This window comes from Dreissena polymorpha, chromosome 7 (genome assembly GCF_020536995.1).
Source record: "Dreissena polymorpha isolate Duluth1 chromosome 7, UMN_Dpol_1.0, whole genome shotgun sequence".
Lineage (NCBI taxonomy): Eukaryota > Metazoa > Mollusca > Bivalvia > Myida > Dreissenidae > Dreissena > Dreissena polymorpha.
Window position 1 is genome coordinate 63854953 of NC_068361.1, and position 121896 is coordinate 63976848.

Below are 121896 nucleotides of genomic sequence, written 5' to 3' on the forward strand. Positions count from 1 at the left end.
TAAAGCCTTTAACTTATGCGCAAATTTAAACAACGTACGTGACGGGATGTGTTCGCATAATAATAATAATAATCCAAAGTTTGAAACACGTCAACGGTTCATGAAAATGTGTAAGTTTTTGCAATAGATATAACCGAGCATTCCGAATTCGAAAACACGCTATCGATTATCTCCGGAATCGCCCGCGAGATAGATCTCGTTAATCAACCAATTGTAATACACCGACTTTCTACGTAACCTCCGTAAGATAGGTCGAATCCTAAATTCAAAACTTCGGCATTCGGTTTGATAACTGTTTTTATCAACTTTTTGTTTTGAGCATTTCTCCACAAACAACACGCAAATTGATATCGATGGTAACAGGTAGTGTGTTTGTTACGCTGCTTTAGGCTGATTGAATTCGATTTTATAGACAAACTTGACAATTATTCTATTGACATCGACTTTGGTTTAATCATGAAGAACGCTGAGCTTTACCTTTGTACCCACAAAAACTCAGAGCATTCAAGAAGAACTACGTGTAATCTGTGAACTTAAAAGTGTAATATATACATTTACTAAATATGAACTGTGAAGTATTTAGTATGAATTGTGTACTAAAAAGTATAAATGTGAAGTGCAAAGTTTCCATCGGACTTAGAAAGCATTCATATTGAAATGCAAATTTCTAGTGGATAAATAACATATTACCCATATTACCCAAGCGCATGTGGTCCCATGTATTTATACCGTATGAGATAAACGACATTTTGTCAATATTCATCATCCCTTTCTTAAGTCGAAGGTAAATAGCATATATAAGCGAGTAATATAATGTCTATAGTGTTGCCTTAGCTTTAAATATTATAGATTATACAGCATGTAGTATATTTTTTAAGTCAATAATTAATAATTCGCTGTAAAATGCAACAACACATTATCATGCACAGTAAGTTTATAAATACGCGTTCACCAGTAATCGAAGACAATCGAAAGCATTCCGAGACGCAAGCTAAATTGACTTTTGTACGTGTCGAACGTCATTGGAATCTACGAGATTAGTAATTGCAATTAACATTGATGTTTTGAAAATTGTATTTTCCTTTATTTGTATTGTATTTAATTTCAGCGTTTGTTACTGACCCGTGGCATTCACACGGCCGTTAATCACGCGCGCCACCTCTTTTTTGAGATGCATTAATAAATGAGCCAATGCAACTTCCGAGGTGGCTCTCAGGCCCGGATGTTTTAAAATTGTATTGATATATTTACAGGGTCATAAGGGTTATATGTTTTTAACATATTCCGCATTATTTTTACAAATCGGGCAATGTAGTGCGATTCAGCGAAGATTAAGTCATTCAAAAATGTACAAATATTCTCAACTCATTTAAAAACATGAGAACCTTTATAAGTTGTAGCATGGTGGAGTTTTAAAAGCATTTCGATGGGTTTTCCTGGGTGACAACCAATTAAATCGCTAACGGCATCAAACGATTGCGTACAACATACATTAGATGATGCACGCACACAAAATTTGGCTTCTTTCCGACGTAGTTGATAATTTTGCAATTTTCCAAAAGAGATGGAGGCAATGTTTAGGAGGTGGCGCTAATGATAGGAGGTGGCGCCAATGCAGGATGTATCAATTAACATTCGTATCCTAATGACATTATCACAGGACGTACATTTGGTAGATAATGTTATTTGTAATATTTAATTTATTTTTCAACGTACAAACGAAGGCCAAAGTCTTTACAGAACATAAACACATTGTATAATAAATTAGTGATAGTTTCTTTTAAACTATATAAGTGCTCAACTCAATTAAGAAGTCACCAACATGAATAAAACATATTGTACGATATATACCAAAAATGTGTTACACTCAATAAAACCAATAACTTAATATTCAACGTTATCAAAATAATGCATCGACCGCAATATTTGTATACAGAATGATAACTCACGAAATAAAAATATAGAGAATAACAGGTTACTGCCTGATCTTTTTGTAATATATCGGGCAAGGCTTAGAATAACATAACGGCGAGGCTTGCAGAGCCGTTATTTTATTCGTGCCGAGCCTGATATATTACAAAAAGGTCAGACAGTTACCTGTTTTTTCTGTTTCTCATACCTCTAAGTCCCCGATTTTAAAGAAAAAAAAAAAGCAAAACAGCTGCAGTTTTAGCGGGAAAGAATATGACTTTTGTCGTTTGAAAGATTATTAATGACATCATGAGCACGCTTAATATTTGTAAAATTGTTTGTTTTGTTAGATCTGATAGGATTTTACTAAAAATGATTACTTTATAGTTGATTCCGAGTGATATGACCATCCTCCACCAATGACTGATATAAGAACGTCCTGTTGACCATGATATAAACAAATATATCAGATAAAAGATAATACTTCTTCTCGAAACGACGATTTGTGTCCCTTAATCCAAATGCTTCATTTACAAAAAAGCCACGGTCAACGAATCTTAATTAGGCTAATAAAAGTTGTTTTTCCCAGAATTAACTCCGAAAAACTGAAGATAGCTCGGTCTTGTTCCATTAACTTTTTGTATAATACATGTTAAATATTCTTATCTTACAAAGATGAACGTTTAAACCCATCAAGACATAATTAAAAATCTAATGTTTCTAATTAAAAACGAACGGGACTCAAATGTGCTGAAATAGTCTAAAATAATGTCCTGTTTACATAATAGAAATCATAACATACAATTTATCACTTTAAAATAGCTATAAGTGTGCATTGGCGCCACCTCCTAATCTAATCTGAGCATTGGCTCCATCTCTTTTTGAAAAATGCACATTTATCTATTAGATCGGCTAGAGGCCGATGTTTTTGTGTACGCATTAACTTGTACAGGTTCAAAGCAATCGTCGTATGTAATGAGCGATTTCGTGGCTGGTAATTTGCTCGTCACACAGGCAAAAAACATCGATTTGCTTTTACGACTTCTCCATGCCACAACTTATAAAGGTCCTCACGTTTCCAAATGGGTTGTGATTTATGTTTCTGTACATCTTTGGATAAATTTATAATCGCTGAATCGCACTACATTGGCCGATTTTTAAAATAATGCGAAATATGTTGAAAACATTATAAAGAAGTGAAACTCCAGCTGCTGGAGCAGTATTGAATTCTTATTATAAACAATTAGTTGGCCCTTTATTTAAGGCAAGTGACCGGTTGCCCAAAGAGTACAAAACAGCACAAAATAGCTCAATACAAAACAACATGAACACATAAAAGAATAAAGCTGGGGTCACCGCTTTGGAACGGTCAATGCAAAGCATTGGGGGATTAAACCGGTTTTAGAGCGCTCCACCTCACACTTGGCCCAGCAATATTCATGATACATTTAAGTGTAATTAAAATTTAACCTCATAGCACTGTTACTCAAATTAAACAATAATAAAAAGGAATTAAAACGCATTCAATTTAATTACCATTTAACTACTCAATAGTAGGAAAGCAACAGAGTTTCAACTTTTTGAGGAACGATGAAATGAAACTACGAACAAGTGTCAACTACATTCCTTCTTCATAGAAAAAGATTTTAGAATATAGCGTCATGAAGTTAATATTTCAGATCACCATCGCGCACATACAGGAAGAAGCAGCAATAATGGGTGTAAAAGATCCATATTGCATAGCTTGGTTGTTTATGTGACTGCTAAAAAAATAAATCAAAACATATAAAAACTATACACCCTGTAAAATTATCCGTTAAATTTCAAAACATCCGGGCCTGAGCGCCACCTCGGAAGTAGCATTGGTTCATTTATAAATGCATCTCCAAAAAAAGGTCGCGCGCGTGATTAACGGCCGTGATTCACTGAAATCTCAAAATCTAAATCTCGCCTGTGTGTTTCTTTCAAACTTCCTTTATGGGGAGACGTTATTCCCTATAAAATACATACCTTACTATATATAGTAACAAATTTGTACAGTTTTTCGTGCCATTATAACGATTGCGGGGTCGTTATAAATATTTGGCCCTAGGGCCGATTATTAGGGCCGATTATTTATAATCGGCCCTCAGAATGTGTGCGCGTGTCGTTCAACTGGAAAAAATGGCGTCCACATTTGGTCTTAGCCACAAATCAACGAAATAATCAATCATTATTAGATTTTTTAATGACAGGTAGCACGCAATTTGGATAATACAAATATCGATTGCCGAATTCGATTGAAACGGAAACTCTGCTTCACGTTAGATTGATGCCTTTATTTGACTTTTGAGCTTTAACATGATTCACCAAACAGCAAAATTAAAAAAGTAAAAGATACACTTACCTCTATGAAAACTTTAATCCGATGCTTATAATAATAAATAACAACGATGTACAATCCGTTTTCTGTTATTCTATCCGTTAATGTATATTTATTTTGAATCACACTTTTTTAACGATTGTAGCGAATGCTAACCACTGTCACCAAAAACAAAATCGAATGACTTCTCGGAACGATAACAAGAATTTTATCAAAGCTTCTAATTATGCACGACAAATGCACAATCCGAAAAACGTTTTTGTTTTCGTTCGATGCTTCAAAATATTTAATATAAACCTTTCACGTCCGAATAGCTTAAACTGTTTTTTTTCCTCACAGAAATACGTCATAAATTGCGTAATCAATTGAATGCAAATAAAAGTATGGAAAGCTGGTTCTGTAATAAATTTTAGAGAAAGAACAAAACAAAGATAAACAAAACAAAGTAAGATATATATTATAGACGTGAATACACGGCTGAGGCGGGCAAGGCAGTGATAATCGGTCCCAGGTCGCAAACGGCCCTCGAACCGTTATGCTCCCTGCGGGCCGATTATCACTGCCCGGCCCGGCTCAGCCGTGTATTATCCTCTAACTTAACTAAACGCGATCATATTACAAATAGGTGTATTCGTTCATCCATTTGGCTTAAGTACACGTTTTTTTTCTGTTTGTTAACTTGATAGAATAGTGTTATTGTATTGTCATGGCTAGGTAACTTGTTCGGTAAACAATTAACCCGTGAATAAAGAGATCTCTGGACCAGTCAGGAAAAAAAGACGGGCCGATGCCGAAGTCTAAGGTCCGTGTTTCGTTTAAGAGTTGTCTTGTAGGTCACTGTAAAGCAGGAGGTCTGATGTGAAATGTGCTCTTTCCTATTATAACCCAAGCATTTTAACAAATTTTAATGAAAAATAATAGAAACCATTAGCGTACCTACAACACACTTTATAGTTTTTGCGTGGAAGTGAAAGAATTACATTTGTACGTTTTTGTGTCCCTTTAAGAATCTTTCCTTTCTTATTACCATACCTTACGTAGAATCGTGAGCAACTTCATAAGCTATGTAGTTATGACCGTCGACTTGAACATGGTCAAAAGTTAAGAAACGCGTTCCCAATACTGTGGTTAGACACCACTCATTTTAACCTGGCACCAACCCTTTAGTTCCAGGGTCTAAAATATTTGGTCGACAATCAAACATTATTTGAAATTAAAACAAATAACGGATCATTGACGCTTATATACGCTAAGAAGAAACATAATGATGTAAGGCGTAATAAAATAAATGCACTGCTTTTGTAAGTCATGCTTTATACATGTGTTTTTAAAATTTTAAAGTCAATTGTTTTTATTTTAATTATTTGTGTCAAATTTATAACAATAAGTTACCACGATTAATATAAAATAACAAATCGTGCTAGGCATAGCATGTACCGTAAATTTTAAAACAAATACCCAGTCGTTATTCGGAAAATCCGAAGGTCAAAATATACTAAGTGATTTTCATCCACGTTCAATTGTTGGCTAGATTTAAATAATATTTCAACATCAAAATAATATTGCATAGTCTGGTCCACGTTGAAAATGTTGGGTAAATTAAATTAATTAATCACGAGCCGCATTAATATTTATAAATGTTAACTTAGCGTTTTCATTCACAAAATTCGCGCACACTGACCCACATTTCTGATACATTTTTAACTTCCTCATTTGAAATAAGTTTTCAATTGAATGAACACAAAACTTATATCGTACAGTGGTAAAGACGTTTGTTGTACACAAGGGTGGATTCTTGGGTGGGTAGATGTCTTATTTTGGGTAATGTATTACTGAAGAGTTGAAAAGTAGCCGTATCTCAAAAGAAATATTATTTTCTCGTCTGAAATGTTAACGGTAATTTGAACAACTAAGCTACAGCGGGCGTATCTATAAGCTTTATATTAGACAGGTATGCTAGGCTGTGTAGGTGTATTTTGAAGTTTGTGAGGTCCTCCCGCGACTGCGGCTGCATTATGTGAGGACACAAAGTGTGTTCCAGTACCTTTTTTGCGTACAAGAATAAATAAAGGTGGGACACATTTTGAATTATAGCTTCAATTCCCAACTATTAATATGTTCCCTAAAAATTTTCAATGTTGCCGTCGTCTTGTATTGTAGAGGAGGGGTGGGTGCGGAGTACCCGAAGCAAACCCCGCGGTCCGTTATGGTGACCACCAACCAAACTAACATGCTTCCGAGAACGAGGATTGAACTCGTGAAAATCACACGTGAAAGCTTCACCACGTTCATAAAGCCTTAATCTTCACTAAAATGGCAAACGTTTGCCTTTGAAAATGCTAATCAAATCGAATTACAAATACAAGCTGACACACACTTCGTCAAATAGGGAAGTTTAAATATTCTTACATACATGCATATACGTTTTATTTTAGTATGTTATAATAGGATTGAATCGTACATGGCCAAAATATACTCGCAACGAATATATTATATACGCATGTTTAAATTGTTGTACCGGATCATACAAAGGAAACAAATCATGTTGATATCACTGCGATAACTTTCAATTGACATTTATATCGTTTATATGCTAACACACACTTAAACGAAGAAAGTCATATCCTGCAAGAATGTCGACTCTTTGAACATTTTTTCTACACGGTCACGTTTTAAAGTGTTCCTACGATATATCAATCCGCATTCTTCAATACTGATTTGCATTTGTACAATTCAGCTTAACATATTACGAAATACATGTAACTTTGTATAATTGTTTGATATACCGTTTGATATAAAACTTCAACAAAACAACTTGGTCGATTGGGTGTCTTATGGTTAAATCAGCTGTTATTATTAAGGTCTTAAGATCACGTGGAGAACTGCTGAATACTGAAACGTTTCAGTATAATTTGATTAAAAACAATAATTATCAATTGTATAAAAAAAGTACAGTCGTCAATAACATCAACGCATTTAAATATAATGGCGTTTGTTCTGTTATTTGTTTGTACATAATTATATTGTGACATAATAAAAAATGCGGTATTTATTTATAAACTGTGCTTTTACCTTATAAAACGCGTAAGATTTGTATTGATTGTACAATGGAACTTTGTAACTGACTACAAATATTCCACAAACGCATGTATGGCTGAGTGTTTCTCACACTCCTCCCTGTCATTTATGTTTATCATTTATATAACGCACAATTAATTTAACAACATTACGCATACCTGTACTTTAGAAATGTTAAGTTATTGTTTCTTAAAAAAATTATTGTTGTTAACGCACACAAATGTTTTGACGTTTTATGACGCATTCAATATTAACAAAAAGCATAAATATGGATTTAAGATACATACGAGATGCTTTGTGCTTTGGCTACCCCACCAATTGTGTTTAAGACGCTTTGATCATATTTGATGTAAGATTTCTTGGACAATCACCTGACATTTCAGTTTACTAAATAAATGGCCTAACTGACAAACACAGCTTTTAAATAGCTTAGTCTGTTTTCATAACACAGACTATTGTTACTGCCGTTTATGTATACTCAACGTCATATGTACCATTATGAGACTATACAAACAAACCAGGGTTACTTGTTAGAAGCGCTGATTAACATAAAATTTAAATGTTACCTTAGCCGCACAAATCCGTTGTTCCGGGAATAAATATCAAATCTAGAGATGGTTCTTATCGTTAGTCTTTCATTATTTCACCGTTAATAGCTGAAGCTTGACATTCACTAAAATCACGAACTCGTAATTTTGTCTACAATGTTTAAAACTTCCTCATTAAATACAGTCGTATTGTGCTTCTCACAAATAAAGGCGATCACATTGCAACATTGCCATATTATTAGCGGGTGTATCGTATACAAGGTGGTATGGTGTATGGTGGTATTTTTTTATTTCCTTTTTTATGTAATTCGTGGACAATTACAAAAGATCAAATTGTGTTATGAACTTTTTGAGCTTGTATTTGCAGGTGTGTAATAACATGTCTGGGTGGATACTCAGAAAAATAAATGTGTTCAATTGATGTAAGGAAAATTGCAATTATATATTAGACAGAAAAAAACATATAGGGAGCTATAATAAAGTAGGTAAAGTAGAACAATTGTTTAATTACTGTGATTTGTTCTGACACTATGATCGAAGAGAACGATACGGTAACGATATTTTAAGCGACCGATTTCGTGTTAGAAAATGTAAGAATATAATGCTTAAATGTGCACACAATAATATATTGTGCTACTTATATACAGTCTATCATTTATAAGCACTCATATTTACGATTTTATTGATCTTGTATTGAATTAATATCACAATTATATTCTGTACTTGAAAGTAAATATTTATATACACTGTACTACTTTGGTTTCGATAAACAGCGTATTGCCTCTTAAAACGTTATTTTGTCAAATGAGTGACATGCATTATTTCATATGTAAGGTACATATATGTTAGTCTAGGTAGTTGGTTTATATGCGATCAGTTTTAAACGGTGCAGTTCAATTTTATTACTATTTAACAGCGCGGTTTGATTTAGCACAATAGTATCAAAGCAAAAGGCTGGAATTTCCGGTCGTGACTTTCCCAGTTTAAAATATGCATACTAAAAGCAAAAATAGTTGTGTGAAATAGGTTTGAAATATGACCACCTATCTCTGAACTTAAATGTGTGTACGCCGTATGTGAAGTAAATGTGAATTTGAACTATGACTTACGAAATAAGAATTATGAACTATGAAATGTTTATAAAACTGGACTTTGAAAGAAATTATACTGAAATGCAAATATATACTTCGCAATTTATTTAGTGGCAAAATTACAAGCCCCGATTGCGTCAAAACTTTCAGAGATTAAAGACAAAATAAGGATTAATCAAAATGATATAACATATCGTCGCTGTCGTTCTCAAACCTCGTAGCTCCAAAATTTTCAAAATATTTTTTTCGTCTTTTCCGAATATATGAAGTCTGGCGCGTGTTTTATGCTATATCTCGTAGCTCTACGCCAATCAGAGCCCTTGAAAAAGCCACGTGACGTGACGAAATGTTGTAGAATGATTGTTGGCTTTTTTCCCGGCGAAAAGTCGTATCGACGCCATTTCACCTATAGGTACGTCGTTTCGTTTGAACAAATTTGACAAAAACGTTTTTTTATTTTTTTATTCTACGAGGTTTCCTATAAAAAAAATGAGACGGTTTTTTCTCTCTCCTGAAAAGTTGGCATTTTGTAGCTACGAGGTTTGAGAACAACAGCGACGATATGTACGTGCTATATGTACGTTTTATAGAGGCAGTGGATGGTGAATGTGTAGATTGAACAGAATCTCGTTGAGTAAGTACAAGTCAACATTATGCATAATGCGCACTTTAACACAACAGCAAATCGAATACCACTTAATATGCACATACAATCCATAAATTAAATTTCATCGATAAATGAACACCATCGACAAAAGACCGGGACGCTAGCTCACCTGGCATCTGTACGGCAGTCGCCCAGTAAATTTTAAATTGGTAATTTAGCGTTATCTTAAAAAAGGCTTTTGTGGCTAAATAAGTTATTTTTTAAATTAATAATACATTCAGTTCACAACATGAAGTCAATAATAGTGTTCATAATTATCATTATTTCCATTATATGCGTTGACAATGTATCCATATTTTTGTTGTAAATACTAATGTAAATAGCTATGAAAAGTTTATTTCCCAGAAGTAATTTTTGGCCATTCAGTAAGCTGGGATCTCGCGGTAGAATGTATCTTTAAGTGTTTTATGTTACCGTTGGGTTGACTATTTCATATTAATACGTTGAATTAAAACTTCTTTATTTGAAAGGGGTGGGGCATTTTACAAAGAAGATAATGGAAGCATGTTCATTTATTCACCTTAAATAATGATGGTCTCTCTTGGCCGAGAAAAGTCACTAACTGGAATGTTGTATTACCACGTTGATCAATGACATGTACGCTTGTACGTTAAATTTAAAAAATAACAAAATGATTGCATGCAACTCAGGAATGCGCAGTTACATATTTCGGTATTGCACATTAATGGATACAGGTAATCGGGACGGCTATGAAATTTGAAGGCAAAACAAACAGCTTATAAATAAAGTTGGTATTCAGCGCTTGCGCTGATCACTAACAATTTTCCTATTTAAATATGCATATTTCGTTAAGATTACACCCATAAGATCGGGTAATAATTGAGTTAAATATATATTGTTTATGTTTATACATGTATTTACTACTTCTTAAAGGCAACAGGCGTGTAAACAGCGGGCTGCATAATAGGAATTCGTTAAGGCGAAGTACTGTTTTATTCGATTCGTTTGATGGTTGAACTTGTTCGATGAGTTATTTATGTTATTAGCACTTCTTTAAATAAGGTACTAAAAAGAACGGGCCATTTTTTTTATATAAATCTCTATACTTACAAAAGTAAATATAAATCATTTCGGAACATTTTACCTCTACGACTTATTAATCATTTAATGAAGTGGTAACCAAAATGAATGCATATTTTTATGAATTGCCTAACACCAGTGAACAAATCGTTTCTCGTATCACATAGAAGACATGGCAAACTTATATTGTTAGACTGTAACATTTATTGAAACTTAACGCAATACATATCGTTAACAATAAACTTTAAAGACGAAATTATAAAGATGATAAAAAATGACCCATGTTAATGTATAGTACTTTGCATAATAATACATTAAAGAAAATGTTACCTCAACCGTTAAAATCCCTTGATCAAAATGTAGAAATATTTAAACTTGTGTTGCTACCTATCGGTAGTTCTATCTTAACTTAGTCGTCACATTCACAAAGTCTGACTCTCGCAAAGGTATTTTGTTTTAAACTTCCTTATTGAAGAAACTTTAGTGGGTATGTCATCTGGAAGATATCATATTGCAAACGGGTGTATCCGTTCGTCTATTTGGCGTCAGAACATGTTTTTATGTTTTGTAACTTGATATTGCTATTTCGTTGTCAGGTTTGATTCATTTGTTCGGTGCACACGTATACAACGAGTTTATTTGTGTTGCCTTTTGAGTATGGTTATTATTTGATGCAGACGAACAATTAAGCACACGGGTTATTACGAGTTTGTTGCATAAGCCATAAGATATGAGCATTCCATTTATTTGTATGCGTAAATTACTTAAATTGTAAACAAGTAACTAATTAGTAAAAGGTATATAACACTTAGGCCCCTCGCGCATTATTGTGATCAATCAGTCGCCAAATCACGCCGGACCCGAAGCCGTAGCCTGAGGTTCGTATTATAGCGTTAAAGTGGCGACTCGTAGATCTATGTAAAGCACTGAGGTCGGAAGTGACTGAAGCTATTTTTTATTATATATAACGCATTTAACGTTGTTTTGATATTAAATATCAGAAACTAAAAGCTTAAACACAACACACTTTACAGTTTATGTATTCATGTAAAATAGGTCTAAGAGTACGTTGATATGTGAATAACTTTTTTGATAGCGTTTTTCGACAACTTATGCGAAAAAAATATTATTCACATTTTTAATCCTTAAAATTTTCGGTCAACAACAACCATATATTATAGTTTCTCTTATTATATTGCTTTTACGACACTTTCGTTTCTAGTTACAACACTTTATCTATATCGCTAACATCTTCTTAAATATGTTAACACTTAGGGTTTGAGTATAGACTTTATAATCGTCAATGTTGAGGTAAAGAATCAGAAAAACTGCGCTAAGGAACCACAAAAGTTATCTTTCACCAACCGGCCTATTCAACTGTGTCGGCCCTGAAACAAATTATTTGGAAATTTAAATGTGCTTTAATGATGCTAATGATAAGTTTCTACGCACCTGATAGATATTATATCACTTTTCTATAATTAAACATTCCATGAAAAACATGTACCGTATAATCTCATACAATTACCTTGGTCTCTGAACTTAAAATCCGAACCTCAAAATAAAATATCATATTTTTATAAGCGTGAAAAATGTTGGCTTGATTTCAATGATCCTTCACGAGATGTTACACACGTTGGCTTGATTTAAATAAACCTTCAGGAGACAAAACGATACTTAATGATATCTTAGTGTGAATATAAGGGTACTTATTTAAAAAATGTGTTCTATCAAACGAAAACATAATTATTATTGTACATTATTGTAAGATAAGTTAATAGTTTAGGCTCTGTTATCAGTCTTTAATGTGTCTTGTCTATTGAGAATTTGCTTAATATATTTTTAAAATATAGCTGTATGGTTAGGACGAGCATGTATTCGCCGTGCATGGTTATTTGGACAACGAAAACATAGTGTAAGCGGACGTTCGGACGTATCTAATAACTTATTTCAAACCTATTTATTTGAGCTCGATTGCATAGAAAGGCTAAGGCTTTTTGAAAAACACTATTGACTCCGTTTCCTGGGATGTGAACCAGTACTTGGTTTTTATGAAGGACATCTTAAGAACGCCTTCACAGTGAGGATCAAACCCGTGACTTCCCGGTCGCTAGGCGGACACCATATCCATTAAATCTATTAACTTACGGTATGGTTGTGAATCGCAAATACGCGGCTGCTTCATTATTGAAAAATGGCGTTAATATTATTTTGTCCTTTGTGTTGTGGTTGTTTTGTAACACATGTAAGTGAAATTCAGGCATTCGCATCTGAATGTTCTTGTTTATCGTTATCGCGGATTATTTTTTTACTGTTTATATATAACTGTGATTGGTAAAAAAATACAAATGACAAAAGCAATATAACACAGGTGTCAAGCATTGTCTATTCACACTAGTTTTACATTTATATATGATAAATTTGATTATACATCATATTTAAGTTCATCCTTTACCAATTACATGTATTAATTATGTTATCAGTGTAAGCACTGAGGAGTAATGTTATGCAAAAGCTCATCTTTAACGAGGTAATTAGATATAAAGCTATTGAAGATAATTTCGAAATGTGACTACCCTAGGGTTCGAATCTGAGACCTATATAAGCAAAAGCTATCGCATTACCACACCACTACGCTGTCTTTTCAATATGGTGAAAAACGTTATGTTATGTCTGCTTTTGTTTCTGCTCCATTTTCTTTAAAAAAGCATTCCAAACGCATATTAATTGCTAATTCTGTATTTAACCTAGGGTATTTGTGTAATTGTCCTTTGGTTAACTGTGAAAAAGTCCCTTTAAGTTTTCATTAATCGGTCATATTGACTTTACAATTATCAATAAAGTTGCAAACATTTACCGTAGACAATCAAATATTATTTTAAATAAAAGCTAACACTATCTGTCTTGATCATTCTATACTGTATTCTTAAACACATGATTTTAAAGCTTTTATTACAAGTGTGTTATAGCAGGTCCGTGGTATTGCGGATAATCAGAAAAGTAAACATGTACAAATGAAATAAATGAACATTTAAATCAAAGTAATAAAATACATAAGGAACTAAATATTTGCAATTCTACTAAACTAGGTACATTTCCTTGCGAGTCTTATTTGTGTGTATTGTTTTGACACTATGATGGTATCGTACGCAACGATAACGAATAGATAAACGGCCGATTTCGTTTGAAAAGAATATGTAAATAGTATTCTTAAAAGTGCACACAAGTATACATTGTAAAATTTGTGCACAGTATATTCTTGAGAAACAATCATTTTTACGATCTGTTTTATCGTTTATTTAAGTGATGTTGTCGAATTGGGTATATGCTTTTGTAGTAAAACAAAACTACAAAAGAGATAAAAGGTCGATGAATACAAACTAAAATAAAACTTCAAAGCTAACAGGAAAACCCCATTTTTTAATAAAATCACAGATTATTTTACTTTGTACAGGCGAAAAATCATTAATGTACAGGATTCGGAAATCCTACTATGCTATGCAATTTGTTTATTCGTAATGAATGCACAAACATTGGTTATACAAGAAAATACGAGCAAACGTGCCGGTTTCTGAGTAAACAAAGTCGTTTTGTGTTTAATTAAAGTGAACAATATTTGATTTATGGTAAATTATAAAATATTTTATTATTTTATTTTACATTTCTCTTTCATTTTCATGTATTTGTATAAAGGGGCCTTTTCACAGATTTTACATGTTTTGAAGTTTGCCATTAAAGGCTTTATATTGATAAATTTAAGCATTTGATCTGAAACGCTCCAGTAAAAAAAAGAATAAAATTAAAGAAAGAAAAAAGTAACCATCAACTGGGCTCGAATCACTGACCCCTGTGGTAAAAGTCTATCGCTTAGACCACTCGGCCGTCCGTTCTCATACAGTGAGTGATGAATTTTATACTCTCTATAAGCAATCGCCGTAGTATCACAAAATATAACGACAAAAACAGAACTCTCCAAATTATTCAATCGTTTCGCGTTGCGACGCTCTATAATTTTCACGTTTTTAAATCGTCAAAAGATGCATATACTTGATATTTAAGAGCATGGTTAATATTCAGTATTACTTATTCCTCACAAATACCATAACTGCAATGAAAATTTGCGAATCTGAAACCATGTTTTTTTTAATTTTGTCAATTTACCAAAACGTGAAAATGCCCCTTTAAAGTTGAGATAGTTACACGTGTCACATTTATATCGAGTGTATTAACTTTAATTCATAAATATTAATCTGATTGACGGTGATAGATAAAATAATATCACTGTAATTGAGATTTGATATATAATTTAAAAGCTTACTTATGTTAGGCAAAACTGGTTGAATAGGATGTTAAATAAAAAGAGACAATTGATTTGGTAGCTTCACAGCCTTCGTTAAGGGTCATTTTTTTTATCTGTGCTGAACAGTCAGCTATACAGGGTTAAAAGTTTACCTAAGAAAACACAAATCAAATTTGATTTCACATTAAAGCTTACACAAATTTCGTCAGTTCCTTCACTTTATATTGGACTTTAAATATGTTTATACATGCATACATAAACGTTTGATCTTTTTGTGATATTTTGTATATGACAAAGTTACTTTTAAACTATACGGATGCTAAAATTAATATACCGAATCATTTAAAGGAAACAACCATTCGATTTCACTGCGGAAATTCTTAATATTGATACTTTCAGCTTTTATGCACTAATACTTCGTAGTGGTAAACCATAGCGTGCAAGAATGTATACGATGTCAACATGTTTTTTACATAATGAACGTTTCAACGTGTTCTTATGATATTCCAAATCCGCATACGTAAGCTAAGTGTTTCATGGTGTGCAATTATATGTTTATTAAATATAAAACTAAGCATGAATGATTACGGAATATATGTAAATTTGTATTATTGGTTGTTGTACCGATTAAAAAAAGCATTCTGAATAATTGGTTCATTGGGTATACAATATCAGCTGTTATTGTTAAATTCTTAAAATCGCATTGAAAAAATCAATGTCAGAAACATTCAAGTATTATTTTATAAACACAAGGCTTAATGTTCTGTTATTTGAATTTGTAAAATAACATTGAGCTAAAATTACAAATACTGTATATAGTTAGATACAATGCTTTTGCACATTCATTGATCTGTACAACTAATAAAACACCTGTATCCTTATATTGATTGTGAAATGAAACTCTTGAAGTCAATAAAAAATATAGCACCAAAACATGATTTCTTCTTATACATCTCCATCATGATAACGGATATTTGTACATTTGCATGTAAAATGTTCGTTTTCATTTATATAACGTTATAATAAAATAACAACAATACATACAAATGTACGTCAGGTTTGTTTAGTTAGTGTACATAATGAAATGTTTTAACGCACACAATGGTGTGCACGTTTTATGACGCATTGAATATTTACAAAAAGCTTGAATATGGATTTAAGATACAAACAAAGTATAAAATCGATGGCGACTCCACCAATTCTGTTTTAAACGCTTGAACATATTTGATTTAAGATTAATAGGGAAATCACCTGACATTTCATTTCGTAATATGGCTTAACTAAAATACACAGCTTTAAAATAGCTTAGTCTTTTTTCATAACACAAAGTCTTTTTTTAACACAAACTATTATTACTGCCATTTATTTTAACTGAGCGTTATATGTACCATTATGCGACTTTATTAACAAACTCTGTGTACTTGATAGAAAAGCTGATTGACATAAAATTTAAATGTTACCTCGTCCGCTCAAATCCGTTGTTACGATAATAAATATCAAATCTAACGATTTTTCTTAACCTTGGTCTTTCTTTTCTTCGCGGTTAATAGTTGAACCACGACATTCACTTAATTCGCAAACACTGAATTTCGCCTAAAATAATTTAAACTTCCGCATTTAATACAGTTGTATTGTTCTTCTCACAAATAAAGGCGATCACATTGCAACATTGCCATATTTAAACGGATCTATTGCCTATGTAGAAGAGACTCACGGTGGTATCGGTATCTATTCAATTGTATGGCATTATATATTATTGCTAGAAATATAATATTTCAAGTCTCAATGAAGTCCTTTTCTACTACACCTTTTATATCAAAAATGATTGTATATGTGTGATTTAAGGTTACTTGGTAACCACCTGATACAAAATTTTACTAAAATAGTTTACCTGAAATGCACATTTTTAAATATCTTCATCAAAAAACTATTACTGCCGCTTATTTGTACTCAGTGAGATATGTGTAGTTATGAGAATGTACACATAAACTATTTTTAATCGATAGAAAAGCTGCTATGAATAAGAAAACATAAACTTAATGTTACCTTAGCCACGCAAATCCGTTGTTCAAAGAATACATATCTTCTCTTATCCAGTAAAGTGTTTTATTTCAATGTCAATAACTGAACCGCAACATTAATGAAAATCACGCACTCCGAATTTCTTCAACAACGTTTAAAACTTCCTCATTTAATAGATTTTATTGTGGGTTTCACTCAAAAAATATCATCATATTTCAACATAATGTGAAAGGTTTGTATCTATTCGCCTTTTAAGCATACACAAGGTAGTATCGTGTGAATTGAAATAAAAGGCATTGCGTAAATCCACGGTTATGTAATTTATAGAAATTTAAATACTATCAGTGCCATTTAGATGAAGTAGATAAGTTGAAAGCTTACAAATGTTTGGCAAAACTGGTTGAATAGGATGTTAAATAAAAAGAGACACTTGATTTGGTAGCTTCACAGCCTTCGTTAAGGGTCATTTTTTTATCTGTGCTGAACAGTCAGCTATACAGGGTTAAAAGTTTACCTAAGAAAACACTAATCAAATTTGATTTCACATTAAAGCTTACACAAATTTCGTCAGTTCCTTTACTTTATACTGGACTTTAAATATGTTTATACATGCATACATAAACGTTTGATCTTTTTGTGATATTTTGTATATGGCAAAGTAACTTGTAAACTATACGGATGTAAAACTTTATGTACCGGATAATACAAAGGAAATAATCATGTTGATTTCACTGCGGAAATCCTTTATATTGATACGTTAAACGTTTATGCACAAACACCAACTTCGTCGAGGTAAACCATATCCTACAAGAATTTAGACTATTTTAACATGTTTTCTGCATAATGAACGTAACAAAGTGTTCTTATGATATTCAAAATCCGATTACATGATGTGCAATTATATGTTTATTACATAAATGATTAAGCATGAAAGATTACGGAATAAATGTTACTTTGTATTATTGATTGGTGTAACGATTAAAAAACAAGGATTCAGAATAAAATTGTGTTGATTGTCCTATGGTTAAATTAGCTGTTTTTGTAAAGGTTTTAAAATCGGATTGAAAACTTTGATATCAAAAATATTCCAGTATTATTTTATAAAAGGCAGTATTTATCAATTTATAAATACATTGTAGTCTAATCATACTTATCATAAATGCATTTAAATACAAGGGTTAATGTTCTGTTTTTTGTATCTGTAAAATTATATTGAGCTAAAATTACAAATATACAGTATATATTTATATATATATGCTTTTGTACATTCATTGATCTTATAAAACGCGCATGTACTTATAGTGACTGTTGGAACTCTCAAAGTGAATAAAATATAAACCAAAACATGATTGCTTCTCATACACCTCCATCCTGATCACGGATATGTGTTCACATGCATGTAATATGTTCTTTTTAATTTATATAACACGAATATATTTTAACCATTATACCTAAACATTTACGTTAGAATTGTTTGTTAGTATGTGTATAAACATTAAAAGTCGTTAGCGCACACAATGGCGTTGACGTTTCATGACGCATTCACTATTTACAAATAGCATGCACGTGTATTTCAGATGCAAACCAGATACACTCTCACTTGGCTACTAAAATGGCTTAACTGAAATAAACAGCTTTTAAATAGTTAAGCCTTTTATATAACACAAACTATTATAAATTCCGTTTATGTTTACTCAGCGTTATATGTACCATTATGAAACTATACAAGCAAACTATGTTTATTTGATAGACGAGATAATTAACTTAAAATTAAAATGTTACCTTATCCGCACAAGTCCGTTGTTCCGGGAATAAATATCAAATCTGGAGATTGTTCTTCTCCTTTTTCTTTTATTTCTTTTCTTCACCGTCAATAGCTGAAACACGACATTCACTTAAATCACGAACTCTAAGTTTCGTCTACAATGTTAAAAACTTCCTCGTTTATTACAATTGTATTGTGTTTTTGACAAATAAATGAGATCACATTGCAACATTGCATTATTGTGAATGGGTGTATCTATTCTCAAATGTATCGTACACACGGTGGTATGGAGTGACTTGATTTAAATGGGGGTTTTCACGTTTAAGTAATATGTAGACCATTGCAACAAATTCTTACCTTTTAAATTTGATAATTAATGTTTTATCCCTGTGTTTGAGTGTCAACACTGACCAGTTCGTAGATGGTCTGATTATAGGCGATATATGACTCTGTAAGACATTTTTTTTATTATGCAAAAAAGTAATTTATTTTCGCTTTCAGTATTTTATGGTCATTTTTTATGGCAAATTTTAAGGTGAAGTCAGTGGGGAAAATCAAAATTGTATTATGTAATATAGTCTTTAACTGTACTGTGCAATATGTGACTTAGTTTCATAACTCTAAGAATGTACAAAGCTGTTTTAACTGATTTCAAGACTTTAGTGGAGACTGTATAACTTTATGGTATTTTTGGAAGAGAGGTTTATATGTAGTTCATGTTACAGTTTCTGTAATTTGAATTCAGGGGTTAGCTCCTTTTCATTTCACTATAAGTGTATGATGATTCTTATGTTGATACAATATTCTAGTCTCGTAAAACTCGATACTTCCGAGTGGCAGCATTTTACTATGATGCTTATGGTTTATTTAATGTTGTGATTGTATATCTGCTGATGAGACTGTAACAAACTAATAAACTAAACTGTGTTGTTTGATCTCTTTGAGCTTGTGATTCAGGCAGCCAGTATTTGCAGGGGTGTTACAATGGATCTGTGAAACAAACTTGAACCATTGATTCGAATTAAAATTCCAATCACATTAATGTACGACATACAGAAACAACAAATACTAATTCTACTAAACTAGGTAAAGAAGAATATGTCTTAATTAAAGTGTATTGTTTTGACCCTGTGACAAAAGAGTACAATACAACTACGGTATTATAAGTGTCCTATTAAATATCACAATTGTCTTCTATACTTGAAAGCAATGAGTGATATTCATTGCGCTACCATTCTTTAGATAAGTTTGCACATTGTATCTTAAACGTTATTTGTCAATTGAGTGCCATTCATTTGTTGATTTTTAGGGTATGTTAGTCGAGATAAAATTGATGTTTTATACGATTAGATATTGAACACAGCAATAAAGTGGCGCAACGTTTCAAAGTTCGTTGGGGAATGGTAAGACATTGTTGGAACAACTTAGTGACAATTATGAAAAGTTAATTTCCAAAATGTAATTATTGGTCATTCACTGAGCTGGGATCACGCGGTAAAATATATCTAATAGGGTATTATGTTATATATTCTTACAAATAAAACTTCCTTATTTCAGATGATTGTGGCAATTTTAACAAAGAAAATATAGTAAGCGTATTTATGGATTATTTTTAAATAAGGATGGTCTCTCTTGGCCGTGAAAAGTCACTAACTGGCAGGGTGTATTACCAAGTGAATGAATGACTCCTTTAGCTCTTGACCGTTGAATTAAAAATGAATTTAAAGATCATTTGTACATATAACTCAAAAATATGTAGTTGCAGCTTTCGTTAGTTATTGCAGATAATTTGTTAACATTATACATATCAGAACAGCAATGAAATTTGAAGGCACAATGAACAGCTTAATAAATATAGTTGGTATTCGGTGCTCCAGTTGCTAACTAACAAATTTTAATTTAAATATGCAGATCTCGTTAAGATTACACCCCAAACATCGGGTAATAATAAAGACCTTGAATTAGTATGTTAATTATGTTTATAATTTTAGGGTAATATTTACTATTTATAAAAGGCAAGAAACGTGTAAATAGAAGGGTTTCATAATAGAAATTCGTTCAGACGAAGTACTATGCCATTCTATTCGTGTGCTGGCTAAATATGTTCAATGAGTTACATGTGTGATTAGCACTTCTGTAAAATAGTTACCAAAAACGAACTGGAAAATATTGTGTATACCTATTTATAAACACTGTATACTTCCAAACATATATACATAGATCATTTCGGAACTGGTTGCTTATACGACTTATAAATGAGTTACTGAATTATTAACCAAACTGGCATTTTGTTAAACGTTACAAACGCCCTTATATGTTATATTAGATATTTGAATGCCTCGTTTTATGTATTGCTTTAACAACAGTGAACTAATCGTTAGTCGTATCACAAAGTAGACATTTTAAAGTAATATTGTTAGACGTTTATTTAATCTATATCGTTAGCTATAAAATATAAAGATGAAACTATAAAGATGATTAAAAATGACCCATGGTTAATGTATAGTACTTGGCATAAAACTACATTTAAGAAAAGATTACCTCAACCGTTTAAATCCCTTGGTCAAAATAAAAAAATATTTAAACTTGTGATGATACTTATCGGCAATTCAATTTAACTTATTCGTCACATTCACTGAACTCGCAAAGTCTGAATCTCACAAAGGTGTTTTCTTTTAAACTTCCTTATTGAAGAAACTTTATTGGGTATGTCAGCTGAATCAGATCATATTGCAGACGGGTGTATCCGTTTGTCTTCTTTGGCGTCAGAACACGTTTTTTTATTTTTAACTTGCTGTAACTGTGCTTTTTCATTGACATTATAGATAATGTATTCGGTACACAATTAATACGTGAATCACTAGTTTATTTATGCGCCCTTTTTAGTTTGGTTAACATGTGATGCAGCCGAACCATTTAGCAGACGGGTAATAACGGGTTTATGACTTAAGCCGTAAAATATGAGCAGGGCATTTCTGTTTATGCGAACAATACTTAAGTAGCAAACAAGTAACTTTTTAAGAAAAGGTATATAGCACTTAGACCTCTCGAGCATTATGGTAATCAACCAGTCGCCAAAACACGCCGTACCTGAAGCCACATTCAGTCTGAGGTTCGTACTAATAGCGTTAAAGTGACGACTCGTAGATCATTGTAAAGCATCGAGGTGATTGAAGCTATTTATTTATATATATATGACGAAATTAACGCTGTTTTCATATACAATAACAGAAACCAAAGGTATAAACACAACACACTTTACAAGTTATGTATTCATGTAAAAGAGGTCTAAAAGTACGTTGATATGTGCATAACTTTTTTCCGACAGTGTATGCGAAAGAATTAATTTCACATTTCTTATCCTCAAAATGTTCGGTCAACATCAACCATATATCATTGTTTCTCTTCTCATATTGCATTTACGAAACTTTCGTATCTAGTTACCACATTTTATTAATTATCGCTAACATCTTCTTGAATTTGTTAACACTTATGGTTTGAATAAAGACTTATAAATCGTCAATGTTGCGGAAACGATTCAGAAAAACTGCGCTAAGGAACCACGAAAGTTATCTTTCATAAACCCGCTGGTAAATGGCCTATACAAGTGTGTCGGCCCTGAAGCAAATTATTTGGGATTACAAATTAACAAGAGTTCCACGGTCGGAGACATATACCCCCAAACGGGGCTTAGAACTAGTGACCCCTATTTCAATATGTGTCATCTGCTGTCCAAGGTCAATGCATGCAATGTATCAAGCCAATTGGTACATTCGTTTACTGTTATTGATCGAAAACAAGTTTCACGCTTATTGAGACAATGTCCTTGACCTTTTACCTAGTGAACCAAATTTCAATATGGGTCATCCATTGTCAAAGGCCAATGCAAATGTGAAGTACCAAGCCGATTGGTCATTTCGTTTACGAGTTTTTTATCAGAAACTCCATTTTCCCGATTATTTTTTAACAGTTACCATGACCTTTGACATAGTGACCACAATTTTTATCGGGGTCATCTACTGTCCAAGTCAAATGTACATGAAAAGTATCAAGCCAATCTGTCAATTTGTGGAAGAGTTATTGATCGAAAATGATTTTCATACTTATTGTGAAAGTGACCTTGACTTTTGACATAGTGACCCCAATTTCAGTAGGGGTCGTCTATTGTTCAATGCCTATGCACATATTAAGTATCAAGCCAATCGGTCTATTTGTTGATGAGTTATTGATCGGAAACGATTTTCACACTTATTATGACAGTCACCTTGACCTTTGATCAAGTGACCACAATTTAAATAGGAGTTATCTACGTTTGTTTGTCAATGCACATGTGAAGAATCAAGCCAATCGGTCTATTCGTTGGTGGGTCATTGATCGGAAACGATTTCAACACTTATTGTGACAGTTACCTTGACCTTTGCCCTAGTGACCCCAATTTCAATAGGGGCCATCTACTGCCCGAGGCCAATTCAAATGTGAAGTATCAAGCAAATCCATTGACGAGTTAATGATAGGAAACGAGCTGGTCTACCGACAAACAGACATACAGACATACAGACAGACCGACCGACATGCCTTCTTCGAAGAGGAGCATACTAACGGACCGTGGACGTTAATAAGTTTGAAATTTAAAAATGAGTTATTTTCTTTAAGTTTGTGTTTCTTAATGATGATAATAAGAAGTAAATACGCACCTATTAGAGATGCTATCACTTTTCTATAATAAAACATTCCATGAAATGCATGTACCGTATAATCTAACACAATAACCTTGGTCTCTGTACTTAAAATTCGAAGCTCAAAATAAAACATCATATTTTTATCTGCATGATGTGTTGGCTTGATTTAAACGAGATGTTACAAAAGTTGGCTTGATTTAAATAGACAAAACGTTACTAAATGATATCATAGTGTGAATAGCTACGCCGTTTAATTCACCTTTCCTTTTTGCAATATTTTAAGGGTATTTATTTGAAAGATGTTTTCTTTCAAATGAAATACATAATATTAGTGTACATTATTGTATTGAAACGCACTCGAGTCCGTTTCCTGGGACTAGAACCAGTACTTGGTGTCTATGAATGAGATCTAAAGAACGCTCACACAGTGGAGATCAAACTCGTAACCTCCGGTCGCTATGCGGACACCATATCCATTATATATATTAACTTAAGGTATGGATGTAAATCGCTACTACCGGTATATGACTTAACCGCGATGTAAAATGACGCGGTTGCTTAAAATGATCGACAAATGGGCGTTAAAATTATTATGTGTTTTGTATTTTGGTTGTTTTTAAACACATGCACGTAAAATACAGGCATCCGCATCTGAATGTTCTTGTTATAGTTATCGCGGATTGTTTTTTTACTGTTTATATAACTTTGATTTGGTAAGAAATACAAATGACAAAAGCAATATAACACTGGTAGTAAAACTTGCCTGATCACACTAGTTTAACATTTAAATATGATATCTTTGATTATACATCATATTAAAGTTCAACTGTTACAAAATATTAATTTTGGCAGTGTAATCTCTGAAGAGTAATATTTTGCGAATACTCACCTTTAACGAGACCATATGATATATATCAAGGAAGATAATTTTAAAATGTGCATGCCCATTGGGTTCGAATCCGGGACTGCTTTCGCATAACCACAACAAATGTTATGTAGGCCTTTTTTAGCTCAATTATCATAACACTTGTTCCAAACGCATATTATTCATCTGATTTCAGTTGATGATTTCCAATAAACGAAAATATATGTTTAACATTCTTATACGTCAATAGTGTTCTTTAGCTTTTTTAATATATAGGATAATTCTGTATTTAACCTAAAGTATTTGTTTAATTTATCCTTTGGTTAACTGTGAAAAAGTCCATTTAAGTATTAATTAATCGGTCATCTTCACTTAACAATTATCAAAAAAACATTTACCTGAGACAATTATAAACAAATATTATTTCAAATAAAAGCTAAAACTATCTATCCTGATCAGCCTATACTGTATTTTTAAACAAATGCTTAAATAACTTATGTTATTTCGGAATAAAAATTGTAAAGCAAAATTATTATTATGCAGGGGAATACGAAAGAAAAAACAATTTAAACATCAATTAGGAAATCCTTTCTTTCGATATTTACAGCGTTTATTTACTTCACACACTTGAAAAAGATAAAACATAACCTTCTAGAATGTGACCTTCTGAACAGTTTTTTCTTATGATCGTATATTTAAAGTGTTATTATGACATGTATATAAGCACTTACAAGTAAGCCCAGTCTTATATTATCTGCGATTAAATGATTAGAAATGATTGGAAATGTAAAAGCATTATATAATAATGAATATATAAATGATCATGTATTTGGTATATCGATGAAAAACACTAATCCTTCGGATTAATTAATGAATGTGTGTAAATTGTGTCAATATGTTGTTTTACATTTAAATCTGTCGATTACCAAATCATGACACGTGTTGTTATTTTGTTTAGAAGGCATGAATATGAAGAAAATTGCTGGCTCAACTGCTAGTTTTGAGCGAGTGAAGCACTTGAATACGAATATTTGTGACTAAATGTTTTGCATAACGTTTTCTTTAGCAAAGAGTAACATTGTCGAATGGTGGAAATAATTGACGTTAACAAATACGTGTATATCAGATTGTAAGAAATTATAATATTATTTTTCCTTTGTTCATCTTAAACTGACCTACTTATATATAAGGCCACGTTTCCTGAGATCAATATCGCTTGTAACAGCAAATATGATGCGGATGTGGAAAAATAACAAGCAATTTTACCAACTTACATACTATACACGGGTCACATATTCGTTACTATCATGGGTGGCGGTGATGTTTCTACAATTTGTAACTGAGGTGTTGAGAAAGGACAGTAACCATTACGAACATCATGGGAGCCTCATAATTGAAACAATAGGCATTTTGATCATCCAAACTATGGCATCAATCAAAGGTTTTTAAAGGTTTCTCTGCGTTGCGTTCGACAGGGTTTCTGGTTGAAACATTACCACCCAGATAATGCCTTTGTTCCGCAGCTGAATGTGGCATGCTACATTTTCCACTTGAGTAAGGCACCTAGTTAAATCGGCTGGTTGAGTGATATGCTAGTGTTCTTGTAGTCATGTCTTCGAGCCACACTGTGTGCATTTTTCGGCCCGAGTATACATTAATTTTGTCAGAAGAAAAAGGCTGGAGTGTCTGGATGTCGTGTCAAAGATGAATAGAATTAGTGTAGTATACATGGTAAAAATAAATCATTTGGTATATCACTGTTCTACAATTCCAACTGTCTTGGATTCGAACTCCGTTCTAGGTGAACCTTTCCTCCAAGGTTTACTTTATGTGTATTTATCCCTGTACTGAAATATAGAAAAGCTATACTAAAAGAACTGCAAGTGACTCTCCTACTAAGTACAAGTCACTATTCATGCAGCTAGACTATACTGTACTTCACCATAAAAACAGATTTAATTCTATTACCTACCAGAAATTATAATTCGTAAATTGAAAGTAATCCTCCTCTCATAAAAAACTAGCAAAATTACAATAAGGTCCCCTTAACTTAAGATAAATAGAACAGAGCTTACCGTCACTGTTCGCTTAATACATGTTCCAAGTCAAAGCAATTCTCCATGTCACTCAAGATAAACATTTGTTTACAGCGGAAAATTGAGAGAACTGCGTAAATGGGCATAAAAAGGTCCTGACAAAGCACCAAAACTACCAGACATCAGACAATACTTGCTAACTTTAAAACAACACGTGCTTTATTTCCACGCTTTAATTCCTAACACTCAAATTAAACCTTCTGAAATTGTTTTGTTTTGACACAATTCTTGTCGTTTAGACCGTTGCAGATATGTATGTGAGATCATGAGACGACAACTATGCTGGGAGATTGGAGTTTGCTCAGAATAATGTACAATTCAATTACGTCACTAAATAGTAAACTTTGTACTAAGAAGAGCGGAGTATTGAAAAATATAGTTCACGTCCTAAAGCTTGAACCAAATCAATCAGAATCGTGTTAGAATCGAAATAATATTTTTCTATGATGGTTTGTTGCCAACATTCAAACATTCAAACAATTCAACTTTCATTGAAAAAAAACGAATTAGATATCCTATCTACTTAGTGAGCTTTTGATATATGTCTATACATGTACATCAAAATAAAACTAAACGATTTGTATTATCAATAGCTGATAGTTAATGTATAAATCTTAAACGTTCATCTATTTCAGTTTACATGAGATAATAAGCGACAAACATCTCACTTGGCAAGGAAATTACCTCTGTAGTAAACTCAATTATAAACTGCCACTGTTAAAACGTATTAACAGCTTCATTAATCTTCAAACACGGAAATTACTTTATAATTTATATATAACAATATGTATGGGCTATTGTTTCGCTACATGGGGCAGAACAACGCGAATTTAAATCCATCGGCTCCTTAATTCAAAGAATCTAGATTGATTAACATTTAACGAAAGGTTCTACCAAACTTGGGACTTCAATGCATAAATTTTCAATCGGATAGTTAATGTATAAATCTTAAACGTTCATCTATTTCAGTTTACATGAGATAATAAGCGACAAACATTTCACTTGGCAAGGAAATTACCTCTGTAGTAAACTCAATTATAAACTGCCTCTGTTAAAACGTATTAACAGCTTCATTAATCTTCAAACACGGAAATTACTTTATAATTTATATATAACAATATGTATGGGCTATTGTTTCGCTACATGGGGCAGAACAACGCGAATTTAAATCCATCGGCTCCTTAATTCAAAGAATCTAGATTGATTAACATTTAACGAAAGGTTCTACCAAACTTGGGACTTCAATGCATAAATTTTCAATAGGATTTATATCTATTCTGTTCCTTTTAAAATTAATTATGTTAAACGGCCATGTTCTTATCGTGCAATAAATATGTGAAATTTTATTCCAAAATATATATATGACAGACAACTTTTATTAGTACATTCAAAAAGAACTGCAAACACTTACTACTTGAAATGACAAAGTATTCTATTTTAAATTATTCTTTATTATTCAATATCAATGACATCTTTAACAGTGCTTCTGAACTACTTTTTAAAGATGTTTATTGGCAGCTCTACGTGTAATGTTGCCCAAAACATTAATGAAATCACGTTAGCATAAAAATAAATTTCGCATTATCGTTCTTTATCGGTAACCAAACAACGATTGCGTCATTCCGATAGGTGGCTACTAAACAACTTGATTTAACGTCATCCTGGTTTATTTCTTTACTCTTCAAAACTCCAAGTTGGTGCTTATTAGCCGATAAGCAAAGTGACATTGATAAAACTAAGTAACTGCACAAATATTGTATAAAGAAAAAATATTATGTAATTACTATCACAGGTGGTTAGCGTGTGGCTATGATATTAATTAGTGAAAACATCATTTTGAATGATAAATAATCATATTATAACGAAAAATAAACTTTTCTGAAAAGAAAAAAATCACTATCAAAAATTTGTATAACTATATATTTGATAAAGATTTTTTTTTCAGAAAAGTTTATTTTTCGTTATAATATGATTTCTTATCATTCAAAATGATGTTTTCACTAATATATATCATAGCCACACGCTAACCACCTGTGATAACTATAATTACAAAAAAAAATATTCGTGTTTCTACTTTATTCAATAGTTTAATGCTCTATTAGCCTAACCACTTTATACTTTATCGATTTCTTGAATGACCACTCATATAAAAAACAGTCTTTACAAATAATGAAATATTGGTATGCCAGATATGCTACATGGCTCATTTACACGCAATTTTATGTATTTTTTTTAACAGATGATATATAATACATATGTCGATTTCCTATACTGTCAACAGTTTCTAAGACAATTCCAATAAAAACAGGAACAGTGACGTCCTGTGGAAGTTATTTACACAGCGCAGCCAGAATTCGTCTCGGCGGAGTGAAAGAGCGGCGCCCGTGAAGGACTTGTCTGTTATCAATCATGACGACGTCACCCTTCTCCCACCGGAAGTCAATAGCCAATTCTTCGAAGACTTCGTTTAAGGTTTGCATCGATTCCTCGGGCATCGGAGTTCCATCTGGAAACGTGACAGCTAACTTCCGGTCGTTCCTCACGTCGCTCCAGCCGAGGTATGCGGCGATTATTGAATTAAACCAGGTTTTCTTGTCGGTGCGCGCGTCCACCCTGACTGCCGGAAGTACCTTAGTCTGTGTGCGCAGGCAGCCGTTGGGTAACCACTCGATTTTCGTTCCTTGTTCCTTGCATTTGGATTCCGCTTCTTCCCGGCTCGTGGTCTGGTAAGTGGATTGCCACCCGCGACCGATGGGCGACTTCTCGTCATCGCCATCCGGCAACACTCGGTTGTATACCACGCCTTTCTCCTCTAGAGCATCGACAAACATGCCATCGCGTGCACGCATCGCCTTGTAGACCTCGGTCGAGATCACCAGGGGCGTCTGGCCGCCTTCTGCCGGAGGATTGTCGCAGTAGAAAAACAAGACTGACGGGAAAGTGGGCACCTGCGCCATCTCATGGTGGAAAGGTATTAATTGATCCGGTGGCGCCTCGTTGGCGGTGAACACGTTTCCGGTGACCACGCGCCTAGGCGCCGCTCCGCCCACATAGGGCAGCGCCTCGTACGAAAACGACATCACAAAGGAGTCGAAATCTTCCGGAGAGTTGACCGGAAACCCACGAAACAGAACAGCGCCGTGATTTAACAGCAGTGATTCGATCACTTCCCGTTTTTCTCTCACCCAAGCGGTCGCTGCCTCGTTGCTTTTTGGTCCACTCTCGATTAGCGGCCGCAGAATGAGCGGGAACGGCTTTCCGTCAAATATTTTCTGTTCCGGGGATTGTAATGATATTGGTTCTGCACAAAAGTCATCGGGGACAACGCTGGCCTCAGTCTGAAAAACAAAATAATGACGAGGCTGTTCGGTAATAATATCGTTTATCAAACACATTGGATGTTGTTGCAAAAATATCGTATTTAATAGTTTATTCAAGAGAAAAAATCAATATGAGAACCTACCATTTTGTTGTTTTATCCAACCTGTGTTTGGGAGTTTGCGTTTATTATTACTAGTGTATTTAGCTCCTATCCTGTTATCTGGGGGATTGAACGTGTTATCAGTACGGGTATCGTTAGCATGCTAATCAAAGGTCATTTAGGATACGTATCGCCCTATCGTGGAGTGTCGTTTAATCAATTAGATGTACATAATCGAGTATTTTAAGAGTCCGCACAAATTTAATATCTGTATTGTCTTACCACTAATAAAATACTTTTTTTTTGCTTTGTTCTTAGTATATTGCAATTTTTTGGTTGATATTTTCAATGATTTTTTTATTTCCTTCACGTGTATCTTTCTAGATTAAGTAGAGCGTTACTGGCTTTAACCTTCTGCAAAAAAGCCTCGTTAAGTTAAACCTAAACTATGCGACAATTCTTCAAAAGGAATAGGAGAGATGAAGCGAGCACGAAATGCATGTTCATACACGTGTGACCTGGGCCAAAATCACCCAAAGCTCAATCTTGATGCTTCTATAAAAATATTCTTTCTTTCAACCATACCATTGGATGATATTAATAATATTTCAGTACTCGTAGTAAATTGTTCGCATGCGAAATGTAAATCCTCATTTACGATGAAAATGTTGCGCCATGTAGTGTTTTTTTGTTACAGTAAACATGTCAGGGAGAGTCATATAAACATTAATTTTAACGAGGCATTTCTGGATCATCAATACATGTAATGTAATGTTAATGTATCCGAGTCATGGAATAAATGTAATAGTGCCATGTTTCACGAATCTTTACGAATATAAACGTCCAGTATCAGATTTGAATGCATACCTTTATCTTGTAAGTATTGGGCACGGACTTTGACAGATTAAAAACCCATTAAAGGGGTCGACGTATCTAACTTGATAAACTTTAAGTAATAAATTGGTTATAAAGTAAGCATTAAAAATATCGCTAAAAAGTTCAGTTAATCTTGATATGACAACCTTATTGACACCAATGTTGCAACATATAATAACAGTTTTATTCCACCGTTTCATATAACAGGCCGAGAGTTATTGCGAATGGGTTATTATGTTACTTTTACTGCCATTATATGGTACAATACAGCGAAACGTGATAAATATTGTTGTGAGCATTATTCATGAATAGCTCTCTATATATATATTAAGTTTATACAAAAGCAACACTATTTTGATATAATATATATGTTTCACTGTAAATGATAAAGCTGTAATATCCTCATTATATGTAAGAAACATGTGTGTTTCTTTCTGCTTAAGTCTCATTTTCTGTGTTATAAAGTATATGCTATGCTCTTTGAATCCGGAAATAGCTTTTTTCATCAGGAGATAATTATAAAAAAATATTATAAACACGTCAAATGAAATTGCGATTATTTCAAAAAAAAAATAAACCACGAAATTGCATGCCGACAAATTTAAAAAAAGTTTACCGTAATCGAAATAAATTCATCTATTATAATCTTTTATTTCCTTCACATCATAATTTCAAATTGCTGCAGAAGTTGTGTTGGGCCAACAAAGACCAATAGTTACAGTGTTAATAAACGTTCTCAATCATCACATAGTTTTAATGTGGCACGCGCATGCTTGTTTACCGAATTAACGCTCGAACTCCGAAATTACAAATATATGTAAGTTTGTCCAGGAAAAGATAAAGTGACTATTAACGTTCCACAATTCTGTGCACAAATTTATGTAGGCTTACAATAATCGTGTGCATTAAATAGCGGTTATAACGCTCATCTTGACAAAATGAAATGTTCATTTAAGTATTTTTCTCACATCCGGGGAAACTCTTACAGTTAAATGTTGCACAGTTAAAATAAAATCATGAAATTTTATATACCGCTGACATCGTGAGATTGAGTCTTGTTCTGGTCAGCACGAAATATATCTGAAAACAATTACATATTAATTAAAGTTTCAAATTAACTTTTTCTAAATCCATTTTCTTTACATATCGAAATGTCGCATATCATCCTTTTTATTCAAAGTAACTCTTTCATAGCCGATGTGCAAAAAAGAATAAGATGACAAAATCAGGGAGGGCGGTATATAAACCGAAATTCAACAACTTGTTGACGCCCTACTATAAAGTCACCACTTTTTATCTCCACTATATTGAAACTGACGGGCGCAGACAAAACAAAATAAATGGTGGAATGTATATGAAAGTGGCTGACAACGTCGTTCACTATTTCGTGGTTTTGGTTTTGTCGTCTTTTTCGAATATTTCCTTGACGGACAGTTCCTTATCCCGCTCGAGCTGTTCTTTGGTCCGGATGTACCGAGCTTTTTGGGCCTCCGCCCAGGCGTCTTCGAAATTTACCATCTGATGCACAGTGCGCAGGGAACCATCCGCGTTGTATACATCCGGGTCAAAGGCCGGAAACATTGCCTGAAAACAGGAGAACTAGGATTACGGAATGTTCCGAACCAATCTCCGCACTTTCAAAGATTTCATAGATATTGAAATTATTGTCGCCATTACAAATCTCGGGATGATGATAAGATAAAATTGTTATTAGTGTTTTTATTCATTCTTTTAATAATGTTTATTCGCTCAAGAATAAACTTTCTTATTCAACGCAACGCTATTTTGCTAAGGGATCACCGAAACCCAAACCCCAATGGTATAATCCATCCTACCCAGTCTACTGTAACACATAGACTCGTCCACGAAGTACAAAACCACTGCCCGTGCAAATTGTCGGTCTTTTACTAGCTCGTCGCATCACAGGGTAGGTCGCGCTATGGTTTACAAGTTATCATTTACCACCCACCCTCCCACTTAATTTTTATTGTAACACGATGCTTGCCAGATTTTTGTTATATTCAAGTGTTGTCGAGAATTACGAGCTCCTTTAGAAACTCACATCGTCATGGCTGGGACTTAAAAGCGTACGGAACACCGTCAGTCTGTCCAATGGTCTATTTAGTTCGGCCTCCGACGACAGGTTCCTGCGTAATTGACTGTACCAGTGTAAGAGAATTTTTAGTTCTGTTCGTTACGGAGTACAGCTCAGAACGTATGTCTAAACATAACCCACCGCACAAAACAGGTACATGTGCGGTTCGTACATGCGTATGGTTGTCACGTGAGTGATGGTCACTCAGGCGGACATATGCGGGAATGTGCACGGTTTTCATCATTTGATCAGTTCTACGCTATACTTTGATCAGTAAACTTTTACTTTTTGAAATTCCAACCACATTAATAAATTAGTAAAAAAGACCATGTTAATATTGGTTGTTTTCGGGTACAGTTTTCCAGAATTATTTTACATTGAGTGAAGTTTTATCTCTGTTTTTTACTCTAGCCTTGAAAACACCATTTAAGGATAAATAATAGAAGTGATGTATACAAATTAAAGTTGTACTGTCATGTTTTATACGATTATACTTGATTGTTATATATTACGATTGGTAATATTCTTGTATGTATGTTGTCAAAAACTGATCGCAAGTTTTGCCGAATGCAAAACGATTTGTGTTTTGAGCTTAGTTGTGTGAAGACCAAATAATTGTGTTATCTATGGCAAGCGAAATGCACATTAATTCCTTAAACCACGGTTTAACAGTTAACTATATAGTTAAGAGACTTTGAACCCGGGTTCAAAGTGCCGTTTGCACATTAAATCCTTAAACCCGAGTTCAAGAGTTTGAACCGCAGTTCAAAGTGTGTCTAAAAATAGATACAAATCTGTTATCTGAGACGACCAATTAGCGGAGCTTAAACCACAATTAGCTATATATAGAAGGTAAATGCCGCGATTTCATTGGTCATCTCTTAACTATAGGGTTAAGAGACTTTAAACTGCGGTTCAAAGTCTTAAACTGCGGTTAAGAGGCGCGGAATACACATTAATTATTTAACAGTTAATTATATAGTTAAGAAATTTCGAACCCGAGCTCATAGTGCCGTTTGCACATTAATTCCTTAAACCCGAGTTCAAGAGTATAAACTGCGGTTCAAAGTCTTAAACTGGGGTTAACTAGCGCGGAATGTACATTTATTATCTAACTGTTGAATACATACAGTAAAAATACTAAAATGAAAGTTTTGACACACCATGCGAATGTCCTATCAAGTAAACCAAAATGAAGTGTAATATATAATTTTTTTTAATCAGAGTTTATTTACAGGTCCTACCGGCCTCTTCACGAGGTCTTTGAGGTCCGACCTGTAAGTGTAATATAACTTATTTCAATGGGTTTTATGCGGTGCGAGTGTTCACAAAACACCGGTTGACCTTGAAAATGACATGGGACGATGATAGGTAAAAAACAATCTCGTCGAATAACATTTCTCAATTATTAACGAGTTTATGCCGTTGACACTGCATTGCATGGGAAGAAAAGGTGATATTAGGTATGTTGTTAATTCATATTGTCGTTTTATTACCGAATTTGTGGATGTTATCGCTAAATTATCTCAATTTCTTAACCCGGAAGTGGATAGTTTCGATTTATTTACGGAACCAGATACATTGATAAATATGCACTGTAGCAAATCTTCATATAATCAATCTTTGTACAGAGAATAAGAAAAAAACACTAGTTTAATAATATAAATCCTTAATTAATCAAAATCATATGTTCAACCTCTCCTATACCACTATACCATTGTAACGATTTAGAAAACAGACCGAACTAAAACATCCGTATTAATAATACTAATAACAACAAATAAAAGCTTTATTTACAAAACGGTACACAAAAAAGAAAAATGGAAAAATGACATGACAACATTTTATTATGACAATTTAACTTAACTAATACAAGAATAATGGTTATGCATTAATTATAAATAATTTAACAAAGCGGGATGCTAAGAGTTCTTTATCGACGCACTCACACTCAATGAGGTCTATTAATGTATAAAGTTTCAAACTAATGCTATTAATACTTTTTAACGAGACAGACGACGGACAAGTGATCCCTATTAGAAAACATTTGGTAGAAAACAATATTAATGCGTAGTATTCGATACAAAAGCATATGTTCGTTAACAGAAAATACTATAATTGTAACATAATTATACTATGTACAACAACCTCAAGGTAGACATAATGTAATACAAATTTGTAATACAAATTTGTAGTTAATTAAATAAACAAACTATAAAATGAATCATAAACATAATTGTCTCGAGTTCTGAGAAAACTGGACATAATGCTGGTGCGTAAATTGTTATCCCAGATTAGCCGGTGCAGTGCTAATCAGGGACGACAATTTCCGCTTTTGTGGAATGTTTCGTTCAAATGATGTCTCTTCTTAGCGAAAATCCAGTCAATGCGGAAAGTGTCGTCCCGAAGTGGTTTTGCAGACATATCATATTTTTCGTTTAAATGAAGTCTCTTCTTAGCAAAAATCCAATTTTTGCTAAGAAGAGACTTCATTTAAACGAAAAATATGATATGTCTTCAAAACCACTTTGAAGTTTTCTTTCTATATATTGGAATGCTGTTTCAAACGTACGTAATAATTCACTAACTTCATCCGCCGCCATCTTGATAGAAATGCGCCAGGAACAAAACAATATCACATGACGAAACGACGGGCGTTAATTGGTTCATAATTAATGTGCAAAACCAAAGACCTATAGATAATCTATAGGTCTTTGAGACAACCAAACACCTAAAAGTCTTAACCTATTTTTCAAAGTCTAAAACTGCGGTTCAAAGTCTTAAACGGGGGTTAAGACGCGCGGAATGCACATTAATTATTGAACAGTTAACTATATAGTTAAGAGACTTTGAACCCGAGTTCAAAGTGCCGTTTGCACATTAAATCCTTAAACCCGAGTTCAAGAGTTTGAACCGCAGTTCAAAGTGTGTCTAAAAATAGATAAAAATCTCTTATCTACACAATTCAGAGACAACCAATCAGCGGAGCTTAAACCACAATTAGCTATATATAGAAGGTAAATGCCGCGATTTCATTGGTCCTCTCTTAACTATAGAGTTAAAAGACTTTGAACTGCAGTTCAAACTCTTGAACTCGGGTTTAAGGATTTAATGTGCAAACGGCACTTTGAACCCGGGTTCAAAGTCTCTTAACTATATAGTTAACTGTTAAACCGTGGTTTAAGGAATGAATGTGCATTTCGCTTGCCATAGTTATCGGCATAGTTTCCACGAACACACTTCCCGCTTGTCACGGGGATAGACATTATATACTTAAATTTACCGCCGTTCTCGGGGAACACGTATAATACAATTGATCCCAGCCTTGACATTATTATGCCAAACCTTTAGGCCACGACTTTTATATTTCTTGGTTTACAAAACCGCCGACCCTAATTTTTGGAAAATGAGAAAAAAAAAAATCGGAAAATCGTCTTTTTTTAAAATATTTTATTCCAGACCGCACTGCAAAACGAGCGAAACGAGAAAAAAAACGATCCGGTTTGAGTACGGTTGCGAATAAAATCAAGTAAGTACAATCAACGATTGGTTCACATATATTGCAGAGATCGGGATATTTTTCAATGTGACACATTATGTACCAGTCCTTTTATGGGCACTTCTCAAAATTTATTTCGGGTAAAAATTTCAGACAATAAAAAAATCAGCGTCAGTAAAATGTCGACCCCATCAAAATTTATTTCCGAGTCTGTGACGCAACTATATTGTTTAACATGTTAATTATATTAAACAAACCCGATATTGTAGTAGATAAAAAAGTATTTGATAATTAGTATAAATAATCCAATAAAACACTGCCATTATTTACGATATATGTGTTTAGAAATTTTGTAAACACGTCCGCCATAGTTTATAGGAACTGTACAGAAAGTTTGGAAATCGGAACAAATCGGTATATCTTGGAAAATCATTGATAAATGTATTTGTTGTTTCAATGCTTAGGGCCGAGTAATTTCGGCAAATCGGAACTCAACTTGCGTAAAACACTAGCTCAATTAACCATTAAACTCCGCCTCCGTTCTCTGCAAAAGATTCGGAGGCGGAGCTATGCACGTGCTTTTATTAAATTGGAGGATTGCAATTGAGAAACAAACACACGATTGGTTCGGCATGTTGATTGCTAGACAAAGGAAGCCAATTTTTTCGGCGCGAAATTTGTCGCTTTATTGCTTCCGACAGAAAGCGGCTTTCCTTTGATGACGTCAAACTGTCAATTCACACAGACTGCACATTTTCGGAAGACTTTAAAGGGATCTTTTCACGCTTTGGTAAATTGACAAAATTGAAAAAAGTTGTTTCAGATTCGTTAGTTTTCGTTTTAGTTATGATATTTGTGAGGAAACAGTAATACTGAACATTAACCATGCTCTAATATAGCCATTATATGCATCTTTTGACGATTTTAAAACCTAAAAATTATAAAGCGTTGCAACGCGAAACGATCGAATAATTTGGAGAGTTCTGTTTTTGTCGTTAAATTTTGTGAAACTACGATGGTTGCTTATATAAGGTATAAAATACGTCAACAATGTGTACTCGGCGGAATAGCTCAGTAGGCTAAAGCGTTTTTACTTCAGGACTCTAGCAGGACTCCAGGGGTCACTGGTTCGAAACCTGCCCCGGGCAATGTTCTTTTCCTTTTTTTATTTTTTTTTCTTGATTTTTTACTGGAGCTTTTATGATCCAATGTTTACATTTATCAATATAAAGCATTTAATGAATAAGTTTAAAAAATGCCAAAATCTGTGAAAAGGCCCCTTTAACTGACTCCTTGTTTACAATTCAGGTAAAAAAACACTTGCTAACATTAAACTTTGGATTAAATTATCAAAATAAAGCAAAAGCGAAGTTGACAAATATGATTAAATTAATTTGCATCAGTTCAAATAAGACGTTTTGCGTTGTAAATCAACGAGTTTTCATGACAACAATAACTTTGACAAACATTACCGCGACGACGCATGGATCGATCTACCTCGATTTTTTTTTCATGTACCATCTCATAAGTCGAGTAAGAGCAAACACATACCGGATAATTTGTGTATGAGTAGTTTATCTTATATAAGATTTATGCAACGGGCATTGCATTGCGTAATGGTGCGCATCGAATTATGGAAATGAAGCGCAGTTTTTCGTTTTAATGGGAGAAGAACGCATGTCATGTAATGGAGTGTTTAAAATTGCCTGATGTTACAAAAGGTGCTTTTAGGACTCATTTCATTTGAAGATATAGATGTGTTTCATTGCATAATTTGATTTTTTGTCTCTTTGTTAAGGTTATAAAAGATATGTTGTCTTTGTTCTGATGTTATTAGTATTAACTTTTTTTTCCAATGCTGTTTTTTTTTTTTCGACCGCCCGATGCACCATTTTCAAAATAATTTTTGTAAACCAATAAAAAAAAAGTCGTGGCCTTAAGATAATAAATTGCGTAGTTAAACTCTTTTGCGTTTGTCGTTGAATAATTAGTTATTTACTTTTACTTTTTTACTTTAGACTGTTAACCGATATATAACATTGCAATCGATGTGAAACAGTTGCGCTGATTTTTATACGTTTTAATTTGAAAAAAAAGTTACAAACTGATAACACTTGTGAAAAGTGTATGTCTGTCTGTCTGTCTTTCTGACATCATGAGAGGTAACAATTCGAAGAATTTTGTTCCGAATAAAACATGATCATGTCTCGTTTAACAATTGTTCTCGTTTAAACATACGTTTCGCGCACCCGACAAACAATTCAGAAATAACTGACAAGAGATTATAGCAATTATTGAAATTCTATGTAATAACTTTTATTTAATTACTCCCTAATTAAACATCCCAAGGCAAACAACCCTCACAAATTTGGCATGAATACGTTATTGTAATTTTTACCTTATTCATAGCAATTCAACTTATTTCTATAAAAAATACATTGTTTTTCATGTTATGTCATCAGCAATAAAATAACAAATGAGGAAACAACACGACTAATTTAAAGAGACTTGTTCGCAGGTTAAGGCAGTTTTAGCGTGTAAATAAGTGTTTTATCTTAAACGATTTTGACCATGGAAGTGTTGAGCTCAATCATATTGAATAGAATAGCATTATTTAAAGCAAACGAAAACTGTGTCCTTAGCAGGGATCAAAACAATGTCTTTTGGATTAAAAGCGGACAGCCACATATTTGAAATCATTACATTATTAATATAAATGATCAACGTTTTGAAACAAAACTTAAAGATAAGAACCGAATCGTTCTAATTTGTAACCCTTTATAGTTTTATTAATTTCAAATCTTATGAACGAAGCTCAATAATCACTATCAGTCTATGTTTATATTGGTATTTCTCTTCATAACGTAATTTTATTTCTAAATTTGTAAATCAACGTTGGAAAATTATCATTCCTGTGCACAAGTCCCTTTCACTCATAAAATATTACTTGTAGATTTCAATCATTAATTATCACGTGATTTGTTATGCCGACACGGATAACTTAAAATTAACATTTGAATAATAAATTAACCTGTACACAGGATGGATAATACCGGGCGTTTTCTTTTGCAAATTGTGTATGCCACACACAAACTAAATAATATATCGCGTCGGCTGGAAAATAGAACAGGAAAACAAACATCGTCACCGTCTTACTATGATCAAAATGTTGTATCGTTGGTATAATTACTGTATATTTAGACGCACCTTTGGTTGTATCTTTGGTTTTTTATCGTCTGGTTTCGTAGTGGAGTCTTGCGCGCTCTGCCCATCCGCCGGTCTCTGCATGTCGGCCGACGGCCGTCGGGATATCTGATCGCGTGGAGCCTGCATGTCTTTGTCGGCAAGATGACCGGGCTGTTTCTTTCTTGGGGTTGTCGAGTCGCCTATACGGTCGGTCTGCGGAATGAAAATTCATAAAAAGCAACTAAAGACATATACAATAAATTAGTCCCCTTATAAATTAATTATTCAGAATCGAACCTCTTCGTTTAATTTACAGGTGCAGGTTTTTGAGTACAATTTTACGTAAGTCAAAGCAATTCATGCATGATATAGAGGATCAAATGAGCAGCGTTCTGAGAAAACTGGGCTTAACGCATGTGCGTTTAGATTTATCTGTACATGCAAATCAGGGACGGCAATCCTCTGCCATTGGTATTTTTCTTTAAATGAAGTATCTTCTTAACGAAAATCCAAACTAGGCGTAAAGTGTTGTCCCGGATTAGCCTGTGCGGATTGCAATTACAATTTACGCCCGCGCATTTAGCTTAGTGTTTTCCAAAGCGAGATTCACAGAATCATTACCGTTGCTGATTCAGAAGAAAACCTATCTGCATATATCTAAAGAATGAGGAACTTTTATGTTGTGATAATTCCAATTTAAGTAGTAAATACGCCTATTGATTACCGGTATTTACCTTTTTAAAAGTCTCTCACATTATGTACAGAATATTGGAGCCTCGCGTGAGCTAAAAGTTTCTCGCTTCGTATAAAGATTGTTTAATAACTGCATGAGCAAATAGTCACTCACTACGTACAAAGATTTTTAATAACCGCATGAGCAAATAGTCTCTCACTACGCATACAGATTTTTAATAACCGCATGAGCAAATAGTCTCTCACTACGTATACAGATTTTTAATAACCGCATGAGCAAATAGTCTCTCACTACGTACAAAGATTTTTAATATCTGCATGAGCAAATAGTCTCTAAACGTACAAAGATTTTTAATAACCGCATGAGCAAATAGTCTCTCACTACGTACAAAGATTTTAAATAACTGCATGAGCAAATAGTCTCTCACTACGTACACAGATTTTTAATAACCGCATGAGCAAATGGTCTCTCACTACGTACACAGATTTTTAATAACCGCATGAGCAAATAGTCTCTCACTACGTACAAAGATTTTTTAATAACCGCATGCGCTAATAGACTTTCCCATTGCACAAAAAACGTTTAATTCTCGCGAGCTGAATAGCATCTCATTTCGAATACAAATGTTAAATGATCGCTTCAGAAAATGATTATCGTCTGCAAAAGAAGTTATGAATTTTGTTGTGTTTTTTTTTCAGGAAATTCCGAAAGGAACACTTTCTACTGTCTATCAGTGCATGAAAATACGGATGTCTGTAACAAAACATACCTGCAAATCACATTGAATCCTTGGTTCTATACGCAATCTTAGTATGGTCCTTTCTAGTTGATATTAGAAGAAATATTAGGAAAGTTATGTTTTGAAGCACCTACTATCTCACATAAATTACACTCATTTACTGTCTATTTTGAATTTGAAGTGCTTTAAAGTATAATTTACCTTAACACGTATGTATTATTTAGCAGAAAAGCTGCATTCACTTCGTCTAGTCTTTGAACGTATGAATCTATCCGTTATACTTGAATAGACATATCCAATGTAATTTCATGCATTTATTAATCATCTTCTTTTAATATTGTGCATCTTTACTTCTTACTCACACAGCCTGGTGCTCCAGTAAAAAAGTTTTCATCCCTGCGAGTATGTAGAATCAAAGTTTGTGTTAATTATGTCAGAATTCCTTTCAAATTCGATATACGGTAAATTGGATTTCCACTGATTTTATTGAACGCGAAATCCGATATTTCATTCAAACGACGGCTTTAAACGGTCGAATGAATCACAAACTTTATTGAGCATCAATTTTTGTTTGTCAGTGTAAATAAAAGGCCGGATCAGCCAGGGTCGCGTATTAAATATTTGCCATGAATACCCCGGGTTGTCATTTGGATATTAAATTGGCCATTTAACAGATATAAGTATATTGACTTATCTCTCCAGAGTACACAGAGAACTATTTAGACCACTCCACCTATTTGATCAATATCTTAAACTGTTTAAAATACGTGTTTCACAGATAAGTGTTTGACGAAATAATCGTGAAATATCGCTTAAAGCTACCTTCATGTATACATATATCTGCTTAATACAGTTAATTGCGGTTGCGTAATTGTGACTGTTTGCACCGGCTAGTGTATTTTAGTCGCGCTCTGGCGAAATCGGGGAGTAATGAATTGTCGTCCCAGACTAACCTGTGCAGTCCTCACATGTTCATCAGGGACGACACTTTCCGCTTTTATGGCATTGTTTTTTGAAGAGGAATTATTTCTTAAGAAAAGTCCGGTCCATTCTGAGAGTGTCATCCCAAATCAGCCTGTGCGAACTGCACAGGCTAATCAGGGACGCCGCTTTACGCACAGGCTTTACTCCGTTTTCCAAAAGCGAAGCTCTAATGTTTTTATTTAGAAATGCAATTAAATTCTGTAAGGAACTTGTTGTTGGTATTTTTTAATGTTGTCATTAATTGCTTAAAATTGAAAAATGGAAATATCGGTACGTAAAAACGCAAGAATAATCAAAAAAAAGTTTAAGAAGTCGAACAAAAGTTTGCCACACATGGGCAAGAACCTATGACATTAGAATTAAAAGTTGTTCGTATGAGCCACTCGGAAATCACTGCTGTTCTGCTGTATGGTGTTTGTTTTGTGTGTGTTTTCAATATGTGACAGCAAGTTGGAAAATTAAACTTTTGAACATTTGTTAACAAGTCCCATTAACATGTGGTTTACAATTTGAAATGTCATTTTTATTTAATCACGGAAGTTGTTGTTGTTGTCTTTGGTCAGCTTTAAAGTTCGTCCTATTTGAATTGTTACCGTATACACCTTTTATAACAATGTACCAAACTTTTGTTTTTAAGTTAAATGATAGTTATGTTATTGCTGTGTTGTTGTTTTTGTTGTTCAATGAATCCTAAGTTCAAGCTCCGTTCTTGCTTATTAAAAATGACTGCGAAAATATGTTATTGTAAAACGCATGCATCCAACATTGTATTGATACCAATTGATACTTCACTTTAATCAATAGATTTAAGCTTAATTTAAGAGTCAACCGCATGTAAACATCTACTGTTACATGTACCTTAACATCGCAGCGTTACGCATAAAGCAATCGAATACCAATATACCAATAATAATAAAGTATAGTGATACATTTTATACTGGAACATCATCTTCATTAATAGTTAAATAATAATTCAGTATGAATTGCCTAATATAAAATTTGTGCTAAAGTAATTATCGATTTCCAATCACAAGCGTTAAAAACACTTACGTCAGTAATTTAAATATATTTCAAAATTAAAATGAATAACTATAAAACACCATTTAAGTACAGCAACTCATATAATACATTTTATTGAAATGAGATGAATACGGTTAAAAGTTTTAGATTATTCTAAAAATAAATCTTATTTTGGATTCAAACCAAATGTTTTTCGCATACTAAAAATACAGACTTGACCTAATACTTTTCGACCTGCGTGTTTACAATTCATAAAATCTCTGTGCAAACCGGATATACCAATATGATAGAAAATCAAAACACTTTAACAATCACATGCAGCCCAAACTACGTCATAAACACAGGAATCAACTTCGTAATTTAAGATATTCTGTATTTGCGGATTTAAAGAAAACACGTGTGCGCGAATGATATATGTGTTTCATTGCTAAAAAATATGTAAATAACCAGGCTGTGATAAGACGACACATCTTAGTTTAATCGTATTTTTAGGACCGACATTAAGAGCCTCACAATGTATAAATTACACCATTCCGCATGCGTTATGTTTATCTTTTGTGGAACGCTAAGTATTTAATGACAATGAACCAGCACTCAAAATAGCTGTTTATTTACAGGTATCTTAAATGACATCGGCTGGAAACCTGCTAACAAAAAATGTTTTCTATGAAAACATGTTCTACTATCATGCTATGTTCATTCAGATTATTAACACGGTCTAGTGGGTCCAGATTATACCGGTTATAAGGCAAGAAGGGTAATGAAAATGTATGAGCATATGACAGACATGGATATGCCCTTGAACACATGCAGAAAGGGCTCACGTACGTGAATTACATATATGGTAATGTTCTTAATGGCGTGTAGCTAGGGCACACATATGCGGACAATAAATATTGGTATGTTCCAAAAGAAATGCAATAAGGGCGCACATATGTGGATAACCAACATTGACATGTTCCGAAGAAAAGGCAGCATAGAAACGTATCTGGATAACGCATAAATGGACTTCTATATTAAATATCTTGATAATTTACATAGTCCAGTGTTACATGACACGGTACGTGATCATAAGTTGTTTTACTATAGACAGGAAATTTTTCTGAGTGTCTAGCTAACTAGTATGTTAACTTACATTGCCTGTTTGAAGACGGTCTGCATTCTTGTCATCTTCGGCAAGATCTCGTCTCGGAGTTGCGTTGACCTGCTCTGTCCGCGCCGTCTGGATCGGCGGCAGAGGGGCCGAGGACCGAAAGGTCGGGCAGTCGGGGCTGTCACGGTTCGCCCTTTGACTCTCCCGTCCCAGGCCGGTACGCGAGACGTTGCCTCGTAAAATTGGACTGTTTCTGTTTAATAGTAATGAATACCTGTTTAGTAACTCTGCTTTTTCGGTGTCATTGTAATTTTCCTGTAAGTACCGCGGTACAATTGGTTTTGACTTAGATTCCTCTGGTTCAAGAAAAGGCGTGAGACGCCCTAATGTGTTTAAATATGCGTCACTTTGCGCATGCGCGGCGAGGATGGGCACTAATGCTGATGGGTTATTTTTCAAGAACACAATGGCTCCGTACAGCTTCTTTTCGTCGTTGGAGTACGCGGTATCGATGTGATGCGTGACCGGTGACACACCGAAGTCCTTTATCAACCTTGTTGTCACCGCGTTCTTCTGACGTGGTGACGTCACAGTCAGCACGTGCTTGTCCCGCTCTTTGACATTCTGTCCCACCTTCGGGGGCTTATGGACTCCCTGGCGGATACGCTCGAGCTCTTTCTCTATGAGCCTCTTCTCTTTATCGAGTGCCGCCAGCCGGTACTGCGCCACGAACTCCGCTCCCAGTAGCTGACTCTCGGCGCGCTTAGCCTCCCGTCTGTTCTTACTGCGCGCCAACTCCTGGGACTTGATCATCTGGCTGTACCAGCTCATTTCCGTCACACCAGATTTTTAAGTAGCACCGACTGTTTAACCGTAAGCCAAATTATTAAAAATTATCTTAAAGACGGCATTATATTTTTCTTTAATTTTATCTGGTTATACAAGACCATTTGTCGCAAAGTTTGCCGTTCAAGTGAGTTACACAAAAATAAAATAAACTTCAATAGTATATTGTAACCGCTGTTTGCCGTATGAGCAACTTTCCGCACGAATTGGATGAACTTCTTTAATTACAAACGTATATATCGACTTCACTTATTTCAAGTTGAATGTCTGGTAGTACTGGCATATATATGAATAGTCGACGCGAGTAACTTAATTAAATTAGTACATTAAAAAAAACAGTGCGTTTGTTTTCCTCGTTATTGTCCAAGTTGAGCTCTACGTCACGTGGGCATTCATCTGGACTGGCATTTCTGAAACGATATGATGTTTATGTTTGCCAGTCATTGTACTTCATTGTACTTCATATCTGATTAAATTAAATTCATTTCACCAAAGACAGATGTATGTCTTATCTTTGTTGTCGGTGCAATTGTTGTTATTAATGTTGTTGTTGTTGTTTTAAAAAATATATATATTTCTAATTTTTTATTTAAAAAAACAACACATAAGCACGATATCTACTGCTTATTGACATAAAAAGATGAAAGTTTAACAGGAAATTATGAAATCTGAAAAGCAATCAACACAGCTCGAAAATGTAAACACTTGAAATATGGTATTTACGTCCGAGAGTTTGATAAAACATGTATAAAATAATCCGTGATATAATCTTACAATGTTAATAAGTCTCGAATAATGTACTTGAACATGCCATGAACGAAAGAAGGCTGACTATTTTGTAAGTATAAACACTTTATTGTTATTCCACAAGCACAGAAAATAAAATGCAGGTGCCTCACTCCAAAAAGAAAAAAAATAATAATAACTGCACTGTGCAATTGCACTCGACGTTATGATTGCTTAAGAAATATTTCCAATTAGAAACCAACATGCTTTCAAAAATGTGATAGGGAAATGGTCCGCATTTGTGAGCATTTGCGATAAATCACTAATAAGCACATGGGGGCAAATATAATTAATGTCAGTTGATCATTGCATTCAAAGACACGAGAAATATAAATACTCGTTTGAGATAACCGGACTTATTATTTACGCAAAAATGTAAGTCCTGTTTCTATTCGAATTATGATAACATTGACTGTTATCGGAGTTCATTCAAGTTGCCCATAACCTGGAGTGTTGTCTCCATAGCGTGTAGCAAAGTTTTTGGAACTGATTAGTAAACAGCTGGTATATGAAGCATAAGGGCCCTTGTTATCAACTCTCTTAATACATATCTTTAATTTACGTTAGTGTATGGAATACGTAGCCTAATAGCTATTAAAGCTACCATGTAAAGCTGTAAGTCAAGTCTGTATATTTGTGATCTTGTCCGTTATAATGATAATATATTTTCGTAACTGATGTTAACAAATAATGACTCGTTAATATTGCTATACTATTTTTTAAGTTTTAATCAAACTTAATCAAATACAAGTACAAAGCTGTAATACATTTTCATTTTAATCTGTTTTTCTTCGTATGTCTATGCTCTATATACATATATATTCTTACCAAAACATACGCCTTGATTAAGTTCCTTCGAGTTGGTGTGTTTACTTGGAACTGTCCGATTGGTATTTCCAATTTCACATGTAGGCAATGCTATATTAATTACTCGCTCGTTACAAGATCCTGTGATTCAGACGGGACAAACACGCACGTGCACGTCTTCTGTTTGCTTAATACCATGTGCGACAAAGAAAACTAATATAGCACATAATTTGCTTATTTCCAAAACAACTAAAACAACAACTGACTATACAACTTAAGCGTTTCCAGATTCTTGAGTAGTGTTGAATACTGCTGAGTAACACATGCGGTACTATTTTATTATGTGAATGGTACTTAAACGCCGCGTTGAGTCGATGACACGGTCTCAGATCGTAAGATTGTTTCTTTTGTCTTTGTAATCAGCACATCTTACATTTTGTAAAGCGTGTTTTGATATCATAATGACCGTTGGAATGTATATATTAAAGATGAACTATTTTTTGTAACGATTTAAATGAACTATATACATACTGTTTGTGTTGATGCCAAAAGGAGTTGTAAGGTTTTTATAAACTGTTTTTGTTTGTGTACGATGTAGGATTGCCTGTGACCAATTTTTTGACAAGTCGTTTGCCATACATGTAGTGATATCACGATTAAATTTGGAATCAATCATTAAGTCTTAGCACATGAGGCTATCGTCGCAATCCATGTTATCACGACATTAAGGCTGGTATTAACCTTGAAAATTGTGTCGTGGCTGATAGTTCGACAATGTGGACGATGGTATACTTTCACTTTTAACCGATTTACCCCAGCCTAATTATTTGTCTATTATTTTCGTTACTTCGCTGTATTATAAATAAAAACGAATGTCTCTTTATAATAAAAAATGCACATTTTAACATTAAATTGAACTCTTCAATGAAGAAGACCTATCCAGCACCTTATCTATGGACTCGACAGTAGAACCCATCGACATCACTGAAAACCGAATGAGAAGGCGTTTGCTAGACCTTTATACCCATATAAGGCACAAGGACTACCGCCAAAATTCATTAAGGAATTTGCAAGCGAAATCGTCCATGCACTGACCCTACTGTGTCAAGCCTCCTTGGCACAAGATCAAGTATCCGATGACTGGAAGCCTGATATGGTAACTCCAATATTGAGGAAGGGCAATAACACAGCTCCTGCAAAATTCATGCCGATATCCCTGACAACAGTCTATTGTAGTCATTGTAAGACCATGGAGCACATCGAAAGCAGTAAGTTTATAAAAGACCTGTAGCACCATTGTATCCTCAATAACGGCCAGCATGGTTTCATGACAAGACGTTCATAGGAAAGCCAGCTTGTTCTTGTTATACAAGACATTGCGACAAGCTTATACGATGGTGACCAGATTGATGCGCGGCAACTTTATTTTAGCAAAGCCTTCGACACTGAAGGTACCCCACATGCGACTCTCGTTATATGGAGATATAATAAGATTCAGTTGTAATAAATAAAAATGGCTTTATAGTTGACATCGATAATATGTTTAACCTCCAATAAGGGACATATTTATAAAGTGAATTGATCTATATAGAAACATATCAGACACATTCTTATCAGGCCGATTTCTTTAAATTGGTATGATGCAAATTCCATGTAACAGATTGTAAGAAAAAGCCACCATTCAAAATGATATGCGTCTGTGTTTAGCGTCTTTGTTTTCGCACATTATCATTATTGCATCGAGTCGCATTTCAACTTATCAAACAAGTTACACTTTACTTTATATAGCTATCACTGAAATTCCATTTCTATCAAGATGAACCAACATCTGTGTGTTCACACGGACGTCCGCACAACTGATATCTCAGAGATCAGGCATTTTGACAGTGATCCCTTTTAAAGTGAACATTCATTTATACAGACGTGTTGGAAAAACATTTACATTTTTAGAAGTAAGCGTTTCTCCTGTGTTTTTGTTTGTTTTCTTTGTTGACATTTAAAAGTGTTTTTCTTTATTTTACTGCTAGGTTCATAACAAACCTGTTTGACCAAATAACAGACCGGACAATTGGAGGCTAGTATAAGCTTTGTCCTTGTTTAAATACAAGATATTAATTCTTGAGTAAATTTTGAATATTTCTTTTAAGCTTTATTTCTTTCGATGTCGGTTAGTAAGATGTAAGAACATGGGAACGATTTGCGCTTTTAATAACAGTAATCAGTAAATTGAATTCGTATAGCTTTAATCATAAACAACACAAATTACTAGGGTTAAGAGTCTTTTTTACTTACTGTTTTATTTCTGGCTTTGTAATACAGTTGTGAATGAATTGTTATGCAAGCGATGTCTAATATTTCTGAAATCTAACAAACCAAGCCATACAAGTGTAGACGGATTGTTTCTTGATTGTATTCGACGTATACTTTTGAAGGCCTGGTCTCATATATATGTACGGTATGTCAACAGATTACCTTTAAATTAAACTTTCACATGAAACTGAAACTTGTTGATTGAACTAAACGCAAAGGACTAATTGATCGCTTTTTAATGATCGTTTCTCAACTATAAAATAAATAACTGAAAATCATAATCGTGGTCTAATATATATATATTAAAAAGCGATCAATTTGTATATATATATATATATATATATATATATATATATATATATATATATATATATATATATATATATATATATATATATATATATATATATATGACAAAACCGGTTAATCTTAAATCAATGAGTCCGTAGTTGTAGTGTTTTTACGTATTTAATGCATATTTGATTGCAGGTCTGTGAACGCAATCCACTGTAAATGCAGCAGGTGGCATACTGTCTGGCCCTAGGCCTCTTCGTCCTTATCATGGGGTACGTATAAGAAAACATAAATTGAGCCTCATTTAAGGAAAACTGGACTAAATGCATGTTCGTAAAGTGTCATAACAGATTGGCATGTGAAGTCCGCATTTTCCGCCTAAACTGGATTTTCGCTGAGAAGATACTTTCTAAATGCCGATTAGCCTGTATGAACAACGCATGTGTTCATTCATGAGCATTCATGTTTTATTTTAGATATCCAAAAGTTTTATATTTTGTATATGGTCATCATGTACAACGCGCCCTAACATTTGACTTTGGTTCATGGTCACCATATTGAAAAGGTGAGATTTTTCCAGTTACTGCGGATTTCCCCCCCCCCCCCCCAACACAAGAACAATCCAACATTAAAAATAATAGGTCATCCCCCCCCTCCCCAGCCCCTACCAATACTAACGTAATTCAGTTTCGGCTCGGAGGGCCCTCATTAACTTTGAAAAAAAATATTCCCGTTCTGGGAAAACTGAGTTTAATGCAGGTGCGGAAAGTGTCGTCCGAGATTAGCCTTTGCCATCCGCTTATATAGAGTATAAAGTATCTTCTAAACGAAAATCCAGTGTACAAGGAAAGTTTTGTTTATGTTTTGCGTTTGCAAACTGCACAGGCAAATCTGGGACAACACTTTTCGCACGTGCATTAAGCCCAATTTTCCCAGAACGAGGCTCGACAACAAAAGCTTAAAATTTCATTTCTCAGCAAATACCGCCACTTGGAGCGGTCCGACATTCAACGCCTCTGTCACTCGAGTCAGTTTCAAAAACAAATACAATTACATAATAAATAATTGTATTAAGAAAGTGCAGTTATGAACCAACGAATGTCAAAACTTTGAAAACTGGAAAATGCAATAAATCAGGGACTATGACACAAAGCCCAGATCCTCACAGCTTTGGTTCGGAGGGACCTTATTATAAACTTATTTCAAAATTCAATAACAATGAATGCTTTATTCTTGCGTTACTCTTCCCTCCAGTATCCAGCGCCCAATATCCCTTATGAACCGGGTGCTCAAATAAAGCTGTACAAGTTTAAAGGCCCAGTTCAATACTTCTTATTTTACCGCTTACCCCCACCCACCCCCGCCACCATCACCTACACCAAATCCGGTCTTTTATATCATATGGCATTCTATTGTGGACCCATTGCAGCGGAGATCAATGCACGGGCGCAGAGGAAACAGTACAGTAAAAACTTTTTTACAGGTGAGGCAGCTGAGAAAAGATGATCATTACAAATATTTTATGGTGGAGTAGTACACAGAGTGGAAACCGCATGGAAAGGCCATACACTCTATTAACTCGTTAAAAATATCTGGAAATTTAACGCGACAAATTGTCCTAACTTGCAAAGAGTTTGTAGTGGCATTAATTTGTTGCATTACCTTGTCCTCGCTTCCAGTATCCATTGTCACCCAGAACGGCCCAACATACCCGTCGACCCGGTGGCTCAAGCCATCTTCCAGACGGCGGAGGCGAACCGAACCCCCGACGGCTTCCTCACGCAGGAAGAGATGACAGAGATCTTCCAGCGCTTCGACATGAACGGTAAGAAACACGCAGCGGTAAGAAACACGCATCAGTAAGGAACACACATCGGTACGAAACACGCATCAGTACGAAACACAACGCTACGAAAAACGCATCGGTGTGGAAAAAACATCGGTACGAATCACACATCGGTACAAAATACACATCGGTACGAAACGCAAACCGGTACGAAACACACATTGGTCCGAAACACACATCGGTACGAAACTCGCATCTGAATGAAACACACACCGGTACGAAACACGCATCGCTACGTAACAAGCATCGGTACGATACACGCTTCGGAATGTAACACGCCTCTGTACCAAACAAGCATCGGTACGTAGCACACATCGGTGTTCAACACACATCGGTTCAAAACAAACATCGGTTGAAAACACACATCTGTCTGTTACAGTTATACGATAATTGCATAACTGTTACATGTTCTCTTATTTATTGAAAAAATATTTATATCAAGGTGTTAACTGGCTTGTACTACATTTAAGAAATAATATTTTTCTATCGTGGTTTGTTGTCGAATAACCCACAGTAAGGAGTATAGATGCGTAGGAATTAAATCACGAGTGCGAAGCTCGGGTGATTTGATAACACGCATCTATACTCCTTAATGTGGGTTATTCGACAACAAACGTTGATAGAAAAATATTATTTCGATTCCAACACGATTCTGATTGATTTGGTTCAAGCTTTTGGACGTGAACTATATTTTTCAATACTCTTCCCTTCTTAGTAAAAAGTTCACTATTTAATGACGTTATTGAATTGTACAAACATATGACGTCGTTTTCACTCATAAATATTTTGCAAATGACGTCACTTTCATTGAGAGCAACAATCGAAGAAACTAAAAGACGTCACGTTTATTGATGCTACTTTCAGCTGACATGCTATAAATGTTTTCTTAATTACGTTTCTTAACAAATAACATTCTTTGCATGCGTCGTTATGCCACTTATCACCAAATATACAATTTGTAGTTTCAATTCATTTATATACATGCTACATTTATTACATGTCTTTTTGAGCGGGTTTTAGCACGTGCATTTTACTGCAATATTGTCTTTATTTATTCGAAACTATTTTCAAAACATTAAGCGCCGCCCATACTTTATTGCAGAATAACCCACACTTGATTTCCTTCTTTGTGTATAGAAAACAAGTCGCGTTCCGTGTTAGAATATAGAGTAATTTTAGAACCTGAAAATATAACTGTTAAAACCATATAGTAAATATAAATGTAGACATATCTTGTTAACTTTAAACAGCTACATTTTCTTGCCAAATCAACTGTTTTGAAAAGTGGATTACGACCAGCATGCTATAGTAGAAACAATTAAACATAAAACGGGATAAAGTCAATGTTTGACAGAAACGCTTGCATCAGTCTAGCGTGTTTAGTAGTGTTGCCTACCACGTGTTTACTAGTATCGTCTACCACACGGCTGATTCCTAAACTTTGGTTTGAGTGCATATTTGACCCGTATGACACTATGCCAGAGGGACTTTAAACTCCTGACAGAGCATCCAAAGCTGGGCAGGTAGAGGACTGACGAATATCAGCCACCTCTCCTCGAGGCTACGAGGTATAAGGAGGATCACTCAAGACAGAAGATCGGCAAGTCTCCTGAGACAAGGAAAAGCCGGAAAATAAACCACTGACTGATGCACTGGGAAAAAGTGCGCATAACTGCGGTGCAACGCTTTCCACTCCAATAATTGAGTGATTGTGAAGAAGTCCTTTCATGCAATAGATAAAAACATTATTCGATTCTATATTTGATCGTTACCTCTGAGTGACGACTGACTGTGTTCACTGGGAACCAACTTAGCTTGTGCGTAACGTGTTATCCCAGATTCGCCTATGTAGCCCGCACATGCAAATCAGGGTAGACACTTTCCGCTTTCATTGAATTTTTTGTTTAAAGAAGGTCTTTTCTGTACGAAGATCAAGTGTATACGGTAGGCGAAAAGTGTCGTCCCTGATTAGCCCGTGCGGACTACACAGGCTGGTAGGAACGACACTTTATGATCATGCATTAAGACCGGTTTTCCCGAAACGTGACTCATATTTTATGGTAGATCAATGCAATATAGTGGATTCTACCACGGCACGTGACTTGTTTTCTATATATAAAGACGGAAAACTACTGATGGTTATTACCCCGATATATACCAACGGTTGTTTAAAGTTACCTCACTTTGATTGTCCGCGTACTGTTTATGAATGAAGACGACGTCATTTGATTTTAATTGTTGTGGTGACGTCACGTTTTCGCGGAAAAGTGGAGGACGTTCGGTTAATATAATGCTCATTTAGCTATAACCTTGAAATCGCGGATAACTTATTGATGAAATCGTGTTAGAATCGAAATAATCGACGTGTAACCGTTGGTTATTGCGGTAATAACTAACGGTATGTCGTTCCGATGCTTGTTATCAAACCACTCGGGCTACGCCCTCGTGGATTAATTCCTACGCATCGAAACTCCATCACGTTGGTTATTACCGCAATAACCAATAGTTACCCGTCGATTATTTCGTAAGTAACCATTGGAAGGGTAATATATCCTTTAAAGCAAAAGGTAGCCTTTATACTTCTTCGTAGCTGACGGCAACATAGACGAGACGGAGTTCATCGCGCACTGGACGCTGCTGAAGCTCGGGGACCTCGAGCACGCGGTGACGCTCTTCCACCGGGCAGACACGGACAGGAACGGGGAGATCTCCAAGAACCCCGACTTTGCGAGGCTCTTCTATTACTTCGACAGAGACGGTGTGTAATAATTCTCATTATAAATAATTGAGCTCCGCTCTGGGAAACCGAGGCTTAATGCATGTGCGTAGTGTCGTCCCTGATAAGCCTGTCCTGTGCAGTAAGCACATGCTAATCAGGGACACTTTACGCTTTTATGGATTTTTTTTGTTTAAAGAAAGTCTCATGTATACAAAAATCCAGTTACGTCGGAAAGTGTCGTCCCCGATTAGCCTGTGCGTACTGCACAGTCTTATCAGGACATGCCAGTTTTCCCAGAACGCGGCTCATATAATTATAATAATTAATAATAATAAAGGCCGATTGGTCATATGTCACGAAACAGATACTTGTTCCTGTATTCACATCGTCCATCTATTAGGTGTGTATAGTTTCCTTAACAAGAGTACATTTTTATATTATCAATGGTGATTAATAACGCAAAAATGCAAGAAACATGTTAATAGATGGCAGTGAACAAATGATACATCTACGCAAATTAGTCCCATTCTAACTGTTTATATTTTATATTTCAATTTTTGTTACGACCTTTACAGGTGACCATAAAATCGCAGAGTCGGAGTTCCTCGCGGTTTGGTACAGCTTGTCCACATAAAACATATCGCGTATCTGTCACTGACAATAAAATAAATTACTGACGTATCCGCTTTGCGAGTGTTATCCGTGATTTTTGTTCAGGTATTTGGCATGACTACTATAACGAAAGCATAAAGAAAGTCTATTCTTCGCAAAAATCAAATTTAGGCGGAAAGTGTCGTCTCAGATTAGCCCAACTACACTTTACGCACACGCAATAAAACCCCCTTTTCACAGAGCACGGCTCATATACATGTCACGTTCTCAAGCGTCCGTGGTGAAAAGATCAGCGCAAAGTTTGTAAGTTAGATAACAGCTATCATATTTGTATATACAACATGTATGGGGTCTTGAATCAGAATATAATCTTGTTTTTGAACAAGGGCTGTTTGTAAAACATGCATGCCCCCTATATGGGCTGTCAGTTGTAGTGGCAGCCATTGTTTGAATACGTTTTTGTCACTGTGACCTTGACCTTTGACCTGAAAATCAATAGGGGACATCTGCCAGTCATGATCAATGTACTTATGAAGTTTCATGATCCTAGGCCTCATTATTCTTGAGGTATCATCCTGAAACCATTGTACTGCTTCGAGTCACTGTGACCTTGACCTTTGACCTAGTGACCTGAAAATTAATATGGGTCATCTGCCAGTCATTATCAATGTACCTATGAAGTTTCATGATCCTATGCGTAAGCATTCTCGAGTTATTATCCAGAAACCATTTTACTATTTCGAGTCACAGTGACCTTGACCTTTGACCTAGTGACCTGAAAATCAATAGGGGTCATCTGCCAGTCATTATCAAAAGGTGACCTTGACCTTTGACCTAGTGACATGAAAATCAATAGGGGTCATCTGCCAGTCATTATCAATGTAACTCTGAAGTTTCATGATCCTAGGCCTAAGCTTTCTAGAGTTATCATCCTGAAACCATTTTACTGTTTCGAGTCACTGTGACCTTGACCTTTGACCTAGTGACAAGAAAATCAATAGGGATCATCTGCCGGCCATGATCAATGAACCTATGAAATTTCATGATCCTAGGCATAAGCATTCTTGAGTTTTCATCCGGAAACCATTTTACTGTTTCGAGTCACTGTGACCTTGACCTTTGACCTAGTGACCTGAAAATAATTAGGGGTCATCTGCCAGTCATGATCAATGTACGTATGAAGTTTCATGATCCTAGGCGAAAGCATTCTTGAGTTATCATCCGGAAACCATTTTACTATTTCGAGTCACTGTGACCTTGACCTTTAACCTAGTGACCTGAAAATCAATAGGGGTCATCTGCCAGTCATGATCAATGTACCTATGAAGATTCATGATCCTAGGCCTAAGCATTCTAGAGTTATCATCCTGAAACCATTTTACTGTTTCGAGTCACTGTGGCCTATGACCTTTGACCTAGTGACCTGAAAATCAATAGGGGTCATCTGCCAGTCATGATCAATGTACCTATGAAATTTAATGATCCTAGGCCTAAGCATTCTGGAGTTATCATACAGAAACCATTTTACTATTTCGAGTCATTGTGACCTTTACCTTTAACCTAGTGACCTGAAAATCAATAGGGGTAATCTGCCAGTCATGATCAATGTACCTATGAAGTTTCATGATCCTAGGCCTAAGCGTTCTTGAGTTATCATCCGGAAACCATCTGGTGGACGGACCGACCGACGACTGACGGACATGCTCAAAACAATATACCCCCTCTTCTTCGAAGGGGGGCATAAAAATAATGCAACAAGTCTTCCTCTGCTGAACACGTGTTTTATTTCTCATACATGAGACGTGACAATGCTTTCTACGGACAAAAACGGAATCGGTATTGTCAGACCTAACTTGTAAAGAGCATACTATGAAAACGGTAGTTCTTTGCTGGGAACTAATTTTTTCTTCTTATGCCGGTATATGAAATTATATGTTATTATAGTGAAATGTCTATTGATCACAGTACTCAAATATTTTCAATATCAAATTCCGAAGTGTGATTTTTTTTACATCGAACAGCAAAGTAAAGCATGTGATGGGTCAGTTAAGAGAGTACTACGGAAACTGGTGGTTGAAGAATAGCTGGTGAGGCGTTTGAATGCATTTGAACCGCGCTCTATGAAAATGGGATTTAATCATGTTAGTAGTGTCGCCCCAGTTAAGCCTGTGCAGCCAGCCAAGGCTTATCAGTGATGGTGCTTATAAAAGACTTATTTTAAACGAAAATTCCATGAAGGCAAACAGTGACATTCCTAATTATAAATAAGCCTTTGCAGACAACACAGCAAAATCTGGGACAACACCTAACGCACACGCATTCAGCCCCGCTGTATCAAAGCAGGCTTATGTTACAAACCCTTGAGGTACAGGAATATAACCATTGTTGTTATAATAATGTATGATCGAAGAAACTGTGATCATGTTAACAGATCAGTTATATTTATAAACAATCAGTACAAAAAGGAAAAGGAAATACAAAGCAATACAAAATTGAAATGAACTGAACTGATATTTTATGTTGAATACAACTACATGTACATACAGTATAAATTCAATAGTTGTACAAGTTTATAAATTTGCAACATCAAAAAGCTACATTTGAATAAAATCAACAGAAATCAGGTAAAGATATATATGAGTAAACGATGCATACAACCCTATACTATGCATAGGACCTGAAGCTCTCACATGGTAGAAATCGACGTCGACACAAAAACTAAAGGGTTCGTAAAATTCATATGTTGTAGAAACTTGATAATGACTCGTTCTCTGTTATAACTGTTGATATGTACCTAAACAAAGGTTACGTTAACAATGCTAGCCAAATAACTGAATTATCCTCATTTCTGAGTACCTTCATATAAAATTGGGATATTAAAATCAATTAAAGGATGCTTGAAATGGAGATAAATATTTCCATACAAATAAATATTTCCCACGAATAAAGTTGTGTCGGGTCCAACAATTTTGCCCTTTTTTAGCCAATCAAGTAAAATTTCACCTCACAACCAGTATTATGAGCAAAGACAAACAACCTTCAATTCTATATGTTCAGGCTTATTAAGGGAAAATATGTTTTTGATGAAAAAAAATGTTGGCACAATAATTATCCTTGAGGCATTTTATTTCAGAAAAATACTTCCAAGTATGGCAAACAGTGAACTTGAATATACAACACTTTAAACAAAAACAGTTTAGTTTGTTCTTGCGGTTCTTATTCTTAAATAGTATTGCGAAACAAGAGATTGCCAAGCAATATGGTCCCCTACCGTTAAAACTCCACCATTGTCAGTAAAAAAAAATTACATTTTTTTATTTGTTGCCATAGCAACCAGAATTCTTGACGTAGGAACAAAATAAAATGACGGGCATACTCTCCATATTGCCATCCATCCATGTTTCAAGTTTTATGAAAAAATATGAAGAACTTTTAAAGTTATCGCAGGATCCAGAAAAGTGTGACGGACAGACAGACAGAGAGCAAACCATAAGTCACCTACGGTTTCACCGGTAGGGGACAATAAATCACAACGCAACTGTCATGTGGAGATTCAGTTACAGATTGTTATAACTTAATAAGGGCAAGGTTCAAAGATTGACAATTTCATAATATTCCAAACAGTTGTTCACTTTTAACTTTTTTACACAAACTAGCAAAATATATAAACATATGTGAACAAGCACCTTTAATATTGATTAATGATTATTATGCATATGAGGAATTCCAATTAAATTTGAATTATGCTACATGATAATTAACAGGTATAGAATGTATATACCGATGAGCACATTTTATAGTAAAATCTTAGAAAATGGACGAATTTGCATAACAAATTATACATGATCTGTTAAACATTGTGTCAATTACAACCTGGCGTCTAACATTATGCTGATTAGATCTTAAAGATGCAAAATTCTCAAACTGATCATTAAATTGAACCAAGGTAAAAAAACAAAGTACATACATTTTACTGGCCTTGAATATGTTAACATCAAAACGACTACATGCAGAAGACATCTGGAGAACTTTTTTGATAATATAATAATATAAAACAAAGGCTGGACTTGCAATATAATCCTTTTAAAAATGTGTTCAAACTAAACAAGCAACATAGAAAGGATAGAAAATAACATAAACATGCAGAAGAAAATTAAAAAAAAATCACAAGATGTTTGCAAAAAAATCTTTCAGCTGAAATAATTGCTTCATAAAAATGTAATACATATGAAATATACATATATATTTTATATACATGAACAAGCTTATGTTCTACAAACTTACAGCATTATCTAAAATTTTGCTAAACTGCAATACAATCTAAACACAGAATGGTCGAGTAACATAAATATTGATATAAACTCAACACAAGAGATAAGAAACATGCCACAACAATTTGTTACAAAAGGACGACAACTGAAACATATTTTGGCACTAAACTATCCTGACACATCGAAGGTCTGTACAATGCAAGTAGTCCTACAATTTAATATCAAAAGATTAAATACGTAAGTATGCCCATATCTTATAGACAAAACAAGATGTGATGACATATTAATGGTTATTCTTATACCATATTCTTTGATTTTCATGTAAAACTTTTAGAAATCCATATAATCCAGAATAACAAATTGTCTTTATTGAAATAAAAGTGTTAACACCAAAATGGTGTCACCTATTCTGTAGTTGCAAATAAAGAAAACTATTCAGGAATTATAGCAAAACATTAAAATAAAACGTATTAAAGACAAAGTTAAGATGCTTAAGGACTATTAACTTGTTGTATAAACTTCTGTGCTACATACACTTGTACACCCTGTGGCTTTAAGAAACGATTGCAAGGTTTGAACAAAGACAGAACCATTGTACACATTAAATGAAATCGTTTGCTAATTAAACCTTAATATTACACATAAATTTACATGCTACCTTCTTATAAACTGTGACCCATTTCGCTCATGCCATATGACCTTTATCAGAGCTTCCCACTGCTCAGAAAATAGTGTAGACAAATAGTATTTTCTTAACCTAAAAGTGATTATTTGTGGCCATGGGCTCATTGGAGAAAAGGAGAGTAAGCACTGCTTTTTAATCAACAGTGGTACAGTAATAATCAGTCACTGATTTGAACAGTAGATGGGCACTTGTTTATGGGTTTTGAACTATGGATATACCTAGTTTTTTGTGCTGATGGTAGTAAACGTGCTGCACACAAAAATGATAAACCAAGTGCTTGGTAATGCTAGGTAGAATGCATAACGAGATGGATTGTCTTTATTATTCTAGTTAAATTATCCACTTTAATGATACCCTTAAATCATTTAAAAATCCAGAATTAGCAAGCTAAGCTTCACAAAACATAAGCATTAGAATGAATGTAAACATGCAGAGTAACACAAACAATATTTGTGTGGCCAGCCATGATAAGGTGGGTAAATATTAACAATAAAATGCTACAAAAACATCTTAAACTGAAGCCAAAAGCAGATTAAGATAAATATATAGCCCATAAAGCAAACAGTAAAGCTCTTGCATGATGGCTTTGGTTTAAAGCAAAGACATTAAATGAAGAGCACAAGCCATAGATTATGTTAAAGTAATAAAAGATCAATTTTATCTACTATTTTGGAGTCGTCAGTATTTTGACAGGAAACATATCTTAATGCATACTCTTACATAATAATATGTTCCAAGCAAAGTGTCATTCATAACTGTCAAAAATATGAAATGCTGACTTCTTTTCTAATCATAATCAAATAGGTACATAATTATGAAATTAATTCTTGAACAAATATTTTCTACTCATCATTTTAACATGAAATGCAGTAATATCCTAATGAACAACATACTGGTTAGTTACCATGACACATGAAATCTTGTAAGGCAAACATTTCCAAACATAAAGAATACAGTCACAAAGAGCAAACTATGCATGCAAAATGTTTGCAAACATCAAAATCACTGTTTGTACAGATCTAATCTTGTAATCATATTATTCCAATAAAAGGACTTCATCATCATAATAAGTTGCTTAGGTCAGTCATGTTCAGAAATACAACAGTTTCTAGAAGGAAAACAAGACAAATACTTTTGAACTTTCTACTTGTTTAAATCCTTATATTTAATAACAACAATGACAACCGAAAGCCATACAGTCAGGCAGACATATCATATTGTTACACTAACAGTTTTACATTCATGACAAGAGTAGCTTTGTCAACAAACACATTTCTGTTTTTTTTTAGGATATTAAATTTTGATGAAACAAATGCCTTTAGAGGGACACTTATACAGAGTTTAAGATTTGGGTAGTTCGTTGTTCTCTGAGGTCAAGTTGGCGCCAACCCCAAGGTCATGGTGGTCATAACACCATAATTATAGTTGATGGTGTTCCATAACCATGGTTACTGTGCAGTGGGTGTCTCTATGTCGATGTTCTTGAAGCAGCCGGTGGGAAGTGAGTCCATGATGTCCTTGACATTCTGAACGTCCTTCTCCAGCCCGGACAGGTCCTGGCTGTACTCCTGCACCCACACCTTCAACTGCAGCAAAGGGAGATAATCATGTGCTATTAAATTGGATTTAATAAAGGGAGATATTGATGTGTTATTGAACTGGTTTTAATAAAAATGTCAAATATGTATGCAATACCTTCATCTGTGGGAAAGGCAGAAACACACATGTATGAGTCATGCCCTGGAAATACTGGGCTTCATGCATGTGAAGTAAGTGTCATCCCAGATTAGCCTGTGCAGTCCGCATAGGCTTACCAGACACAACATTTTTCACTTTATTATATTTTTGGGTTTAAAGGAAGTCTCTTCTTAGCGAAAATACAGTTTAGGCAGAGTTTCAATTCTGATTAGCCTGTGACTGTGTGAACTGTTCATTATAACCATTCTGGTTGAAAAAAGTTAAACTTGCTTCACAAAACTTCGCTTGCCGAAAGGTTCAGTATTGGGTGTTATCAATTGAAGAGAATTGAAATTCTGAAATTGTTGGTACACAATAGCATCCCTGTTTGACCAGCAGAAGGTCATCTTTTGAGCAATCTTTCAGTCAGTAAATCACCGCCTTGCATTCACAGTATTATAAAGGAATCCCTGGCTGAAGTAACAAAACATTGATATTTAATTGGAAATTGCTCCGGGCTAAAGCCATGTACATAGAATGTCGTCCCATATTAAATTAGTGCAATCTGCAATAAAGTACTGACCACCCTACTAGCAAAATCTAAAAAATCTCAAGAGCTGCAAAGTTACAGCCCTAACAATCTTTACAATTATTTCACACTCTCGTTTAATTTTGTAGTCAGTTTGAAGGCATGATTCTTCTCTTAACATTTGCAAATAGCCGGGTTTCAGCAAGTGAAATTGTTCATACTGTCTGATGAGTACATAACGATGTAGCTGTACCTTGTGAATAGCAGTGGAATGTGTCAGAGGTACGGCTTTACAATTGAACTGAGCCACACTATGGTAAGACAGGGGTTAGTGCATGTTTGTCATCCCAGATTAGCCTGTGCAGTTCCCACAGGCAAATCTGAAACAACTCTCACTGCTTTTATGGATTTTTTTTGTTTTAATGAAATGTCTTCAAAACAAAAATCAAGTGTAGGTGGAAATGTTTCGTCCCTGATTAGCTTATGCAGCCTGCATTAAGACTGGTGTTCCCAGAGAATGTCTCAGTTGTAGTAACTAGCTTACCTGGTTATTGGCTGTGGTGAGTTTGGCAAACTGTGCCTCCAAGTCTGCATTCTGGAGCACTGCCTCGGCAGCGGCCAGCTCTGTCTCCAGGCGATCTAGTTCTGCAGTGTCAAGGTCACGCAACGTAGCTAAAATAGAAGGCAGTGAAATTAGTTACCAAGGAAACCAATATCTTGGTCCATATATACAAACTCGTTCTAAGTGTTAAAAGCATATTGTGCTAAACCACTGCTAAGAGAAAAGATGGCAGATAAGAATATGACATTTTAAGATTGATTAATACGTTGAATGGAAGACTCCATAAAGGGGCTAGACAAATCTAATACTAGGCCTAATGAATATTCTGAAATTATAATATTCGAATAGCTAAAATGTAGAATAAACCAGCTCCAATAATATCAATTGGTATTTATAACAGTTTGATTATGACAGCATGTGTAGTCTCTTTGTAAGATTTAGTATTTGTTCTCCAATATAAATAAATCAATGCTGTATGAAATCTATGAATGGATTGCTGAATATTGACTACAAGGTACCATGTTGATATGGCCAACGTGTAACAAAGACTTCTGTGGCTGTATGTGGAAAACAACTGGTATAAATGGACACTGGGTTATCAACTGGGAGAAAGTGACCCTTCAGCTGGGAATTTCACATTAGAAGTAGCATAGTAAAACAGGACTTAGACAACACTTACAAAGTATCTGGCTGATGTTTTCCACCTTGGCTAAAGCGTCTGCCACTCTGTCTGCAGCTTCCTTAGCAGACTGCTTGGCTGCACCTGCCTTCTGTAAGGCCTGTAACAGACAACATGGGAGGGGCATGATAGAAGTCAACCACTCCGGTGTGTGTGTATTTCAAAGCTACTTAGGTCTTTTCTGCGCCTTAGGCTCCATCATGTGTGGCCCTGGGGGTCTGCCCCAGCACTCCTACCTAATTAGCTTACAAGTTTTATGAAAGTTGGGATGGATTTTGATTTATAGCTGAAATATCCAGCTATTTCTAGTTTTTACTGAAACATTTTCAAATTTTGTGTGGTCTTGTAGTGTGGGTGGAAGTATGAGTAGGTGAAGGAAACCCCACCTGTCCTGTATGGTGACCAGCACCTACTCACAAGCACTGGGAGCAGGGATTGAACCCAGGTCACACAGCTGTAAAGGACATGTACCAACCACTGCTTTTATCAAAATACCAAGATTGCCCAGTCACATAAAAGACTGGCTTTATTAATACCTGTAACTCGATTACAATCCATTTTGCGAGGGTCCATATAATTTCAATTTCTCTGGTTCATGAAAATGATATTAATTTTAGATAGTTTAGTTTGATATGATTTGGATTGTTTCTGTTTGCGAATATTGCTGACAGTACATGGATCACTTATATGAAATAAGAAATGAAGCTACTTTTACCCTTTCCCCCATAAGAAGCGAAGTGAAAATGACTTTTGCAACCAGCATAAAACCAGAACAGCCTGCGAGTAACTCGCAGTCTGTTCAGGTCTTATGCTGTTTGCTGCTCATCAGTTTGGTCCCTGTCAGTATTTAAGGCCATACATACATTATTGGCTTAGTCCCTGTCAGTATTAACGGCTATATATTCATTTTCGCTTTTGTCCCTGTCAGTAACAAGTCCATTATCTTCCATACAAATATTATCAGTCTGGTCCCTGTCTATACATACATTATCACTCTGGTCCCCTGCTATACATACATTATTACTCTGGTCCCCTGCTTAAAATACATTATAAGTCTGGTCCCCTGTCTATACAAACATTATCTCTCTGGTCCCCTGCTGTACATACATTATCACTCTGTTCCCCTGCTTAAAATACATTATAAGCCTGGTCCCCTGTCTATACATACATTATCACTCTTGTCCCCTGCTGTACATACATTATCAGTCTAGTCCTCTGGGCATCTGCTATACATACATTATCACAATGGTACCTGCCTATACATACATTATCACAATGGTCCCTGTCTACACATACATTATCACAATGGTCCCTGTCTATACATACATAATCACAATGGTCCCTGTCTATACATACATTATCAGTCTGGTCCCCTGCTTTACATACATTATCTGTCTGGTCCCCTGCTATACATACATTATCAGTATGGTCCCCTGCTATCATGCTATACATACATTATCAGTCTGGTGCCCTGCTATGCATAAATTATCAGCCTGGTGCCTTGCTATACATACATTATCAGTCTGGTCCCCTGCTAAACATACATTATCAGTCTGGTGCCCTGCTATACATACATTATCAGTCTGATCCCCTGCTATACATACATGATCAGTCTGGTCCCCTGCTATACATACATTATCTGTCTGGTCCCCTGCAATACATACACTATCAGTCTGGTGCCCTGCTATACATACATTATCTGTCTGGTCCCTGTCGGTATCAGCCTTCAGTTTGAGGTTGTCCACCTGCTCCTTGGAGTCTGACACATCCTTGTCCAGCTGGTCTGCATCATCCAGCAGCTTCTCAGCCTTCTGCTTGGTTTGGCCTGCATCTTGACGGATACGACTCGCCTCCTGGGATACCAATATACACACGATAATTGTTCAAAATTGTTAAAATTGGAAAAGATAGCATTTAGATGGGTACGGGATCTTGCCTCCTGGGGAAGCAATATATACTTGTTTTTGTTAAAATTGGATGGGATGTTGGCGTTCTTATGTTAATTGATGTAGCCTGACAAGGACTTTGCTGACAAAATACCAGTGTAAGAGGGACAGGTCATGCTAGCATCTTGATGGATACGACACTCCTCATGGGATACCAATTTATGTGATCCGAGAGCTAATCATGTAATGTATACAGTTGGTGGTCTGTTAAAAACCAGGTGGACAGGAACAATATTTGCTTCTCCTGATATAGTTTCTGGACCTTTGTTGTTTGCTATATTAATGTCACAAGCCTCCATCTGGGAAAACTGGGCTTAACCCTTTGCATGCTGGGAAATTTGTCGTCTGCTAAAATGTCGTCTGCAGAATTTATAAAATTAGCATTTTCTTCGATTTTTTTCAAAGAATACTATCAGAATAGCAAACAGTTTGGATCCTGATGAGACGCCACGTTCTGTGGCGTCTCATCTGGATCCAAACTGTTTGCAAAGGCCTTCAAAATTCGGTTCCCGCACTGAAAGGGTTAATACACATTTGTAAAAAGTTGCAATCTGCAAACCTTTTTATGTGGGTATTCTGTATCTGTGCATTCATAAGATGGACAGAGTTTATACTGAGTATGATAAGGCAGTTCAATAAAGTTATAAGCGACTGCCATTAATATGTATGGCTCCTAAGTCATGGGTTCCATACCAACTAGGGATTTTATTATTTCTGACTTTTTCTACCAATTTTCTCTTTTTTTTAATATAGTATTTGATGAACTTAATGAATCTGTTGAAGTGGATTAATGCAAAATAATAAATAATTAAAAACACAGTAGGAATCCAGTTTCCTCTGTCCCTTCGAAGTGAAAGAGCAGGGTAAACATGTTCCTGCCTTAAGCCACCTCCATTACCAAGAAAGAGAGCGCAATACATTCCATAGGAACAAGGGAGCGCAATACATTCCATAGGAACAAGTAACATAAAAATAACATACGGGTAACTTCACCAACAACTTAGTACACAACACTTACATCAGAGGCCCCTTGAGCCATTTTCTCAGCCTCCTGGGCGATACGTAGGGCCTCTGCCGCGTCACTTCCTGCCCCACTGAGCGCATCCCTGGCCTCCTGGGTTCTAGCCTCGGCCTCCCTGATGTTTGCCTCAATCTCTGGAACCTTCTCAAGGGCATCCTCTGCCTTACCTCGACTGTCCTGAACAACCTGGTTGAAACCTAGGGAAAAGATATTTATATAACAAGGATCATGCTTACAAACAAATTTACAATGATTTGTGTGCTTTTTTTACCGTTTAATTTTCACAAATAGAACTCGATATAAAAAATATAACAAGCGATGTGTTTGTGAAACACTATGTCCCCATATATTTGACCTTTGACCTTGATGGATGACCTTGACCTTTCACCACTCAAAATGTGCAGCTCCATGAGATACACATGCATGCCAAATATCAAGTTGCTACACTCTTCAATATTGCAAAAGTGTACATTAAATGAGCAATTTTGACCCATATATTTGACCTTTGACCTTGAAGGATGACCTTGACCTTGACATTTTACCACTCAAAATGTGCAGCTCCATGAGATACACATGCATGCCAAATATGAAGTTGCTATCTTCAATATTGCAAAAGTTATGGCAAATGTTAAATTTTGGGCAAACAAACACACAAACCAACCAACATACAGAGCAAAAATGATATGGGGGACATAAAAATTACTATTTTTAACTTTAAGCTAACTGAATCTTTAACTGGACGTCATGTTTAACCCATTTCAGGAGGCAGACAGCTTCCCTGGACTAAACATAACCCAAGTCTCCTAGCAATTTAACATTGTTACAGAGTTATTATTGTAAAAATGATTTCCCTACATGGTTGACCTGCACAAAGCAAGAAACGAATTTGTTTGCTTTTATATTTATTTTTCACAAACTGATATCAGGATGATAATAATAAAGCCGTATCCGGAATGAAATGGGTTAAACTTGAAAAAACTACCCAGAGATATATTTTAATTATGAATAGAAGTAACTGAAGCTTGTAAAAGATACTTCATTTTATGGATACCCAATAACTATATTTTATATACCTAGCAGAGTCTGGAGAGTTTCGTTGGCCTCGCGTAGAGTCTCCTCCCCTGTTTCCACAGCTTTCAGAGCCTTGGCCCGAGCAGCATCAACCTCGGAAAGCAACAGATCGGCACGCTGAGGATATGAAAGAAAAGACAATTGTTTGTTGGCTGAAATGACAGTAAAATTTCTTTGGCATATCTTGACAATTGAGAAGAATGTTTTCCAATATATTTCTGATATGGTACAGAAAATTCATACAAAGCAAAATGAATCCACAAGATGAAAGAATGCTGTTTTTATTTCAAATCTGTACCGTAAAATTGTGTCAATATTTGTGTAAGTTTAGAAATCTAAAAACAAATATTTAAATGCCCATCAATAAAAATGTTCATTAGCAGAAAATAATATTTTCCTGATATTAAAGGGCTTTGACTTTCTGCCTTATAAGCCTCTGACTGCAAATCTAGCATTTATCTATGCAGTAAGTTGGGGATTTATCCCTTTAACCACTGTCCCTAACAGTCTTGCAGTAAAACTTTTTCAATGGTGCTCAACTGATGGTGGATAATTCCACTGTACCTAAGTAAAATACCATGACATGCTTACACACCTTTTATTAGGCAATGCCACTGTCCCTAAGTGCAATAGTGACAAAATGCCTCCTCACCTGCTGATGGGCAATTCCACTGTCCATAAGTGCAATACCATTGCATGCTTCCTCGCCTGTTATTGGGTAATTCTACTATCTGCGAGTGCAATATAGCGACATGGTTCCTCACATGTTGGTGAGTAATTCCACTGTCCTAAGAAGCAATACCGTGACATGCATCCTCACCTGTTTCTGGGTAATTCCACTGTTCCTAAAAGCAATACCATGACATGCTTCCTCACCTGTTGTTTGGCGATCCCACTGTTGGGAGTGCAATACGGGAGATGCTTCCTCACTTGTTGGTGGGTATTTTAACTTTCCCTTAGTGCTAAACCCGACACGTTTCCTTACCTGTTGGTGTGTAATTCCACTGTCCAGAAGCTTCTGCACCTCCTCTCGTTGAGTGGCAGCCTCTTCGAACAGGTTCTGGTTCTCAGCCATTAGATCGGAAGCAGCTTTCTTGATACGGGCAGCCTGCAGACCAACCATAAACAATGTGGAGTTACATAACATACATGAATAAATAATAGCAAGCTAAGTAATTTGGAAGAGCACAAATCTGACATTCACGAGTTTATTACCAGGAATAAGTATGCCCATTCACCACTGACAAAAAGCAAAGTAGGCAAAGATTGCTCAGGACCCGAGTGACGTCAACTGACAGACGTAAACATTTGTAAGGTCTACTGACTTATGTTTAGACCAAAACAATACGTACTCATGACAGCCAAAGGAAGAAAACATATGAAATATTATGTTTGAGGTTAACATGATGTGTAACGTGTCATCCCAGATTAGTCTCGGTAGTCAACATAGGCTTATATGGGAAGACATATTCTGCTTTTATGTCATTATTTGTTTAAAAGAAGTCTCTTCTCAGAGAATGTCCAGTTTAAGCAAAAACAGTTGTCCCTGATTAGCCTGTGCGGACCACATGGGCTAATCTGGGAGGACACTTTATGCACATGCATTAAACCACATTTTCTCCGAGCAAGGTTCAAAACTATTTTTAACTGAAGATGCATGTTAAAGCATTTAATCTATAAGTGTAAAAATGTGTCTTATTCTGAGAAAACTGGGCATAATGCATGTGCGTAAAGTGTCGTCAGGCTAATCAGGGACGACACTTTCCGCTTAAACTAGATTTTCGGTTAAAAGGGACTTCCTTTAAACGAAAAATACCATTGAAGCGGAAAGTGTCGTCCCTGATTAGCCTGTGCAGACTGCACAGGCTAATCTGGGACGATACTTTACGCACATGCGTTTTGCCCAATTTTCACAGAACAAGACACAAATTATAAATCCAATGGTGTAAAGATTACGAGACCTCCTTCTTGATGATGTCAGCCTCCAGTACCAGCTGCTGTGTGTTCACAGAGGGCACCTGCAGGGACACAGCCTGGCTGTACAGGTCCAGGGCCTCATTGTACGCCTCCGTGGACATGTTCAGGGCCTTGTTGGCAAAGAACTTGGTACGGTCATACAGCTTGCTGGCATCCTCAGCTCTGAAAGTGGGAATGTGGGTTTACATAAGTCTGGTTCTGGGAAGACTTGGCTAGAAACATAGGCGTTAAATATCATCACAGATAAGCCTGTGAAGTTCCCACAGGTTAATAAGAGAAGACACTCTCTAAACAACTTGCTGGCATAATCAGCTCTGAAATAGGAATTGTGCGTAAATTGTCGTCACAGATAAGCCTGTGCAGTCTGCAAATGACCAAAGTCATGACAGATATGGCAGGTGCAGTAGTTTCGAAAATTGACAAATTGATGTTCACCTTTAAAAATAGCTTTTGCGAAAAATAAACCAGGACAATAATAGCAGCACAATGTTTCAATGTCAATTATGTTACATATTTTGTCAGTATATATTATCAGTTATCATATGTCTTTTATGAATTGCCTTGTCACAATAAATGGTTCATTTACACTGCTAGTGGCTGTATGTACCTCTTTTTCAAGTCCTCTATGTCCCTCTTGATGTCCTGAGGCATCTGCATGGTCTCCCTGGCGAGACGCAAGGCCTCATTGGATGTCTCCAGGGCCTTCTTACCCAGCATTTCTATACGCCTGGCTTCCTCAAGTTGGCTGGAACATATCAGACACATTCTTAGAAAACTGGGCTTGAGCACATGGACACTCACAATTCAGTCCCGTTAAAGGATCAATGGGGAAAAAAACAGCATAAAAAAACAAGATGTTTTTGTGAAACAAGATGTCCCCCTATATGACGTTTGACCTTGAAGGATGACCTTGACCTTGACCCTTCACCATTCAAAATGTGCAGCTCAATGAGATACACATGCATTTCAAATATAAAATTGCTATAGCTTCAATATTGCAGAAGTGACATTACATGAGCAATTTTGACCCATATATTTGACCTTGAAGGATGACCTTGACCTTTCACCACTCAAAATGCGGCTCCATGAGATACACATGCATGCCAAATATCAAGTTGCTATCTTCAATATTGCAAAAGTATTGATAAAATAAGCGATTTGGGCCACATATATTTGACCTCTGACCTTGAAGGATGACCTTGACCTTTCACCACTCAAAATGTGCAGCTCCATGAGATACACATGCATGCCAAATATCAAGTTGCTATATTCAATATAGCAAAAGTTATTGCAAAGGGTTAAAGTTGGCGCAAACAGACCAACCAACCAACAGACCAACCAACAGACAGGGCAAAAACAATATGTCCCCCACTACTATAGTGGGGGACATAAAAATTCAGGAAAATACCAGCTATTGTAGTTTTTTTAAACCTATTTATTTTAGCTCAATTGCATCAAAAGCCTTAGGCTTATTTCAAACACTCTTTGAGTCCATTTCCTACTGTTGTACTGATCACTTAATTTGGATTTAATTTGAAATCTGACTCTTTTATAAGATCTACATAGATATTAGCCTCACTCTGGGAAAACAGGGCTAAATGCAAGCTGCAAAGGCTCATCAGGGATGACACTTTCCATTTTTAGAGATTTTATGTTTGACAGAGGTCTCTTCCAAAGAAAATCTAGTACAGGTGGAAAACGTCGTCCCTGATCAGCCTTTGTAGACGGCAAAGGCTTATATGGGACGACACTTTACCCAAATGCATTATGCCTCGTTTTCACAGAATTAGGGTAAGTTATTGGTCAGGGCTGCAATATAAAGAGGATCTCACTAATCTTAGTGCTCTATTGTTGGCTGTAACATATACATAGTTATTGGCCAGGGCAGGACAAACATAGAGAATTGTCAATCATATAACAGCACTTAACAAACCTACATATGCCTTTTTGTGGGTAACCTGGTTAACCAGTACTAGTGTACAAATTGTAGTGGATACTATGTGCTAATCTCACCTCATGGAGAGCTGTTTGGACTCGGTGGCTATTTCTGTCATCTGCCTGGACTGCTGACCAAACTTCTCCAGTGCCTCCCTGGCTCTCTGTAGTGCAGCCTGACCCTCGGTGTCAATGTAGTTTTCTGCAGCCTTCAGGGACATCTCCGCCCTGATAGTGGAAGAACACAAAGGTCATTGGAATGTCATCTTCCAATTACTTGGCTTAATACATGTGCGTAAAGTGTCGTCCAAAATTAAATGTGCAGTCTTCACAGGCTAATCAGGGACAATACTATCTGCTCTAATGTTATTTTGTGTTTATAGGCAGTCTCTTCTAAATGAAAATACACTTCAGGCGTAAAATGTCATCCCTGATAAGCCAGCGCAGACTAATCTGCGATGATACTTATAGTACATTCATTTGGCAAAATTTTCTCAAAAGGATGCTATGAGTCGTGTTCTGAGAAAACATGGCATAATGCATGTGCGTAAAGTGTCATCCCAGATTAGCCTGTGCAGTCCGCAACACTTTCCGCCTAAACTTAATTTTCGGCAAGGAGGGACTTCCTTGAAACTAAAAATACCATAAAAGCGGAAAGTGTCGTCCCTGATTAGCCTGTGCGGACTGCACAGGCTAATCTGGGACAACACTTTACGCACATGCATTATGCCCAATTTTCTCAAAACAAGACACATATATACAGGTTAAACAAGCAAATTCGTTGAATTGATATCCCCCACAAATATGCTTCTGGACACAAAAGTGTTATATTTGACACTCAAAAAAGCATTTTTTCAAGATACAAAGGGCCATAACTTTGTTATGAACAGATGGTGTACAATGGCATTTGGCGTGCATCATCCTCTTGTCCATATATATACTCATACCAAGTTTCAATGAAATCCGCCAAAGCACTTCCAAGATATCGCTCCGGATGGACGGAAAGACGGAAAACGCCAAAACATATCCCTCTGCCTATGGCGGGGGATAATAATCAAGCAAATCAAGTAAATCAAATATGTTTGGTTGATTAATCAAGCAAATGTGGTATAAAAAGCGTTCAGGCTAAATTTCACCTTAGTATCTTCCAAACTATCCTCTTCAGTACAGGGGGAATTTAACGACTCCACATTTTTAACTTCTCTCACATAATTATTCTCCCCTGTTCCCACATTCCTTTAACCACCTTAACACTATTGTATCTCCCTGCTCTCCTCAGCAGTACACTGGTCTGTCAGGTTGTTTCGGTCTCCTCTCCACACTATGCCAACTCCTCCTACACATTTCAACTCTTCTCACACACTATCCGACCCCCCACCCATTCCAGTACACACCTGCTAATAGCCTCCTCAGCACTACTGATGTCTCCCAGGCTCTCCTCTGCCGTCTGCCCTGCTGTCAGGATGTTCCGGGTCACCTCTCCACACCGGTTCAACACCTCCAGGATGTTCTCTTTTAGCTTCTCCAGCTGCTGACCTATCGTGCCATTGTCACCTGCACAGGGAACAATGTATTGTTTGCTTGTATTTGTTTTCTTGTGTTTGGTATATTTTTTTCACCATTTTTGGAATGTAGCCGGGGCCCTTTGGATTTGGAACAATTGCGTTGTTTGGACTCAAATTGGGAAATTGTTGTTGCTGGGAATTTTAAACAGTCATTTGGGTAGAATATGTACGTTTTGAGATAGGGAATTCTGCCAACTTTGACCAAAACATACAGCGGTATGCGTTACCATTTTCAACTCTATTTCAATCATATAACAGGGCTTTATTAATCTACTCACCTTTTTGCAGGGTAATCTGGTAAACCAATATTACAGACAAGGTAACTGACAAGGACCGCCTTGATTTAGAGGTAGACTGGTTTTGGAAATGATTGCATGAACAATCCCAACCAAAGGCTCAGGTTAAAAAATTTAATCCAAAGTCTTCAGATATGTCATCCAGCACTCTATAAACTGAGCTAGCCAGCAAACATGGATAAATAGAAGTCATGTTGAGTCCAAACCACAACGCACTCCTTCAGACACAGAAAATATATCATAAACACAATTTTGAAAATGCAGGACAAAGGCATGTTTTTAGTTACCACTTAACAAATTAGCACATGTTTATTCATAATTTTATATTGTTCATGACATTTAAGATACAACCCAGGCCTTTTAAAGCTTTGTAAATTAAGCCTAATGCATTCTAAGGGCCTGATAATGGTGAGCAACATTTTCCGAAAACTGGGTTTAAAGCATGTGTGTAAAGTGTTGTCCAAGATAAGCCTGTGCAATTTGCACAGAATAAACTGGGATGACACTTAAGGCAAATGCATTAAGCCAAGTTTTCCCACACCAAGGCTGATGGTAAACTTACTTCCTGCACCCTGTGCATCCTTCAATAGGACATTGACAGAGTCGTTCACGACCTTTAGCTGCTCCAAGAACTTGGTGTCGTTAAAGGCTGTCGGGTCGTTGCCGATGTTGACAATGAGGTTGCTGAGCTCTCGGAGTTTGCCACGATGAACGTTGACACGTTCTTGCACAAGACTGTAGCAGGGGGGACAATCTGGAATTGTGATTGTACAAGTTACACACTGGTTGAGGTAGTGTGCATCACAATGTGAACTGGAAGTATATCTTTTGAATGCCAGGTAATGAACCTAGAAAAAATCAATATCTTTCAATGGCAAAGAGTCACTATATACAACAATAACGGAAATTACATAATATCTTCTTGTCCAAAGGCAGTTAGGTCAAATGTTTACAGAAATATCTAAGATTGATTTTTGTATCTAACCTTGCACTGATTGCATTAATTGATATTAAATCAGATACTTCAAAAAAATTCAGCAGAAAATTGGACATTTAAAATCAACAGTGTTTACATAAAGAAAATAGTACAAAAGCCCTATAACAGGCTAAACACCAAGCCTTTTTTAGTGCACCTTATTTTTTAATACTTGTTTCTGTGAATTGTGAATTGTTTTTTTAAGCAATCTGTTGGCCTGTGTTTTACAGCTAATGCACCCTGCAGTGATACTTACTTGTTCTACATACAGAGTGTCTTCCCTCCAGCAATTGTCATCACAAAATCCCACCCTTTATTAACCTATACAGCCTGCAGTAATGTCATACTTGTTCTCCATACTCACCTATACAGCCTGCAGTGATGTTATACTTGTTCTCCATACTCACCTATACAGCCTGCAGTGATGTTATACTTGTTCTCCATACTCACCTATACAGCCTGGAGTGATGTTATACTTGTTCTTAATACACCATACTCACTTATACAGCCTACAGTGATGTTATACATGTTCTCAATACACCTTACTCACCTATACAGCCTGGAGAGATGTTATACTTGTTCTCCATACACCATACTCACCTATACAGCCTGGAGTGATGTTGTACTTGTTCTCCATACTCACCTATACAGCCTGCAGTGATGTTATACTTGTTCTCCATACTCACCTATACAGCCTGGAGTGATGTTATACTTATTCTCCATACTCACCTATACAGCCTGCAGTGATGTTATACTTGTTCTCCATACTCACCTATACAGTCTGGAGTGATGTTATACTTGTTCTACATACTCACCTATACAGCCTGCAGTGATGTCATACATGTTCTACATACTCACCTATAAAGCCTGGAGTGATGTTGTACTTGTTCTCCATACTCACCTATACAGCCTGCAGTGATGTTATACTTGTTCTCCATACACCGGTCACAGTGTCGGCCCTCCACTCCTTCCACACAGGAGCAGTAGCCATTCTCATCACACTGCATGTCCAGGGAGCCCTCGGGATCACAGTTACATGCTGAAACAGGCAACGAATAGATAAAAATCACATTCCCATTGAGCAGTCAGCAAAGGCTAATCAGGGACATTACTTCCAGCCTGGATTGTATTTTCCTTTAGAACAGACAGCCTTAAAATTAAAAAGTCCATTAAAGCAGAATGCACAAGCTTATTTGGGATGATATTTTATGCACATGCATAAAGCCTAGTTTTTCAAGAGCAAAACAGGAAAAGAATAAATTCTAGTTCACAATACAATGAACGCCGTGTGATGTCTGCTATTTCGTTACGCTGAAGTTTTCCATATCCGCGGGTGTTTTTATGTCAAATGTTATGGTTTTTCAATAGATCGTATACTTATCTACAAAACAGCGAATTAGCGTTCACTTTACATCATTTCTGATGATCTTATTTTGTAAATAATTTCTGAGCGTTAATTCCTACGTTGCTATGTCGTCAGCCATTTTGACGGTTGGTTTGTTTACTTTCGGTTTCCACTACAAACGAAATTAATTGATTTGCTGCTTGCGTTTATTTATTGATTAAATAATAAATTATTAAACCCTAATAATGTAATTGTCTGAATATCATTTATATTCAAGATATTATCGGATAAATAGAATACCATTCTAATACCAGTGTGTACTTACATTTATCTCGGAAAGCCTAGCCGTGTAAACCTTTCTTTAACTCGTCGCACTCAATACGTTGAATAACACATAGATTTATGTCATGTTCATTAAAAAACCACAATGTGCACAAAAGATATGCATGTGTACTACCGATTGATATTCAAACACAATTATTACGCCTTTGTTTATCGATTAAACGCCTAACTGAATTAATAACGCGTAACGTCAGTTTCTTCGTTTCGTAGCAAGATGGAAGCTAGCCTAAGCGCTTTTCATGACGTCACGCGCGCGTGCCCTTTCCCATAAAAATATTTAAACGCAAAATACTCGAAAACTAGATTTTTCCCAGGTATAACGCCTACGCCAACAGGTAGATCGCATTCTTCTCCATATACATGTCAAATTTCAGCAAAAGTTACCGACCAGGCGCTCAAATCGCGACTATATGCACCAACTTAATGAAACTTAGCCCCCTTTATCATTCGTTCGAATGAACGTCATCAATGATGACGTCCAATACATCACTCATTCCATAAAAAGTCCATTAAAGCAGAATGCACAAGCTTATTTGGGATGATATTTTATGCACATGCATAAAGCCTAGTTTTTCAAGAGCAAAACAGGAAAAGAATAAATTCTAGTTCACAATACAATTTTGAAAGTGCCCTTACTTGACATAAAATATACTAGAGAAACTGGCATTGAAATTATACATACAAAAGGATCACAAGTGCATGCTGAATAATATTCATTTACATATGTCATCATGAAATTAATTGTTTAAAATCTTCAAAAAAATTAATAGTAATGTTGTTAAGGAACTATTAAATTGCAATTTCACAGGCTATCATTAACGACCAGGTCAAATTACGTGATTCTCAAGTAAACAAGGGGGCCAAATGCCCCAAGAATCTCACCTGGGACTCAAAGAAACTGAACTGTTTCAAGCAGGTAGTGTTCACAAGGTGTCAATAAAGTGCTATGATTTTTTTTATAAACCATAATCATTTTTAAATCAGTACAGATATCATAACAACTCATAAAAAAAAAATCTTAAACAGTTTAATAATGAGCGGGTAACAAATGTGATTTGTAGCAACAAATGTGATTTGTAGCATCTTCAAATTATTTTCCTAAGACCAGAAAAGGAAAACTGCCCAGGATTATGGAGCCATTTTTTTCAATCATACCTCACTCTGAAGAGAAATCAAAACAAATGTTCAAATATTTAATTAATATTGGGTAAAAAAAAATGGCCTCATTTGGACCAGGTTGTGCTAAGGTGAGCTATACATGAACACTATATTTATGTTTTCTCCTTTTCATAGTCTTACAAAGTATTCCTTGGATTAATCGATGAAAAGTAGAGCTACAATATTGGAAATCAGTGAAAACATTGAAACATTATTTGAGCTCACCTGTACAGCCTACAGTTGAAAATCCAAAGAAGAAGCGGTCACACTGGTCACACTTTCTTCCAGTGACCCCTGGTTTACACTGGCACTGACCGGTACCCAGGTGACAGGTGGTATTTAGGGAACCGATAGGATCACACATACACGCCTCACAACCTGGCAGAGATATCAGATTAGTTATTGATTGGTGAGTACAAATAATATAGATATACCTTTCTATTTAATTGATTTCTTATGGGCTGATAAAAACAGTTTGTATTGTTCTTCTTCATAATGTGATCCTCCACTGTTGTTTTTTAACAAAAAATAAAACAAATTATAAAATTGTCAAAGTCAGATAGCCAAAATTAATAACAGAATCATGTCTAAACAACAGAATCACAAATGTAACCACATATTGTTTATTCATGTTGTCTAAGAATTAAATTATGATATTTGAAGAGTGTTAGGTGAATTGTTCAGCCATTTATAGTATCATTGTGGGATTAAAAAGACAGAAGTAAAAGTGAATCAGTAAAATCTTTTACAGCACATTGAATTATCTTTTAAAATTGATGATACTTCCCAATAACCAACAGGTTCGTAAGGAAATAAATAAGCCTTGTTGTGGTAAAACTGGGCTTAATTGTTGTGTGTTAATTGTTGTGCGTTAATTGTTGTGCATTAATTGTTGTCCCAGATTAGCCTGTGTAATTGGAACAGGCTAATCTGGAAGAGACTTTTTGCCAACGCTGTATTTTAAACTAAGAAGAGACTTCCTTTAAAAGACATATATACAATAAAAGCGGAAAATTTTGTCCCTGATAAGCCTGTGCAGACAGGTTTATCAGGGACGACACTTCACGTACATGAATTAATCTCATTTTTATCATAGCAAGTCTCAAATACAACTGTACACGTACCTTGGCCGCTCTCCAGGTTCCAGTATCCGACCTCACATTGGTTACACTGGCGTCCCTTCACATTGGGCAGGCAGGGACAGTCTCCTGTCTGTGGGTTGCAGGACAACACGCCCACACTCTCCGTGCCAGGGGGGTAGCAGTTACACGCTGACATGGGTAGAACAGATGTTCAATATGCTAATGATAAAATAAACTATTCCGAGGAAATTATATAAGTAAACTAGAAATGTGTTCACATTACACAGATGGCCTTGCACTATATAACAGGCCACATTAAAAAGTGTTGTTTGCAACACAGAATGTCAACAGTAAGTACAGCATGTATGTACCAGTTGTTCAAAACTGTTGCTAAACATGATGCCTCTTTTAGATATTAGACATGGAACATAATGAGGCACCTTAGTTAGTTCACACAAAATGTCGTCTTCAATTGATAGAAAATATTGCCAGTGCATAATGAATAAACAGAACTAACTGTAACATGATCATATGCTATCACTAATACCATATACTATTCGTAAACTATGCAGCTGATGTAATCCATGTTCACTGCTGCCCCTTCGTCATTGTGTTGGTTATTCACTTACAGCTTACCTTTACAATTTCCTTTCTCGTCTGCGAGAGGGTCTCCAAAGTAGTTGGGCAGGCACTTGTCACAGGAGAAGCCTGCGGTGTTGTAGATACACTTCCTGCATTCTCCAGTGGTCCTGAGGAAGAACAATAGAAATATGTAGGATAATATGTGAACACTAAAGATCCAAACATACATTGAGAAAAACATCACATTCTTACAGATTAATTAAAATATTCCAAAGTGTTGAATCTGCACAGAAACTGTGAAAATGCTTTTAGATATTAAAAATGCGTGACAACTGTGATGGGCTGGGCCTCAATAATTGTGGTTTATTTCTATGAACATTCTTCTCTTACCTCTGATGAACATAGGGCAGTCATCAGTGACTGGCATAAGTATGGTACATCAAACAGGTAAATCAGCTATTCCAGGAAAAGTGTGAGTTGGTTAACCAGCTAACCAGGAAGTGGGCATGAGTGGGTTAAACGATTGCCGAGAAATTACTCAAAAATTACTCAACTCAAATACTATTAACAGCTAAACAAAACAACCAAAGGGAGCCTGAGACATCAAATGTAGAAATAAGCGCCACATGTTTGAGCCTGTACCTGTTACAGTTACCGATGGCGTTGGGGTCGATGTTGGTGTTGCAGTCACACTCCATGCAAGGTCGCTCTGTTCCAAACCAGCCCTTCGGGTCCCCGAAATATCCGTCCAGACAAATGTCACATAGATTGCCTGTAACGTAGCGATTAATTAGTTAATACAAAAGTTCTGTTACAGTATTAGTAGCATGTAATTTTATAGCCTAAAATTTTAAATAACAAGACTATTGCCAAGCAATATATGTCCCCTACGAGCTCCATCATTGTCATATTTTTTTTATAGATTTGTTGCCATAGCATCCAGAATTAATGTCGTGGGAACAAAATGAAATGGCGTGCATAATGTCCATATTGCGATCTATCCATGTTTCAAGTTTCATGAAAAAATATGAAGAACTTTTAAAGTTATCGCAGGATCCAGAAGTGTGGAAGACTCACAGACTGACGGACACACAGAGAGCAAATCATAAGTCCCCTCCGTTGAAATTGGTAGGGGACAAAAATATCTTTCATATTTCTTTCTTAACAGTATTATACTGATAATTAATACTATGAAAAGAAATGAAATACATTTCATGCATGAATATTTATTTCCCTTATTGTAATTTACAAATTGTGCACCTTTGAACAAAATTCATAAGCAGTGATCCATATCTTTAAATCTGCAAGGCAAGGGCAAACTCTCACCTCCATATCCCTCCTGGCAGTCTGTACACACAACCTCCCCACCAGACAGCTGTACACATGGGCCCTGTCCTGGGCACGGACAGGGCTTGCAGTCGTCTGGCATCCCTTTCCTGGCGTCACCATAGTAACCCTCGGCACAGAGCTGGCACTGGTCCCCCTCTGTGTTGTGGTTGCAGATACAGCGACCTGCAAGGAACCACAGATGAAATTGTAAAAATACTAGAGCTTTGTAACAGACGTGAAAAATACTCCCACATGCCGCATTGACACATAATATTTTGCATGTCGTCTCACAAAAAACAGCAGACACCATGCTCAATTTTTAAAACGCACAAAGTGACCCCTTGACCTAGTTTTGACCCAGAAAGGCCCATGTTCTAACTTGGCCTTAAGATCATCTCCATAAAACTTCTGACCAAGTTTGGTGAAGATCTAAGATCATGCACTACGATATTCCGTGACCTAGTTTTTGACCCGGCATGACCCATATTCAAACTTGACCTAGACATCATCTAGATACAACTTCTGACCAATTTTGGTGAAGATTGGATAAAAACTACTTGAATAATAGAGCAGACAACATGGTGAGGTTTAAAACACACTAAGTGACCCCGTGACCTTGTTTTTGATCCAGCATGTCCCATGTTCGAACTTGACCTACACATCATCTAGATACAACTTCTGACCAAGTGTGGCAAAGATCGGATTTAAACTACTTGAAATAGAGAGCGGACACCATGCTTAATGTGTAAAACGTACTAAGTGAACCTGTGACCTAGTTTTTTATCTGGCATGACCCATGTTCGAACTTGGCCTTCCGATCATCTAGATAAAACTTCTGACCAAGTTTGGTGAAGACAGGATGAAAACTACTTTAAAAAAAAGAGAGGACTACATGCTGAATGTTAAAAAACGCACTAAGTGACCCTGTGACCTAGTTTTTGACCCGGCAAGGCCCATGTTCCAACTTGGCCTTAAGATCATCTAGATACAACTTCTGACCAAGTTTGGTGAAGATCGAATGTAAAATACTTTAAATAGAGAGCGGACAACATGCTGAATGTTTAAAACGCAGTAAGTGACCCTGTGACCTAGTTTTTGACCCGACAAGGCCCATGTTCAAACTTGGCCTAGACATCATGTAGATACAACTTCTGACCAAGTTTGGTGAAGATCGGATGAAAACTACTTGAAATAGAGAGTGGACACTTAAAACGGACCTACTGACAGACCAAAAGAACAAGCTCACTCCTATATACCCTTTGTGGAGGTATAAAAAAACTGTAAAGCTAGAAAAATTTTACCCATTAGAATTTAATACAGTGAAACTCCAACAAACAAAACCTGAACACAAGTAAATCACTAAAAATAATTTACCCGATCTGGGGTCACACTGTTCACTGTGACCATTGCATTCACACGGCACGCAGCTGGCAAAGGGGCCGCCAAAAGCAGGATCACGCTTGTATCCCGGGGCACAGGACTCACAGAACTGACCGATGTATCCCTCTGGACATGTGCAACTCTCCACCCACTTTGCTTCTGCTTCTCCATTGAAACCGCGCCGGGCAGTGTCCAGCTGAATGTCATCGATGAATCCAACACCTGAGGATGAGAGAATGGAGTTCACATGTACAAGAGTGATAACAAGGTTTTACAATAGCCATTAGGTCAAATTTTGATGATCGGACAATAAAGGCCTCGAAAGTGTTTACAAGGCATACGTTGACGACGTACGGCGCACAAAAGGCGATCACAAAAGCTCATCATGAGCTCATTGTGAGGCTTCATTGAAGACTGTTGTACACGCTCAAACATTCAATCTACAAGTGTCACATTCACCTTGTGTTTGCATTAAAGGTTTTAAGTACATATTTACAAAAAACACACATTCAAAGTGAATAGGTAATATGAAGTGGGCACAACAATGGATGCTACCACTTTTGACCAAAAAGTGAGACTTTGACCTTTTGTATGACTGACTCAAGACCTTTGCATATCATCTCAATACCATATACATGTGAGCTGAATGTCATGCAAATCCTTTCAATGCATAGGAGTAGATAACAATTTGGAGAATGAAACCTTTTAACTTTAAAGTGTGACATTGACCTTAAGCCAGAATGACTGACATGCCTTTTACATATCGCATCAATATCCTAACCATTTGTTTCATGAAAACCCGTCAAAAAGTATAACAGATATGAAATGAAAGTTCAAACTTTTTATCTTCACCTTGAACTGTTATAACTGACGTTGCCTCTGTACATTTGTCAATGTGCAAAACAATTAAGACAAGTTTCATGAAACCCTCGACCCTTAAGGGATATAGGAAATATCAAGCAGACACAAAAGAGTAACAGAGAGACTGACAAAGGGTATCCCGGAAACCATAACCCTCTTCAACTTCATGGCGGGGCACTTAAAACAAGCAAATTCGTTGAATTGATATCCCCCGCAAATATGCTTCTGGACACAAAAGTGTTATATTTGAAAATAAAAACAGCATTTTTTCAAGATACAAAGGGCCATAACTCCATTATTAACAGATGGTGTACAATGCCGTTATGCATGCATCATCCTCTAATTGATATACATACCCATACCAAGTTTCAATGAAATCCGCCAAAGCACTTCCAAGATATGGCTCTGGACACACAAAAAAAGCATTTTTTCAAGGTACAAAGGGCCATAACTCCGTTATTAACATATGGTGTACAATGCCCTTTGGCGTGCATCATTCTCTTATCCATATATATACTCATACAAAGTTTCAATAAAATCCGCCAAAGCACTTCCAAGATATGGCTACGGACGGACGGACCAAAAGACGGACGGACAACGCCAAAACAAAATCCATCTGCCTTTGACGGGGGATAATAATATCTTGCAAGAAACAGCAAAATTAACATACATTTTCACGTACATGTACATTTTTAGCAAATATTTTTGCAGCATATGTAAATGACAAAATGAAAGTACCTTCGTTATTGTATGTTCCACGTATTTTAATAGCTGTGATGTTAGCCAGTATGGAGATGAAGGTCTCAGCAGTGAGTCTGGGATGCCACTGATATTCGGGAAGCTCGTTCAACTGGAACCTGAAGGTCTCCACCTGCAGTGATTTTGTTTGCTTTACATTTTACAGCCTGTCTTTTGGATTGGAGATAATAGAGGGATTTACCATTAAATTGGGAAAAATGAAACAATATTAACACAATTATAAATATCAGTATTAGAATTGATTTTAAGTGCATGTTTAACTGCATTTTTTAACTTATTTTATGAAATGCTATGGAATAATATGGCCGCATAATAAAGTCGATAAACCAGTTATTGGGTTCATTAAAAATACTTGCCATCTTTTAAAGAGAATTTTGGTCATATTTTTAGGATTTATTTTTTATTTTTTGCCATTGGGAAACAGCCTGTAAGACACTGTAATTTTTGGAAAATGGGGAACCTAAGCACTGACCTGCAGACCAGGGGTGGGGTTCTTCTGGTAGTAGAATGGTATGGAGATCTGCTGGCCGGAACCCTCTATTATCACGTCAATGATGGAAGGGGCTGCCTGCTCCTCCCCAATACGCAGTTTGAATGAGAGGAACTGGTTGTAGCTAAAACGCTGATCACCCAAGTAGCGCGCTGAAATAAAAACTGGGATTAATGCATGTGCGTAAATATGTCCTGACACAATTAACTAACACAATACACAAACTTCAGGCGCCAAATTTGAGTGACCTTAAAGAGATATTATGGGCATTTTTCACTGTTGAATTGAGCTGAAAAGAATTAACAGGTCAAACGATTAAGTTAAAATGTGGTTACTGACCAATTATCTAAACTCATCTTGCAACCAGTTGTTTAATAAAAAATAATATTACATTCGATATTTTACATGACTGGTGAGTCCTTTAAGCCGAAATAATCCTTAAAACAAAATAGTGTCTTTGTGTTGTATGAACGAATCTGCACTAAAATTACATTTAGATGCACATCGTAAATCGAATCATTTGTCGTCAGTTGTCAAAACGAAAGTACGGTTGATATTCCAATGCATTATTTTTCTTTTTCCGGGATATTGTCTTGTTAAGTTTATGTTGCATTAACAAATATAAGTGTATATGAAGTGAAAACACAACAAATAAACAACGGTTGCGATAGACACCTATAAACTGTTAGATGCCCATAATATCACTTTAAGTAAGCAAAATACTATAAACGTATAGAAATTCGTCGGTATGAAATTTCGTGGTTAAATAAAAAACAACTAATTTGTTGACACGTAATTTCTTGGATTTCAAATTTTCGGGGAAGATTGACAGTCATAATAATTAAACTTTTCTTAGACAACCAGAGTAATAACGAAGAATAATCTGATAATGTGTGTTGACAGCAAGGCTTGTGATTAATGTGCACTGAAGCATGAAAGTGTTGCCAATAATTGTCGATAAGAGCGAATAAGCGGCGATCTTGTGGGTCCCCGCTCGCTAATTGCCATCAATGTTGTTTTGACAATATTTGCAATTCTCTGCTCAATCGGTCCTCTAGTAGTGACAATTGAGTAAAAAGGTCCCAAAATACAGGTGTGAAAACAGTTATGTCTCTTTTAACTTTAATTGGCACTAATTGACATATGTGATAAATCTGCAAACTGTTAATTTGACGACGTCACGTATAAGAGAACAATCGTTGATGTACAGTTTAAATTCCATGCTTGATTTAAAAAGTATTATTACCCAAACACTTATCAAGAAAACAACATATTGTATTACCTAGCATATCTCAATCAAATATCTCTGATAACCGAAAACAATAGAGAATATCGGCAATGACATTCGGAAAGGACCGATTTCGGATTAAAAATGTAAAAATAATCGTTGGTACTTGAATTTGTGGTTCAGCGGAACAACGAAATCCACGAAAATTCGTACCACACGAAATTTAATGGTTTAACTGTAGTTGGTGAATGCAATAAAGTTGTACTTATATGATGACAATTTGTGCCAGATTCTTTCACAAAATACATGACAATATTATGGGATAGACAAGGACACATATTTTTACTATTAACATTAAACACTTGACATTGAAGTGACACCAACCTGGTGCAGAGAAGTACACCATGGGGTTGTTATTGGGAGCTGAGATACCCAGGTTCTGAAGGATGCCGTTGTACTGCGTCTCAATGGGGTTGTTGCCCCTGTCTAGGCCTGTCCAGCCCTGCTTGCCTGGAAAATAAAGCAAATTTAAAGATGAGCATAGAAATCTGTCTCGTTTTGGATTTAAAAAAAAGGGCTTTATGCTTGTGTATGTGCTTAAAGTGTTATCCCAGATTAGCCTGTACAAAGCAGCCTGAACAAATGAAGTAGATCTAAATTCTACACAAAAATCCAGTTCAGGCAAATAATGTCGCCCCTGATTAGACTGTGCAGACTAAACAAGCTAATCTGGGACAACACTTTGTGCACTGACCATTAAGATCATTGGTCCCAGAACAAGGCTCATATTAAGGCACTCATTTCATTATTTCTGATAACAAAATTCCTTGCTGGAAAGTTCGCATTTTGAACACTTAAATAAAAATCTCCGAAATCGTAGTTAAAATGAAAATAAAGAGTCCCCCCTTATTGCTTCTGAAAATCAATACTGCTGTTCATCTTATGGATCATGATTACAGGTATCTAATTAAAAACACGGGAATCATCCAAATTCATATCAAACAGCTCCTGTGTACCTGTTTCAAAGTCAGTGATGATGGACCGCGGTGAGTATCCAGTGGCAACCGTGCAGATGGAAGAGTGCCCGTAGCAGAAACATGACACGCAGCCGTACGGGTTGGCACCATCCAGACCAAAGTAACCTGGCTTGCACCTGAATATAGAACGGATATCAACATAGTGCATTGTAGCCTACAAACATTTTATAAATACAAACAAGAAATTGTCGGAGACAGGTGATGCTCCCGAAAGGCTTTTTTGTCACAATATTGCACTGTTTATTCAGATAAAAGGAAACGTCTTGAGGGGCATAACTTTGGACAAAATAATACGATGGATGGTTTAGCAACTTAAAAATTTCAAAGGGCCATAACTCTCTAAATAAATCATCTAACCAGAACCCACAAATAACATGCGCATCTCCTCAAGGTAGTTAAGCTTCCCATAAAGCTTCATTGAATTCCAGTCAGTAGTTGGGGAGAAATAGCCCGGACAAGAATTGCACTATATGTACAGTTTATAGAAAATTTGAAAGGGCCATAACTCTGTGAACAAGAGCACCGCCTTGCGGGTGCAGACCGCTCATCTATTTTCTTTTTAAAGGTGAAGGGACTCTCATTTTCAATCACAAAGGAGGGAGGGGTGGAGTGAAGAGGGTTGTATAGTGTGGGGGTGTGGAATTTATTACATTATCTTCCAAAAATGCAGAAAAAAACGCAAAAAAAAACAAAAAAAAACGGGGGTGGGGGGGTGGGGGGGGGGGTGGGGGGGGGGGAGTGGGTGGGGATTCTTGGGTGCGATGGTTGGACGGTATTTCAAACATAAAATAATAACAATAAATATTTGTGTTTTTTAACCGTTTCAAAAAAAAAATACAAAAATTGAGGGGGTGGGGTGGGTATAGTGTGAGGGTGTGGTGGTAATTTGTGAGATTATCTTAAAAAAAAATAAATAGGGGGGGATTCCGGTGGGGGGAGGGCGGGGTGGGGGGGATTCTTGGGTGCGATGGTTGGACGGTATTTCAAACATAAAATAATAAAAATAAATATCTGTGTTTTTTAATCATTTAAAAAAAAATGGGGGGGGGGGGTGGGGTGGGGTGGGGGGGGGGTATAGTGTGAGGGTGTGGTGGTCATTTTTAATCTTAAAAAAAAAAAAAAAAAAAAAAAAATAGGGGGGGGAGGGGGGGGGGGGGGAAAGGGGAGGTGGGGGGGGCATGGGGGATGGTTTGGGTTGAGTCTATTGTGGTATGTCAAGTAAGAGTAGTTTTGTCAAAATATCAATCAAATCTAATCATAAATAAAGAAGTTATGGCAATTTTAGCAAAATTTAATAATTTGACCTTGAGAGTCAAGGTCATTCAAAGGTCAAGGTAAAATTCAACTTGCCAGGTACATTAACCTCATGATAGCATGAAAGTATTTGAAGTTTGAAAGCAATAGCCTTGATACTTAAGAATTAAAGTGGATCGAAACACAAAATTTAACCTTATATTCAAAGTTACTAAGTCAAAAAAGGGCCATAATTCCGTAAAAATGACAACCAGAGTTATGCAACTTGTCCTTTTACTGTACCCTTATGATAGTTTGCGAGTGTTCCAAGTATGAAAGCAATATCTATGATACTTTAGGGGTAAAGTGGACCAAAACACATAACTTAACCAAATTTTCAATTTTCTAAGTATAAAGGGCCCATAATTCCGTCCAAATGCCAGTTAGAGTTACATAACTTTGCTTGCACAGTCCCCTTATGATAGTTAATAAGTGTTGCAAGTATGAAAGCAATAGCTTTGATACTGTAGGAATAAAGTGGACCTAAACACAAAACTCCAAATTTTCAATTTTCTAAGTATAAAAAGGGCACATAATTCTGTCAAAATGCCAGTCAGAGTTACATTACTTTGCCTGCACAGTCCCCTTATGATAGTTAGTAAGTGTTGCAAGTATGAAAGCAAAAGCTTTGATACTTAAGGAATAAAATGGACCTAAACACAAAACTTAACCAAAATTTTCAATTTTCTAAGTATAAAAAGGGCACATAATTCTGTCAAAATGCACGCCAGAGTTATCTAACTTTGCCTGCCCAGTCCCCTCATGATAGTAAGTAAGTGTACCAAGTTTGAATGCAATAGCATTGATACTTTCTGAGAAAAGTGGACCTAAACGCAAAACTTAACCAAAATTTTCAATTTTCTAAGTATAAAAAGGGCACATAATTCTGTCAAAATGCACGCCAGAGTTATCTAACTTTGCCTGCCCAGTCCCCTTATGATAGTAAGTAAGTGTACCAAGTTTGAATGCAATAGCTTTGATACTTTCTGAGAAAAGTGGACCTAAACGCAAAACTTAACCGGACGCCGACGCCAACGCCGACGCCAAGGTGATGACAATAGCTCATAATTTTTTTTCAAAAAATAGATGAGCTAAAAATCATCCAACCATAACCGGCTGATAATATGCACATCTCCTGTTGGTAGTGAAGCTTCCCATAAAGTTTCATTGAATTCCCGTTAAAAGTTGCTGAGAAATAGCTCGGAAAAGAATTGCACTATATGTACAATGGAAAATTTCAAAGGGCCATAAATCTGTGAAAAATCATCCGACGAGAACCGACAGATAATATGCACATCTCCTCTTGTTAGTGAAGCTTCCCATAAAGTTTCAATGAATTCCGGTCATCAGTTGCTGAGAAGTAGCCCAGACAAGAATTGCACTATATGTACAGTTAATGGAAAATTTCAAAGGGCCAAAACTCTGTGAAAAATAATCCGACCAGAATCCGCTGATAATATGCACATCTCCTCTTGGTAGTGAAGCTTCCCATAAAGTTTCATTGAATTCCGGTCATTAGTTGCTGATAAATAGCGGGACAAAAATTGTGCACAAACGGACGGACGGACAGACGAAGCAACGACTACATGCTCCCCCCCCCCCCCCAAATTTTTTTGGGGGGAGCATAAAAAGTAATATTTACTCAGGGACAAAATGACAATCAAGCTTGCTTACCCTGTGTTGAAATACCTTACATGATAATATAAATATTTATTTTAGCAGAGTTTATATAAAATAAATTGAGGTTAAAACAATACTCATAACAGGTAGACATTTTATTCAACTAACAAAGATGGCTCTTTCTGTAATAATCTATAATAGTAATAACTACATTAGATAGACTTCATTAAAAATAATTGCATTATAGGTTACTATTATCTATATCACATTTTAAGAATTTAATTTAAGACAATAAAGTATATTGACTATAAGACATTTCGCTTCGTATTTTTTAATAACTTGATATACGAAGGGGTCAAAATTAATTAGGGATATAATCAGACTCTTTAATCTCATATATATTGGTGCAATTTCAATTTGTCTTATATAGGGAGAGAAAGAGAGAGAGAAATAAGCTATACGCTATAAAGGAATTATTATACTGACCTGTCACAGTTCTGTCCCTCTACGAAGTCCTTGCACACACACGCCCCTGTCTGAGAGTTGCACTGAGGCTTGTTGTCACGACTACCATCTGCTACACAACCACACGGTCTGAAAACAACAGAAATGAGACAGTATGTCAACAATACTGGTTCCTTCCATCGTGGCATCATACAGTTATTTTCAAGGGTGTGATGGAAGCAACACTTAGGTAAAGGACATATCTTTGCTGAGTTTACCGAATTTGTACAGTCCTGTCAAGCTAAATTTTAATAAAACTGCAAATTCAAATGATTGAAAACAAAGAAACCTAAAAGGAAAAACTTAAGTGTTCCTTTGGTAAATTATCTAACAACTTCAAATAATTTTAACACTGTTTAAACCAAGAAGATATTTTTCACATGATCATACTTATAGTACAATTCATTTGGCTTTATGTATTTCTTTTATACAGAAAATTACTTAAATTATAAATGAAAATTTGACCCTTACGTAATGTATATAAGACTTTATTTAGCTAAAAAAAACTATGTACCTGCATCCATATATGCTAAAGTCATAATAGTTTTCCTGGCATCGGTCACACATCTTGCCAGTGACACCGGGCTTGCATTGACACTGGCCCGAGTCATCACACTGAAGATTCTCCGAACCTGGCAAGAAAAACAGCCATTCCTACCTATTGTTAAACAATACATTATTGAATCTTACACAATCGTTAAAATATTTCAACTTAAAGCTGCAAATCTGTCATACAAATCTGTCATACAAATCTGTCATACAAATCATCAATCATTCAAATGGAGCAAGAAGCTTGCATGTTTTGCTCTTGGGCTCAACCTTATACAAGTACATAATATTTTTCAATCAATGGAAACCCTTTTTATCTTTTCCTGCTCAGAAGCAAAGTGAAAATCGCTTTTAACCCTTTGCATGCTGGGAAATTTTTCGTCTGCAAAAATGTCGTCTGCTGAATTTCTAAAATAAGCATTTTCTTCGATTTTTTTTCAAAAAATACTATCAGAATAGCAAAAAGTTTGGATCCAGATGAGACGCCACGTTCTGTGGCGTCTCATCTGGATCCAAACTGTTTGCAAAGGCCTTCAAAATTCGATTCCAGCACTGAAATAGTTAAGCTACCAGCATACAACCAGAACAGCCAATGAGTAACTCGCAGTCTGTTAAGGCTTTATGCTGTATGCTGATAATCAGTTTCTTAGGTTTGGAAATCGAGACGTTAAAAACTTGAATCGAGTAAAAAAGTATTTAATTTAATTGATTGTCTATGGAGCTACAGACTTGTCAAAATGTGTACTTAAGCGTTGAAGGGTTAACCGCGAACACTTCTTACCAGTAGGATCGCAGTTACAGGCTGTACACCGATTGGTATCAGCTTTGATGTAGTGATTGGGCAGACACTGCTCACAGTTCACACCCCCTCGGTTGTCTCGGCAGTTTGTGCAGTGACCCCCGTGACCTGTGTTGCGGTACAGCTCCGCGTCAAAGTAGCACTCATTACTCATGCCGTTACAGTCGCAGGCTGAAACAAAGTTACATTTGTTACTCACACTGTTACTTCAAAGGCTGAAACAAAGTAACTCCCGTTATTTATGCCATTACAGTTGCAGGCTGAAACAAAGTAGAACTTGTAACTGATGATATTACAGTGGCAGGTTGAAACAAAGTAGCACTCATTACTAATGCTGTTACTATCACAATCTGAAACAATGTAGAACTTGTAACTCATGCTGTTACATTTGCATACTGAAACAAAGCAGCATTCGTTACTGTCGCAGGCTGAAACAAAGTAACACTTGTTACTTATGCCATTTAAGTTGCAGGCTGAAACAAATGTAGCATGTGTTACTGATGCCATTCATGTTGCAGATTGAATCAAAGTAGCACTTGTAACTCTTGCCATTACAGTCGCAGGTTGAAACATAGTAACACTAAAAACTAGGGATGCAAAAGGTTAACCAGTTAACCTACCGAAACGACCAGTTAACCTGTTACATTTTCGGATTAAGATTAACCTAAAAATAATAATTTAAGTATGCTTTTTTCTTGGAATTTTTTCTCTCTCTTTTTCATAATACAATTCGTACGATTTTACGTTTTGCAGGCTTTAACTAAAGTAACACTCGTTACTCATGCCATTACAGTCGCAGGCTGTAACCAAAGAAGCAAACATTACTCATGCTGTAACAGTCGCAAACAGGGATTCACAGAAACTTGAAAACATATCTCCATCATAAAAATCAAAATATTCTTATTAAACCATGAATCACCATGGAATTTCAATTACATGTAAATACAAAATATTATCTTTTCTCCGAGGACTTGTATTATTGAAGGCAGTAAACAAGAGCTGTGTTTGTGAAACACAATGCCCTCTTCTGCGCCGCTTTGAAGCCATATAATTGACCTTTGACCTTGAAGGATGACCTTGACCTTTAACCACTAAAAATGTGATAGACAGGCAGACAGACAGACAGACAGACAGACAGACAGACAGACAGACAGACAGACAGACAGACAGACAGACAGACAGACAGACCAAAAACAATAAACCCCCGTTCATTCCATCAGGGGGGATAAAAAAACATCTAGACCAAGGCTATTGTTAAGCAATATGGTCCCCTATCAGCTCCACCATAGTCAGAAATTCCACCATTTCCAGATTATTATTTTTTGGTTGCCATAGCAACCACAATTTTTGACGTAGAAACAAAATGAAATGACGTGCATAATGTCCATGTTGCCATCTATCCATGTTGCAAGTTTCAAGAAAAAATATTAAGAACTTTTAAAGTTATTGCAGAATCCAGAAAAGTGTGACTGACAGACAGACAGACTCACAGACAGACTCACAGAAGCACAAAGCGCAAACCATAAGTCCCCTCCGGTGAAACCGGTAGGGGACAACAATGTGCATTATTTGTATGCAGAATAAAGAAGGCGTTCCAGCATTTTTAAATTTGTAATGTGTTCATCATAGTTACCCCGCTTGTATCAAAATCAAATCTATTTTTAGTTGTGGCGACCTTGACCATGGAGATATCGACGTTAATCTGTCGTGCGACACACCGTCCAATGATGGTGAACAAATGTGCCAAATTATTTTAAAATCTGACAATAAATGACATACTTATGGCCCCGACAAGCTCATTTATGGCCATTTTTGACCTTTGAACTCAAAGTTTGACCTTGACCTAGGAGATATCAACGTAACTCTTTCGCGGGACACTCCGCCAATAATGGTGAACAAATGTGCCAAATGATTTTAAAATTTTACAATGAACAACATAGTTATGACCCGGACAAGCTCAATTATGGCCATTTTTGACCTTTGTACTTAAGTGTGACCTTGACCTTGGAGATATCAACGTAATTCTTTCGCGCGACACACTGTCCAATGATGGTGAGTAAATGTGCCAAATGATTTTAAAATCTCGCAATGAATGACATAGTTATTGCCCGGACAAGCTCATTTATGGCCATTTTTTATCTTTGAACTCAAATTGTGACCTTGACCTTAAAGATATTGACGTAATTCTTTCGAGTGACATACCGTCCAATGATGGGGAACAAATTTGCCAAATTATTTTAAAATCTCACGATAAATGATAAAGTTATGGCCCGGACATGCATTTGACCTTTCTTTGAACTCGGAGTGTGACCTTGACCTTGGAGATATCGACGAAATTCTTTCGTGCGACACACCGTCCAATGATGGTGAACAAATTTGCCAAATAATTTTTAAATCTCACAATAAATGATAAAAGTTATGGCCCGGACATGCCAGTGCTCCAGCTAGGATTAAAAAAGGGCAGGGTGGCTTTTTTGCCAAAAGGGCACTTTCGACGCGTTGAATTTTGTCAAAAGGGCACTTTCGAGTGCGCGGGCTTTTCTGGAATGCTTCCACATGCATTTTAATTTTTATGTTATTAATAATTGCTAGAATATATTATTCCCATTATTATTAAACCATTTAAATATAATGTCTACAATGAGAAATAAATAAGTTACTTGTATAATAATAAGAGATTTATCAATTATCATATGTAAACAAAAAAAAATTTTTTTAGGGGGGCAGGGAGGAGGTTTGGGAGGGCAGGGCGGAGGTTCAGGAGGGCAGGGCGGAGGTTCCGGAGGGCAGGGCGGGGCGCCCTCAAATTTAGGCCTAGCTGGAGCACTGCATGCATTTGACCTTTGAACTCCAAGTGTGATCTTGACCTTTGAGATATTGACGTACTTCTTTCACACGACACACCGTGCCATGATGGTGAACAAATGTACCAAGTTATAAATGACATAGTTAAGGTCCGGACAAACTTTAGGTTTAAAACACACTAAGTGACCCCGTGACCTAGTTTTTGACAAGGCATGACCCATATTAAAACTTGACCTATACATCATCTAGATACAACTTGTGACCGACAGACAGACAAAGTGACTCCTATATAGGCCCCATAACCAGTAATGGGGATATAAAAATGCATCGATCTAATGATGGAATGCTCCATTTGGCGAAACACCATTAAAATGTCTAAGTTTTAAAGCGTGTTCACTTCATAACAATAAACACATACATATACACCTTTTAGTATTGGATTAGGCTCTGAATTGGAAGGGATCCATGTCTTAAAGGAGTTTCATCAGTTAGGCATAGTCTTTCACCTTGAAGGATGACCTTGATCTTTTACACCTCAAAATGTGCAGCTCCATGAGATACACATGCATGCCAAATATCAAGTTGCTATCTTCAATATTGCAAAAGTTATGGCCAATGTTAAAGTTTTTGGACAGACGCATAGACTGACTGACCAGACGGACTGATGGACAGTTCAACTGCTATATGCCACCCTACCAGGGGCATTCAATTGGTCTCTGTCTGACAGAATAACACATGACCACAACAAACAAGAGGGCCATGATGGCCCTGAATCGCTCACCTGACTAACCTTGCTTCATAAACTTAAATTTTATTAGACCCATATACAATCCCAAGCCAAATTTCATTAATTAATACATTCTGACAAAATTTCATTAAGACGTGATGAAAACTGTGACCTCTTTCATCTACACAAGGTTTTACTAGAATTGGCCCGGTGACTTAATTTTCGACCCCAGATGACCCATATACGATCCAAAATCAGATATTATCAAGATAAACATTCTGACCATATTTCATTAAGATCATATGAAAACTATGACCTCTATTGTCTTCACAAAGTTTTTCTATGATTTGACCTGGTGACCTAGTTTTTGACCCCAGATGACCCTAATACAATCCCAACCCAGATTTCATCAAGATTAATTTCTGGTTAAATTTCATAAAGATTTAATGACTGTGACCTCTACTGTCTACAAAAGTTTTTTTTAAATCTGACCTAGTTTTTGACCCTAGATGACCCAAATTCAATCCCAACCCAGATTTTAACAAGACAAACATTATGACTATTTCATTAAGGTCTGATGAAAACTGTGACCTCTATAGTCTACACAAGGTTTTTCTATTATTTGACCTAGTGCCTAGTTGCTGACCCCAGATGACCCAAAAACAATCCAAACAGGGCTCCCCTGGCCCAAAAATTTCTGTAGCCAACTTTTTAGCCAAATGGAATTTTGTGTAGCCAAATTTAAGAAACTGTAGCCAAAGTTTTAGCAAAGCATTTGCAGGGGTCAAAGTTGGATATTTTGAAAATCCTGAACTTAAAGCTGGGGCCAGGGGGCCGCAGGGCCCTCAGTGGGTCCAGGGGACAAGGGGGCCGGAGGCCCCCGGAAGCTCCTGGATTCGCCGCATTAAAAGGGTGCCTGTACCTGTTCTGGTGATTCTATTTTCTTAAAAAAAACAACATACACATATATTTGAAAATCTTCATGTATTTTATAAGGAACACACAAAAGTTAGTCGAAAGGCAATTCATTCACATGCACCCACTGTCTGGCATGGACTCGACTGCAGGTGTTGCTTTTGAAGAACCCGGTCAAACCTGTAACAGTCGTTACAAATTATTATATTTTTCACACATACTTTAAAAAGTCAATTATACATGTTTAATAAATGCAGAATCAAATGTTTGTCACCATTTATATTCACAGAATCATGCTTCCAGAAGCCTCCACATTCACCTAAGAAAATTGGGTATGGTGGCTTCTGCTCAACAGTTAAAATTGAAAATTTCAGCATGGGTTCCCCTAGTTTTTATCCCAATCGTTTTGTTTGAATGCTAAATAATTGTATCCCGGTGTGACCCAAATTCGACGATGTAATGGTTACATGAAGCAATATTTAGCAAATAATTAAAGAAATAATGAAATGTTAAATAGCACAAAATAATAATTTTAAACTCGGCTGTATTACTTTGAAATGATTCCAAGACAATAATCATCCATTTAATCGATAAAAATAGAACATCGTCGAATTTGGGTTACGGTAGGTTGCCCATATTTGTTTAACAAAAAGTAAAAAAAAACATTTCTTGCTGCTGGGCTCATATGTTGGGGACAATAAAACATTTTATTTAACTAAAAAAGACCTGTCCCAGTCAGCAAAAATGGCGTATTTGATCGTATTTTCAATTACTGTTAAAATTCTTTTCCTGTTTTATGCTTTATTCAAAGGTCAAAATATTTTAAAAGCTCACAATCAATGAATCAAACGTTATTAATAAAAAAAATTGGCAAATTTGCTAGATCTATCTTGCCGATTTTTTATGCAAAAAAAACTAAACAATAAACTTTAGCAACAGAAAATACGACCAAATTCAGGGTGTTAGTTTAAAAAAAATAAAATCCCTACCTGGTTGGTCTTGATGGTTCTTATATTCTTTATGTGATTAGGGTCCTCTGCGTGGAGACAAAATGCCTTCTTCCCACAAGACTGATAATTTAGGGTTTTCTTACAAACTTCTCAAATCGCTTTTCCACAAGCTTCCACTTTTCTCAACCAGTTCACTCCCCGCCCGTAGACTACAGCGTAGTCTTTCTCGTGTAACCATTCCCAGCGCCACTTATTTTATGCACCTTCAAGATCTTTCACCTTATATCCAACAGGCAAGTATCTCGTTGCCATTTTTGTCAACTTGAGTCTAAACACAGCTTCCCATTCGGCATTAAATATATGCAAAAAGTACTCAAATTGATTTAAATCGGCAGCAATCTTTAATCTTTAATCAGATGTAATTGTTAATTTAAGCTGCTACGATGTACAATTTGTTTTCACATCAGTAATTTGTCTCGATGACCGGTGTGTATGCCGACTGCATATCAATTTTTCAGCTCAATAACACGGCGATGTATTGAAGCACAGTCTACAGCTGAAAGCGGTTAATATCTGGGACTGCATGTCAGGAAAAAAATCAATACCGATATTTCGCATTGTTCAATAATTAAGCAACGATTAATAACACTTATCCTTTATGGATTTTCATGAAATAAAAACCATAATAAAGAAAATTTTATTCTCTTTAATCTGATTTTTAAATTATTATAATACACTTAGTGAAAAACAATTAATTATGCTGTTAAAGGTTTTTCTATTATTTGACCTTGTGACCTAGTTTTTGACCACAGATGACCCATATACAATTCCAACCCAGATTTCATCAAGACAAACATTCTGACCAAATTTCATAAAGATTGGATGTAAAATGTAACCTCTATTGTCTACACAAGGTTTTTCTATTATTTGACCTAGTGATCTAGTTTTTGACCCCAGATGACCCAAATACAATCACAACCCAGATTTCTTCAAGATAAACATTCTGACCAAATTTCATACAGATTGCATGAAAAATGTGGAAGATTTTTGAAAGTTTTCACAAAATAGGCAAAAACGAATAAACATGCAAAGTTCAACGAGCTCCTGCGGCCATGTTTTTTGAAGAATCAAATTTCTTTGAACAACTTTTTCAGGGGAGCCTTCAAAGGTCATCCCTGTGAAATTTTTTGAAAATCTGATGAGCGGTTTCTGACAAGAAGATTTTTTAAGGTTTTTACCATATATGGTCATGGCGGCCATCTTGGTTATGTGATCAAATTTTTTTTAACAATTCTTTTGTCCCATGACCTAGGGATGCTCCACATGAAATTTAGTTGAAATTGGCTCAATGGTTTAGTAGAAGATGTTTACAAATTGTTTACAGACAGACAGACGGACAGACGGACGGACGCCGGACGGTGAGTGATCACAATAGCTCACCCCGAGCTATCGCTCAGGTGAGCTAAAAACGTGCCATCATTTGTATAAAACAATGTGTCTTTGCAACATCTGAAAAGCAGAGAATATTTGTTTATTTTAAAGATGCTATTTGGTCATATTCCTATGGGCAATTTTATATTTTCCCCAAATTTTCATCTCCACAGCCATTCAGGCATGCATCAGTGGAGTTAACTTACGTAGACACTCCATTGCATCATTTTCTGTGGCCCTGGCCCAAGGTCTGTCGTTGTAGAATGGTTTACAGATGTTGCAGTCTGGCCCTGTGGTGTTGTGCTGACATTCGCACACAAGTTCACGGTTTGGCCCGATCTCGCACTTGTTGGCGTGTCCATTACACTTGCACCTGCAGATAGGACAGCAGTCATTAACCCTGTGCATGCTGGGAAGTTTGTCTTCTGCTAAAATGTTGTCTGCTGAATTTTTTAAATTAGCATTTTCCTTTTTTTTTGTCAAAGAATACTATCAGAATAGCAAACAGTTTGGATCCTGATGAGACACCACATTCTGTGGCGTCTCATCTGGATCCAAACTGTTTGCAAAGGCCTTCTAAATTCGGTTCCAGCACTGAAAGAGTTAAAACAAGTGAAAGAAAATCCTTCATTAGGATCAGATTGTAGTTCCTATATAAATAAAATCAAATTAAACTAAATTAATATTTTTTTCTAACTAGATTCAGGTGGTTATTTCTTTATTTCTAACTCTTAGACACTGATGAGCAGCATAAAGCAAATAAAAATTAAACAGACTTCAAGTTGCATTAATCCATTTTCACTTTGCTTTTGATCTGGAAAGGGATGATCAGCAACTAACCTAGCTCCGACTGCCAGGTCATCGATGGCGTAGAAGTAGGAGCGCAGTACCCGGGGGTCACCAAAGATCTCATCACCGAATGTGTTCATGCGGGTCAGCATGATACGAATGTCCGTAGCCGTGACCCATTCCTGAAATACATAATAACATTTGTGCCACGTAATGCAAAAATGGTTCTAATGCCATATCTGGCCAGCGTGGCTCCATACAAGCCCGCGTATCTGCGCAGTCTGGTCAGGGGCTACCCTGTCCCCTAATGAGACAGTGAATCACGAATAGCAGACAGGGTAGCTCCTGACCGCATTGCAAGAAAATGCAGGCTGGTCTGGGGCTACTTTGGTTACATAATTATGGTAATACGGCTCATTTTTGGATGATGCTGCTCATATTTTTTGTTAAACATAATTTTGTGCAGAATGAATGCAAGGCAATGTGAAACTGAGCGGTAGAATCAGGAATAAACAGGATTTGTTATATAAAAAAATAAATTATTGGTGAATCAAATAAAGATGTTCTCATTGAATTCCTTAATGTTTGTGAGTGTAAAATAAATTCTCCCTTGCAAGGATTGGCTTATGACTGCTGATAATTATTATTTTTTAAACAATTCCAACAATCGTTTCAATATGATGAAAATTGAAGAGCTGAAGAGCTTTACCGCTTAGATACATATTTTGACCCATTTGCGGTCCCTTAAAACTTTAAAATAATTAAAGACTTTTCTTACTATATTGAAATTCAAGTTTTAAAGGCTTCATTTCCAACCCTTAGTTACTGATGAGCAGCAAACAGCATAAAACCTGAACAGACTGTTAGTTACTTGCAGGCTGTTCAGGTTTTATGCTGGTTGCAAAAGCCATTTTCATTTGCTTCTTAAATTGCCTTGCCACTGATTGCAATCATCTTTAAACCAAAGTTACACAAATGTACTCTAGTTCAGAGCTCCAGATAAGGTTTTGTGAAATTCTTAACGTTACTACCAGATTTTCAAAAATATTTCTTAACTCTGATTTTTTTTTTCTTAAAGTTACTACTAAGTTTTGGAAAATAATTCAAAACTTTTCTAAATGACCTAAAAATAAATAATAATGGGTATTTTCATGCAAAAAATCAAAATAAACTTACTAGCAACTTAATTAAAACGAGTTCAACAGTGTCTATTCAGTATTATACAATTTTATTTTTCAAATACCTTCATATGCGCAAACTGTGCTTAGATTGCATGCCTTCGATGAATTTTTATATATTTCACAATTAAAACGGGTCTCCCCTTCAATCTTTTCAACGATTGGCCACGGGCATTGTCCCTTCCACTCGTTCAATGTTTTTTGTCTAAGTTTGGACCCATTGTGTCGCGTTTTTTTTAGCTTTTCCGACTGTTTCGGCAACTGAACATACAACATCGTATAAGATCTTTTCTATAATGTCTTTCTTAACATTCAACTTCGGCTCACTTTGCGTACAATATGTTAAAAGCGTGTTTTTGCACGCTTTGCAGTTTTTTAGGACGCTCTCTGGGCACAGCCATTGTTTTTTGACAGATAGACTGTACACGCCGCTTTTATTAGAAAAATGCGCTTTGTTAAACAAACCCGATAACCATTTTATATAAGCACCGAAAAGATCTTTAATACGCGAAAAGAGCTCATTAAAAATAGATACGAACTGATGTAAAAATAATATTCGTAACTTGATTTTGTAATTCTTAATGGTACGACAAGATTTTAAAATAAAGACGTAACGGACTTGAAAATAATTCGTAATTACGAAAACACGAACCTTATCTGGTACTCTGCTAATTGTATACAGAGTAATGATTATATTAATTACCATCGTAACTACATGAACATGTATCCAATTAATTGAAAACTTCCATTAGGGTGAAACTATGGCTCTCAAATCGTAGCTTATTTTTACAGCCTGTATGACTGTCCCAAAAATTACATTTAGTTCGATAAAAATCTCTCTGTATTTTGGATGTAATCATATTGCTAGGAAAGTCAATGACAAGTCACTTCAAACCCGTACAACTTTCTTTGTGAAATTATAAAAACTACCATAAACACTAATATACTTCCAATATTCAAGAACAGTTCAGTAATAAATATGAGGCATGTATACTACACAGTTCATTTATCAAAGGTTAGGGTATAGTGTATGAAATGTTATTTATATGACTCACACATGCAAGATCATAACTTTAACTCTTTATAACTTCGATATGTATTTCACGAATTTGTAGTCCATTAGAAAGATATATTTAATTTGAGACCTTTCTTACAAGATTCAAATTGTTAAGGCTTCATTTCCCACCCTTAGATACTGATGAGCAGCAAACAGCATATAAAACCTTAAACGTTAAATCAATTCAAAGTTATCCTCAAATTTGGTTCATGCACATCATTTTTTCCATATTTGAAGATATGGGCCCCTTCTTCAAAGTCATTTTACAACCACTCAATTCTTATTCCAGCACTTATCTAATTATTTAGTAGATATGCTTGTTGTCATTTTTTAACAATACTTTTTTTTTTTAATATTTCTATTGTGGTTTATGTACTAACTTTTTTTATGGATATACAATAGGTCAAATTAACTGGACACCAAACACTTCAAGGAAGTATTCAGGTTTAATCATGATCATCACTGATTTCTCTTAGTATTTGTGTCTTGTTCTGAGAAAATTGGGCTTAATGCATGTGCGTAAAGTGTCGTCCCAGATTAGCCTGTGCAGTCCGCACAGGCTAATCAGGGACGACACTTTCCGCTTTTATAACATTTTTAGTTTAAATTAAGTCTCTTTTAAGCAAAAAATCTGGTTTAGGCGGAAAGTGTCGTCCCGGATAAGCCTGTGCAGACTGCACAGGCTAATCTGGGACGACACTTTACACACATGCATTAAGCCGAGATTTCACAGAACAAGACACATTTTATCCAATATTTTGATGTAAACCTTCAAGCTCAAGTTCCTTAACAAAAAGCATTATTGACTAACTTGTGCAGTTGGAAAATGCAACAATTTCCATTTGATGCTCATAAAATACCATTTTTTGTTCGTTGGTGCCTTGGAAATATGACAATGTTGATTTTGAACATTGAAACTACAACATTTAACATTATTTTGTTTCTTAGAAAATGCAACGATTCCATTCAGTGCTAATAGCAAAAATAAACTTTTCATTCGGTGCTTACAAAATACAACAATTTCCATTTTAGTGTTTTAATTAAAAATTTAGAATGTATAACACCTAACTCATTCAACCTTAGGTGAACATGAAGCCCAGGATAGAACTTGATCAAGATTTGTTTATGGTGTATTTACTGCCCCTGCTGAACTTGAAAATAATTCATTGTATGCCAATGTCAGGAAAACCCAAGTACATCGGCACATCCAAGATGAAAAAACTAACTGCAGCTGTGCAACAGATACAGACAGATCTACATGTACATGAAGTGTTTAATCTGGTGAAGTGCCAACAACCTCCACACTTGATGATTTGTTACCCTCCCTACACACTGACTATAGCTGAATACATTCATGAAATGGAATAGAACACTTGCCATTGTACTTAAGACAATGAATAAATAACTGAGGATATAAAATATGATACCATTAGATCCTAGCGAAAAGGTTACTAGAGACTGTAGCTAAGTGTACGCCATGGTATTGACTTTAATCACATACATGTAGCTGTACTTAACTGTTGAAACACTAATAGCTGAATAGAATTACCGGTATATTATGATGGGGTTGTTACACTACCATGAAATTCCAAGTACATGTACATGTACAAGTTTTTGTTCAATATCACAAAGATGTAATTTAATAGACATTATACAATCTACATTCAAAATTTAAAATATCATCGATACTAGTCTTCCAAATTTACATACATGTTTTTTTTTAAGTTGTAAAACAGCCAATACAAACTAATACCTGTACAATTAACGAAATAAGGAATATTTGTCCACAGCATTATATAAAGTGACAAATATTATAAAAAGTGTTCTTGCAAATTAGCAAAATATTTGGCTAATAAATTCATTTCTTTGCGCCAAAATTTAAATACCTACATGTACATGTACAAATGAACCAACACCAAAAAGTTTGCTTTTTTTGTTAAATTAATTTTGTGCAAATTAACGATGCCTTTTTTCCCCAATTTTTGTGAAGTGGCATGGCCCTTTGTTTTATAAAACAAATGAGTCGCTAACTTTTAACAAGAGGCCCATGAGGGCCTGAATCGCTCTACTGGCTGGAATCAGTAGGGCTCGAGCCGTTGATAGTATGAACAATCTGAGTAAGTTTTAAACATACAGACCCAAAATGGAAAATTCATCGCATAAACAAGAAGAAACGTAAAATTTTAACTTCAAATGGCTCATTTTCAACAATAAGTTGGACAAATTTTCTTCACTCTCAATGGGGTTCTGGCCCTTGATGATATAAAACATCCGTTGAAGTTTCAAAAGGATAGCATAAACAAGAGAAAGTCTAACGCACACACACACACACACACACACACACACTGACACAGACGGACACCATGCCATCCCATAAGCCTATTTTGGCCTATGGCCAGTAGAGCTCAAAATTGTAAAAAAAGTTGCTAACTGATAAATATTGAGAAAAATGAGTTGCACAGTTTTAAAATTGTGAAAATTTGAGTCGCCAATATCTTCAAATATTTGTGAAAAACAGCTATTCTCTAAGAAGGAGAAAAAGTCCTGTTACCAATATTTCAGTTATATCACAGCAGTAAATTAACTTTCTCCCACTTTTCATGGACAAGCTGGCATGCTCTTAGTGCACATACTTATGCCACTAACTAAGAATATCCCCACTTGAATCTGAGGGAGAGGAAGAATGGCTGGAGAAATAACTCATGACCTATCCCTACACAAGCTATGTGACCGGTCCACAAATCAAACTTGTGATCCTCAGATTGGTAGTAATGTGTTCTACCAGCACAGCTAAATGTAGCTGGCCAGACACAATACAAATGAGCCCCGATCTGAGAAAACTGGGTTTACTGCATGTGCTAAAAGTGTCATCTCAGATTAGCCAGTCCTAACAAACTAATCAGGGAGATACTTTACGCTTGCAGGGCCGGATCCTGGATTTCTGGTTAGGGGGGGGGGGGGGCGGGATATTGAAAGATTTGCTGGGGGGTCAAGTGGGCCGCTAGGGCCCCTGGCGGGTGCAGGGCAAAGCTCTGCTAGGGTGTCCAGGGGGCAATGCCCACCGTAAGCTTCAGGATTTTAGTAATTTCGAAGGCTTTGACAACCACTTCTCGAGCATGTCACGCCTTATACTTTCATCAAAGTACCTTCTTATAATGACAAAAAAGTGCATAGTTTGTCGTTTAGGGGGTCCAGGGGAGCGAAGCCCCCCGGAAGCTTCACGATTTTAATGATTTTGAAGGCTTTGACAACCACTTCTAGAGCATGTCACGCCTTATATACTTTCATCAAAGTACCTTCTTATAATGCCAAAAAAGTGCATAGTTTATAGTTTTGGGGGGTCCAGGGGGGGGCGAAGCCCCCCAGAAGCTCCACGATTTTAGTGATTTTGAAGGCTTTGACAACCACTTCTTGAGCATGTCACGCCTTATATACTTTCATCAAAGTACCTTCTTATAATGCCAAAAAATGCATAGTTTATAGTTTTGGGGGTCCAAAAGGGGCGAAGCCCTGCGGAAGCTCCACGATTTTAGTGATTTTTGGAGGCTTTGACAAGTTTAATAGGTGATTTAGATGTAGTTAAGTGTAAAACATCAAATGAATTGACTTTACTTAGGGGGGCCTACGCCGTGTCCGCCCCCCCCCCCCCCCCCCCCCCCCCCTGGATCCGCCTATGGCTTGTATGGTATTTTTCGTTTAAAGAAAGGCTCTTCTTACCAAAAATCCAGTTAAGAAGGAAAGTGTTGTCCTTGATTAACCTGTGCAGGGATGACACAATACAAACATGTACTAAGTCCTGTTTACCCAGAACAGTCTCATATTAAAACAGTACAATTTCAACATGCTCTTACCTGAAGCACTGCGCTATTCTCAAATTTCTCCGATCCAGGTCGCCCCTCGAGTGTAGAGAAGGGCACCTCCCCTCCGGTGAGTGGGGAAATGTCACTGTACTCATCTGTGCAAGTGGCCACGTCCGGTTTGTCTATGGTGATGATGCCCCGGTACGGGAGGCCGTAGGTTCGCCCGCAGGAGGCGCTGTAGAACTGGTACGGCTCCCACTCACTGTCCTCTGTCGTACGCTTGTAGATGGCAAAGCTTTCCGGTTTGGGCGAGTGGTAGCGTATACGAATGTATGTCACGTCAAAGCTCTTCCCTGAAGACAGATTTACCATCAAATAACTCTTTGCCCCTTATACATGTACACGCACTTCGTCACACATTTGTAGTCCATTAGAAAATCAAATTAAATTTAAGACCTTTCTTACTTGATTCAAGTTTTAAGACTTCGTTTCCAACCCTTAGATACCGATGACAGCAAACAGCATAAAACCCAGCAACCAAGTTTACTTTGCTCCAGAGCGGGAAAAGGCTTATTGACCAGTAGACAATTGTCAAAGAATAACAAAGTTTACCAATCGTGGATTTGTATGTGAAATGGAACATGAAAGCTGCACCATGGCCGAGAAATACTATCACTTGACTGCAACACACAACACTCAGACAAGAGACTTCAAGGCTACATTTTGTCCACTGTTTCATTTTCTGTGACCATGTCTCAGTTTTTTATATAAAAACATAATTATGTTTATTTGAAAAAGTTGTTATTGTTAATGTGCACGTTTTAATTGTTTAAAGCATTTACCTTCTTTCCTAAAAGCTTAATAAAGATATAGATTTTTCCTTCTGATGTATGTACTTTTTACTAAGTTTTTTTCCCCAAATCTTAAGGGTTTTGGTTTCACTACCATCCTTTAATTATCAATAAACACAGACCTGAAGTTCAAGTGTGCTTTGCCATCAAGCACTTTGTTGATAAGTATAACTTTGGCATTTCTAATGCACCAAAAATGATGTCCATACAACAAACCATTATTTGGACTAGGACAGTTGGACATACTGATTATATCTAAATTTCATCCTTAACCACTTAAATGCCACTTAGAGACCTATTTTGACGTGTTTGTAGTCTCTGAGAAAAAGTTATATTTAATTGAAGACCTGAATAAAGTTGTAAAGGGTTCATTTCCAACCCTTAGTTACTGATGAGCAGCAAACAGCATAAAACTTGAACAGGCTGTGAGTTACTCGCACCCTGTCCTGCTTTTTGCTGTTTGCACATAGCAATTTTCACTTTGCCTCTTGATCGGGAAAGGGTTATCCAATATTATGCTTAAAGTGCAAGTATACAAAAAGGGATATTATAGTATTAAGATTTACTAAAGACAAAAATTTGGGAATCACAAAGTGGAGATTTCCCACAAAGACCAGTAACACTTGAAAGTTCTATGGCTTTTTTTTTTTTTGATGTTTATGTTGAGTATTGTAGGTAAGTACACCGCTTGAAGAGTCTGTAAATTGAAGGAAGACTGACTATCTTTGCATATAAAGAACATTTGATAATCAAATTAACATTCTTAGCTTTTTATGCTTCTTTGAAATAAGTGACTTCAAAGAAAGGATACATGCAAATCTTGAATTTAACAAACATGAATACACATATACCTCCTTTTAGTTTGTCTAGGGAACATCTAAGTTTTCAGGTATTTTTTGTCCACTTAAAAAATTAGTTTTAATCAAAACCAACACAATTTATTTACATTAGGATATTGCATAGCTTGCCGATCAAATATAGAACACATCATTCATTTACTTCACTGTAAATACTTGAATCAGATTGAAAATCATAAATGATTGATAAGTTTTTTTGTCACAATATTGCACTATATATTCAGATAAAAGGAAACGTCTTGAGGGCACAGTAGTTGGAGGGACAAGAATTTTTTTATAGAAAATTTCAAATTTCAAAGGGCCATAGCTCTGTGAAAAATCATCCGACCACAACCCGCTGATAATATGCACATCTCCTCTTGGTAGTGAAGCTTCCAATAAAGTTTCATTGAATTCCGGTTATTAGTTGCTGAGAAATAGCCCAGACAAGAATTGCACTTGATGTACAGTTAATGGAAAATTTCAAAGGGCCATAACACTGTGAAAAATCATCCGACCAGAACCCGCTGATAATATGCACATCTCCTCTTGGTAGTGAAGCTTCCCATAAAGTTTCATTGAATTCCGGTCATTAGTTGCTGAGAAATAGCCCGGACAAAAATTGCACTATATGTACAGTTAATGGAAAATTTCAAAGGGCCATAACTCTGTGAAAAATCATCCTACCAGAACCCGCTGGTAATATGCACATCTCCTCTTGGTAGTGAAGCTTCCCATAAAGTTTCATTGAATTCCCGTCATAGTTGCTGAGAAATAGCCCAGACAAAAATTGTGCACGGACGGACGGACAGACAGACAGACGCATGGACAGACGAAGCGGCGACTATATGCTCTCCCCAAAATAAATTTTGGGGGAGCATAATTAACCAAATTAAGCTATTTTGACATGCTGTCCATTAAATTTCTTTAACAAATTTACAAAATCTATGTTTATTATGTACAGTATTCTTACGTTTAAGTTTCTGTACACAATGAATATTATCCGTCGCAAAATAACACATACAAGGATTCAAATTTGTTTCTCATGAGTTTTTGAGATATCAGCAGTTCCAGTCCTTTAACCATTTAACCACAAAGAAAGAATGAACATTGCACATTCTTTAGACAAATTATGGTATGTGCAAACAGTACCAACATGCCATATATCATCGTGCTCGCATTAATTAGCTTATTGCAATTAGTACCGTTTTATTTGTTCAGCTTACACAGAGCATGAAACTATAGTACTGACAAAGAGCCGTTCAATCTAGAAATAATAATACAGCTTAAATATTCTTCAATTTACAGTTTTAAAAACACATTTTGATTCCAGATCTACTATCAAACAAGAAACCGTCGGTGACAGGTGATGCTCCCCAAAGTTTTTTTTTGTCACAATATTGCACTATATATTCCAGGGTTCATACAGATTTTCTCAAATGAAATTCAAGCACTTTTTAAGCACTTTTCAAGGGAAAAAATCCAAATTCAAGCACTTTTAAAAGTTTTTTAGTCCAACCTACTGAAAACTGTATATTATTCTGTGGCCAATACTGACAATATTTTCGCTAAATTGGTCTCTTCTTGCCTAACATTCTATGTGATTTTCAACAGTCTGCACTACCCTGCTACAGTAACAACTGTTTAATCAAAAGTAAGATATTTCATTATGATATAGTAATTGACCAAGGCATTACACATACCAAAAAACCTTGTTATTTGTATTAAAAATCATTACATGTATGTAATCTAAATGTTCATAACAGATATTCCAGTGGTATAATATAGCTGCTACAAAATGTTAAAGACAATTATGCATCTGATACAAATTAACTCTGAAGTCAAAATAGAAAACTACAAATGTACAGAATCTCGCAACTGCAATATAAAATGCCATGTATTAATTGAGGCTTGTAAAAATTATACTTATTAAGTAATTTTCTACAGCAGGTAAACATGTACATGTAAAATCTGCTATAGATGCAATAGTGTACTGTTTATGTTCAGACTGAGAGTCTGCCCTCATGTAAACAGATTGCAGTTTCTTCACAGTATCATCTAATTTATTCTTCACAGTATCATCTAATTTATTTGACAATCAGTCAAGTGCAACTTTTTTGTCTTTTGTCTTTTGCAGTACGGCTGAATGAATTGGGTTAACCGAATGAATTTGCTTCACAGACAAACTGCATTTTAGGTGGCTTTTCACCGCCGATTCCCCCATACTGTCGATCTCTATACCTGTTCTGCCTGAATCTTTACAAGATGCATTGTCAACAACCCAAGGGTACTTCAAAAGCCACCCTTTCTGAAAAATGCACTTATTTGCTGGCATATTTCAACTTGTCAGCACCGTAATGGCATAATGCGTACAACAAAAACCGAAGTAGACCAATTGGCGGAAGATTAGTAGTAGTTGCCTCCCTTACGTTCTAAAACCCGTACCAACCCGTCCGATCCAGTACCTTCCCGGAGGAAGTTACAGATCGGAACCGTCATAAATCGTGAAAAAAACTACGACTACCGACTCACAGAAATTAAATATTTTTATCCTTTTTTCAAGCACTTTTCCAGCCAAATTCAAGCACTTTTTAAGCACTTTTCAAGGCTATGGTTGAAAATAAGCACTTTTAAGCACTCCAGATCGTTTTTAAGCACTTTTCAAGATAAACCTTGATTTTCAAGCACTTTTCAAGGTCTGTGCGAACCCTGTATTCAGATAAAAGGAAACGTCTTGAGGGCACAGTAGTTGGGGGAATTATTTTTTTATATAAAATTTCAAAGGGCCATAACTCTGTGAAAAATAATCCGACCAGAACCCGCTGATAATATGCACATCTCCTCTTGGTCGTGAAGCTTCCCATAAAGTTTCATTGAATTCCGGTCATTAGTTGCTGAGAAATAGCCCGGACAAGAATTGCACTATATGTACAGTTAATGGAAAATTTCAAAGGGCCATAACTCTGTGAAAAATCATCCGACCAGAACCCGCTGATTATATGCACATCTCCTCTTGGTAGTGAAGCTTCCCATAAAGTTTCATTGAATTCCGGTCATTAGTTGCTGAGAAATAGCCCGGACAAAAAATGTGCACTGACGGACAGACGGACACACGGACGGACAGACGAAGCGGCGACTATATGCTCCCCCCAAATCTTTTTGGGGGGAGCATAAAAAGAACAAACTAAAAACATTCAACTTAACTAAAAAATGTCCAACTTGCTTTGTGGCCACATAAACACTCAAATTCGTCGTGAGAAATTCACAAGGAATATAACTATTGTCACACAAAAAATAAAAACAAGAATATTGTATCTCATTAAATATATTTCCAGACTAGCTTTGAAATTTTGGCTATTGCTATTAGAAATACTAATTTTGTATGTTTTCTTTATTTTACAAAATTTTTACAAAATATTCCTTGATTTTGAGTGTTTATGGGGCTTTAAAAAAACTACACTTTTTCATTACCCTGTGAAGGATTTCAAATTGTTCATGAACTGTTACATGTATGTAATATTAAAATCTTCAATTTGTGATTTTGGGACCTCATTTGGGAAACATATATACTTTTGAAAATGGGAATAGGGCAGAATGCTACCAAAAAACATAAATAATTGATCTATAAAATCATTGGTGTTCCACAATGTCCAAAAAACTAAAGTCTAAAAAAAAGATTTCAGCACAGACTGTAATGCAATTATTGTAATGCCATTTGTTTGCATGCAACTAACACATTTTAAGTAAAATGAATAGGAATTAGGATATAAGGTCAGTAATCATGCAGGCCTCATAACACCATCCAGTTTTCAAGGTTGAATTTAACATAATTTTATTTTTATTTAATTTAAAAAAAATATGGCCCAAGTCACTTAAGGGACAAATGTGTGAAATTGATTGGAAATCAGTGAATACTTATTTGATCAGCATAGCTGGTCTGTTTTGCTATCAGCATGAATGTATGGCTTTGAGAGGACCTCTAACCAACTCCTGTCAATCTAACTACTTTCAATTTGATACACCATTGGCTTCTTAAAGACTCATATTTCACCCATTCGTGTGTATTGTAGTGTCAAATGGCACTTTCCTTATGATTAGTCGGCCTGCAATGGGTCAGTATACATAAGGCCATGATTTATGTATGAATTGTTTAATGAATCAAGACAAAGTTCTCACATCTTTTTTTATGTATTCAGGGCCCTCAATCTATCAAATCTGCCACCGAATTTTGGCTGCAGTCCCCCACCTGAAAAGTATATTTTTTTCCCCAAAAAACTGATTTTTTCCCCCCTCAGAAAATGTAAAAGAAAATAAAAAAAATCGCTGATTTATAGTTGAAAATTGACTCCCATATAACACGGTCCGTTATATCGCTTTGTCCAACATAGGCTAACAAAAAAGAAGTCTTGTTTCCGGTTACCCAACCGACCCTGTTTTTTAACCGCCGACTCAAAAGTTTTTTCTGTTATGAAATCTGCATCCGAATTTAATGTCCGAAATTTACGCAACTGCGGAAAGCGTCTGAATCGTTCAGAACTGTTATTTTTGTTAATGTTTTGTTTCATTTACATTTATTCTAATCAATAAATGCTTTATTCAAAATGCAGTCTTTAGTTTTCAAAGAATATTTATTTGTACAGTAATTTACAGATAAAGACAAAAGCTTTTTCTGTTACAAGATCCGCGTCCGAATTTTATTTCCGAAATTTACATAACTGCGGAAAGCGTCTGAATCGTTCAGAACTGTTATTTTTGTTAATGTTTTGTTTCATTTACATTTATTCTAGTCAATAAATGCTTTATTCAAAATGCAGTCTTTAGTTTTCGAAGAATATTTATTTGTACAATAATTTAATGAGAAAGACATTCTGGATCAAACATCTTCTTGTTAAGAACTATATCTAAAAGTTAGTACTATGTCGTCATGCATTTCACACTGCTGATACCTGAAAATAAATGACATTCTTGTAGAGTTTAATATTCAATTAAGTGTTGTGGTAAGAAAAAAAAAGCCTTCCTACTGACCCACATTTAAATTAGATTACTGTTATATAGATTGAGTGAAAGTCCACTCTTTTGTCCTATAGATAGCGATAGTCCCATATATAGAAATATATGTTTATAACAGTTAAACACAGTTGTAAAACTTGTTGTTTTTTCATATAAAAATTCCCCCATTTACAAAAAATTCCCCCTCCTAAGGGCTGCGGACCCCTCATGCACAATAAAGCCTAAAACTGGATTTTAATAAATGAATTCAGCTTTGTGACAAATAGTAATCTGACAATGTGTATGTATTATTTGAAGGACTTTGGACTCCTTCTGCACTTAACCCTTTACCACTTAGTTTCATATTTTGACGCATTTATAATCCAATAGAAGGTTAAATATCATTTATGACCTTTCTTACTAAATTCAAGTTTAAAGGCTTCATTTCCAACCCTAAGTTACTGATGAGCAGCAAACATCATAAAACCAGAACAGACTGCGAGTTACTCGCAGGCTGTTCTGGTTTTGTGCTGTTTGCATACAGCCATTTTCACTATGCTTATGAGTGGGAAAAGATATGCTGCAATATGTAGGTCCCTGTGTGCCCAGTCAATCTGTATATAATTTACTAATAAAGTGGCACATCAATTGGGGGAAATGACTCTGAAAGATATTAATTGTTTACAACTCTACACTTTAAACTTAGGCCATGAAAAAACAACACCAAAATGGCCTTTATTTTCAGTTCATTAATATTAGACTCAGAAAACAAAAATAACTGTGTCAGTGTGACAAGCTATGTGGGGTGTCAGATAAGAAAAGAATGCTCATTATTGGCCCGCAACTTATCAGGTGTTGACACAATAGAAATGTTTTAATTTATTGCCACTTGAAAGGTTCACTGACTTTCACCACGTTTAAATTGTGATGCCTTATGGTCATTTAAACCAATAGAACACAACATAATCTTGATTTAGAATGTACAAACCCAAGCATATCACTGAACCTCTATTTTATATAAAAAAATATTATTGCCTAGAATCACATTTAAAGGTCATTAATAGCATCATTAACAAAATAAACTGACACAAACCACGATTAAAAAAAAAAAAATAATATCATATTAAGACAATTGGCTTGAATGTATAAAATGTGAATCCTGTCTTATTCCTCGGCCAGCATGTCTGCAAATATTTGTCCCAGAGTTGGATGTTTACGGCATAATCAGTTGGTTGTTAAGTTTTCACAGCTTCATGACCGCAAAAATTGATTATTAACAAAATAAAATTTCATACAAACAAAAAAATAAGGCTATAATTTTACTCTGAAATTTTTTAACACCATTTTATGAATGTTTATTATTACAAAGGCCCAGTTTAGACTCCATAGATGGGACTGCACAGCCATATCCTTCAGAACAATTACAGACACCAACCCATAAATGAATCATAATGAAATGTATGGCCCAAACCACAGTTAATATGGCAGATTCTGACAGGTTACCAGTGTAGAGCCAGTCAAGATATTGTGTAGCAACCAGACACCCCACAAGTCCACCTGTCAATTAATCCCCATTATCTAGCATCTTGGCCTGCTAAGCTCTAATCCACTGCCATGTTGAACCAGGAACTACATCAGTGATGCTTACACAGCTAAATCTAAAGCTCTTATGAAACAGATCATCACCACAGTTTTAGGCTTGTAAACTGAATAGACCTATAGTTTAAGAAGTCATGTAGGACTCAAATTGTTGGTTTTAGAGCACACAATAACTTTATAAGCACAAAGTGTACAGCTAAATGACAGCACCTTGAAGTATTTGATTGCTTGATGCTGATCCACCTGATATCTGATGAGATTATGATATATTCAAAGCTCTAACATGTAAATTGTCTGATTCTTGCTAGACCAGTGGAAATATTCTAGAACCTAAGATCTGATAAATAGCTTATTCCAAAAACATGCACAGGTGTGGTGATCGAGTTTGAAATTAGGCGTGAAACAGTTATATCCCAGAAGAAAATGTAAAGCATATACAACAGTTTGTTTCACACTCAATGAAAGTATGTTACATTAAACAAGGCGTATATCCTGACTTTGTAATAGTAAGAAAATTTACTTTCTAATTTATTAAATTTATTAAATTAAAAACAATGGTTTAAAGTATTGTTGTGTTCTTTATTTACTTAAACCTCGCATGAAATGTTTGTCATGAAGTGCACGTTTATTAAACAACATACACTGTAATAGATACATGTACAAATGTTACTATACATTTGATCGCATCATATGTGTCCTAACTAGGCTAATTATGAATTTATTTCTTTGTCAACATTAAAACATTTTATATTTGATTAATATCAGGGGGGTTTTCCACACATTTAAATAACACTGTTACATCCGCATCTTTCTAAAATTGGTTTTATGGCATATGCGGCCATGCAGCGTAGCTCAAGCTCAGCTTGCACACTTGCGCAGTCTGGTCAGGGGCTATGATTTCCGCTTTAAAAAAGCACGCAACGCAGAGCTCCAGATAAGGGTCGTATTTTCGTAATTACGAATTATTTTCAAGTCCGTTACGTATTTATTTCAAAATCTTGTCGTACCATTAAGAATTACAAAATCAAGTTACGAATATTATTTTTACATCGGTTCGTATTGATTTTTATTGACTTCTTTTCGCGTATTAAAGATCTTTGCGGTGCTTATATAGAATGTTTATCGGGCTTGTTTAACAAAGCGCATTTTTTCCATTAAAAGCGGCGTATACAGTCTATCTGTCAAAAAACAATGGCGGCGCCCAGAGAGCGTCCTAAAAAAATGTAAAGCTTCCAAAAACACACTTTTAACATATTGTACGCAAAGTGAGCCGAAGTTAAATGTTTAGAAAGACATTATAGAAAAGATCTTATAAGATGTTGTATGTTCAGTTGCCGACACAAGCGGAAAAGCTAAACAAAAACGCGACACGACGGGTCCAAACTTAAACACAAAAAACATTGAACGAGTGGAAGGGACAAGTCCCGTGGCTTATCGTTGAAAAGATTGAAGGGGAGACCCGTTTTAATTGTGAAATATGTAAAAATTCATCTAAGGCATGCAATCTAAGCACAGTTTGGGCATATGAAGGTATTTGAAAAATAAAATTGTATAATACTGAAAAGACACTGTTGAACTCGTATAAATAAAGTTGCTAGTATGTTTATTTTGATTTTATTTGCATGAAAATAACCATTATTATTTATTTTTAGGTCATTTAGAAAAAATAAGAATTATTTTCCAAAACTTAGTAGTAACGTTAAGAATAAAATTTCAGAGTTAAGAAATCTTTTTGAAAATCTGGTAGTAATTTAAGAATTTCACAAAACCTTATCTGGAGCTCTGGCAACGTTTCTTTTTATCTCCTGAGACTTAGTATCCTCCTCTGGTATGCATATCCTGACAAGACTGGATGCACAGGCTTGACTGGGGCTACATGTATGTTGGCAGGATATTGCATAAGTCCCTTTTTTGCATGACATGGGCCTTTAAAAATCTGATTCCATATTGTCAATGGAACATCAAACCACTATACTTTCCAATAGAATATTGAAGTCACACTGTTATTTATAGCAAACTGGCAATGGCTGTAAGCCTATTTTGGCTTGCTGGAAAGATTTTCAGAGAGACTGACCACGCATGTCACACATGTATGGCTAGATAATTACACGATTTCCCTTCTTTCATAAACATTTCACTATTCTGTAGTTTTATCTCGCAATGCAATACAAGTGGTACATGTATTTACCGATAGGGTTTCAGTCATGTCTTTCCCTTAAATTCCTGTTATTTAATATCTTCAAAGCAATACTTTGGTATCAACATAAGACGTTTATTACATTCTGTGTTCCCATGACGATTTACTGAACCAACTCTGACCATGAAGGTCTTAGGGAATGAATTAACCAATAATGCATAATTGTAACTGGGCCAAAATGAACATGCAGAGAGTAGTCCGCATTTCCCTATACTGATAAGTGTTACATCCTATGCTACACAGATTTGGTGATGTTGCCTATGTTCCAGGGGATTATGCTCAAATCAGCCAATGGAATGAATGGAGTGTATTCATTTGGGTCTGCTGACATTATGTAAAGGCCATTAAAGGTGAAAAGCTGGGTTAAACAGCAATGCTGAAAAATCTGATATATTTAAGAAATATTTGATTGTCAAATACCAAACAGAAATAATTTACAGATTCATTCACATTCGCAATGCTTGGTCAAGTCAATTTTTAGGACTGTGAGTGGCCTCAGGGAATGTTACTTCATAGTACATGTTATTAAAATCTATGAGTTTCATCCCACATAAACTATATTTGTTTACATAATGGATCAGTCATGCTCAAATTGATAATATGATCCAACATTTAAAACCTTCCTCAAATAGTAATATCTATCAGTACCCCAATTATCATCCCCCCCCCCCCCACACACACACACTAGCAGTAAATTGCAAACCAAGACATTCAGGACTTGATGGTATACTGAGGTACATGTAAATATTTCCGATGAAAAGCCAAAACTGTGCTCTGCACTACATTCAGGATACATACAGGAAGAAGCATGTGTGTACATCAATAAATCTAGCCCAGTAACTACAGACATCTTGAAAGCCCAAGAAACATGTCTTACCAATTATCAATAATTTTTCAACTGCATTTACGGACCAGATGTTCATCAATAAGTTCAAAACCACACAACATTGAACTTTGCGTTTATCCTCTATATAAACTTGGTGCCGTTAAACGGGCTCCATTCCCAATGCTACCATTTTTCCCAATTCAAAATAATAAATACAATGTACCCGTTGCACATATAAAATTCCCATTTCACAGAACAAAAAGTTGTTTATGCAGATACTTTCCTTTTGCACTGAAACAATCAAGCGAGGTTCAGATCAGTGATTGCTTATCAACGGGGAAGTAACCGCAGCAAGCTTTGATGACAGAATATATTGGTTCCAGGGGTTTTTCTGCCTATTTTGGGAAAAGGAGTCTGACCAAATTGCGAGTTTTTTATCGACAAAATTGGCCATTTTGGGAATTTTTGCTTCGATGAAACTGCTCATTTGGGAAAAAATTGTGAATTTATCATGCTTAAATAATTCAGTGGTTTAACAAATAAATGTGTTATTTGTTATTTTGTCTTCTTTATTTAAACAGATGCAATATTTGGCATGTTCAACGTTTTTTCAAGTACTGCTGTTTTGTTTTTCAGTTACAGTTACACTCTGAGATAAGAACTGTACAGTCAAAACCTTATAGTAGATATTTTTTACTTAAACAAACACTGGTTAGTCACGCAAGTTATAAGACACTTCATTCTTTAAAAAAAAAAAAAAAAAAAAAAAAAAAAAAAAATTTTTTTTTTTTTGAAAATTGGGATTTTTTTAATATAATTTCGGTTTGGGATCCGGTCCGTTTGCTTTGGGAGTGCCTCCATTTCCCGGACGCGCAGACAGTGTTGAAAAACCCCTGGGTTCCCATCATCAAATAATTTGTTGTGTTCGAGGAGAGAACCTTATAAAAATGTAATAACTCTTCAGAGATTAATCTGGGTCATGGTCCTTCGTGTCTGAAGCATTAAAACACGAAAAAAAGTGGTGCTGGTGTGTATTCCGACTCTGTGTTTTGTTAATTTCTCAAATGCGCATAATTAGAATGTTACACCTTACGTACCAGTCCGTTTATGTACCGGCGTGAACCACTATCTGACACTTTATATACCATATATATAATATATATATAGAAAAATCCCTGATCCAGCATCTTGCCTCAGACAAGGTCAACGTGGAGTGGACTGGTTCATGTTGATTACGAAGCCGGTAAGAATGATTAATACTTATATTGAAATTAAATATTTCCCAATCATAAGGGACCCGGGCTCATACCAAAAATGGTGAAAACAACACTGAGGTTAATGGGGATCAAGTATAAAATATTTATTCCAGTGGAATGTTTTCAGATGTTGATTATAACAATTTATCAAAGACCAAGACTAGTCTATAATGTTGCAAACCTGGTTAAGTAAGAGGCAGGTTGTCCTATTGCCAAGTCTATTGTTGCAAACAGTTAACCTGGTTTAATCAGAGGCAGGTTGTCCTACAGAACCTGAGGCTCAGAGTACCCTCAAGAACAGCTTCAGTTGAAAGAGTGTTTAGTTCAATGAACTCAGTGTACTGTTAATAGAAAAAGGCTTTCCCAGGTATCACTTACCAATTTGACGTTAATTAGTACATGTAGCTCTATAGAAATATCACTGAGTTTCAGTAGTGAATTTCAAGACCATGCGGCCTCTGGAAATTAACCAGTAAAATTGTTGTGACATACATGTAATGGCAGAAAATTAATAAAATAAACTACATGTTAAACAGTTTTTTATGCTACTTTTTATTTGTACACACTTTATAAAGTTTGCAGCATACTTTTACAATTTTCAAATTTTGATGAAAATGACACCTGTCCCAAAGTGGTGAGGAAAAAACACTGCAACTATAATTTATAATTTGCATGAGTTCTTAAAAAAAAATAGAGCCTTGTACATGCGTATGCATGAAATAAAATATTTGAACATTATTTAAAAAAAATAATGTTGCCTGTTAAAATTGTGAAATAATTTGATCCACAAGCTTACCATACATAAATATTCATCTATAATTTCTCCATCATTTCATTTAAACTTTGGGTTAAACAAATAAGTTGGCGATCCTTCAAGACTTTAGTGTAAAGACTTAATTTTTTTTTTGGATGAAAATGGTCTATTCAAAATATTAAAATTTAACATTTCTTGTCATGCCTTTAGTATTTGATGGATGAACGCAAATAATTATACATAAAGATTACTTTCATTGCGTTAAAAAAGAATTGTGAAACAGTTTGATACAGACTTTAATCAAGTAATTAAAAATGTGTAACTGAATCAAATGTCAATTTATTTTTAATTTGATTGTGACATAACATGTCTCCACTTTTCTCATGATGATTAAAGGGTTTATCCAATAGAGGAGTTAAACTTTGTTTTCATCTTAATGTTAGTACCGGTACGTTAGTTTACATTGAAACAGTACTCTGCTTTACTTCCATATTTATATTATAATTATTTCAGTACAGTTTTACATTACAGACACACACATATTTGGCTTTATTAAATATGAATCAATATAAATTCCTGATTAAACCTGTGAAAACACAAATTTTCAATTCCACACTATCATGCTTTCATCTGCAAGATTAAAAGCACTTATCACAGTAATAAACACTATCAGATTCTCTGTCTAAGCTTCTTAAGCGTAACATTATCTAATGCCTGAAGATTAACCACCTTTGACATTGTCAAATAATCCAGCCTTAACTTGATGACACTCTTGTATCTTTTTAAAGTTCTGATACTCCAACCTTATGCACAAAATTACTTGTTCATGTAAAGTCAGATGAAAACAACACACAACTTGCAGTGATGTTATGCATTCAATTTTGGATTATCATTATATGTATAGGACAGGATTAGGTTTTTATCTTATAATTATTATACAGTTTTCACGGTTCACAGTTATCACAATAAAACTATTTTTAAAATTTAAAGCCAATATTTCATCAACTACCAACAAAGAATTGATCTGTAAAACATTTGGTTACCATTAAAATCTATTAAATATGTGCAGAAGGATGTATTCACTTATTCCCAGAAAACAAATAGCAAAAGCATTTACATAGTACATGATGATATCACTAAAAATTATTTTCTATATGTCTTTCACCTTTCGAAACAAACCTCTTCATGAAAATTTAAGGAAACGCATGTTTACCAGAATGATGGAAAGTATGAAAATAACAGACAATAAGCTACAGTGACAGCAAAGTCAATGATCAAAATGAATCCATAAAAATATTACCGGGTATTAACATAGTATGGCATTGAACTTGTGAATGAATGTCGTTGAAGAAATAATATCTCTGAAATTAATTATTCAACATGACTACTTGATTTGGTGAATCCTAGTAATGTCTACTCTTGCAGCAGCCAAGTTTTCTGGTTCATGTTAATTGTAACAGTATAGTAAGTTGTATGCAAACAAAGTTGCTGCAAACAACTTAAACAACACAATTTCCTTATCATTTGTTTTCGCAATCAAAAGGGCCCTAGCCCTATTTCCAAAATGGTGAAAAAACACTGGAAGTTGAAAGGTGCATTTCTATAGGCTTTTATTGAGTTTTATACTGTGTGATGAAACTCTGCCTTCAGAATCAGGGCCATGCTACATTCTAATTGATTGCAACTCACGTCTGATGGTGAACTGTCAAGATTTTAGTCAAAGTAAAGATTGCTTTGATCATCTGTACACTACCTTAAATGGGTGTTATAGTTTTGAAAGTTAAGAAGACCATAGTGACATAAACAGATAAGCTTCTACAACAGTGAAGCTAAATTACCCTAAATTGATAAACTTTCATCATAAAGTACCCATGCACAAAACAGTGTCTGCTCAAACTTAGCCCTCTGCTATCAGGTGCGCAGAGAAAGCCAAAATCTAACTGTAAGCGCCCTGGTCATGGCCCTAAAGCTGGGTTCCCACTGCCGATCAGATCAACTCGATCAAGCCCGACCAAGCAGTTGGGTACTGGTCTGGTTCTGTCGGCATGAGTGGTCGGGGGCGGTCGGCATTGGTTGGGCTTCCTACCCAATATTTTTTTACATGTCAAAAAATATCGAGTAGCGGTCGAGTTGATCGGATCGGCAGTGGGAACCCACCATAAAAAGAACAGGCCTGTTTCTGGTCTCCTTGGAAAAAAACAGGGTCTGTAGGTAGGGATGTTTTTTGGTCTTTCGGGTACTAGAATGAAAACAGGAGTGGAAAGTTATGTTAAATGAAAGAAAATTAACGATTTTTTGTGCTTTTTTGCAACCCCAATATAAAGTTGAGGGTCAGCGCCGATTCAGGAGACACGGTCCGGCTACCAGCAGGGCCCTCAATCCATTTTAGGGGAAGCAGGTCGCTACCCTCATGAGGGGGAATTTTCGCGGCGTTTCGATTTTTGGGGGATTTTTTTTCTTACTCTCTCATTATTACATTTGTACATGTTTGCACTATATTCATTTCTTTGTTCATAATTTAGTTTGTTTGACAAGATTAAATTGAAATAGAATTGAGATATAATAATCATGAGACACATCTTATTTAAAAAGAAAAAACATAATTTTTTTTTTAATTTCAGGGGGAATTTTTCCCCCCAAAAGGGGAAAAAAGTATACTTTTCAAGTGGGGGACTTGATAGATTGAGGGCCCTGACCAGAAACCGACCTTTTTTTTCGCCTAGGCTTCTTACATTGTATATTTTGGCAAAACAGTTAACGGATTGGAAGCATTTATCTGTCTAGTCATTCATTGAACAAAAAATGTCATTCTGAAACAGCCTGTTACAAATAAAATGTAGATTTATTCGTTTCAGAAGACATTGCTTGTGCTTCAGACTATGAATGTCCCCAACACAGTTTCAATGTTTAAAAGAGACAAGTCAGATATGTGTAACATGCAAAAAAATTATGATATGCACAAAAACAAACATTTTGTTACATAAGTCAATGGCATTTTGTAAGTCACTGTATTTGGCAGAGACTATTGGAAACACATTGATCCCAAAATTTGTTTGGCAGAAATGGTTGATAAATATGGACAAAATAATGTTTTTACTGAACACGTTTCATGTGCCTAACATAAGATTATATATGGGGAATGATATAAAATACTTTTCTTTTTGATAGTGCTACCATTTTTGGGGGAGTGATAAAAAAAACATAACAAATGATAAGTTGTTGAGGTATACCAGCAAATTATTTTTTTGACATACGCGCATATTTAATAAGTCTGATTTGTCTGTGTGGATATGTGTTGCAGAGTCTGATAATAAACTTAATAGTACTTTTCAAAAAGTATATTTAATTATCAAATGATCACATTTTTAATAACACTGGCCTTAAAGGTAATGCTTAAACTTTGATTAGCTATTCTATAAGTAAAAAAGTGCTACCGAGACTAAGGGTGATGTTGACATGCTGTTGTCTGGAACTAAGCCAGTCTGATCTTCGTTCCAACATTGTCTCACTCTGCCACCAGGTCCAGTAATTCTGGGTATTAAAATCCGTCATGAAATCAGGGGGGTGCTTCTGCGATGGGTTACCAGCATCGCAGATGTGGCCACACGACTTGCGTGCACCTGTAACACCAGTCTGTAGACAGAACTCCTGCGGCCCAGTTAATCCACAAGTATTCGTAGCATCAGCGGTAAGATTGAAAGCAGCGTTCACGAATTCTGGAACACATTTTTGTGCCCTGCCGTTGGAGTCATAACACGAATTATCTATACCTAAAGTACTGTGGAGTACATGACAAATACACACTAAAATAGTTAATAATTTCATGTTAAGGCAAAAATGTGAGAACAGAGGAATATTCCTTAAAAATCCAGACCCCCTGAGGAACATATCCACCGCCATCGCACACAAAACTTCGCAAAGTTTACATAAAATGCATGCTGGGTAATGTATCTATCTCTGAAGTCCGGCTCGGATAGTGTAATGGGGAACCAAATGTTCTGCATCGAAAACGGTCCCAAATTTAATCGGTCCAAAAACATGAATGGTAAAACTGCCTTGAAATACAAATAACATTGTATATACAAATACATATGCAATACCGCAACGGGATACGGCTTGTTTATCTACTAAGCTTTCTTTATATAAAAAGTTTTAAACGCATGCATGTTAATTGTGTTATTTAAAAGAGCACGTGGTGATGTTTCTAATATTTGATTTTTGAGCTATTCCTTTATCAGAGGGGTTATAACGTTTTCTTCTTCTTCTTCTGGTACAGCACTCCTTCTAAATAGAAGATTTGGTACCGGTGCCTATTAGTTAAGGGCTGAAAAACTTAGATAACATAAGATTTATTTTAAGTCGGCAAGAGTGCATAAAACAACAAACATAAGCTCAGGCAGCTTGTACAACCGACTATAAAACATCATGAATAAGGATGAATAAGGGTAATAAGTGTATAATAGCTGAACACCTGAAACCAATTTGTAATTAAATAAGGCAAATATACATAAAATATATAGAATGATATTATAACATCAGATACGGTAATTTAAAAAGTTTAGATTTGTCTGCTTAAAAGTCGGATAATTTAAAAAAAGAGAAAATAATAAAATATCCACAAAATTTCTTGCAAGTAAACAAGAGGTTTAAACAAATATTTCAAGTACAAAAAAATACAATACAGCGCTGTTACTAGACATTAAACATTTTATAAGCATATATACGTAAAACAGCACAGTAAGTCACCAATAGACAATGCACAGTAACTTGGATATCTAAAACACATAAATGTAAAGCAAGTAAAATAAGACAGAAGCGAGCACATTTAGTTTAGAGAGCAAACAAAGCAGCACATTAATTCACCAATAAACAATAAACAGTATCTTGAGTTTCTAAAGCACATATAAAATAAAACAGAGACACAGCGAACATAATAAACAGATGCTTAGAGATTAAGTATACGCAGCATACACAGACAGCGGCAACTAAGCTAAGCAGATACTAACAACATATAACTTTGTAGTAGAAAATAACCCACATAAGGCACAAGTAAAACTATAGAACTTAATGATGTGATGTTCCCTTGCTGTGGAGATCCCACTCAATCTACAACGTTCGAACATACAGATTTTGCCA

At 35.7% G+C, this 121896-nt stretch overlaps 4 protein-coding genes across 7 annotated transcripts; 1 reads left to right on the forward strand and 3 right to left on the reverse strand.

Moving 5' to 3' along the window:
• Positions 1-27753: 27753 nt before the first annotated feature.
• LOC127837900 (uncharacterized) lies at positions 27754-30024 on the reverse strand. Its single transcript, XM_052365351.1, has 2 exons — positions 29889-30024; positions 27754-29763 (listed from the first exon to the last, which is right to left on the reverse strand). The coding sequence occupies exons 1-2, from the start codon at positions 29889-29891 to the stop codon at positions 28756-28758; spliced, it is 1011 nt and encodes a 336-aa protein (XP_052221311.1). The 5' UTR covers positions 29892-30024; the 3' UTR covers positions 27754-28755.
• Positions 30025-31353: 1329 nt separating this feature from the next.
• On the reverse strand, positions 31354-46800 carry LOC127837899 (uncharacterized). Of its 2 annotated transcripts, none has more exons than XM_052365349.1 (4): positions 46493-46800; positions 44075-45288; positions 39524-39715; positions 31354-32306 (listed from the first exon to the last, which is right to left on the reverse strand). In XM_052365349.1, exons 2-4 carry the CDS (start codon positions 44861-44863, stop codon positions 32103-32105), a joined length of 1185 nt encoding a protein of 394 aa, XP_052221309.1. In that variant the 5' UTR covers positions 44864-45288; positions 46493-46800; the 3' UTR covers positions 31354-32102. The 2 variants fall into 2 exon arrangements, with proteins under 2 accessions (XP_052221309.1, XP_052221308.1); XM_052365348.1 differs by lacking the exon at positions 46493-46800 and adding an exon at positions 45653-45801.
• A 1470-nt stretch (positions 46801-48270) lies between these two features.
• On the forward strand, positions 48271-54328 carry LOC127837903 (uncharacterized). Of its 3 annotated transcripts, XM_052365356.1 has the most exons (6): positions 48361-48423; positions 48832-48926; positions 49271-49347; positions 50755-50900; positions 53512-53679; positions 54216-54328. In XM_052365356.1, exons 3-6 carry the CDS (start codon positions 49295-49297, stop codon positions 54272-54274), a joined length of 426 nt encoding a protein of 141 aa, XP_052221316.1. In that variant the 5' UTR covers positions 48361-48423; positions 48832-48926; positions 49271-49294; the 3' UTR covers positions 54275-54328. The 3 variants fall into 3 exon arrangements, with proteins under 3 accessions (XP_052221315.1, XP_052221316.1, XP_052221317.1); XM_052365355.1 differs by lacking the exon at positions 48832-48926 and having other exon boundaries at positions 48271-48423; XM_052365357.1 differs by lacking the exon at positions 48832-48926 and having other exon boundaries at positions 48394-48545.
• A 1689-nt stretch (positions 54329-56017) lies between these two features.
• Positions 56018-120705, reverse strand: LOC127837893 (laminin subunit gamma-1-like). Its single transcript, XM_052365341.1, has 30 exons — positions 120195-120705; positions 103504-103805; positions 97469-97599; positions 96835-97001; positions 89783-89971; positions 88967-89084; positions 88435-88542; positions 85015-85151; positions 84383-84508; positions 82753-82922; positions 82260-82392; positions 80655-80882; positions 79278-79463; positions 78594-78723; positions 78006-78118; positions 77412-77558; positions 76513-76665; positions 74344-74481; positions 73029-73220; positions 72000-72159; positions 70684-70833; positions 69278-69415; positions 68655-68832; positions 67679-67801; positions 66696-66810; positions 65620-65819; positions 64350-64508; positions 62656-62755; positions 61959-62086; positions 56018-60794 (listed from the first exon to the last, which is right to left on the reverse strand). Exons 1-30 carry the CDS (start codon positions 120658-120660, stop codon positions 60657-60659), a joined length of 4923 nt encoding a protein of 1640 aa, XP_052221301.1. The 5' UTR covers positions 120661-120705; the 3' UTR covers positions 56018-60656.
• Between the last annotated feature and the right edge of the window lie 1191 nt (positions 120706-121896).

Bases quoted from the DNA above. Each gene is read 5' to 3' on its own strand.
- LOC127837899 (XM_052365349.1), bottom strand. From the start codon at position 44,863: ATGAGCTGGTACAGCCAGATGATCAAGTCCCAGGAGTTGGCGCGCAGT. The intron at 39,716-44,074 runs GTAAGTTAACAT...TTCATTCCGCAG, and splicing joins ACCGTCTTCAAACAGGCAAT to ACCGACCGTATAGGCGACTC. The intron at 32,307-39,523 runs GTGCGTCTAAAT...TCCTGTTTTCAG, and splicing joins AACCAAAGATACAACCAAAG to GCAATGTTTCCGGCCTTTGA.
- LOC127837903 (XM_052365355.1), top strand. From the start codon at position 49,295: ATGCAGCAGGTGGCATACTGTCTGGCCCTAGGCCTCTTCGTCCTTATC. The intron at 49,348-50,754 runs GTACGTATAAGA...CCTCGCTTCCAG, and splicing joins CTCTTCGTCCTTATCATGGG to TATCCATTGTCACCCAGAAC. The intron at 53,680-54,215 runs GTGTGTAATAAT...CGACCTTTACAG, and splicing joins CTATTACTTCGACAGAGACG to GTGACCATAAAATCGCAGAG.
- LOC127837893 (XM_052365341.1), bottom strand. From the start codon at position 120,660: ATGGCGGTGGATATGTTCCTCAGGGGGTCTGGATTTTTAAGGAATATT. The intron at 82,923-84,382 runs GTTGGTGTCACT...TTTTTATTTCAG, and splicing joins GGTGTACTTCTCTGCACCAG to CGCGCTACTTGGGTGATCAG. The intron at 70,834-71,999 runs GTGTGTACTGGA...TTCCACTATCAG, and splicing joins GCTGAGGAGGCTATTAGCAG to GGCGGAGATGTCCCTGAAGG.